The following is a 142,021-nucleotide window of genomic DNA, read 5'->3' as shown; positions in this document are numbered from 1 at the left end:
AATTTCGGTGACATTCCCTTGATTTTTGCAGGTGGATAATTCTTTCAGAAGTGAGAAAGGACCTATAAGCATTAAAATCAGCTTCCACCTCATCTGGACCAATTCCATAGGCATTGTTGAAGTCTAGCAGAATTTGTCGTAGATCTTCTGTCTTAGTGGGAAGTCCCTCGGAAGCCAAAAAGAGTTTTAACGCTTGTGTTGGTAAATCCATCGTAAAACACTGAAGCTGGTTGGTCATGTAGATAAGAAAGATGAAGTTTAATGGCTTTTAAGATATCCGGTTCCCTTAATCTGGCTAGAAGATATCGACTATTAGAGTTATTGGTTAATCGAACTCTTGGTGGGGTCAAAGGATCCAGATTTATCGATGGTTCTAAAGTATCCTTCTTAACGAAATTTATTGGCGAATGGAACGGATTCTTAGATTTACAAACTTCGATGGCTTGCTTGTCTGTACGTATGTTTGTGTTTTCTACTTCATCTTTGTTCTTGCGAGAATTGGTAATTGGATTTTCCAAGGTGACAGGGCTTCTGAGATTCTTCGGATTCTTATGTGACTGAGACGAAAGCGTTGGTTCAGAATAGGAAGATTCTATAGACCATTTAATGTTAACACCATGTGGCCAAATTTCCTTATTAAATAATAAGTTAATAGATGTTTTAGATTTTATACCTATTTTGAACGAAGAGCCAGTTGTTGTGTCGGTATCTTTAAGGAGTGCGTAACATCTAATATATTCCTTAATGCCTAGCCTCTCTTTAATATAGTGCACCACTTGTATAGGGGTGTACGTTGAGGACAAGTTACTAATAACTACAAAGTGACATTTATCTTCTGTACTTTTTAGCTTTTGCTCTGGACTTGGTTCTAAATGTCGGGACTCTTCAGTTTGGGTACTTGCGGTGGTATAAGATATATTTTTCTTCAATATCTCTTTTTTAGTTGGTATAGTAGATATATTTTTAGTAAGACTGCTCATTTGATTTGAAATTTCACCGATATTTGAAGAGAGTCTTTCTAATCCCAACTTAATCTCAGTTGAATTTGTGTCTTGGATTTCAACCTTGATAGTCTCGTCTGAAGAGCCGAAAAAAACTGACGATATATTAAAAATGTCGTGCTCCAATAAGAGAATTGATGATCAGTTTGTTGTAACGAATTGCAGTACTTACTATATAAAATTACACATATTTTGTAACATCCAATTTCTGAAAATATTTGGATCAGCGTAATTTTTAAATAATTTGTATTAATAAATATCTTGAAAATTCTTTGGCGAAGGTAACTTAAATTTTGAGTCGTCAAAGAGGTAAAAAATTTGCAAATCTTCAAAATTTGAAAAACGAGTATCTATTTGCATAATACATAGTAGGTATCCAAAATTTCAAAATATACTCGTTTTTCGAGATATGTATTATGCCTGTGTATTTTTTGGGGTGGTTCGGAAATATCAAAGCGAACCCAAAACGTCACTGCGTATATATTGGAAACTACTATCATTACGAAAATCTTTGAGATTTTGCACCAGTTTTCTTATTCTATCTTTGGAATAAATAATGTCAGTTGACTGATTTTGAACAACAATGAATATCAAATCGGTTTGGGCAAACACTTTCTTAAAAATATTTAAAAGAATATTAAAAGAGTAATCATTTAATAAAGTTCTCAAACCGATTGCTTCACGGATCAAGATATCATATCATCACAACTTTAAAAATCGTCGCCTTCAATAATAAATTAAAAAAACTTCCAAAAGCTGTTCACGAAAATCTGCTACAGTGGAAACTAACCGAGGTTTAAAATTTCATCGCGTCTAACAAACTGTTTGCACTTTTTTCGAAACAAATTGTTCTAAAACAGTAGTCCGTTTGGACGAGCTAAACTGGCAAGAAAAGACGATATTCTTTAATTTTTTTACACGTATCTATCCTGCAAAACTAAATTCATTCTATTCCCATAACAGTGAGTAAATAAAGCTTATGGTGAAATAGCTTTAACTTTTGCCTGGAGACCGTTCAATTCACCAGACATCACGGCAGCGCCGTCATAAGTTTGCCCTACCAATTTATTTTTGATATCAAAAAATTTTAATCTGTTCTTTAAAACACCAAAAACATATTCTGCCTTATTGCTTTTACTCACGTCTGTAAAACCTAAAAACCTCTCATAAATATTTAAATATTACCACGTAACGCGTATCGGACAACAGTTGATAATTATTGTAAATGACATGATAATTTGAAGTTTTATCTACTTCTAGCGAAAAGCAAATGGTTTTCTGAATCTCAGATCCAATAAAGTTATTCAAAATGTAACTAATTGATTATATTAGTTCATTCTGTGCTGTTTTAGACATGCCGCTAAATATCTTAGAATCAAAAAGTAAATTAGAAAATCCAAATCGTATTTCTTAAACAAATTTATTAGTTACTTATCTATAATTATGTGATATAACGATTATACGATATATATCTATAAATAAATGATAATTCCTGACAACTTAAAAAAATTACAATATCAATCAAACGACGTAAAACGGCGTGATTATTTTTTACAATTTCTGCCGATGCTTCCAAATGAAACCGGCAGATTGAAATGTGCCGTACCTGCTGCTTAATGCCTACTTTGCCTACGGAGAAATGTATGTTTGGTTGCTCATCGACTTGTATTTCTCGTTGAGTTTTACGTGTAAATCGTCGTCAAGCTACGGATGAACTGGGGTCGGCTAGCCGAACAGTCAGATGAATGGCTCGGATCATTCATTTTTTGAAAAGTCTCTTACGCGCAGTAATCACTTATTAACGCTCGGATTGGTCGAATTCTTTTAAAAACTATGAATAAAATTTAGTCTGTATTATCTGACAGTTTTTTTTATTTCACAGATACAAAAAATGACATAAACTCTGATTAAATTGAATATTAAAAAAATCTATAATATCTATAAATGTGTGGGTCAGCACTGCCGACCCTGACCGGCCGCCACTGGAAGACTCTGAAAACAAGATTGGAATTTTTTATACCAATCTAGATGCATTAATGGCTAAATGGAATGATTTTATACCTACCATCCAACTTCTACATCCTTCAATTATTGTCATAGCTGAAACTTGGTTCTCACCCAACATTCCTGATTCTTTAGTTAGTTTGCATTTATTTGACTTCACAAATTTTAAAGAATTTTCACATACTACTCATACATCTTTCAAAAATTAGTAACATCGATTCAATAGTTATTAAACTTATTCAAAATCAATTTTCTGCCTACAACTCTTGCCTGCTACTACCGTCCTGGAAAAACATTACTAAATGATGATTATTTGATACTAATCGATCAATTGCGTAATCTCTTGTTATTTTAATCTACCTGATATAACTTGGCCAATTGGGAGGGCACCTATAAATTCTTCAAACAGTGCCGAATATTTTATTGACCTTATTATAAACTTGAGTTTAGTTCAGTTGGTGAACCAACCTACCCGGTTTCCAATAAATCAAACTCCTTCAACTTTGGATTTAGTACTCTCTAATGATGAGAATCTACTTACTTTCTCTGAGATACTTATTTCTCCCGTCGGTAAATCCGATCATGCCGTTTTAACTTTCACTCTCAACTTACTCTACCCTCTGATGATTCAAAAAATTAGTAAATGCTCTAATGTAAATACGGTATGCGGCAAAATAAACTACTGAAATTATTCGTATGCCTCAAAGTATGTATCAGGCGCCGAAACATATCGAGTGGTTTTCGTACGTCGTTATAACGTATGTGAATGTCGTGATAATGTTAGCTGCTTCAGAACGGTTCTGTTTTGCAGAAATTTTTTTTATGGTGGAGTACTATTTTCGATCATACGGAAAAGTTCACGAAAACGGTCCAAGCTTTCTTTCTTTCTTTCTCCCCTTCCTTGTACCCTATCAGGGTGTCGGATTTGGGATCGCCATTTTAATTTACATTCACCCATCTCTTCCACTCTTTTCTGTTTTCCGCCATTATTTTTAATTCCTCGAGTGATTTTCCTTTAACTTTTCCCGCCTCTACTATTTGCTGTATCCATTTTTCTTGGTCTGTCTCTTTTTCTTTTTGCAATGTTCCTTGCTTCGTGGATTCTTCTCGTAATTCTGTTGGGTTGCATCCTCATCAAATGCCCATACCAATTCATTTGTCTCTTTTTTAATTTATTCATTATTGGTTCTTGGTTGGCCATTCTCCTAATAGTCTCGTTGCTTAATCTATCCCATTTTGTCTTTCCCACTATCCTTCTTAAATGTCTCATCTCCATTGCATTTATTCTGCTCTTATGTTTTTCCAGAATTGTCCAGTTTTCACTTGCGTAGAGCACAGTCGGTATCACTATTGTATTATATAGGTATGTTTATTTTTGTCTCTCTTGCAAGTTCTCTTTTCCCCAGTATTGGGGCTAAGGCATAGTATAACTTGTTTGATTTCTTTGCTCTATTTGTTATTTCCCAGTCTATTTTTCCGTCATTAGTAATGATATTTCCCAGGTATTCGTAAGTTGTAACTATTTCCAGTTCTGAGTTTTTGCATTTTATCTTTATTTCATTATCTTCTTTGCCGCTGATTACCATTATCTTACTTTTTTCCTCGTTTATTTCCATTTTTAGCTCTTCTATTTCCTCTACCCATATATCCATTAGTTTCTGCATTTTGTTCTCGGAATCTGCTATTAGTACTATGTCGTCCGCATACATTAAGGACTCTATTGTTACCGGTTGTAATCTATGGTAACCTATTATTGTCTGTAGTTGGTTGGTTCTTGCTCTAGTTTTTCTTATTAATTCATTCATTACGATTATGAATAGCAAAGGGCTGAGACTATCTCCTTGTTTAATATCTCTGTTCCAATTAAATTCTTCTGATCGTTCCCCTGCTATTTGTACTCTTCCTTTTACCTCTTTGTAAGTACTTTCTATAATTTTTATCAATCTGTTTGGTACATTTATTTTCCTCAGGCATTTCCCTATAATTTGTCTTTCTATCGTGTCAAATGCTGCTCTTAGGTCTATGAATGTTAATACCAGTTTTCCCCCCGTGTCTAAGCATCTTTCGATTAGGTTCCTGATGGTAAATATGTTGTTATTTGTTTGTCTTCCTGGTCTAAATGCCGCTTGTTCATCTCCCAATTTCATTTCTACTTCTTGCCTTAGTCTTTTCTCTATTATTTTCGTACACACTTTAAAGCATACCGATGACAGACATATAGCTCTGTAGTTTTCGCAGTTTATATGTTCTCCTTTTTTGTATATTGGTACAATTATGTTATTCTGCCAGTCTCTAGGGATTGCTTGTTTTTCCCACGCCTCTTTATATATTGTCCATAGCCAGTTTATTCCCTCTTCTCCCATGTATTTTACCATTTCCGGTTCAATTTTATCATCTCCTCCTGCCTTGTCTATTTTTATGTTTGATATTCCTTCTATTAGGTACTTCTTCTTTACTTATTTGGTCTATCTCTGTGTTTTCTTGGCCTTCATTTATTACATTGTCAACCTGTGTTACTTCGGTATCAAATTTTTCCTCATAATATTCTTTGCATACCCTAGCTATTTGTTCCGGGTTTATTTGAATTTGCATTGATCTATCTCTTACTGCATTTATCTCCTTTTTTCGTTTTCCCCCCTTCATGTGTCGTATTGTCGCCCAAAAGTTTCTATTGTTTGTTATATATCCTTCTTGTAGTTTTTTTCCAAATTCTTTCCATGATTTTGCTTTTGCTTGTGTGACTGTCTTTTTTACCAATCGTCTCTGCTTGTAATATTCTTCTTTATCTTCTTCTAATCCCGTTTCGATGTATTTTTTCCATGCCATTTTCTTCTTTTTTATTTCTGTTTTCACTTATTTATTCCACCATCTTGTCCTTTTCAATTGATTATTACATTTTTTGATTACACATACTTCAGCTGCTGTTTTCTTTAATACTTCTCTGTAAGTTTCCCATCTTTCGTCCATTGTCCATGTTTCTTTTTGGTACTCTATCTGTCTCAATCTTTTGTTGGTTTCCTTCTTGTAAAGTTCTCGCACACGTTCTATCTTTAATTTGTTTACTTTTACTTTCTTGTACTCTTTTCTTTACACCTCCTCTATTTTTTCATCCTTCAGTTTTGCAGTGACAAGCCTGTGTTGTGTGGACAGCTCCGGCTCTTTTTCCGTTAAGATATTTTGTATTTTTTGTTCCAAATTTCTCGTATATACTATATAGTAGATTAAGCTCTTTGCATTTCTCTCTTCAGCCACAAATGTATATTTGTCTTCAATGGTTTGTTCACTGAATGTGTTTCCTATTATCAGGTCATTCGTTTGGCAGAATTCTAGCATTTTAATTCCATTTCTCTTTAATGTTTCTTCCCCATATTGTCCAATACATCCTAATCCCCTATTAACGTCCTTACCGACTCTAGAATTCCAATCTCCTAAAATTATTATTTTTTCTCCTGTCTCTCTTAACTTATCTAATGTATATTGGAGTTCGTTGTAGAATTCTATCATAGCCTCTTCTTCACTACCTTCTGTTGGTCCGTATATTTGTATTATCCCTATCTTATCTTTTAGTTCTATTTGGGCTGTAATTATTCTAGATGATACTGCTTCGTAATTTGTTATCCGTGATTCTATTATTTTATTCACTATTATACCAACTCCTTCTTTTGCTCTTTGTCCCTGCAGTACCTACTCCGGAATAGTATAGGCTATATTTCTCGTTGATATTTATATGTCCTCTGCCTATCTTTTTTGTTTCGCTTATTCCCAATATTTGTACATCCATTTTTTCCATAGCTTCTATTTCCTTGCCTGTCAGAGATGTGACATTCCATGTCGCCATTCCTATATGATTTGTCTCGTTATGATGTATTTCCTCATTACCGTTTTCTTCTTCTCCATTACTACTATTATCGTTGATTTCATGCTCCCTGGTTTTTGTATTATCATTATATCTGCTATTTGTTTCGTTACTGTGTTTAATTACAATACTTATATTTAATTTTTCCTTACCTTCATTACTATTTATATACCCATTCCCCATATTTCCTTCACCCATCATATTGCCCATATTGTTGTTATACTTAATACCTATATTCCCATTACCAGTAATATTATTAATACAGTATTTATCATTTATACTCCTAATCCTATTCTTATTACTACTTAAAACTAAACATTTATTAACATTGTCCAACTTATTTAGAAATTCCTTTTTCCCTGTTCGTTGCATGTCCCCTCCTTGGTTCCTTGTATGCAGCTCTGGTAGTTTTTTGAACTCGCTCTTTCCACTACTTTTTCTTCTTTATAACTCCATCTCCATTCCTTACCATCTACTGTGATTTTATTGTATCCTATTTTGACCATTTTTCCATTGTCCCTCATCTCTCTTGCTTTATCTCTTAAAGCTTTGATTTTCTCTCTCTCTCCTTTTGTGAGATCCTCTGTTATCCATATTTTCTCGTGTGAAGCATTCTTAAGTTTGTATTTGTTTCTTAGGACTTCGTAGGTTTTCGTACGTCGTTATAACGTATGTGAATGTCGTGATAATGTTAGCTGCTTCAGAACGGTTCTGTTTTGCAGAATTTTTTTTTATGGTGGAGTACTATTTTCGATCATACGGAAAAGTTCACGAAAACGGTCCAAGCTTAAAATCAACAATCTAGAACATGGCGGATCTAGAAATTTGCCTTGGGCGGGCAAATTTGCCTTAGGGAGGAACTTATGAGGAACCAATGAAAAACCAACCAAAAGACATAAAAAGGATAAAGTCAGATTACATAAAAGACATAAATAATAATTTATAGGCATTAAGTTCCCTGTTTAATTTTCCTATCTAGCGTGTTTATTGGGTCGAATTTGTCTTTGTCGGTTTTGGTTGAACATGTGAGTTAATATATTTTTATGTTTGAACAATTTTTTTTCTCTAATTTTGGACCTTGTTGGGGAGGAAATTTCCTCATTCTCCCTCGAAGTAGATCCGCCACTGGCCAGATGGCATCTTTAACATCTGTTTTATTGGGAACGTACGTCGTCGTGAATAATGTTTGCAAGACTATATCATGTATACTAGATATATAAATAATCATAAACATTTCAATATTCATTTCAGTACCTACTATTTATTTCGCCGCATACTGTATAATCAATTACGACAAAGTGTCCGAATGCTTATCTAAAACAAATTGGCAAGAACTCTTGTCCACTCAAAAGGATGTTAACAGAATATGGGAGGTTTTTCACGAAACCGTATGTGCCATTATCGCTAAAGGCGGGTTGACATTACTAGTGAATAACGAACGTGGCTCACGCTTACGTATTTTGCCCGTGCTATTGTTAGATATTGTATTATCTATTTTCAAACTCGAGCAGTACATTTGTATTTGCAATGCATAGATACAAATGTACTGCTCGAGTTTGAAAATAGATAATAAAATATCTAACAATAGCACGAGCAAAATACGTAAGCGTGAGCCACTTTCGTTATTCACTAGTAATGTCAACCCGCCTTAAAAGATTGTACGGAAAAACAAATTAAAGCCCTGGATAACTTCCGAATTGCTCTCTCTAATTCAGCATAAACATTCTCTATGGAACAAAATTTAAACGATCATAAAACCAATTAGTTACAATCATCACAGATCTTTTTCTAATTCTGTTGGCATCCGAATAACAAAAGCACGAAAAGAATATGAGGAGACCTTAATCGAAAGTAACTAATAATTACAAAAAGTTATATAAAAATAGCGATATAAGATCATCGTTAATATCTAAAATTCCAGTTCCGCTTTTAAAAAATCCTTAAACTGGTCAGATATGCAGAAACTCTTAGCTGAAACATTTGCAAATATCTTTACACGGGAATTCCAGGAACGCTTGCCAGAAATCCTTTGTCAAACAACTGAAGCCTCCTTTAGCAATACAAGAAAGTGTTATTTCTATGTTCAAAAAGTTGGACGGGTTTAAATGCATGGTTTTTGAAAAAAAATGAGATCAAATTATAAAGCTTATTTTTAAATTTTCTTAAAAATCTTCCTTTTTCTCGATGTAACTCAAAAATGATAAGAGATACAAAGAAATATGCTATACAAAATTGTAGGGTTTTTTTTTAAATAAACTTTTTTTTTGTTATTCATTAGTGTATTTCTCATCATTTTCACGTTACATAGAGAAAAAGGAAGATTATTAAGAAAATTTAAAAATGCGCTCTATAATTTGATCTAATTTTTTTCAAAAACCATTCATTTTAAACCCGTCCAACTTTTTGAACATAAAAATAATACTAATAAACAATATTGTCGAAGGAAAACGATGCATTTAAATTCTGGTAGATGAGGAGTTAAATGTACCTACTTCTCATTTTTTCTTAAAATACTTACATTAGTCATCAATGTTATTTTGCAGCATATCTCGCTTAGTTTTAATGTAATCGACATTTAATATTACTCATTTTAAAGGTCTCTTCAAGCTCTACAAAAAGTATTGGTAGCACTATACACCTAAAATCGACCGTTTCTCTGTTATTTCAAGTTCAATACACCGATTTGAGCATGCACCAAAAAACAAATCTTTTCACCTACCATATCTCCTTTTGTATTATAACTAGAAGATTTATGGAGGAACGAATCTCTTTATTTTTTATTAGCTAGAAAAATGTTTTATATAGTTTTTTGGTATATGTGTAGTTTTTAAGGTGCGACAAACCGTTCGAAAAGGTGTTATGTTTCAATGAAAATTGCCACTTTTCAACCACGAATAACTCAAAGTGGAATGAAGATATCAGTGATAAAGCAGTGGCTTGTGACAGCTGTCATATTATTCTTCATCCGACCGAAGGATGTACTGGCTTAAGTGCTTCTGAACTTCGAGCTGTTGTAATCCAGAAGAGAACTTTGTTCTACTTTTGTTCTGATTGCCGACTGTCATTCAAAAGTGTGCCCAAAATTCTAAGAGAAGTTGAAAACCTGAAGTGCGAAGTTACCTTACTCAAAGCTGAAATCCAGATGCTAAAAGAGTAACTATTATATAACCGACGACATCATAAACGAGCTAACACGAACGCCAAAAAAGGTCAAATAATTTACTTATCTTCAATCTACCAGAACCATCAACGTTAACTGAGTAACACTTTTATCTGGAGCGAGTGAAGATGCGATAAGTGTCAACAGTAAACATATCTTTCGTTTCGGAAGAAGAATAAAAACGGACATAGACCAATTAAAGTCGTTCTTTCCTCGGCTCGCGAAGTGCATCAAATCTTAAGAAACAAAGTTAAATTAGGCCAGGCAAATAAAATACTTTTTCCTATCTGATCAAACTCCCTATCAGAAAAAGCAACTTGATTCAGTGAAAAACGAACTTACAGTGCGTCAACAGGCTGGTGAGCAGAATTTAACTATTAAATACTTCAACAGTACACCGAAAATCTGTAAAAAAAACTAAAACCGGGCAGCCCTTTACTTTATTACCAAAATGTTCGAGGACTAAGAACTAAACTGTCGGACCTCAGCTTGAATGTCAGCAATTGTTCCTATGATATCATTATCTTAACTGAAACCTGGCTCACACCTGAAATTACGGATGCTGAACTTGGGCTTCTCAACTACAATATCTACAGAACCGACCGCTCTAAGAACTCCAGTGTCTTCAGTAGAGGTGGGGGAGTATTAATTGCCATTAAGAACTCAATTCCTTCTTATAAAATTCAGTCTGATCCTTCGATTGAACAGTTGTTTGTTCTCTTTAATAACAAATCTATAATCGGTACTGTATATTTTCCACCTAAATCTATAGCTACTTTATACCAATTGTACTTTGAACCGAGCAATACGATAGAGCAAACCTTTTTCTATTGGGTGATTTTAATCTTCCGTCAGCAGTTTGGGATGTCGATGATTATTGTTCCGTTGCTTCTCCTCAGCCTACAGCTACACAATCCGAAGCTGATTCTATTGAAACTTGTATATCCAATATCTGTGCTTTTTTCAATCTCTTCCAGACCAACGAAATAACCAACGATAGAGGAGTTACGCTTGATCTCCATTGGTTATTGATGTATTGAAGGCTATCGACACTTTAATTCCAGTGGACACACATCATCCTCCGCTTGAATGCAGTTTGCCACTCAAAATCACAAATGATCATTCATCTGGTGAAGAGTATTATTATGACTTTGTTCATGCTGACTATGCAGCAATTCGTTCTTCCCTCGAAGCAATTAATTGGGATGGTGCATTTCAAGGAAAAGAGCTCTCTGACATGGTTTCTGTATTTTACATTTTTTATTCCATCATTGATCGATTTGTTCCGCTAAAAAAAATAAATCTGTGATAAGAAATATCCATGCTGGCACTCCTCTGAGCTGAAGAAGTTGCTTCACGAAAAGAAATCAGCGCACAAGATATATAAGACCACAAGGTGTCCAGAAAGTTATGCAGCATTTAGTATCTTAAGAACTAGATGTAAATTTTTATCAAGAGAGTGTTATGCCGATTACATTCAACGCACCGAACATTCTATTCTGGTCCTGATGGAATTCCCCCTACTTTCCTTAAAACATTCAGCTTCATTCTATCGCGCCCACTTTTTTTATATATTTAATAAGTCTCTATTAACAGAAGACTTTCCGGACTACTGGAAAAACTCTTATGTCACTCCAATATATAAATCAGGTCGAAAATCGGATATAGGTAACTATCGTCCCATTTCTATTCTTAGTGCTATTCCTAAAGTTTTTGAGAGCATTATTTGCGTTTATTTAAGTTATGACTGCTCGCCAATTATAGGGGCCCAACAATTTGAATTTACATCCAAAAAATCAGCAGAATTGGTTCTCATAACATATGTCGATTTTTTGACAGATGCTCTTGAGAGGGGTTCACAAGTTGACTCTGTGTATACTGACTTTTCCAAAGCTTTCGACAAAGTTAATCATGAGCTCCTGATTCATAAACTTTCATTTATACGGAGTTGATGGCCTTATATTGAAGTGGCTCAAGAGCTACATATCTTACGCAAAGATCGCAAATTATCAGGGTTAATCATTACTATTCTCATACCAACTCTGTTACCTCAGGTGTACCACAAGGATCACACTTGGGACCTCTGTTGTTTAATATATTTATCAATGATCTAATACCCTGTTTCCAAGTAAGTGAAACTTTGTTATTCGCTGATGATTTAAAATGTTTTAAAATAATCACATGTGAGGCTGATTCACTTAGTCTACAAGGTGATATTGATCGCCTATCTAACTGGTGTATGCAAAATGGTATGTGTTTGAATGCATCCAAATGCCATATTCTTCGTTTTCATCGAACTCATCATCCAATCATCTTCGAATATAGTATAAATAATCTGACCTTACATTCTGCCTCTGAAACTAAGGATCTAGGTGTGATCCTTGACTCCGCCCTTAGCTATAAATCACACATTTCCAGTACAATACAGAAGTCTATAAAGATGCTTGGTTTTATAAAGAGAACCACCAGAGACTTTACTAACATCTCAGCTATTAAATCCCTTTATTTCTCCCTGGTTAGATGTCATTTTGATTAGTGTTCCACAATTTGGTCCCCCTATTACTTTACTCATAAACAGAAATTTGAGGCTGTCCAACACAATTTTCTGAGATATACTGCCACTAAGATGGAAGTATACTACGACTATTCTGCATTAGAGCGCATACTGAACTTACCTCCTCTTGAGCAGAAAACAAAGAAACAAAATATCTCCATTTGTCCCCAGTCGTTCGACTAGGCAGGTAGGCAGGTGCAAACCTTTTATGTTTCTTTTCATAGATTCAATTATTCTTACAACACATTTATTCCTAGAGCTCTTCGATTAGCTACCTCATTAAATAGCCTCGAAATTTTTAATATATCAGTTTCCCGCTTTAAAAATCATATTTCTTCCCTAACTTTTTAATACTTTCGGCCAGAGCTTTTGTATTGTGATTAGTGTTACATGACCTGTATGTATGAGATAACTCAAAACCGTTATACCTTGGAACATTTCTGAATTGATTTATGTGTATATTGTGTTTGTAATTGTACTGACCTATATGTTATCTTATTCTTTTTTGTAACTGTACTACTCATAGAATTATTTTTTCTCAAACCATTTTGTTATGTTATATTATGATAATTTAGAACACTGTAACATTTATATCTGAATAGGGCTTGCCCGTGAATAAATAAATAAATAAATAAATAAAAAGAATCGAGTTTTCAAAAAAAATTATAAAAACAGTTTTTGCTTAGATTTAGGTTCTCTAGCCACTTAAGTGGATATTTTAACTAAAAAATTTTCCACCTCCGAGAAGGGGTGGGAACCGCCCCCAAGATAAAAGCGCCAAAGTAATATAGGGTAGACTTTGAATTAGGAGATAATTAAGTAGGGCTAATCCCAAAATTTCATTAAAATCCATGCAGGATAGAATTCGGAGGTAATATCCTGACCTTGCTCTCATTGACTGGCGTAAATTAAATTATTTATAAACAATTCTCGTCACTTCAGACGCAAAATTTGAAATTCGAATTCAGCGGGTCAAAATATACAGGACTACTCTAAAACTCCGTGGATTTTGATTAGCTACAAAACAGCTTTGGTCCCTAGACTAAATAAACTGAGTAAATATTTCAATAGAATAGTAATAAATAAAAAAAATCAAACTTTTTCAATATACTATTTTAATAATTAATATAAAGGTATTTTGTTTAACAATAGTTCACATCAAAATTACAAATTAATATGATTTAACATTATATGTACTTGTAGATACTACCTATACAAAATTGACCAATATTAACTACATAATAAGAGTACATCACGCTTAAGATTTATTTTTATTTGGTAATAAATTATGTCTCCTCATATTATTTAAAACGCTATCCAGAGAAGTTGTTTTCTTTTTGGCACTTCCTTTAAGCGTCTCCTCTCCCTTATTCCGTATTTTTAATTTAGGTGATGACACTTCGTCCATAAAATCAAAATCAGTTGGTTCTTCTTCTCTACAAGAGATTAAACAATAATTATGAGATTTCACTCCAAAGTTAAAATACTAAATAATTAAAATAGATTTTAAAATAATTATTTTTACTTATTTTATTAAGTGGCAGTTTATCATACAGGGTGAGTCATGAGGAACTGTACATACTCCTACCTCGTATAGAGGCTCCTATGGGGAATAACAAATGACAATTAAAAAGTGTCTGCTCCCATTGTTTAATAATATACAGGGCGAGTTTCGCATTTTGACAGAAATTTGTATTCGTCATAATTTTTTAACTGTCAGATCGATGTGTCTCTTATTTTGGTCAATCGTTACACTATTACCACCTAATCAACTGATTTATTCAAACTAGAAAAAAATCAGGTCCGGCTTTAAAAAAATTAGTTCGTTTGGGTCTTAGAAAAAATTTCACCCTGTATACACTTTTTGAAAACTCTAATATGAATTTTAGAAATTGGACGAATAGGCAATTAAAATGGCATATTTACTTTTTCCCCACACGATTACTTAATTTTTTATAAAAAAATCAAATTTGACTATGAATTAAAAGTTTGGTAAAGTGAACCATAGATTTAAAAAAATTAACTTTTATTACAAAAATTAATTTTTTTAAACAAATATTTAATTTATGTTACCACCCAATCAACTGATTTATTCAAACAAGAAAAAATCAGGTCCGCCTTTAAAAAATTAGTTCGTTTGGATCTTAAAAAAATTTCACCCTGTATACGCTTTTTGAAAACTCTAATATGAATTTTACAAATTAGACAAATAGGCAATTAAAATGGCATATTTATTTTTTTCGCCATACGATTACTTAATTTTTTATAAAAAAAATCAAATTTGACTATGACTAATTAAAAGTTTGGTAAAGTGAACCATAGATTTAAAAAAATTAACTTTTATTACAAAAATTAATTTTTTTAAACAAATGTTTAATTTGTGTTACCACCCAATCAACTGATTTATTCAAACTAGAAAAAAATCAGTCCCGGATTTAAAAAATTATTTCCTTTTGGTTTTAGAAAAAATTTCACCCTGTATACGCTTTTTGAAAACTCTAAGATGAATTTGACAAATTAGAGAAATAGGTAATTAAAATGGCATATTTATTTTTTCCCCACACGATTACTTAATTTTTTATTAAAAAATCAAATTTTTCAAAATCGGATTTTAACCTAAAAATGAAAAAAAAATGAAATCACGGTTTAACTCGCTACAACTCTGTTCCATTTTAATATTTTTTTTTCTGAAATTTTTACAGCACATATCTCTTTTAGTCTTCACCATGGTGAAGACTATGAAAATTGTTGTAGACTTTCAGTCTTCTTCTCGTAAAAGTTATGAATTTTTAAAAATAAAAGGTGCAGATTCGTGAAATTGTAAAGATAAATCGCAAAAATTAAGTGAAAAAATTTAAAATTTATCTATTTAATCACGTCTATGTTAAACTATAGAGTCCAAAGAGAAGTGTTCTGGGGAGTTTTAGATCTAGACGTGTTATAGAACAAAAATTGCGAAACTTTTAATTTGAAGAAAAACGTTGTTTAATTTTTTTTTATTTTTATGGTAAAATTGCAATTTTGACAAAATTGATTTTTTAATAAAAAATTAAGTAATCGTGTGGGGAAAAAATAAATATGCCATTTTAATTGCCTCTTTGTCTAATTTGTAAAATTCATATTAGAGTTTTCAAAAAGCGTATACAAGGTGAAATTTTTTCTAAGACCCAAACGAACTAATTGTTTAAAGCCGTACCTGATTTTTTTCTAGTTTGAATAAATCAGTTGATTGGGTGGTAACATAAATTTAATATTTGTTTAAAAAAATTAATTTTTGTAATAAAAGTTATTTTTTTTAAATCTATAGTTCGCTTTACCAAACTTTCAATTCATAGTCAAATTTGATTTTTTTATAAAAAATTAAGTAATCGTGTGGGGAAAAAATAAATATGCCATTTTAATTGCCTATTTGTCTAATTTCTCAAATTCATATTAGAGTTTTTAAAAAGCGTATACAGGGTGAAATTTTTTCTAAGACCCAAACAAACTAATTTTTTTAAAGCCGGACCAGATTTTTTTCTAGTTTGACTAAATCAGTTGATTAGGTGGTAATAGTGTAACGATTGACCAAAATAAGAGACAAATCGATCTGACCGTTCAAAAATTATGACGAATACAAATTTCTGTCAAAATGCGAAACTCGCCCTGTATATTATTAAACAATGGGAGCAGACACTTTTTAATAGTCATTTGTTATTCCCCATAGGGGCCTCTATACGAGGTAGGAGTATGTACAGTTCCTCATGACTCACCCTGTATGACAAAAAATTCTACTAAAAATATTCGTGTCACTAGAACAACCTAGATTTTAGGAATCAGTGACGTCCAATGGTCCGTGAGGAAATATAAAAATTAAAAATAAAACATTTTATCATTCAGGAAATCAAGGCAATTCACATGGATATGGTGACGGGATAATAATAAACTCCAAAAGAATTATACTTATACGATTAAACCAAAACAAACATAAAATAAACATTATATAAGAATCCACAAGGAAAAAGTTTTCCTGTAGTTGGCTGTATACCGTATAATACAAAAAACGAATAAAATCCTTTTTAAAAGGTATATTTTTAAATATATATTTTTAAATATATACCTTTTATAAAGGATTTTATTCGTTTTTTTAAACATTATATTATGATCCAACTACACACACCGGCAAAATTAACCGAACACCTTTAAAATGGGACATGTTTGATGTCTCGAATTTCCTAAACCTGTTGTCAGATTTGAGTGATTCTTTTAGTATGGTACAGCTTTATTATTTAAGAATATCGCTGAAATAATATTGTTGCTAGACAGGTAAATATCATTTTATACCGGGTGTACCAATCATACTGTTTTTTTCTTAAAGTTTGGAACACCCTGTGGAATATTCTAGCATATGTAAAATATTAAAATTAAAACTCGATTGTAGACTTAGGCTTTCTTAACATTTTCCTTTTTGATTCATTTACTTATATGGGATAATAAAAAAGTTATGTGCGATAAGAACTATCCATGTTTTTCATCAATAAATCCTCATAGTAGGGGAGGAAAGTATGCTAAATTTGCAGTCACTCGAGCGTTATGGAGACCTATTGGATTGTGAAGAGCATGTACTAAAACCAGAAACATGTTAAGTTAAGTTTTCCATAAAGTGGGGGACTTTTCATTTTTTAATTTAATTTTACATTTGAAATAATCGTCTTTTTTCCGATTATAGCGCTATCTATCCATAATTCGAAAAAATGTGTCGAATTAAAGTTGCTTATTTTTACGTAAAGAATCCAAATCTGCAATAAAAAATGGGGGTTCCTATTTAAGATTTTAAATTAAATCCCCCACCCCACCTCCGTGGGGGCTCGTGTTTAGAGCCATTCGATAGATTTTTCAAAAATATTGAATACGTGTATTTTGGAGTTTTTCCATTTGATGTTTATTTCGCGAAATATCGCAGGGTTCGTATTTAAAATTTTTTTAATTTACCCCTCACCCCCTTCCGTGGGGGTTCGTTTTTGGTATCATTCGATAGACTTTTGACAATAAATATTGAACACGTATTTTTCAGTTTTTCGATCTGACTTTCATTTCGCGGAATATTCGCTTTTTTGTGAGACTTTGTGACTCACCCATTTTTTTAGGCCCCGTTCAAATCGTCTGATTTTTTAAATATATATTTAAAATATTTTTTTATATATATAATTATATATAGTTAACTTACCTTACCTTAATCTGACGATTTCGAATTTTTTTAAGGATAGATTTTTTTTCGGATCCCCCTTAACAAACTGCCCTGTATTAAGAACCAATATTATGGTAGAGGTACATTTACAGGGTACAAGGTTTCTCACTATTTGCTTATGTTGGATAATAAAAAAGTTATGTGCGTTAACAACTAGCCATGTTTTCCATCAATAACTCCTCATTTTCTGCTTAGTTTAATAGACAATCCTAAACTAGGCTATGAGAAAGTTTCACAAAAAAAGCGAATATTTCGCGAAATAAACGTCAGATCGAAAAACTAAAAAATACGTATTTAATATTTTTCAAAAATCTACCGAATAATACTAAACACGACACCCCACGGAGAGGGGTGGGGGTAAATAAAAAATTTTAAATACGAATCCTGTGATATTTCGCGAAATGAACATCAGATCGTAAAACTGCAAAATACACGTATTCAATATTTTTCAAAAATCTATCGAATGGCACCAAACACGACCCCCCACAAAGGTGGGGTGGGGGTTACTTTAAAATCTTAAATAGGAGCCCCCAATTTTTATTGCAGATTTGGATAACTGACGTAAAAATAAGCAACTTATTTCAAAACATTTTTTCGAATTATGGATAGATAGCGTTATAATCGGAAAAAACTATTGTTGGAAATGGAAAATTAAATTGAAAAATGGAGAGTCCCACACTTTATGGAAAACTTAACCTAACTTTTTTTGGTTTTAGCACCCACTCTTCACAATCTAATAGGTCCCCATAAAGCTCGAGTAACTGCAAATTTAGCATACTTTCCTCCCCTACTATGTGGATTTATTGATGAAAAACATGGCTAGTTGTTGAAGCACATAACTTTTTTATTTTACAACATAGGCAAATGAATCAACAAAGAAAATGTTAAGAAAGCCTGAGGCTATAATTGAGTTTTAATTTTAATATTTTATATATGCTAGAATATTCCACAGGGTGTTCCGAACTTTAAGAAAAAAACACACTATGATTGTTACACCTGGTATAAAATGACATTTACCTGTCTAGCAACAATATTATTACACCCATATTCTTAAATAATAAGGCTATAACATACTAAAAGAATCACTCAAATCGGACAACAGGTTTAGGAAATTCGAGACATCAAACATGTCCCATTTTTAAGGTGTTCGGCTAATTTTGCCGGTGTGTGTACTATGAAGACTAGGCATCGGACAGGGAAGTAAAATGTCGCATTGAGCATGTTCGACATGCTTTCGTAAAATTCAGGAAGGTACTCATATATACCTTATCTACTTATATATACCTTATCTATGAAGGTACTGACCTGTTCAGTTCAGAGTTCGATCTTCAACTAAGACTAAGGTTTACTAAGTGCTACGTATGGTCGGTGCTGCTATATGGCGTAGAAGGCTGGACACTCAAAACGAGGGATATAAACAGATTAGAAGCCTTCGAAATGTGGCTTTATCGCCGTATCCTAAAGATACCATCGACGCCGAAAGTCACAAATGTAGATGTCCTTAAGAGAATCAACCAAGAACGCCAACTTTTCGAAACCATCAAGAAAAGGAAAACGGCATATCTAAGTCACATATGTGATATAATGTCAAATGAAAAATACCAGTTCCTTCAACTTACAGTCGAGAGTAAAATTAAAGGCAAGAGAGGAATAAGACGCAAGAAAATGTCCTGGCTCCGAAACATAAGGCGATGGACAGGGATTAACGATATACAAACTCTGATACACATTGCAAGAAACAAAGAGTTAATGGAAAATGTGATCGCTAACATCCATTAGAGGATTTGCATCCGAAGAAGAAGATCCAACTACGGACAAGCCAGAGGGTGATATTGAAACTGTCTATTAAGATGTAGACAATGTTTGAAAATCCATTAAAACTCAGGAGGATACAATTATAATGTGAGATTTTGACGTAAAGGTTGGGGAAGAAAAAGTAGAAGAATGTACAAGGGGATACGGTAGATGAAAGCATTGATAGGCTTATCGAATTATGCCAAACAATAATTTTGTTTTGAACGAATACATCGATTAAACTTCCAAAGAGAAGACCATACATGTGAAAGCGATCAGCATATCAAGAAGAGAAAATTGTAAGAAACTAAATTGAATGAACTATCTTTCAATAAATTGTCCCAGGAACGCAACTCATAAATATTGGTAATATCATTTTAAAGTCTTCTACTTTAAAATGTATAATATATATCTGAATTGCCGATATGAATGAGTCAGATTAAATTAAATTATTAAAAGAATTTATTTACTAAACAAAAAAAATTTGTGTAATTTATTAATATTTTGTATTTCGATAACAACCTCCAAAGTGGAAGTAGAAACGTCACTATATTTCATTTTTAAATTAAATTGTGGCTTATTTCCCAATAAAATATTAAATTGACTACATATTAGACAAAGAGACAGCAACTTAATTATATCAGCAAAAAACATATGCAAGTGCCGACATGGGATCAGATCACAACCAATAGTGGTCAAAATTAGGATCAAAATGAAAATAATAAAACGAAGAAAGGATGATGCACTAATGAACCCACTAATTAGTTCCCTAACAGAAGAATCAGTCGATGTAATAATGCGTTTTCTTGCAATTAACCAAATAAGCTTATAAATTGCAATGCGTTTTCTCGCAATTAACAAAATAAGCTTAAAAATTGCAATGCTCAACTGTTTATATGTATTCCTGTTATACTGGGTTGGGATAAAGTATGGAACCAAGCAAATATCTTTGAAACGAAAAAAACAATATTTATGCATGAAAGTACAGTGACGCAAAAGGCATCTAATGCCATATTTTTTGTTACTACTCCACTTCCGGTTTCACCGGAAATACCCTTAACTTATTTAATTTAAATGGGACACCCTGTATATTTTGCGGATTTTAAAAGAACTTGTCATTTTTAATTCATACATACCAAATTTGGTAGAAAAAATTTGTTACAAAGTGTCTGTAGATAATTTTTTTTATTAATATAACGTAGTAGGAAATAAACGAGTACGATTTATACAGTAGACTAAAATTGTTGTTTACATACACTGCATGACTTATTTGAAGTTAGTATAGTAGGTAAAACTGTTACTGAACTAATTGACAGAAATAAATTGTATTAAAAATGGTTCATTTAAGTGAAAAAGATCGTATTGAAATATTAATGATAATCGGTTAGGGTGAATTTTCATTTTTTGGAAGTGAACTTTCCTAATCGATGGATTGGACGTAGAGGATTCATAGAGTGACTCGCTCGTTCTTCGGACCTCAACCCGTTAGATTTTTTTTCTTTGGAGTTATCTAAAATCACGTTTTTACGTTAGGCGACCGACATGCTTGCAGGATTTGAGACAAAGAATAATTGATGAATGTGAACTAATACGTGGAGAAATCTTGCAAAAAGTGACTCACGAATTTATTTATAGGCTTGCACGTTGTCAGGATGTGAACAGCAAATATTTTCAACATTTGAAATTACTTTTTTTATTTTTAATATCATTGGTCAAACGTAAATAAATTAACCTATTTTTTAACTGTAAAGAGGTTTACTATATATACATATCGGTTTTAAAACGTTCTCCTACGTCTTCCGATGCCTAGTCGCCATTCACTTCGGTCCATCCAAAGGTCTTCATCCAATTCTCTTTCTCTCATTTCTCGATTTATGCCTTCTCTCCAACTAAGGCGGGGTCTTCCTCTTTTTCGTCTACCATGAGGGGTCCACGTTAGGATTTGTTTCGGGAGTCGTTCTTCGGACATCCTTTGTACGTGTCCATACCATCTAAGCTGTTTGGTACTAATGTCATCTACTATTGTGTGTTTCACATTCATTATTTCCCTAATTCTGTTGTTGGTTACCCTTTCTAATCTTGATTTTCCTGCTGAGCGCCTCCAGAAATCCATTTCTGTTGCTTCAAGTTTTCTCTTGTATCTTTCTTTTATTTGCCATACTTCACTGCTGTAAGTGATTATACTCTTAACAATTGTATTGTATATTCTATGTTTGTTGTTGTTTGAAAGAGGTTTACTAATTGTTTTAATAATTTTTTTCTTCCAAACTTGGTATGTATGAATTAAAATTAACAAGTTCTTTTAAAATCCGCAAAAATATACAGGGTGTCCCATTTAAATTAAATAAGTTAATTGCATTTCCGGTGAAACCGGAAGTGGAGTAGTAACAAAAAATATGACAACAGATGCCTTTTGCGTCACTGTACTTGCATGTAAAGTTTCATAAATATTGTTCTTTTTGTTTCAAAGATATTTGCTTGGTTCCATACTATATCCCAACTCTGTATGTTGCTATTTGTCATTTAATTTATGTTTTAATCCTACTTAACCTGACCTAATTAAACTCATATTCGATAGATCACACCTCATCAAAAGCTTTTTACAAGAACATAGTCAGCGATTTTGATATGGCTGAGAGCCAGACTACATCAAGATCGCCTATAAATCGTGCTGGTAATCGCCTTGCAGCTTGACCAAAAACAAAAAGAAGAAGAAGAACCCACTCATAAGACAATGCCTGACAGATGAAATCAATAACCAATTAATGAATGTTAAAGAACAAATTCTGCAAAATACTGGCACAGTTACAAAATGGTTATTAATAAAGGCAGAAATTGATCAAAGCCCAAGAGAAATTCTAACACCAACCAGATACAAAAAGAAAGAATGGATACCAGAGAAAATTTTAGACTTAATGGAAGACAGATATCAACATAAAAACAAAGATAATCGGATGTAGAAAAACGTGGGCAAGCAAATAAAATACAAAATTAACCAGTTAAAAGAACAATGTGCAGAAATAGAAAAATGCCAGAAAAGACATGATAGTTTTAACACGCACAAAAAAATAAAGAATTAGCTCACAGTAATAGAAAAAGAAAACAGGTATCACTGATGTCGAATGCATAGCTAGGCTGAAATGGAATTTGTTGAAAAGGCAATATCCTAAATTGTGTCTACTATATACTAATACATATTTCTCAGTATGCTTTGAATAATAATTGATAGTGATATAAAATAAATAACTGTAATATTGTCATCACATTGTCTAGTTCATAAATTCATTAAATACTTTTAAAGTCAAGTTCCTGAACATTTATTATACTTCTGCTGCGCACAATAGTATTATAAGATACTAATAATACTAATAGGTTATGGGCCGCTCCAGTTAAAAGAATATTTTGCAGCAAGAAAAAATTTAAAGATTTGTTTTTTTACGATGGCTGAAAATGATCATTCGGGACTTGGAAGTGTTGAAAAACTCAGAGGCAAAGAAAATTACAGTACCTGGAAATTCCAAATGACTGCTCTCCTGAAATATGACGGTTTATGGTATTGTATTCAGCCAGATATTCAGCCAGCTGGTAATAATGTTGTTAATTTAGATAACCCAACAAAAATGCGTCACGAGGAGAAAGCACTTTCAAAAATAATACTTTCTCTGGATAAGAGTACGTATCCTCATGTAATGCAATGCAAAACAGCTTTATAGACATGGTTTGCACTTGAAAAAGCATTTGAGGATAAAGGTGTTCATCGTCGACTTCGTTTACTACGAAATTTATGTTCAATTAAACTATCCAATTTTAGTACAATGGAAGATTACGTAAACGAAGCGATGGACTTATCTCAGCAACTATCTTCTATTGGAAAACCGATCGATGATGAATTTTTGGGTACAATCATGCTGCAGGGTCTCTCAGAAGTATATGACCCAATGGTAATGGCTCTGGAAAATTCAAATGTTGACATTACAGCTGATTTTGTGAAGACTAAACTTTTGCAGGACAAAAAATGGCAAAAAGGTAAATGTGAAGAAGACAATGCACTCTCGGCGCAGAGATTTAAAAAAGTACCACATTGCTGGGGTTGCGGTTCCAAAGGACATTACAAAAATCAATGTACCAAGAAGAAAATGGACAAATCGCCCGAATGAAGTAGATCTCAAAGCAAAAGTAACAAAAAAGGTGGTACAACATGTTTCGCTGCATTCGGTATCAACATGAAAGAAGATGTATGGTACGTCGATAGCGGTGCATCTTCACACATGACCGGAAAATACGAAACTTTAACATAAATGACCAACAAAAATTGTGGTCAAGAGATTGTGGTGGCAAACGACTCCAGGCTTACAGTAACAGGAACTGATAATGCTACAGTTACACTAAGAGAAAGTCGAGAAGAAAAATTGATACAAAACGTTAGATATGTACCAAACCTATCTGTAAACCTCTTATCAGTGAACACCTTAGTCAGCAATGATTGGTCTGTAGTATTTGACATCAGCGGATGCAGACTTTTTCACAATCAAAAGATAGCAGTGAAGAAGACACCTGATGCCACAGCAACAAATCTCGTTGAATTGTACAAACTTAATACAATGGCTAAGGAAAAAGTTAACATTGCTAAACCTAAAAATTCACAGATGTTATGGCATAAAAGATTGGGTCATTTAAACCATTTTAGAATGGATCTATTAAAAAATGGTATGGCAACTGGTATATACTATGAAAAACAAGAAACACCTGAGCTTTGCGAAAGCTGTATTAAGGCAAAGCATGCCAGAAAACCATTTCCTAAAAATCCAAACAAAGAAGTTGCTAAAAATAAACTCGATTTGGTTCATTCAGATCTGGCTGGACCTATGGAGGTACCATCATATGCTGGTTCAAAATATTTGTTTACCCTTATCGATGACCATACAAGAAAAGCATTTTGTTACTTTTTAAAGTCAAAGGACGAAGTTCCTGAGAACTTTCAAGAATTTTGTGCAGAAGTCGAAACTGAAACTGAAAGAAAAATTAAAGTTTTAAGAAGCGACAATGGTGGCGAGTACTGCAATGCTCATATGAACAAGTTTTTAAAAAGCAAGGCATCAAACATGAACTTGCTGTGCCATATTGTCCTGAACAGAATGGTGTTGCCGAAAGGTTCAACCGCACTATTTTCGAAAAAGTACGTTCGATGCTGTTCGAGGTAAATGCTGAAAACCAAATGTGGGCGGAAGCTGCTAACACAGCAGTATATTTATTAAACAGATCACCAACCAAGAAACTGAAAGGTAAAACTCCAGAAGAAAAATGGTCTGGAAACAAAGTTGAACTTACAATTCTACGTATCTTTGGATGTCATGCATATGTTCATGTTCCAAAAATAAAGCAGAAGAAGCTCGACCAGAAAAGTAAAGAAAAAATCTTTGTTGGGTATTCAGAAACATCTGCCGGATACAGACTGCTAGATCCTGTTACACACAAAATTGAAATTGCACGAGATGTTGTATTTTTGGAAGAAAAAATGAATGACAAACCGTTCGAAGAAAGAAGATAATACTAATAGAATTGGGCAGGCCACGTAGTGAGACTAAAAGACTCAAGGTAGATCAGAAAACTAATTGACTGGCGCCCAAGAGAAGAAGAGCCCCACAGAACCGTGGAGAGTGGTGAAAAATGAGAAGGACTATGTTCAACAGTGGACGGAAGAGGTTGCATGATGATGATGAAGAGAAAAAAACAGGGAAAAAGATATAAATGGGAAACTAGTGTTGAATACTAACAAAAAATTAAAAAGATGTACAGAATATATCAATGGTTCAAAGACAATAGAACAGAATAGATGTAGACGGAGGTCGACGATGGTGTGGTTTTAAAGTTATTACAATACGAAGTTAAAATGGCATTAAAACAGCAAAAAATGTCAAAGCAGTAGGTTCAAACCAAATTCCAGTAGAAAGATTACATAAATAATGAAACCTTGAGACATTATTCGCTGTGTGCAAGTACTTGGAGGGGATACGAGAAACGATCGTGCGCGTATAGCGGACAGATCTTACAACTTTCTTAACATATATTTCTTAAATACTTCATATTGTTAATTGAAATTGTCAAATTGACATATATTTTATACCCACCGTCATTGAAGAAAATGGGATTTCACAAATGATGTGTTATAAATTGTAAAAATTATATGTTGCTCCACAATATTGATATGATATGCAATTATTAAAGTGAATTTAATCAAAAGTATTTTGCTTGTAGTACAATGTTTACCTTTTAATAACATAACCTCAATCTAACTTTTTCTTCTTATTCTTTTTTGGGCTATGGTCTTGACAATTATCCAGTAACCAGGACTAATATAATTGGCCAATATAATTAAAAGTGCTAAAAATGTAGCCGAGCTATGAAATCAGGTGTCGCTCTTCAGAACTTGCACGGTCCCAACAGTAGCTTTGTTTAAGGTCGTTCAGAATGGTAAATTAATTTGTTTCTGATCCTAGAGATGGCTCTACTGCTGCATTCTGATGTGGTAAAATTTTCAACTTAATTGTAGATTTCTACATGATGACTGCATAAATTACAGTCTTCTATCGTTACAAACGATCTATGTATTAGTTTTATGAAATCTTTATCGTATTTTATGCTCTCAATATACATACCTTTTAGTCCAGAAAGCCACTGCGCATCCGCTAGGAAAAATATTCTAATTCGGATTTTTTGCACAATCTTACTCAAAAAGGACCCCTTTTAACAATTTTGCATGTTGCCAGGACCAAAAGTTGGTCAAAAATTTTTTAAACGTTTTTTTTTGTTTTTTTTTACTAAAATTATTTTTTTTGCATGGAAAAATTTTTTTTTAAGTTTTTTGGATCATTCCAAACAGAAAAGATCTTTAGTGATTTTTCTCTAAAGTTGATAGTTTTTGACATCATCATCATCATCATCAACTAGCCTATATTTGTCCACTGCTGAACGTAGGCCTCCCGTAAAAATTTCCACCTATTTCTATCTTGAGCTTCTTGCATCCAATTTGTGGTGATGCGCTTGATATCATCCGTCCATCTAGTCGGTGGTCGTCCTCTGCTTCGATATGCCTCCTGCCTTGGTCGCCATTCCAGAATCTTTTTGGTCCATCTGTCATCCGTCAGTCTGGCAACATGTCCTGCCCAAGCCCATTTAGCCATGGCTATTCTTTCAACTGCCTCCGTGACTCCTGTTCTTCTTCTTATTTCTAGGTTTGGTACTTTATCTCTGATGGTAATACCTAACATTGATCTTTCCATAGCGCGTTGTGTAACTCTTATTTTATTTATTGTTCTTTTTGTCAGAGTTAGTGTTTCTGCACCATATGTAAGAACCGGCAAAACACACTGGTCAAAGACCTTTCTTTTTAAACAAACTGGAATATTAGACTTGAAAATGTTATTTAATCTACCGAAGGCAGTCCATGTAAGACCTATCCTTCTTTGTATTTCAGTTGTCTGGTTATCTCGGCCTAAGCGAATCTCATGTCCTAGATATTTGTAAGCTATTACTTGGTCGATGCTATGACTCCCAATCTGAATTTTATCGCTGACTACAAGGTTGGTCATAAATTTTGTCTTTGAGGTGTTAATTTTAAGACCAATTGTTTTTGACACTTTATAGAGCGTGTGCAGCATTTTTGTAGCTTTATCAACTCTATCAGATATTAAAACGATGTCATCGGCAAATCTTAGGTGGTTCAGATCCTCCCCGTTTATATTGATTCCCATATTATCCTCTCCTTCCATTTGCTTGAACATATATTCAAGAACAGCTGTAAACAATTTCGGGGAGATAGTATCACCCTGTCTAATTCCACGTTCTATTCTAAATTTCTTGGTATCTTCATGAAGTCGAACACAAGCTGTACCAGTTTCGTAGATACTTTTAATCAAGGCGATATATCGGTAGTCAATGCGGCAGTCCGCCAATGCTCGAAGCATTTTATGATGATCTATAGTATCGAACGCCTTTTCATAATCCACGAATATAAGAAAGATAGGCTTGTTATACTCTGTGCACTTTTCTATTAGCGTTTTTATAACTTGTAGATGATCGTTTGTTCCGTATCTGGAGCGGAACCCAGCCTGTTCACAAGGTTGGTAACTATCCAGTTTGTTCACAAGCCGTTTTGTTATTATCTTCATGAATAGTTTGTATGTATGGGAGAGCAAACTAATAGGTCTGTAGTTCTTCAGATCTGAAATGTCACCTTTTTTATGCATTATGGTTATTATTGCATTATGCCACTGAGAGGGGGTTACGCCTCTTGTCAAACAAACATTGAACATCTTTTTCAACACATTTATTAACGTTTCTCCTCCTTCTTTGATGTGTTCAATGACTATCCCATCTTCTCCAGGTGATTTATTGTTTTTCATCTCCGAGAGAGCTGATTTTATTTCCTCTGTTGTGATGTCTGGGATGTCTTCTGAGCCTACATTTTGAACTTTTGGTATTTGACTTTGATCAGGATCTGGAAGTTCTTCTCGCTTATACAATTCTGAGTAAAAATCTTGAGCAATTTTTAAAATATCTTCCTTATTTGTTGTTATTTCTCCTTTTTTATTTACAAGTTTACAAATATTTTTCGATCCTTCAGTCATTTGTCGGCGCAGTACCTTTAAACTCTTATTTTTATCAATGGCGTGAGTTATGTGTTCAGTGTTGTAATTTCTGACATCTTTTCGAATGCATTTTGTGATATCTTTGTTTAACTGTCTAAGTGCTGCAAAATTTTCTGTGTATTTGTTTTTCAATTCTCTTCTTTTGTTTATAAGGTCTTTAGTAGCTTGAGTAAGTTTATCTATCTTGTTTTTTCTTTTTTCCTTATATTTGCTATGAGCGTTTCGAATCGCACTGTTTATTCGCATGTTTGTCACCTCTATATCTAATGCATTTTCATTTAGATGTTCTACTTCTTTCAGTTCTGAAGTTATGAGATTCTGATAAGCTACACTATCTTCTATCGATTCCCATTTATTAGAAGGCCTCTCTGTTATCATTGCTGTCCTCTCTTGTCTAAGGTTGATCAATATTTTTGCTCTAACCAACCGATGGTCACTCCCAACAGTGATTTTATTGATTACTGTAACATCTTGGATAATATTTTTTCTGTTTGTGATGATGAAATCAATTTCGTTTTTTGTTATGCCATCTGGACTAGCCCACGTCCACTTACGTTGTTGGTTCTTTTTGAAAAATGTGTTCATCACGTATAGCCGATGATGCAACAAAAAATTTAGTAGCATACCTCCTCTATCATTTCGCTCACCATATCCAAATGAGCCCATAGCCACTTCTGCGTTATCTTCTTTATATCCAAGTTTAGCGTTAAAATCGCCCATTAAGATTAGGTGGTGGGTTTTATCTTTTTCCATAGCTCTATTTATATCTTCATAAAAGTTTTCTATTTCTTCATCGCTATGACTCGTCGTGGGTGCATATACTTGGATAATTTTAATAGAGCATCTCTTGTTCAATTTTAGTATGAGGTACACAACCCTTGAGCTTACACTATCTATTTTTATAATTTTATCTAGGTGTTTCTTGTGGACGAGAAAACCTACGCCGCCAACTGCCTTATCGTCTTCTCCAATGGAATGTAACAGATGCCCTGATTTTAAAATCCCCGGCGGCCCGCATCCCCGTGTGGGATGCGGGCCGCTTAGTAGAATACACCCACAGGATCTCCTACTAGTCGTAAGAGGCGATTACAGGAGCAGCTGACCGCTGTCCCTCCCTAACATTCCATCTCAACCTTACCCATTATCTCTATCCTCAAACCTATCTCATCCACACCCCGAGTGACGGATGAGTCCTATTGACCGTGTTTGGAGTGGAAGGGGTCCACTTTGCGTGGGGGGTGTGTATGGCATATTGTCGCACACCCTACACACAAACTGCGAAACCTGCGCCTCTCCCCATTCAAACACTCCTAATTTCCCGCTACCAACCCGCACTGGCCAGCGTGGTAGTGAAATGGCTAATTTTCCCCCGTAAATGACATGACACAAACTAGAAAAAGGCCCTTAGTCCCCGGCGGCCCAACGGTCCCTGGTGACGGTAGCCACCAGATCGGGCCAAGGGCAGAGGGTGCAAAGAATCACCGGGATAGACACGGCTACCATGGACAACGAACATTGCATATTGCCACTTATAACGTAAGAACGCTTGCAACTGAAGATAAGCTCATTGAATTACAGGAAGAACTTAACTGCATAAAATGGGATGTACTGGGACTTTCCGAAATACGAAGAAAAGGAGAAAACCAATTAGTTTTAAAATCAGTTTTTGACATATAAGCGATTAAAAATTGAAAAATTGCGAAATCAGCCATTTTTAACCCTCAAAAACTATGTGAAAAACTGAAAATTTGAATGTTGCCAAGGTAGGTAGTTATTCTTTAAACATCGATTGATGAAATGCCGAAGAGTTTTTTGCAATACAATATTCAAAACTCCTTTGTTTTTTAATTGCTAATCAAGCGTGCGCAACACTATTTTCCACCGACAGTATGGTGCAAATGAAAGGAATAAATTCGTTATTTCGTAAACCGGCGACTTTAAAGAAAAATCCCGAAACAGGTCGATTTTTATTTTTAAGTTATGATATTGTGACATATATGGTATACTAGTGACGTCATCCATCTGGTCGTGATGACGTAATCGATGATTTTTTTAAATGAGAATAGGGGTCGTGTGCTAGCTCATTTGAAAGGTTCTTCAATTCTCTATTCAGTAATATAAACATTTACATAATTATTTATACAGGAAGTCCAATAATTTAATTTTTTTGTCAATTTGCCAAATGATTTAATTTAATAAAACATTTTTGGACACCCTGTATAAATAATTATGTACATGTTTATATTACTGAATAGAGAATTGAAGAACCTTTCAAATGAGCCAGCACACGACCCGTATTCTCATTTAAAAAAATCATCGATTGCGTCATCACGCCCAGATGGATGACGTCACTAGTATACTATATATGCCACAATATCATAACTTAAAAATAAAAACCGACCTGTTTTGGGATTTTCCCTTAAAGTCACCGGTTTACGAAATAACGAATTTATTCCTTTCATTTGCACTATACTGTATACACATGCAACGGTGGAAAATAGTGTCGCGCACGCTTGATTGGCAATTAAAAAACAGAGGGGTTTTTGATATTGTATTGCAAAAAACTCTTCGGGATTTCATCAATCGATGTTTAAAGAATATCTACCTACCTTGGCAACTTTCAAATTTTCAGTTTTTCACATAGTTTTTGAGGGTTAAAAATGGCCGATTTCGCAATTTTTCAATTTTTAATCGCTTATATGTCAAAAACTATCAACTTTAGAGAAAAGTCACTAAAGATCTTTTCTGTTTGGAATGATCCAAAAAACCTAAAAAAATTTTGTTCCATGCAAAAAAAATAATTTTAGGAAAAAAACAAAAAAAAAACGTTTAAAAAATTTTTGACCAACTTTTGGTCCTGGCAACATGCAAATTTGTTAAAAGGGGTCCTTTTTGAGTAAGATTGTGCAAAAAATCCGAATTAGAATATTTTTCCTAGCGGATGCGCAGTGGCTTTCTGGACTATTTAGGAGTCCAGATAACAAAATCGCATATGCTCTTTTGGCAAATATAGAGCTGCCCCTGAATTTGATAATAGTAGTTATGGTTTTTCTTTAGGGACACTGATTTACCAGCAGCACTTAACACGCTGCAAAATGTCTATGTATTTGGCTGCCTCTAGAGGCGTATATTCTCGGGCTGAATACGGACACTTAACTTTCACAATCTTATTGCCACTTACTAACCCGACAGCGGAAGCTCCTAAAAACCCATAATCTTATTCCAAACACACCAACAACCCACACTGACTTACTATATTTTTTTTTGAAACATATACTTCAATAGCCACACTCTCATTAAGGTTTCCATACTTCAACTGTTTCATTATCGGTAAAGGTTTATAAAGAAGAGATTGAACTAGCTTTCCAAAGTTAATTTTTCTCTTGCTTACCTCAGCCAAAGTAGAAGCTGTAAAACGAGACTTTCTTTCCTCAAACCAGTTTGGATTATCACTTTGGCCCCTAGTGGATTGCTCTATATATTTACCAATTTCTGGTGTTATGTCTAAAGTTTGTTGCTCAATTAATTCAAGTATTTCATTCTCTGGCAGGTCGGGTTTTTGACAGTGTAATCCATAATCTATAACACCTTGTTGAGTGTTATCATTATGGAGTAACACTCGTCCGGGTCTACATACGTTTCGTGTTTCTTTTATTTTTATTCTTTTATTTACCAAACCTTTTAAAATATTTAAAGGAGCCTTACCCATTTTTTTATAAACTTCTAGTAACCAACCAGGACCACACTGATAAGCCAAATAAGCAGCTTGACATCTAATGTTAAAGCTATTTCTACGACTGTAAAATGTCTGTTTGGCGTTATTAAACTTTGCGACTTTAGCAAACAAAATAGTGGAGGTACAAATAGGATGTTGGGAGCAGATTGTCTGATAAACACAGGAAGGAGTTATTTGTTGAGTTTAAGAGGCAACAGTAGCAATCAACAGGTAGCAACAAACGCGGTCCAAGATTGCGGCTGTAATTTTAAATATTTTGTCGAAATATTTGGCACATATTCGTAATATAATAAAGAATGGCGGTACAGAGCCCAATTTGAGAAATATGTTAGTATGTGGAAATTACTCTATAACTAAATAAAATATTGCAAAAAGGAGCCTGTACCGCCATTAAGAAGAACAAAAAAATAAACTTTTTTATCCCATGCCTAGATTTTGTGTCATATTGGACCTAGTAAAATGTTTTATCTCTAACAAGAAATCGAACATATTATAACTAAATAACTGATTAGTCAACATAGAGAAAGTGTCACTGTCATTTTGACAAACCTGCGTCAGATTTATGTTCTGTTATCCGCATAGGGATTACGAACACTATACAGCGCTACGGTAAAACATGGCGGATACGATTCGTATCGACTGTTCGTAATCCCTATGCAAAACATATAACAAAACAGAAATCTGACGCAGGTTTGTCAAAATAACAGTGACACTTTCTCTATGTTGACTAATCAGTTATTTTTTCATCTTTTCTGTACTACATGAGGTTTACTAAGCACTGAACAATAATCTTCACACTGCCACCGTTTTTTGTGACTACGCCAAAGCTTTTGATTGTGTAAATCATAACATTTTGATAAGAAAACTAAATTTCTACGGAATTCGAGGTATTTCTTTAGATTGGTTCCAATCTTACTTGGATGATAGGAAACAACTGGTTAGAGCAAATGATACAGACTCTAGTCTCAAAAACATTGTATGTGGGGTACCTCAAGGTTAAGTATTGGGTCTTCTACTTTTCCTTATCTTTATTAATGACATCGCTATAGGTCTGGATCCCGCGTATGAAAAAAAAGTTGATTAATAGCAAGCTGAAAATTTGTTAATAGCTTAAGGGTGTCTAGTCAAATAAACTTTGATATATGGGAACACTGGAACAGGGGCAGTTTTAATTGTGGAACAGGTTAAAAATTTGGAACGGTCAGACCAAGAAAACGGCACATTTATTTTGTCCGACAAAATAGAATTAAACTCTCCGAACAGAGAATAAACTCTCATGCCAAAATCGGACTGCTATTTATCACCTGTCATAATTCCTGTCATTTGACATATTCTACATGTTCCACTCATTAAAACGCCCCTTTGGTGATAAATAGCAGTCTGATTTTTGCATGAGAGTTTAATCTCTGTTCGGAGAGTTTAAGCCTGTTCTGTCGGACAAAATACATGTGCCGTTTTCGTGGTCTGACCGTTCCAAATTTTTAACCTGTTCCACAATTAAAACTTCCCCTGTTCCAGTGTTCCCATCTATCAAAGTTTGTCCGACTAGACACCCTTAAGCTATTAACAAATTTTCAGCTTGCTAATAATCATTTTTTTTTTCATACGCGGGATCCGGACCTACTAGTTTAAAAATCGATGGAAAAGTCTTTCTTTTTGCTGATGATACCAGTATCACTTGGAGCAACTCAAATATTGCAACTCTTCATGCTACTATAACTACTGATCTACTTACAATAAAAACCTGGTCTGACTCTAATTTACTCGCGTTTAACGTAGATAAAACAGTAGCATTGTCTTATAAAGGAGTCCTTCAACCCTTACGTCTTAATAACAGCCAGATCAGTACCGTTGATTCTGTAAAATTTCTTGGTATTTTTTTAGACAGCAACCTTAAATGGTCCCACCATATCGATTTGTTAAGGAAGAAACTATCCTCAGCTTGCTATGCTATAAGATCTGTTTCGAATGAACTCAATTTAGCATCTTCCAAAATAACATATTTTTCTTTGTTCGAGTCACATCTTCGTTATGGTCTTCCTTTTTGGGGTTCTGGTACAGCTGCCCAATTCGATGTTATTTTCAAATTACAAAAAAGAGCAATTAGATATCTGTTTGGCCTCAGAAGAACAACACATTGCAGAAGTTACTTCAAAGATCACAGAATTTTAACCCTTCCATCTTTGTATATTTTAGAAACTGTTTGCTTAATTCGTAAACATCTACATGTCTTTCCACCAAGACCTAATCATGACTACTTCACGAGAAATTCTACGTTTGACGTCTATATGCCGACCCCGTGCTCTGAGTTAGTAAAGAAATCTATATTATATTCCGCAAAAAAACTTTACAACCATCTCCCTCTACAACTTAAATCTGCAGCATCTTTCCCCAAATTCCGTAAACTGACAAAAGCCTACCTATCTGAAAGACCATATTATTCAGTAGAAGATTTTCCTAATCAATAACTAAGAAATTACAGTACCCTTTGCACAAGTAGTATTTTTATTATCATTTTTTTGTCTATATTTGGGTGTCATATGCAGCAGCTTAACTTTTAAACTTATTAATTACATGGTAGACTATGCATTTGCAATTTACTTAAATTTTGCAATTGATTAATTCTGTTTAACTTCATTATTATTGTTATTATTATAAATATATTGACGATTTATGTAATTTTAGTAAATTGGATTGTTATTGTTTTGTTTTCTTGACTTTTTATAAGCTTTGTCGATAAAATTGTACAATTTTTCATGACAATAAAGCATATTTCTATTATATTCTATTCTATTTAGTTATATGTATGTTCGATTTCTTGTTAGAGATAAAAAATTTTACTAGGTCCAATATGACACAAAATATAGGCATGGGATAAAAAAGTTTATTTGAAGAAAGTTTATTTTTTGTCCTTTTTAATAACGTTACAGGCTCCGTTTTGCAATATTTTATTTATTTATAGAGTAATTTCCACATACTAACATATTTCTCAAATTGGGCTCTGTACCGCAATTCTTTATTATATTACGAATATGTGTGCCAAATATCTCGACAACATATTCAAAATTACAGCCGCAATCTTGGACCGCGTTTGTTACTATACTACATTCGCTCTCGCGAGATTTTTTTTGAGACATTCGGAATAGGAAACGTACAACACAAAAATTCCTACCTCACACTATTAACTACTAAAATCAACTCAAATCAACTTAATCTTTCATTAAAAAAAGAAGAATTATTAGAAATAGTGGGAGTGTCTACTAATCTCATAAAATTTTGTGAAGTTTATTTCTACAAAATATTTTTATTTTGTACAATAAATAATTTTCTCATTTGCTATCAATACATTATAATGGTTTAAATAAATAAATATTGATTGGCGTAAGGTTTATGTTATTTTTATGTCTGTTTACTATTAATAATATTGGATATGAGCAGGTGCGTTGGTTTTGTAGTAATTTCCAGTCACTTCTGACAACTGAATTTTTCAAAAAAGAAATTACTAACGTCAGTGTCAAAAAAAATCTCGCGAGAGCGAATGTAGTATACCTGTTGATCGCTACTGTTTCCTCTTAAGGCAATTTCAGAGAGATTATGTATTCTAAGAATAAGAGGTAAACAAAAGATTTCGCCATCAGAAGAAAATAGAAAATAGTGCAGAGATAAAAGAAGAATTTTACGGTGATTTGGATAAAGCATATATGGGAAGATTAATAAATACGATCTGAAAGTGGTACTAAGGGACGCAAATGCAAAAATTGGAAGAAAAGAAATCTGTACACCTACAATAGGTAAATACAGTTTGCAACAGAGAGCAAAAAATGGCCACTTGCTAATAGACTTCGCAAAAAAAATAATCTGATTGTTAAAAGCACCCACTTTCAACGCAAAGATATACATAAACACACATGGAATTCTACAAATGGAAAAATAATTAACCAGATCTACCCTATACTGATAGAGAAGGATGAAAAAAGAATGTGTGTGTACAAACAACACCAAAAATTAAAAAAAAAAAGGATAACAATCGTCCGTGTCAGGATTTGAACCCGGGACCTTCGCCTTATGTAGTCGAATGCTCTACCAATAATCCATCAGGGTTTTGCTTTTACGGCTTCTGGGACGTAATTACAAACGACGCACGGGGACAAATAGATCAAAAGTGAAGTATTAAATATAAAAATGTTTAAAATACTTATTATCTTACTCCCAAGGAAGACAAATTCAAAAACACAAAAATTATAATAAATATATTTACTAAAAACACTAATACAGGGTGTTTCATTAATAATTGTCCATATAGTAACTGGAGAAACCTTAGCACAAAATACGAAGATTTAACCTAAAACACTTAAAATAAAATGTGGTTCCTTACTGAGTTACAGGGTGTTTTATCTAAAAATTTAAAAACTATTTTTGCTTAGCATTTTAAAACTATTCGACGTATCCTTTTCATACTTGGCAGAAAGTATAGGTACTGTACAAACTACTAAATTACGTTAAACAAACGTTTCTGGCTATTACCAGAGGCGTACGACGGGGGAAAGTAAATGGTTGACCCTTTCCAAATTCTACGCCACTGGCGGAATTGCTATTTTAGTTCAATTTTTGTATTCTCCAATACTTTCTATGAAAATAATATACTCTTCATTCGTAACGATAGTCATTAGTTTTCGAGATCTTTGAAGTTAAAAATGAAACGACACGGTTATTTTGATCAATGTATTGTGTCGCTTCATTTTTAATTTCAAATATCTCGAAAACTAATCATTTTATCGTTACGAATGAAGAGTATATTATTTACATAAAAAGTATTGGAAAATCAAAAAATTACACTAAAATAGCAATTTCGTCAGTTGCGCCGAATTTGGGAAGGGTCAACCAGCCACTATCCCCTGTCGTACGCCTCTGGTAGTAGCTAGAAACGATTATTTATCTTAATTTAGTAGGGTGTACAGTCCCTACACTTTCAGCCAAGTATGATAAGGATACGCCAACTAGTTTTAAAGTACTGGGTACAAATCATTTTTAAATTTTAATCATATGAATCATATAAATTAATCAAAATAACTGTGCCGTTTCATATTTAACTTCAAATATCTCAAAAAGTAATAACTTTATCGTTACCAATGAAGAGTATATTATTTACGTAGAAAGTATTGGAGAATCTAAAAATGGCACTAAAATAGTAATTCCTCCAGTGGCGTAGAATTTGAGAAGGGTCAACCATTCACTATCCCCTGTCGGACGCCTCTGGTAGTAGCTAGAAACGTTTGTTTATCATAATTTAGTAGGGTGTATAGTAGTCGCACTTTCTGCCAAGTATGAAAAGGATATGTAGAACAGTTTTAAAATGCTGAACAAAAATAGTTTTTAAATTTTTAGATAAAACACCATGTAACTCAGTAAGGAACCACATTTTATTTAAGTGTTTTAAGTTAAATCTTCGTATTTTGTGCTAAGGTTTCCCCAGTTACTATATGGACAATTATTAATGAAACACCCTGTATATTATTTTCAAACCTTAATTGAGCTGATACATACATAAATTGGATGATTTAGCAACTAACAACATACTTTCGGTGTGCGCATGTGCCAGTGGATAATTCACCCTCGTGCCTAAAGAAGTATAACTTCAAAAAGTATATAAAACATTATAGTCTAGGCGCCAGAGGGGTCACCGTGTCCTTTTCAATTCTGATGGACAAACTCAACGGTTTCTTATGGATTTTTGGCTGCTGATTACGAATTTCGAGGGGGGATTTCGATCCGAGTGGTCAAAAAATTGTTATAAACAATTTTATTGTTTATAAATTGTTTATAAGGCTCTGCTCATAAACTAAAAGAGATAAAAAAAAATGTTTGAAATAAAATTTGTTCCCTAATAAAAAACAAAGAAAAAACCGTTTACTAAACGTAAATCTAACAATTAGAACTCAAGATATTGTAAAATTAGTGCACAATGCAAATTGCAAAATAAGTATTTTTCGAAGCTTTATCGATCGTAACTCGGCTTTTACGCAAGCAAATAAGTCTTAGAAGGTGTCGTTTTAAAGCTTAATTAACAGGCTTTTAAATAAAATTGTGTTAAATTACTTGATCTTCATTTGTTTTAAAGTTATACCCGTTTGAAGTTACAATTTTCTTAAAAATATTGTACATTCATTTGTTTATAAGGGTTTCAAGCAAATTTGAGCTATAAACATTTATACTTTAATGAACAATAATGATAGAAAAACTCAAAAGGAACAATTTGAGGTTATGAAAATGTTCGTAAGTTTATTTTTGGCCAAGATGTCGATATTTTAATGGCGCGCGCTATGAGGCGCAAGATCGGCTCACCGCGTAAAGGTTCACGCGCTAACTTCTCGATGCAAATTATAATTTCTATGTATACATACGTTATCTTCATTTTTCATTTTTGAAGATCCTAATAAAATTTTATCATATAATTCTTATAATTAAATCATCATACTGTACCTCGTATCACCTTTCATTCTATTTACATTGTCTTCTATTTTTTGCACTAAATGAGAAAAAACCATTAAAAACTAATATTTCAGAAGTATAACTGAAAAGTAAGTTGATATTATTTATTAATACTATTTTTACAAACTTTTTTTCATGCATCTGCAAATCTGCATTGAGATATACAGGGAATATCAGCTTTTTTACTCTGCATAAGTTCTTAGCGAAATTTTAACAGTTACATGGTGGTACAAGTCTGTTCTTGTAGGCAGTAAAACTAAAACTTTTTGAGGCTTCAGAGTCTAATTATCTAATATGATATCCATATAAAGTGGATCTAGTTCTTTTGCAGCATCATCAAGGCCCGTCAATTGTGTGTATGCCGCCACATCATAAATGCTCGTTTTATATGCAATGATGATGCTGCAAAAGAACTCGATCCATTTTTATATGGATATCACATATTGGCTCATTTTCATGCGTAGAAGCCGAGTTACGATCGATAAAGCGTCGAAGAATACATACTTACTTGACTGTGAGCCAATCTTGCGCCTCATAGCGCGCCATTAAAATATCGACATCTTAGCCAAAAATAAACTTACGAATATTTTCGTAAGCTCAAATTGTTCCTTTTGAGTTGTTTTATCATTATTGTTAATTAAAGTATAAATGTTTATAGCTTAAGTTTGCTTGAAACTTTTATAAACAAATTAATGTACAATTTTTTTAAGAAAATTATAATTTCAAACGGGTATAACTTTAAAACAAACGAAGATCAAATAATTTAACAAACTTTGTTTGGAAGCCTCTTAATTAAGCTTTAAAAGGACACCTTATAAGGTTCATTTGGATGCGTAGAAGCCGAGTTACGATGGGTTAAGCTTCGAAAAATACTTATTTTGCAATTTGCAATTTGCATTGTGCACTAATTTTACAATATCTTGTGTTCTAATTGTCGGATTTAAGTTTAGTAAACGGTTATTTCCTCGTTTTTTATTAGGGAACAAATTTTATTTGAAACATTTTTTTTATCTCTTTTAGTTTATGAGCCAGAGCCTTATAAACAATTTATAAACAATTAAATTGTTTATAACAATTTTTGACCACTCGGATCGAAATCCCCCCTTGAAATTCGTAATCAGCAGCCCAAAATCCATAAGAAACCGTTGAGTTTGTCCATCAGAATTGAAAATAACACGGTGACCTCTATTTGGCGCCTAGACTATTATATTACGAACCAGCATTTAACGAGGAAATGAACAAAACCGGAGAAGAAGAAGAGAATAGAGAACAACTGTAGAGAAGAATTAATAGAAGTATCAATCAAAAACAGTAGTGAAGAAATTGTAGAAAAGAATTAGAGAGGCTAAGTAAATTATAACTAAGAATGCTGAAATTAGCATCAGAAGATGCTGCAAGTCGGTACACTGAATAGTGAATAATGAAAAAGAACTAAAAAAATATTAAGAGAAAGGAAACGAAGATACAATGAAAAATTATCGAAAGAAATTGAGGAAAAAACGGAGGAAAAAAATAAAGATATACGAAATCTATATCAAGGAAAAATAACGAAAAGAAAGAATATTGTGTTAAACCTCTATTTATGAGAGACCAAAATGAAAAAAATAAATGAAAAATACATTTTAAACAGATGGAAGGAATATTTGGAACATTGCCTGAATCGTGAAGAAAATCTGCAAGTAAACTAAGATAACGAGGAAGAATGTCGAAGTACACAGACAAATCCAAATCATATTGACGAGATGCCTCCCCTTAGGGAAGAAGTTAAAAGCTAAAAATATTATAGGGTCTGAAAAATAACAAAAGGAAACGACCAAATATTATCTGCAACAAATGCAGAAATTAATCGAAAAAATATGGAATGAAGAACAATTACCAAATGAATGTTTGGAAGCAATAATATGTCCCATTTACAAGAAAAAAGGAGATAAGAGCGAATGCAAAAATTACAGAAGAAAGAGAGAACATTTATTATTAAAGATAGTGTAGATTTAATTTACATACACAAGCAATTCAATTAATTGATTTTGTATTTAACTTATTTCGTCATAAAACATAATACCAGCAGAAATTGTTCCTTTTGAGTTGTTTTATCATTATTGTTAATTAAAGTATAAATGTTTATAGCTTAAGTTTGCTTGAAACTTTTATAAACAAATTAATGTACAATTTTTTTAAGAAAATTATAATTTCAAACGGGTATAACTTTAAAACAAACGAAGATCAAATAATTTAACAAACTTTGTTTGGAAGCCTCTTAATTAAGCTTTAAAAGGACACCTTATAAGGTTCATTTGGATGCGTAGAAGCCGAGTTACGATGGGTTAAGCTTCGAAAAATACTTATTTTGCAATTTGCAATTTGCATTGTGCACTAATTTTACAATATCTTGTGTTCTAATTGTCGGATTTAAGTTTAGTAAACGGTTATTTCCTCGTTTTTTATTAGGGAACAAATTTTATTTGAAACATTTTTTTTATCTCTTTTAGTTTATGAGCCAGAGCCTTATAAACAATTTATAAACAATTAAATTGTTTATAACAATTTTTGACCACTCGGATCGAAATCCCCCCTTGAAATTCGTAATCAGCAGCCCAAAATCCATAAGAAACCGTTGAGTTTGTCCATCAGAATTGAAAATAACACGGTGACCTCTATTTGGCGCCTAGACTATTATATTACGAACCAGCATTTAACGAGGAAATGAACAAAACCGGAGAAGAAGAAGAGAATAGAGAACAACTGTAGAGAAGAATTAATAGAAGTATCAATCAAAAACAGTAGTGAAGAAATTGTAGAAAAGAATTAGAGAGGCTAAGTAAATTATAACTAAGAATGCTGAAATTAGCATCAGAAGATGCTGCAAGTCGGTACACTGAATAGTGAATAATGAAAAAGAACTAAAAAAATATTAAGAGAAAGGAAACGAAGATACAATGAAAAATTATCGAAAGAAATTGAGGAAAAAACGGAGGAAAAAAATAAAGATATACGAAATCTATATCAAGGAAAAATAACGAAAAGAAAGAATATTGTGTTAAACCTCTATTTATGAGAGACCAAAATGAAAAAAATAAATGAAAAATACATTTTAAACAGATGGAAGGAATATTTGGAACATTGCCTGAATCGTGAAGAAAATCTGCAAGTAAACTAAGATAACGAGGAAGAATGTCGAAGTACACAGACAAATCCAAATCATATTGACGAGATGCCTCCCCTTAGGGAAGAAGTTAAAAGCTAAAAATATTATAGGGTCTGAAAAATAACAAAAGGAAACGACCAAATATTATCTGCAACAAATGCAGAAATTAATCGAAAAAATATGGAATGAAGAACAATTACCAAATGAATGTTTGGAAGCAATAATATGTCCCATTTACAAGAAAAAAAGAGATAAGAGCGAATGCAAAAATTACAGAAGAAAGAGAGAACATTTATTATTAAAGATAGTGTAGATTTAATTTACATACACAAGCAATTCAATTAATTGATTTTGTATTTAACTTATTTCGTCATAAAACATAATACCAGCAGAAGTGTTTCTAATTTATTTAAACAATTGTGTTTAAACAACTTGTATAAATCAACTTCATCTACCCAGACACCTTTTTTCGGTTTTTTGCATCATTCTGAACAAAAAAGGTTTGTTGTAATTTTTCTCCAAAGTTGATCGTTTCCAACTTATAAACAAATAAAAACCAAAAAAAAAAAGAAAAATGGCGATTTTAAAGCCTCCAAAATACATAATTATTTTTGAATTCACCAAGTTATGAGAGTATACTGTACAAATACCTGGGACCCTGGATTTCGGAAAATAATGATAGAACAACAGTAATAAGGGGAAGCTAGGACAAATAATCCCGGACAAATAATCCCCAGACAAAGAATCCCCGGACAAAAAATCCCCGGACAAATAATTCCCGGACAAAAAATACCCACAAAAAATCACAGACAAATAATCCCCACAAATTTTTTTTGGACAAAATATCCCCACAAAAAATCCCGGACAAAACATCCCCAAGAAATATTTGCTGCCGAATAGTTTAGATACAATTAAAGTAAAAAAAGACCTCAAAACCATAAAATCTAGTCTTGCACACTCAACAGAATATTCCAACCCATTTACGCATGAAGAAATATCGCAAGCCCTAAATGAAATGAAAACAGGAAAAGCGCCGGGTTTCGACGCCATTCACGCTGAGTTCCTCAAACATAGCGGCAGATTCACTAGGCAATGGCTCGCAAAATTCTTTTCTGACATCCTTCAAACGGGAAACGTCCCCCACCAACTCAAAAATGCAAAAATCGTCGCCATTTTAAAACCAGGGAAAAGTAATAATTCACCGAAAAACTACCGCCCCATCGCACTCTTAAGTATGGTGTACAAATTGTTCGAAAGACTGTTGTATAATAGAATAAGCAAAACCATATTCCAACATTTACCAGTGGAACAGGCAGGATTTCGGCCAAACCGCAGCTGCACAGACCAGGTACTCGCCCTGACCAATTATGTGGAATCAAACTTTCAAAAGCAATTAAAAACAACCGCTGTCTTCATCGATCTATCTGCTGCTTACGACACTGTGTGGCGACAAGGGGCAATATATAAATTAATGCTAATAATCCCATGCAGAAAGACCACTGAGGTTATTAACGCCATGCTATCCAACAGATGTTTTAAAGTTATATTGGGAGACAAGACTAGTACCCAAAGAAAACTGAATAATGGACTTCCACAAGGATCCGTGCTGGCTCCCATGCTTTTCAGCCTCTACATAGCAGACATGCCAGAAACCACATCAAAAAAGTTTGGATACGCAGACGACTGGACGCTTGCCGCAAGTCATAAAGAATTCGAGGTCACTGAACGCATTCTAACAAACGATTTAAATGCCCTAGGGAATTATTTCCGCAAATGGAGATTGCAACCCAATCCAACTAAGACAGAAGTGTCCTGCTTCCATTTGAACAACAAGATGGCCAACTATCAACCTCAAATCCATTTTGAGGACAGACTCCTTAACTATAATAAACACCCAAAATACTTAGGTGTTACACTTGACAGAACGCTAAACTTTAAAGAGCATCTTACTAAGACTGCTGCAAAACTTCGAACTCGTAACAACATCCTGCAAAAGCTCTGCGGCACTACATGGGGCTCCTCAGCACCCACACTTAGATCGACAGCATTAGGACTGGTATACCCCGTAGCGGAATACTGTGCACCAGTATGGATAAACAGTCCACATACTCACCGTGTTGATGTCCAACTCAACCAAGCCATGCGAACTATATCGGGCACAATCAAGGCCACGCCCACTTACTGGTTACCAGCTTTGAGTCATATAGTTCCACCACCCATCCGCCGGGAACATGCCCTTGTTAGAGAATTTACAAAAATCAATACTGATCCTGAGCTCCGCTTCCATGTCGGAACTTCCGCCAGACATAAATAGGCTCCGTTCAAGACACCCGCCTCTAAAAACAGCAAAAAGGCTAGTAGATCAAAACTTTAATGTAACTGAACGGTGGAGAGAACAATGGGAGAATAACGCTGCACCAGCTAACTGGAACATGCCATGTATTACAAGCAAACCTGAGGGCTTCAACCAACCGAGACGAATTTGGACCACACTCAATAGAATAAGGACGAACTGTGGCAGATGTTCCGACTCACTTTTCAGATGGGGAAAAATACAATCACCAAATTGCGACTGCGGCGCCGAAAGGCAAACAGTAAAACACATGGTAGAGGAATGCCCGATTAGATCCTATAACGGCAACCCTTCGGATTTCCTGGTTGCTACAAAAGAGTCAATCGAATATATTTATAATCTAGATGTTTGTTTGTAGAATATTTTTGTATTTACTGTTGTTTGTAATTTATATATATATATATATATATATATATATATATATATATGTATATATATGAACCTGTGATGTAGCCATACGCTAAATAAATGCCGAATAGTTCTCTAAAAGTTTTCCCGAAATTTTACCAAATTTCGAATTCCAATTCCATGCTGAAACCTTCAAAATTTACATGACAAAAGAGTGAGTTTTTTCAAAAATCGTGAAAGATATGGGCTTAACGCGCGATTACAACTACATACATACATTTTACTTGAGACCGTTCACATGCCAACGCGCCTTTTTATGACCTAAAATGCGCATTAGCATGTGAACGGTCTTAAGTAAAATGTATGTAGTTGTAATCGGGCGTTATCAAAACATGTGCTATCAAGCGCCTGTCAAGAGACCGGTGCCTTAGATCATTCCCCATATCTTCCACAACTTTTGAAAAAACTCACACTCTTTTGTCATGTAAATTTTGAACTTTTCAACATGGAATTGAAATTCGAAATTTCGTAAAATTTTAGAAAAATTTTAGAGAACTATTTGGTAGCAAATGTTTCTTGGGGATCTTTTGTCCGGGATTTTTTGTGGGGATATTGTGTACACAAAAGTTTTGGGGGGATTATTTGTCCGGGATTTTTTATGGGGATTTTATGTCCGAGGATAATTTGTGGGGATTTTTTGTCCGGGATTCAGGTAAAGGCACCAATGGTTGACACTATAAGAAAGATGCAACATCCATTCTCAAGAATTAAAATAATTTACTGTAACTGAAAATTAATAACTTTTTATATTAGTACAGTGGGTCATACAAAACAATATTTTGGGACAAAGACTCTCATAATCGATAAAAATTAAATTAAAATTTGTGTTTTTTTAAATATTGTCTAAGTAACCAAAAGATGACACATTAAAAAATCGAAATCACCAGTTACCATTAGTTGACACTTATCTATTAATATCTCTACTAATAGTTAACATATGAGTAGGTATACCTCAATATAACATAAACATTAAATAAAACAAATTAAAAATGTTTAATATCTTTTAATACAATTATTACCCGTCAACATCTAAAGATTTTGCAAATTTATACTTAATTCTATCACCCATAATAATCATCTCTAGTATGTCAAGATCCATTATGATTTGTGAAATACTGATGGTACTAATATCCTGATCATTTTCTTTAAATAAGGTTTTGGACTGGTCACAAGCTTTCATCGCCATAACTTCAATATTGTCTTCTTTTGTAACCATCTGGACTATACAAACATATTTGTGAAATTTTTTCTTCCCAGGAAACTTAACATTTACGTAATCACCCTGCTTAACAGTACTTGCATTTTGGTAGTCCTCTCGCTCTACGCACTCATTTTCCACATCATCATTAAATTCATTAGATATATCATCCATACTATTTCCAGACTCTACCCATTCCTCTTCTTCACTGCTTGAGCTATAATCAGTCTTAGATTTTTTATTCAAATACTTTTGGTTTCTCTTTGTTAATTTTTCAATAGTTTTCGTGCTTCTTCAGTTTCTTTTTTCTTCTTTTTCCTTTCCTCAGCTCGTCTCTTTTTCGCTTCTTCTAATTCAGTCTTTTTTTCTCTTTATTCTCATGGTATTTTTGCCATGCGAGAGAAGTTGTGACAGAGGGGACTTTTTCTTTCTTCCGTTTTTTTGAATTCTCTTTAGGCGATGGCCAAAATAGAGCCCTTTTAAAGGGAAAAGGTATTAACATGATTAACATGTTAGATGGTTCCTTTGGAGGGCTTTCTAGTGGTGATTGTCTTGATGTCTGTGGCAATGTCATTGAACTTACACTCAGACTTTCCTGAAGGTTTTGTGAGCTGTTTTTTTCGGGTGTTCTGTGTTCAGTTTGAGGGGTTGAAGATAAGTAATGTGTTGATGTAGACGGGAGATTTTGCAAAGCATTTTTATTCGGAGTAGTGAAAACCTCTAATGTAATATTAGGATCGTCGTTGTGGTATGATAATGGATTGTCAATTGTGATTTCGGAAATGCTGGCTTGTTCTAGCATCGGATTATTTAAGTTAGTTAAGTCTACAGGTTGTGGCAGGTTTTCTTTGTTCTGTTTCAACAATTCGTTGATGTTTTTATAAAATTGAAATAAACCAAGATCTTCAGTGGCGCCTGTCCATTCATCTCAACCTGTAAACTGTAAAATTTTGTCAGCTTCAATATATTTGTTTAAGAATTTTAGTCCTGATTCAAGTTCTTTGATTTTTGCCATTGTCTGCAATTCCTTAAGTTCTTCAGTTGGTTCCCTTGATACACAACATACTTCATCAGGATTCCATGGTAAGAGGCCACACTTATGAAAACCATTTCTGAATATTTCAGGCGCTAAAGTTTCTTCCACTACTTTTTTCAACAATGGGCAAAAATCAACTTTGCGCACAAGGGGATTATCAATGTTATCCAAACGCCAAGTGTGAACTGCAGCTTTCCAGGTACCCTTCAAACTTCTGAACACAGCAACATCCATGGGCTGCAGTAAATGTGTGGCATTAGGAAAAAGAGCCACTAATATAATGCCATTATTTGAGCAAAATTTACTAAGATGGAAAGAAAGATGTGACTTATAGTATAGTATAGTTGATCCAAAAGATGGCATAACCCAGACATCCAAAGTGAAAGTTATCCTTCAACACAAATTTTTCTATATGGTCCACCTAATGTCCAGAAAATAGTCACACCATTTTGAGCGTCGGGTTTGGGGGGGGGGGGAGAGGGGGGAGAAATCGGTAAATTCGTAGTTTTTTAAGTTTTTCGCCAATATTTCTAAAACTATGCGGTTTAACATGAACAACCCTCTATACAAAATTGTTCTACATTAAATTTGAAATAAAAAAGGCCCTATGCATAATCTTTCTAAAATGAATGGTTCCAAAGTTACGGAGGTAGTATAGTATAACTGGTCCAAAAAAAAAGGCCTAACCCAAACATCCAAAGTAAAAGTTTTCCTCCAAAAACCAAAATGTTCTATATGGTCCACATATCGTTCAGTAAAAAGTTACACCATTTTGAGCTTCCGGTTTGGGAGGGAGATGGGAGAGAAGCCGGTAATATAGTAGTTTTTTTAAGTTTTTCGTCAATATTTCTAAAATTATGCTTTAGCGTAAACAATGTTATATACAAAAATGTTCTACATGAAATTTAAAACAAAAAATGTTTTATACATAATTGTTATAAAATTAACGGTTCCAGAGTTACGGAGGGTGAAATGTCGAGGTTTTTGATACTTTTTATATTTATTGGGCAATATTTATGATATAACTATAGCAAAAACCCAGACATCCAAAGTGAAAGTTATCCTCCAACACCAAATTGTTCTATATGGTCCACATAATGTTCAGAAAAAAGTCACACCATTTTGAGCGTCGGGTTTGGGGGGGAGAGGGGGGAGAAATCGGTAAATATAAAAAGTAACGAAAACCTCCACATTTCACCCTCCGTAACTCTGGAACCGTTGATTTTATAACAATTATGTATAGAACCTTTTTTGTTTTAAATTTAATGTAGAATATTTTTCTATAGATCATTCCTTACGCTAAAGCATAGTTTTAGAAATATTGACGAAAAACCTAAAAAAACTACTAATTTACCCACTTCTCCCCCATCTCCCCCCCAAACCGGACGCTCAAAATGGTGTAACTTTTTACTGAACAATATGTGGACCATATAGAACAATTTGGTGTTGAAGGAAAACTTTTACTTTTAATGTCTGGGTTAGGCCTTTTTTTGGACCAATTATAGAATACTACCTCCGTAACTTTGGAACCGTTCATTTTAGAAGGGTTATGCATAGGGCCTTTTTTATTTCAAATTTAATGTAGAACAATTTTGTGTAGAAGGTTGTTCATGCTAAACCGCTTAGTTTTAGAAATATTGACGAAAAACATAAAAAACTACGAATTTGCAGATTTCTCCCCCCCAAACCCGACGCTCAAAATGGTGTGACTTTTTTCTGAACATTATATGGAGCATATAGAACAATTTGGTGTTAGAGGATAACTTTCACTTTGGATGTCTGGGTTTGGGTCTAACTATACCATACTATTATGCCCATCTATGAAAAGTATGACTGGTCTTCGAATATTATTATCATCTAACCATTTATTAAATATATTACATATATATTCATAAAAGGTTTCCATCGTCATCCATTCATTTTCGGAGCGCCCAATACCCAAATATTCCGAAACTGACATGCTTAGCTCTCTCGGTATCCTCTCGTATCTGAAAATAACCATAGGAGGTAAAACATTGCCTGTAGCATTTCCACCTAAAAGTAGAGTAAAGCATTATTTTTCATCTGTATTGACTTGCTGGTACACTGTTTTGTCTCCTTTGGCTGCTAACACCTTATTGCCCTTTGGATTGAGGTAAATTGCAGTCTCATCCATGTTAAAAACTCTATCAGGTTCGTTTAATATGGCCTGGTAATTGTTATCCTGTAAGTATGTGTTGACTTCTTCAAACCATCTTTTCAACTGAGGTGTTGTGACTGAAGCTCTGGATGAAGTCAAATTTTGAGGTTGTCTTGTAACTAAATCTGGATGACGTTTTAAAAAACTGTTATACCATTTTTTTTCGGGTCTACCCCCTTTGAAAGGAACTTCAATATTGAGATCGTCTACCATTTTCTTCACACTATCTAGCAAATTCTCCTTCCCTATTGGGAAACCTTGCTTAGCCATCGCCTTTGCCCACTTTACAAGCATAGCTTCATTTTCTTCTGTAAGGTAACATGTTCTTCCCATTTTTCGTTTTATTGGTGTTTTGCCCTTTACTTTATTCAGAAGAGTTACTCTTGGCACACCAAACTTTTTTGCCGCAGTTGAAGTTGGCACACCTCGCCTGCATTCCTGTATAGCTGCTTCCATGTCTGCTTCAGTGTAGCGGAACATCTGCCCTTTGATAGGCCGCATCTTGACCAAACAATCTAAGGACAAAAACATAATCAACAACAGCACCAATAGTTGACATCAAGTGCTCCCTAATAGTTGACACCCTGTCTACTATTGGATGGAGTGCTTTAAAACTGGTGAAATTTTTACAGCACTTTTCTGTAGGTTAATAGTGTTGATAACTGTACACACATGAACTTAAAAATGAATTTTGTTGTTACACCAATAGTAGACATGCATGTCATCCTTTAGGTATACTGACTATTTTGGAACCAATAGTAGACACTCTAATTTTTTACAAAAATCTAATTAGCAAAAGAAAAAAATTGATTCTAATATTCATAGTATATTTACACTATATTTACACATTAGTGTTTGCAACAAAATAAAACTGAAACAAAAATGTCCTAATAAAGTGGTTAAAACATACCTGTGAATTTGGTGGCGTCCTTAACCAAAGTAACAAGAAATGGGGGCAAACGTATTTACTCTGTCACATGCAAACAACAACTGTCTCTAGTTTGACATTTTATGCAGGAAGATACTTGTATCGTTGCGTCATTAATACACAGATGGCGCTAGTAGTCTCTGTCACAGATATTATTGGCTTAAGAATAAAAACATTCTTTTTATAAAAGTTTTTTTTCGGAAGTGTCATCCTTTGGTTCACTGTCCAGCTTTGGTGCTTTTACCTGATTTGTCCGGGGATTATTTGTCCGGACCCCAATAAGGGCCAGGATAGAAATAGTATGAAATGTATTTGTAAAAATGAAACCAATTCTCTACAATAAAGACCTTAGATTAGAACTGAGAGAAGAAGCACTAAGATATTACATGTTTTTGATACTAAAGTATGGACTTCTGGATACTAAAGCAAGAACACATAAATAAGCTAGTCATTTAAAATGTGTTACAGAAGGAGAAGAACAACCTGGTTTAAAGAGCATATTTTAATTTGGACGCAAAACGATAGAATGTAGATCTGAGATGGTGACCACTGACATATATAAAAGAGGTAAATCAGATAAGGATAACAAGTAAAATAAATTTTTGGTCATAGTTTGTATGGTTTGTTTAGCAGTAAATGGTTGACTTCAATTAGTGCGGTCGTAAATATTATTAAATTTATCTTACCTGGCCCATTGTTAAGACCCACCCGGAGCGATAAGCAACCGAGGTAGACAGAGTTGGTCTTTTGACAATTAACACTGACTAGACGGTACTCCTATAATAAAGCAAAGAATCCAGAAAATTTACAATAATTACGACAACAAAAACAAAAAACCGATGTAATATGTATAACAAGGGAGGAAAGTGCTATTTTTCCTCCCGAGAATGAAGTTTACTGCCTGACGCGTAGCGGAGGGCAGTAATCATGTATACATGATTACTCGCGTAGCGGCGGGCAGTAATCATGTATACATGATTACTCCCATGTTATACATATGGTTTTTCCACCTTCCTCAAATAACAAGTCATTTTTTCATTTTTACTTAATTTATTTATGTAACTAACCAACAACATTTATTAGAACTAAAACTAACAAGTAGGTACAATATAACTGTCAACTGTCAAATATAAGTCAAATTATTAATGTAAACATTGTTAAATCAAAATAACAATTTACTATTTTTTATCATTCTGCAAAATACAGGGTGCTTTATAACTAAACGTTAAAATGTAGGTATAAATACTTACGTAATAGAAAATAGATATTGTACAGGGCGTCAATAAGTTATATGAAATACCATGACGTCACTTCTACTTTTCCTCCCTAGGGAGGGAAAATATTTTCCTCCCTAGGGAGGAAAAGTACAACTTTCCTCCCTACAATCAGGTCCGGAAAAGTATACTTTCAGTAGAGGTAGGTGGAAAAATATTTTTCCACCTACCTCTACCGAAAGTATACTTTTCCGGACCTGATTGTAGGGAGCAAAGTTGTACTTTCCTCCCTAAAATATTTTTCCTCCCTAGGGAGGAAAAGTAAAAGTGACGTCATGGTATTTCATTCATGAAATAAACTTATTGACGCCCTGTACAATATCTATTTTCTATTACGTAAGTATCTATAGATTTTAACGTTTATTTAAAAACACTCTGTATTTTGCAGAATGGAAAAAACAGTAAATTGTTATTCTGATTTAACAATGTTTACATTAATAATTTGACTTATATTTGACAGTTGACAGTTATAATGTACCTACTTGTTGGTTTTAGTTCTAATAAATTTTGTTGGTTAGTTACATAAATATATTAAGTAAAAGTAAAAAATGACTTGTTATTTGAGGAAGGTGGAAAAACCATATGTATAACATGGGAGTAAAGTGCCTTTTCCTCCCTTGAATGATCACTTCCCTCCGCTACGCGTCGGGCAGTAAACTTCATTCTCGGGAGGAAAAGTAGCACTTTCCTCCCTTGTTATACAAATAGCTATTGCTTTGCCTTATACATATACCCGAAATTAATGTTTTCAAATGAGTTTTAAAATAAATTAAATCTATTTTAATTGCTAAGATTATAGAAAAACAAACATTCAAACATATTTAAATTTTACCTGAAACTGGGCCTTTTATACTATTGAAGTACCAGTACAAGTATTGACCATTGAAGTCAACCATTTACTGCTAAACGTACCATACTCAAATATTTAACATAAATGTGCTACTAACTCTTTATTTTCGTCTTCCTGATCCGGTTCTTCCGTAAATTCCGGAGAAGGGGAACGATATCCAGGACATTTCCAGATTAATTCTTGTATCTCTCCATTGTCCAATAAAGTGTATAACCGATCTATTTCTTCAGGTTTGGGTTCCCAAGGACCTTTGCAGTCCTTAAGTTCATCATCTGAACATTCAATATCCCAATCATCTTCCATTTCATAACAAATTGAATTTATTTTTATTTATTAAAAATAATGTTGTTTATTATTTGTTAGGTTAATTTATTTTTCTTCTTCTTTCTTCTTTGGTCTATTGGCCTCCACCTCCAAGGTTGATTTGTTTTTTGTTTGAAAGTCATTTAAAATGAAGTGACGTCATAAAATATTAAACTTTGTGACTTGTTTTTAGATTTTATGTAAATGAAGTCAAAATTTTATTTCATTTATCTTATAATTCAATAATTTTGGAAAATTTTTCGTTATAATTGCATTTATGATAGCGACTTTATTGTTAAATATTTTTTTTAGCACACATCATTGACTAAAAATTGTCTACCAGAGAATTTTCTTTTCTCTGTTGACATAAATATGTCAATGTCATATTCTTTATGACGTGTGACGTCACTTTATTTGAGGTTTATTTGAGGTTAGAACATGTGTTAATGGCGCTTTTGAGATGGCTTCCCAATTCAGTGAAGACGGAAAATATTTTGCCCATTTATCCACGGATGGTAAATTAAAAATATGGGACACATTGTCCAATACCTTCGAACAGGAATTTACTCCCGACTTTCATTTGACTTCACCATGTACATGTTTACATTTCATTCAAAACGATTCTGTAAAATACAAGGTAACAACCATGTGCTTTTAATTGAATACAGTTGTTTTTATAACAATTTTTGTAGGGTGGTTCGCCAAAAAAGAAAAAACGAAGAGATTCCGAGTCAGTTGTTAGTCCAAAAATAGTCTTAGGAACAACTTCTGGTGTTTTGCTGTTATATTCAATCACAAATGCTGGCTTAGAAAATTCATTCAATAGTGACACAAATCAAGCAATTAACTGCTTATCCACCGTTGACCATAACATCATATATTCAGGTTTAGAACAGAATGTTGTTATCTGGAATTTAGAAAAACAAAAAGTTATCAAGTAAGTTATAGTGCAGATAGGTATAATATTGTTCATTCATTCAATAACCATTAAATACAATCCCTAAGAATTATAGCTAATGACATGACATTCAAAATCCTATTTTTGGATGAGCTGGATTACTCTTGTCATTTACAGCTTGCTGTGTTTCTTTGGTACTGTTGTAATGCTTTTCCATTTATTTCTATGTAGTCCATTATTTCACGGGTTTTGCTCTAAATTTTAAAGAACCGCTTGGATTGACATGAAATTTGGCATACATATAGCTTACATGTCAAAGAAAAAAAGTGATATTGTGCCGATGTGTGCTTTTGCCCTGGGGGTGACTTTCACCCCCACTTGGGGGTGAAAAAATATATGTCCAAAATAAGTCTGGAAATGGGTAAACTGACTAATTTTAAGTAACTTTTGTTCTATAGAGCTTTTTCGCCAAGTCAACACATGAATATGTTCATTTTTCAACAAAATAACCACATTTTTAGACGGTTTTTCGCAAATAACTCAAAAAGTAAGTATTTTGTCGAAAAAAACGTTAGCAAAAATATAGCCTATAAAAAAGTAAAAAGAATGGTGTAAGAGTTAGGTCTCTGGATCTCGTAGAACCAGAGTTATAGCCAATGAAAATAGATTCATATTCACCAAATTTCAAATAGAATATTTCGACTTGAAATATCCAAAAAATTAAGCACTTTTTTAGGGAAAACCCATTATAACTTTTTTAAAGTGTTTAAAAAAGCTTTATTTCTGTTTTTACAAAAAGTTTCTAGCATTAAATTTAAGCAAGTTACTCTCAAAATAAAGTTGGTCCCTTTTGTTTTTGCAAAAAAAAATTGGGAGGACCACCCCCTAATTAGCAACTTAAATGTAATTAATCGTTACCGCTCCACAAATTATTTTACTTATGATGTGTTTATATGATATCGGAGAGGACCACAAAAAATCAAGTGGTGGATGCTAAAAGATGAGAAGGAAGGTCTATTCAGGGAAAGAATAGTAGAAAAAATATGTTGGAACATGAAAGGAAGCCCTAACACAATTTGGAGAAAAATGGCCAATATTATTAGAGAGACGGCTATTGAAATACTTGGGAAAACGTCAGGAAAGAAGTTTGAAGATAAAGAGACTTGGTGGTGGTCAAATGAAGTACAAGGAAAAATAAAAGAGAAGAGAAAATTATATAAAAAGTGGCAAGAAACCAGATCGGACATAGATCTTCAAAACTATATGGTCGCCAAAAAGGAAGCGAAAGTAGCAGTAGCAAAAGCTAAAGCAGAAGCGTATTCAAACCTATACGATCAACTTGATACCAGGGAAGGCGAAACGAAGATATATAAAATAGCCAAACAGAGAGCAAAGAAAGCAAAAGATTTTAATCAGATTAGATGTATCCGAGATGAAAATAATAAAATACTAGTTCACGAAAGGGATGCCAAAAAGAGATGGAGAAAGTACTTTGACAGCTTATTAAATGAAGAATTTGACAGACAGCCTGTAGAGTCAACGGATACAGTAGCAGCAATGGTCACCAAAATAACCAATGAGGAAGTGGCTCAAGCGCTTCAAAAAATAAAGAAAGGAAAAGCGGTAGGACCAGATGATATTCCTGGGGAAGTATGGAGAGCATTGGGAGAGACAGGAACAAGGTGGCTAGCAGGTCTATTTAATAGAATTATGGAAGTTGGACAAATGCCAGACGAATGGAGAAGCAGTATACTGGTACCTGTTTACAAAAACAAGGGAGATATACAACAATGTACAAACTACAGGGCTATAAAACTGCTTAGCCACACCATGAAAATATGGGAAAGAGTAATTGATAGACGGATACGTGAAGAGACCGAAATATCCGAGAATCAATTTGGCTTTATGCAGGGTAGATCAACAACAGATGCAATTTTCACTATAAGGCAGTTGATGGAAAAATACAGGAGTAAAGAAACAAACGCTCATATGGTATTCATTGATCTTGAGAAAGCATATGATAGAGTTCCTCGAGAGATTCTGTGGTGGGCACTCAATAAGAAAGGAGTCCCTGGTGAATATGTAAAGATTGTGAGGGATATGTATGAGGGAGTAACGACTAGTGTTAGGACAGGTGTGGGAGAGACTGATAAATTTCATGTGAAAGTAGGATTGCATCAAGGTTCTGTGCTTAGTCCGTATTTATTCTCATTAGTTTTGGACCAGATAACAGCGAAAATACAGGGTAACATTCCATGGTGCTTAATGTATGCTGATGATGTCGTGTTAGTAGGAAATAGTGAAAGAGACTTAGAACAAAAACTGGAACAGTGGAGACAAGCTCTGGAGGAAAAAGGTTTAAAACTTAGTAGGACAAAAACAGAGTATTTGGAATGTTCATTTAAAGATGGAGCTACTACAAATAAAATGGTATCTTTGGATGGTGAAATGATTGTAAAAAGCAATAGTTTTAAGTACCTAGGATCGGTATTACAGAGTAATGGAGAAATAGATGGAGATGCATGCAGTAGAATTAGGGCTGGATGGATGAAGTGGAAAGAAGCGAGTGGTGTGTTGTGTGACAGAAAAATTCCAATGAAGCTGAAGGGAAAATTCTATAAAACAGCCATAAGACCAGCTATGATGTACGGAACTGAATGTTGGGCAGTGAAAAAGAAAGAGGAACAGCGAATGCATGTGGCGGAAATGAGAATGCTTAGATGGATGAGTGGAGTGACAAAGAAGGATAAAATTAGAAATGAGTATATTAGGGGAAGTCTAGGTGTGGCACCAATTGATGCCAAAATGAGAGAGCATAGGTTAAGATGGTTTGGTCATGTTCAACGTCGAGACGTTAACCACCCAATACGAAGAATAGCTGAAGTGCTGAAGTGAATAGCTGAAGTGAAGGGATAGGATGAGATGGCGCACGAGTAGTACGTTGTAGTTTTGCAACCGCTCTTCAAATTTTTCCCGATATAGTTAATTGCATACAGTTTTTAATTACAAAAGTTAGTATAAAGTGTAGTATAAACTATTGTTTTGTGTTTACAATACATTTACAGTGAGATTCGCTATTATTTGTTTGCAAAATTTGGTGAATATTACAAAATCTAAAGTGGTTCAGTCGCCATTATGGTAATATCAACGACAGACATGCGCAAAATCAAAGGTGCCATAATAAGTATTTTTAATGATAAATACTTGCAAGAAATCGCTGAAAAAGTAGCAGGAATTGTAGCGAGCAAGCTGGAGGAAAGGCTTAATCAGCAGTCGGCGGCAATTGATGCCCTTCAATCCCAAGTAAACACATTGGTTGAAGAAAACAAACGACTCCTGAAAATGTCTGACGACCATGAACAAACATCGAGAAATCAAAACATCAGAATCTTCGGTCTAAATAGTGAAAATGAAGAAAACCTTGAAGCAAAAGTTTTAAGCCTGTTTAAAAATAAATTGAAAATAAACGTGGAAAAAAGTGAACTATTAAAATGCCATCGTATACCTAATAAAAACCAAAATGATAACAATTTGCCAAGCGGAATTTTAGTCAGGTTTACGACGTGCCAAGTGAGAGAGTCGATTTTGAGAAACCGAAAAAATCTCAAAAATTCGGGAGTGCAAATCAAAGAAGATTTAACAAAATTACGTCTTAGTTTGTTTAGGAAGGCCATACAGCTTTTCTCAAAAAATAGTGCGTGGGTGCTTAACGGCAATGTTTTCGTGAAAAATAAAATTAACAAAGTTTTTCGCATTCACAGTGAGCCCGAATTGGAAAAAATTTATCATGGAAACTAACCACTATGCTATGAATTAATAAAACACCGAATTATGGTATGGATTAAAGTTATTTACATCTCTTCTTTGCTGAAGGTAACCTTGTATGCTGTGTTTTATGTTGATTGTTTGTGTAGATAAGTGATATTTGTCTATAATAATACAATATTTAATAATAAAATTATTACATTATAAGACTAGGTACCTTTCTAACATTTAAAAACTGGCTCTTTTCTATACTGTTTATTATTCATGTCTTCATTTTTTGTTATTTTTTTCTTCCGAATCGATATCAAAAAATATCAAAACTTTTCGTTAACTAATATTAATAGCCTAGTAGCAAACTTACATTATAATAATATAATAATGGGTAGGCTTATCGTTCCATCTTATTCAAAAAGTCGAAAAATTTATGTATATGTATACGCATACTTACTTTGTAAAATTGTAAACAATAACAAAACAAACAGAAACTCTTTAAAAAATGTTATTATCTATTAGTAGATTTTCTTTTTTGTATATATTTTTTTTTTCTTTCTTTTTTTCCGGGACATTAGTAACTACTTAGATAAAGTTAAATAGGCGGGTTGTGAGATAAAATTGAAAAATATGAAATATTTAGTTAGGGCACTTTTTTTAGTTATTAAAACTTTTTTAAATAATCTTTTGGGCAAAACTGAGCTGTGTAATCTGGGAAGAGGTAATTTGACCTACATTGGTGCGGGGAGAGGAGCTATTATGGGATATGGCTAATTATTTGGGCACTCGACAGTTGGAAAATAATAACGACGATTTTTTAATAAGCAATTTGAGTAATTTTTCAGTAGGCCATTTAAATGTACGATCTTTAAATACTGGTTTTGACGAGTTTACAAACTATATGATGGAATTGGACATTGACATGTTGGGGTTGACTGAAACTTGGCTAAACTCCGACATGCCAAGTTTCACCTACAGACTTCCGGGATATAGGTTTGTAAGAAAGGACAGATTAGCAAGAGGGGGTGGCGTTGCACTTTATATTAAAAATAATATAAAATTTTCTTTGATTAATTTAAACTTTCCCTTTTTCGAACACATTGCCATAGAATTCACTGTAAAAAATATAAACTATATACTTATTAATATTTACAGGCCACCTTCTGTAAGCGAATCTGTTTTTCTAGACCAGTTTGAGGATTTACTGGGTTATGTAACCGTTGCACATAAGAACATTATTATTGTCGGCGATTTAAATATCAACTTTTTAAATAATACAACATATCCAAACAGACTAAAAAACTTGTTACAAACTTTACAATTTGATCAACATATTAAAGAGCCCACGAGGTTTAATTTTACAAATAACACATCTAGTTTAATCGATATAATTATTACTAGTCAAAACATACAATGCATAAAATCAGGATCATTGGCAATATCTCAATGTGTGACGGATCATAACCTGGTCTATACAATACTGAATCTACCTAAAATAACCTGCCACAAAAAAACTGTAACGTACAGAGACTACAGTAACATCATTTATGATTTATTAATGGAAGAAGGAAGAATGCTCGATTGGCAGCAGCTTTTCGTGACTGATAGTATTGAAGAAAAAGTGGAGATTTTCACTTCTCACATAAATAAAATTTTAAATAAGCATGCTCCAGTGAAAACCAGGAAAATTTCCGAAAAACCTTATTTGCCATGGATAACTACCAACATAAAGCAGTTGATTAAGCTTAGAGATAAAGCACATAAAAAATATATGAGAACAAAAACGGAAGGGTCTCTACAGTACTACAGACAATTGAGGAATTTTACCAAACATGCTATAATACGGGAAAAAATCACATTTTTTAATACATTTGGACAGAGTAAAGGGAAGGAATTTTGGAAAACAGCAAAAAAACTCAATCTTACTTATAACGAAAATCAATTCTATATACCAGATAATCTTAACAATGCGACAAATATACACAACTTTTTTTCAGAAATCGATAACAAAAACAACACAGTTTCTACAGATTTGATAGAATTTTATAAAAGCAACAGGCTTACAGACAACACTGACGAGTTTAATTTTACACTATTGGACAGGGAAAATTTAAATAAAATCGTCTCCAAAATATCGTCTAATGCAGCTGGTGATGATGGGTTAACAATAAAAGATATAAAATTATGCTACCCTTTTTGTGCAGATGCATTATTGAATATAATTAATTCGTGTATTTTAAATTCATTCTATCCATCTGGCTGGAAAAAAGCTATAATTAAACCATTACCTAAAATACCTGAACCAAAGGAGCTGAAAGATCTGAGACCAATAAGTATACTTCCTGTCTTATCTAAAATTTTTGAAAAGCACTTATATAATCAAATTGAGTCATTTGTTGAAATTAACAAAATAATACCTGATTGCCAGTCGGGTTTCCGGAAAAATTTTAGTACCACTACAACACTTGTCAGCATTTTGAATGACATCAGAGAAAATGAAGAAAAACAAAATAGTACTTGCATGACCCTTTTGGATTTTAGTAAAGCATTTGATACTATTGGTCACGAGATGCTGTTGGCCAAACTTCATTACTTTGGCTTTTCCAACAGTGCAGTCAATCTCATGCAAAACCTGCTGACGAATAGATTTAGTTGTGTTCTTGTTAAAAAAGACTCAAGTGTTGATAAGTCAGAATTTAAATTAGTTAAAAATGGCGTCCCACAAGGTTCGGTAATTTCACCTCTGTTATTTTCCATTTATGTTGCTGACATGAAAAACTGCATTAAATTCTGCAAATTTAAGCAGTTTGCTGATGACTCCCAGTTAAAAATACCTATAAATAGACACACTATAATAGACACTCAAAATAAATTAAATGCGGACCTTAAATGTATATCTTCATATGCAGAAAATCACAATTTACAATTAAATGCATCCAAATCGCAAATAATAATTATAAATAAAAATAAAAATGCCAGAGAGCTTATCGAAAATACATTACAAATTAACATTAATAACAATCCAATCCCCATTGTAAAACATGCAAAAAATTTGGGTATTATCTTTGATAATGAACTTTCTTTCCAAAAACATGTAAAGAAAAAGTTAACTGCAGGATATCTCAGATTAAAAAATTTATATAAAATAAAAAAATACTTAACATCTAAACAAAAATATTATCTTTGCAATACTCTTGTCTTGTCCCTGTTTGATTATGGTGACGTTGTTTATGGCGACTCTATATCTTGGTTACTTAAAAAGTCAATCCAAAAAATCCAAAATAGTTGTGTAAGATTTTCATATAGAATTCCGTATAATCGCCATATAACACCTTACCTTAATCAACATAACATCCTCAAAATGGTTTATCGAAGGAGGCAACATATGTATAATTTTATATACAAAATTGTTAAGACTGGGAAACCTCCATATTTAAATGAAAAATTTTCAGATTTGTCTAGAATACATACTACACGGAACACTGGAACATTTCTTCTTCCGCGTCACAGAACTGCGGCTTTCCAAAAATCATTTTCTTATCTAGCTGTCAAAATGTGGAACGGGCTGTCAAAAAGAACAAAAAACTTGTCTCTGGTTAAATTTAGAAAGTATATAAGAAACATGTTATTACAAGAACAACTTAACTAAATTAAATTATTAACAACTATTTTTCTACCATCTATCCAGCTGTCGAGAATCTGCACACTGTCCGGCTTCTCGTCCTTGGCACTTTTTCGTTGGGTCTAGAAGTTATATTATAAATATTATCGTATTTGATTTGTTAATGCCTTCTCCTTCAACACAGTTCAGTTTTGGTTTAGTTATTAATTTTTTCTTTTGTCTTATATTAAATATTACTTCTCATTGGGGTCTTTTCGCAAAGGTCTACCTTTGTGGTGGACTTTTTGTAATCGGTTTTATAATCGTGAGAAGATCCTTTTTTGTCTAAAAAGTTTTGTATATTCTCTGTTGTATATTGTAATATTCTGTTTTTTTGGCAAAATAAACTTTTTGTATTGTATTGTATTGTAAAGTGCAGATTCCTGGAAGGAGTAGGAGAGGAAGACCAAAGAAGACCTGGGGGGAGACGATAAGGCAGGACATGTTGGTAAAGGGGATTAACATTGATATGGCCCAAGATAGAATTGTGTGGAGAAATGCAATTAGGGAAGCCGACCCCGCATAGGGATAAGGCAAAGAGAATGATGATGATGTGTTTATATGATGTGTAAGTTTCATCGATTCAAAGTGCTTATTTGTGAAAAAATTTGGTTTCAAAGTAAAATTTTTAAAAATTTAAATTTTGAAAAATATGCTTTTTTTCAAAATAACTTAAAAATTGTTAGAGATACCAAAAATCTTGAAAAACAAAAAAAGTCAGATTTGCTTTTCTGAATATCATGTATTTTTTTGTTTTTCTGTTAGACAAAAATTGATTAAGATTTGGTGTTTCTAAATTTGCATACATTCGTGATCAGTGACTCGTTCAACCCCTTTAAACTACAACCCTTTAAATAATAAGGACTTTGAACCAATGAAACTTACAGGTCATATAAACAATATATATACGAGTCAAGAAACTTGTGAAGTCGTAACAATTAAGTTCATTTAAGATACTAATTAGGGAGTGATTTTCTCGATTTTTTACCAAAACCAAAAGGGACTAACTTTATTTTGAGCTTAAGTTGTTTAATTTTGATGCTAGAAATTTTTTTTATAAAACAAAAATGAAGCTTTTTTTAAACGCTGTAAATAAGTTTTAATGAGTTTTCCCCGAAATGTGCTTCATTTTTGGTTATTTCACCTTAAAATATTCCATTTGGAATTTGACGAATATGAACCTATTTTTCATTAGCTATAACTCTGCTTCTACTAGGTGTAGAGACGTGATATATACACCATTTTTTTAAATTGTTTACAGGCTATATTTTTGCTTAAAAATGTTTTTTCGACAAAATACTTACTATTTGAGTTATTTGCGAAAAACCGTCTAAAAGCGTGGTTATTTTGTTGAAAAAATCAACATATTCACTGCCAAATAACTCAAAAAGTATTGAGTTAGTGAAAAAACTCTATAGAACAAAAGTTACTTAAAATTAGCCAATTTATCCATTTCCTGACTTTTTTTGGACGAATATTTTTAACCCCCAAGAGGGGGTGAAAACCCCCCCAGGGCAAAAGCACATATCGGCACAATATCACTTTTTTTCTTTGACTTATTAGCTATGTGTATGCCAAATTTCATGTCAATCCAAGCGGTTCTTTAAAATTTAGAGGTTTTGCAATATTTTACCATTAAAGAACGGACTAATGCTGGCACTGAACTTTCCAGTCTCCAACATCCATTGTTCTTATATCTTCTTCTACATCATCCAACCATCTTATAGCTAGGCCTTCCTCTACATCTGGGCCATAGTGGTGTACAGTTAGTTATCCTTCTCAACATAATATCTGAGTGTCAGTGTCTCTGTATATACCCTATCCATTCTAAGCAAAGAGATTTTATGTATCGACTATATTTCCTCCCTTTTTCAATTTTGGCATTTTATTTTATTCTTCTTTCTCCCTCACTTGTGGCCCAGTATCATTCTCATTATTTTTCTTTCAAATTTCATGAGATCTTCATTTTTCTAGTTAATAGTTGTTGTTTCCATCTCATATGTAACATACTCTGAGCAGTAAAATTAATGCACCACCTTAAAAATGGGACATTTTTGATGTCTTGTTTCCTAAAGCTGTTGTCCAATTTGTATGATTTTTTTAGTATGTTGTAGCCTTATTCGTTAAGAATATCAATGTAGTAATAGTGTTGCTGGACAGGTAAATGCCATTGTATACCAGGTGTAACAATCATACCATATTTTTTCCTCAAAGTTTGGAACACCCTGTGGAATATTTTAGCTTATACAAAATATTGAAATTAAAACCTAATTGTAGCCTTAGGCCTTCTTAACATTTTCTTTTTTGATTCATTAGCTTATGTTGGATGATACAAAAGTTAGGTACGTTAACAACTAGTCACGTTTTTCATCAATAAATCCACATTTTCTGCTTAGTTTAATAAACAAGCCTAAAGTAGGCTATGAGAAATTAACAATTTATTATTTAAAGTTTCAATTAAGTCCGTAATTTTTTTTTGTTTGATGGAAATGGAACGTATCACAAGGAATTTGACCAGCGACTAAGTGGGTTTAAGCAAAAGAGATATCGTACCCTCAGTGCAAAACTGTTGTAAGTCAAAATAAGTAAGTTTCGAGATAACAGTGATTTTGTTTATTTTCATGCTATTATCGGTGTGCTAATATCGGTGTGATAGTTGTGATATTTGGTTGGTTGAGCCGTTGAAAGTTACTAAAGTTTTACATGGGATAGATATGCATGTTTACAAGTAAATGCCATGATTACTTCATTTTCATAAAATTTTTGACTTACCAACAGTTTTGCACTGAGGGTGCGATATGTACTTTTATAATGCAAAAAACCTGGTAGCTAAGTCCTTTGCTGTATAAGGTCACTGCTTGAACTCACTCATCACGTAATTTTTAGTAAGGTAAAATTCCTTGTAGCACTTTACATTTCCACCAAACAAGACAAAAAATGACGGACTTAATTGAAACTTTAAAAAATAAAACTGTCTCATTTGATATACAGTAATACCTTAGACTTACGCGAACCCAGAGTTACACGATTTTCAAATCTTGTCGATTTGTTATTTGATATGTGATTTTAAAATCTTGTTGATTCATTATTTAAGCGCCACACAATCGTTTAGTTATTGATGAGATAGAATTACCACCCACACACTATTGCTCATCCAATGTATATTATACATGTTTGGACTTTTCACACGGAATCAGCGATTTTATTTCGTATTAGGTATTTCTTATCTACAGTTTTGTCTAATGGAGTGGGTGTTTGTTACTTTTATAAAGGGATTTTTTGTTTTATACGTAAGAAGACTTGAAAGAGTAATAAAGTCATCCAAACATACATATATACGAAATTATACCCCGACTTATGCGAATTCGACTTACGCGATTATCGCTCGGTCCCACAGTCCCACCTATCGCGTAGGTTTGGGGTATTACTGTATTGCGAATGATTTACTTTAGTTTAGTCCAGTCTGTATTTTTATTTTATTTTATTTATTGATGGGCTAAACCCTTTTTCAGTTTTTGTACAATATGTATAAAATACAGTAAGATACTGAAGATGTACTTCAGTATGGCTTAACCCCTTCGTGCCGGACCGTCATTTGGCAAGTCGGCTCCTATATACGGATTCAAGCGCTTACCAAGCGGCTTCGCGCGGTCGGTTAAAATACAGTATCACATTACAACTAATTAAAGTTAATGTAATAATAACACTAATTTTAGAAATAAAACTATTTTCATTAAATTTATTATTCTACATAGTATGTGAGTTAAATTAAATTTATCCATAAAATACCATTTTAAACAAAAATTATTACAAAAGATAAACAAGGTAATTCGGATGAAATTCCCCAGATTATTTTATGCTTGATATCGTCCCAGTCTCCTAATCTGGGAAATTCCATCCGAATTATCTTGTAAGGGATAGTAAGGAAAGTTGTAAATAACAGCAGAGTAACTTCACCTCCCACACAATCCCATCAGTCAAACATCCAAACAACCTTATCACCAATCAAATTAACTAAATCTAATCTCCTGGACATCACCCAATTTTGGGCGCGTTTTCCCCACTTTTAGATTTGAATAAGGTAATTCGGATGGAACAAAAATACCTGAAATATGATGCTGATGGTGGCACCGCCACATATGGCGAACGAAAACTCATGATGCACCTGTATGCATCACCGTACTGAGCAAACAGTCAAGCATGATGCACACGGGTGCATCACCGTACCGAAGGGGTTAATATTTTGGGGTTGCTCATCTCATTTTGAACAGGCATTTATAGCTCAAAAGAAAGTTTTAAGAAGTATGTATGGTGTTCCATTTTCGGATAGTTGCAAGCTACTATTTAAGAAGTCAATATTTTAACACTGCCTAGCCTTTTAATTTTCCAATTAATATTGTACATTGCGGAAAACAAGATCAAGTTTGACAGAAATGAGGACATTCACTCACATGATACTAGAGGTAAATCAAATTTTTGACAACCTTTCTTTAGATTAGGTGTATCCCAACATGCACCTGAATATATCGCCTGGTGAGAACAATAGTGACGAAACTTCAATAAAACATTTAGAGATAATCGTATTTGAAGTTTTGATGAAACTGCTAAACAGTATAACTGACTTAAGGTAATCATTTTGCAGAATTATTCTAAAAATATGCTTTCTAGATATGTAAACCAATTAGTAGAAGTAATTTTCTTTGAAGAAAAGATGGATATTGTATTTATTTTTGATTTTTTTTCTGTGTTACGCCATTATTGCATTATCGAGGATGTTTGATTTGATGTTTCGCCACTATACTTTACTACTACTATACTAAGTTTAGTTTCTGTTTTAAATAATTAAAAAAATTACTTTTAAAAATAAATTAAATGCATCAAATAAAATATTTTATTGTACACACCAGTTATTTGCAAAGTGAAACTAAAGTACAATAGAAAAATAACAAAATAAGATCTTAAGTAATAATTATGAAAATGATAAACATGATAAAAGATAAAAAGTAAGCAAAAGAACTATAAATAGTAAAATTAAATTCATCATTTCACTCATGTATGTTTCATATTTCAAACTACTAAAGAAATGATTGTGGGTAGAAGGAATTGATTTATTTTGTAAGACTTCTTTTTAGAAATGAATATTGGTTCTCGATAGTGTGGAATTAAACAATACTGATCCAAAGTGGATAGACGCTTTCTTGATTTGCTATTTCTAAGTACCTAAGAACGATTGAAACTGAGTTTCTGTGTAAGAAGTTTTATAAAAAAAACACAAAAGCAAAAACGACCACACAGACAAAAGTGCTCATTCGCAACTATTGCACATTGTATTACTATCTTTAATAAAATATCTAATATTTCAAATACACGTAGGCACGGCGTAATTACAGATTCGCCAGTGTTGATATAAAGTTTGGTGTGCTTTCGTCGTTAATGCATCAAAATATTTGACAAATTCACAATACCATAAAGACTTGTAGGCGCCCTCTAGTAATAAGGAAATTAAATAATTGTTAGCTGATATTGCACATAAAAGAGGGCATATTTAGATGTCGATTGATGGACTTAACTCAAAAACGTTGATTTTCGTGTTTCGCCACTATTGTTCTCACTAGGCGATATTGAAGTAAAATGTTATAATAAAATAGTCAATATATTAACTCTCAGTAATTCTTCACATAAAGGTTTTCGCCAAACTGTGTATTCATTTTTAATGGACAGCACATTCTACAGTATTGATGGATTTTTAAATTTTTAACATTTTTGCAACAATAGTTCTAAAAATTTTATTTGTAACTTTTATTTATTTCTTATTTATTTTATTGTAATCACTGTTTTATTTTAATCATGTGTATTTTTACTATAATATATTGTGCTCTATTGTACTAAAATTTTGACTAGTCCGATAAGATTTTTTTTGTAAGAATTGTGTAAACTTTGTGGATGAATAAATTCTATCTAACTAATTTTCACAACAAACCAAACCCTTTTAACTGTCAACAATTTGGCATATATCAAATTGTTAATTTCTCATAGCGTACTTTAGGCTTGTTTATTAGACTAAGTAGAAAATGAGGCTTCATTGAAAAAAAAAACGTGACTAATTGTTAACGTACCTAATTTTTTATTATCCAACATAAGAGAATGAATCAAAAAACAGATTGTTAAGAAAGCCTAAGGCTACAATTGAGTTTTAATTTCAATATTTTTTATATGCTAGAATATTCCACAGTGTGTTCAGAACTTTTGATGAAAAACACAGTATTATTGTTACCCCTAGTATACAATGACATTTACCTGTCCAGCAACAATATTACTACATCGATATTCTTAAAGAATAAGGATATAACATACTAAAAAAATTACTAAAATCGAACAACAGGTTTAGGAAATTCGAGACATCAAAAATGTCTCATTTTTAAGGTGGTGCCTTGATTTTGCTGTTTAGTGTATGTTCATCTTTGTTCTCTTAGTGTTTTGCTTCTCAGCAGATTTCTATTCATTTCATGTTTTTTTTGCCTTTTAGAATTCTTTCTTGTATTCTCTTTTTTCAGGTTTTCCCTATTGTCTTTCTCAATTAGCTAAAGGTGAATACAGTTTCAAATTTATGGTTCTGTGTTATTAGATATTTCTGATATTGTTGTATCATCCTTCCCCATCGTCATATATTTTGTTTTGTGCTGGTTTATCTCTAGTGCTATTGTCTTTACTCCCTCATCTAATTTTTCGATTACTTTTAAAAATGTCATCTTTGTCTTTGCTATGATGACTAGATATAATTGTATAATTTTGATATTTTAGCAAATGGAAGGTTGGAAATGAAAAAGTAACAGCAATATTGGCAATACCAGAAAGCAGTCAATTATTAACAGCTTCAAGAAACATTAAATTGTGGGACCTAGAAGTAAAAGAAGTACTTAGGACATTTACTGGTCATAAGTCAGAAGTGATGTTTCTCTATTATGTGAATCCTTATTCAAGAGACGGGTCATATTTTATGTCAGGCTCTAAGGTAATGAATTTTTATTTAAATCAGTGTTTCTCAAAGTATGGATCGCCACCCCCCTGGAGGTCATTTTAAAGAGCCAAGGGGGTTATGAAATGATTATAACAATGCCTCAATTTTCATATTGTTTTCGCTTATTTGAAAACAAACTTGACTACCTCATAAAACTTTCTTTCTCCCCTTCCTTTTACCCTATCATGTTGTTAGATTTGTGCTAGCTATTTTAATTTCCATTAACCCATCTTTTTTTTTATTTCCTGCCTATTATTTTCAATTTCTTGAGTGATTGTTGTTTAACTTTTCCTGCCTCTACTACTTGCTGTATCCATTTTTTCTGGGTCTGCCTCTTTTTTTTATGATATTTGTCACTTCTTAAGCCGGGCTCAAACGACTCGTGTACTTGGCGAATAATCGTTACTTGCGTTACTTACTATGTCTTTTGGGAGAGTTACTAGAACAAATCTTTGAAAATTAATAGTAGTATTAACATTATTATTATTAGTGTTTGACAAATAGTACAATAATTGTACTAGTAACCCACTCACACAGCATTGCCAGTATACGCAAGTGCCGATTATTCGCCAAGTACACGAGTCGTTTGAGTCCGGCTTTAGACTTCTTGTAATTATGTTGCATGTGTTGTAATGTGTTATATATTTTTATCGTTGTCTCTTATGTAAGTTCTCTTTTCTCAGTATTGATGCTAACACATAATATAACTTGTTTGATTTCTTTGCTCTATTTTTATTTGTTATTTCCCAGTCTATTTTTCTGTCCTTGGTAGTTATACTTCCCAGGTATTTGTAAGTTGTAACTATTTCCAATTCTGAATTTTTACATTTTATCGTGATTTTATTATCTTTCTTATCTTCTTTGCTGTTGTTTATCATTATCTTACTTTTTTCCATGTTTATTCACTTTTTTAGTTCTTCCAGTTGTTCTACCCATGTGTTCATTAGTTTCTGCATTGTATTTTCAGAATCTGCTATTAGTGCTGTGGTGTCCACATACATTAAGGACTCTATTATTACCCTAGTATTTTTTACTAATTTGTTCATTACTATTTTGATTAGCAAAGGGTTGGGACTATCTCTTTGTGGTAAGAGGCTACATCAGTGCATCATCATCATTAATTCGAAAGTTTTGCGAACCTTTGGCAACACTGTGTCAGCAGTATGTGACACTATCAAAGACGAAGGCACAATATTGTGATAATATACTTTGTGATGACAGTTACTATTTCTCTGTGTTGCTAAATCAGTCAGTCAGTTCGATTTCTTGTTATAGATAATCAATTTTAGTAGTTCCAATGTGATACAGAATATAAATTAAACACTTAAAATTTAAAAACAAACAATATCATTTAAGCTATATTTATTGACCATTATGAATTTAACGAGAAAAATGAACACTGTCTACAGACAGTCATAACGGTTAGATGGTTAAAAATAAAAGTGTTGTAGCATAGTATCAAAAAAAATCACAATACTTACTTTACTTACTTAGTCCTAAGCCTTTCTACCTTTAGGTGTAAGGCTGGTGGAGTTGAGTTTGGCATTGTAGTCTCCATGCTTTCCGATCTTGCGCTAGGTTTCTTGCACTTTCCAATGTCAATCCCTTCTTCTCGACTTCTTTCCTGATTTCATCTACCCACATAACTCTTGGTCTCCCTCTTTTGTTTTTCCCCTGCACTCTCGTTTCGAACACTCGTTTTGTTAGCCTCTCGTTCGACATTCTACACACGTGCCCGAACCATCTAAGTTGTCCTTCTACTATTTTTTCATTGATTGGTTCTAGTTTTAGGTTTTGTCTAATTGTTTCGTTTCGTATTTTGTCTGTCCTTTTTCTGTTTGCTATTTTCCTCAGGAACCTCATTTCCATAGCATTGACTCTGGATTTTTGTCTCCCCGTCAATGTCCATGTCTCGCTGCTATACATGATTGTTGGTCTAACTACTGATTTAACGACTGCCGTTTTTACTTTTTCCGGTATCCCTTTTTTCCCAAAAAATGTTGTTTTCATAGTGTTAAATAAGCTTCCTGTTCGTCCCATTCTCTCGTTTATTTCCATGTCTTGTTTACCATTTGATTCGATTATTACTCCTAGGTATTTAAAATATTCCACTTGCTCTAGTTGTTTCCCGTCTAATTCTATTGCGTGTGTCTTCCTCGTATTTGAAATTATCATTGTTTTTGTTTTCTCTGTATTAATTTTCATATTTATGTTTGATAGTTCTTCTTCTAGGATTTCAAGATTGTTCTGTAAGTCTTCTCTGTTTTCTGCTATCAATACCATGTCGTCTGCAAATAGTAGCTCCGATAGTTGAGTCTGTTTCATTTGCCAGTATCCTAATGTTAGTTTTCTCATTCTTCTCTTGGCTTTCTTTATCGCTTCATCCAGTACCACTGAGAATAGCAGTGGACTCAGCACGCATCCCTGTTTGACGCCTTGACTTGTAGAAAATTCTCTGGATTCCTCGTTATTGGTTCTTACTGTATTTGTATTATTTTTGTACATATCCTTTATTACTTCTATTATGTGTCTGTCGACTCCCCTTTCTGTTAGTGTCTTCCAAACGTCCTTTCTTCGGATTCTGTCAAACGCCTTTTCCAGGTCAATGGAGCACATATGTATCTCTCTATTTTTCTTGATTACCTTCTCACTTACTTGTCTTAATGTGAATATTAGGTCTTGCGTGCTTCTGTCCTTCCTGAATCCACACTGTGTGTCTTCCATAGTTGTTTCTATTTGTGTTTTTATTCTTGTCTCTAGTATTCTTGCTAATACCTTCCCAGGGATACTTGATATGGTGATACCTCGGTAATTATTACAGTTTCTCTTGTCTCCCTTTTTGTGTATTGGTAATATAATGTCTTTCTTCCAGTCCTTTGGTAATTCTGCTCTATTTATGATATCATTCATTAGTTCTTTCATGCTATCCATTCCCTCTGTCCCCATGAATTTTATCATTTCCGGGGTGATATGATCCTTGCCTGGTGCTTTGCCCAGTTTTACTCTTTCTATTGCTTTCTCTAATTCCTCTCTTGTTATGGATTCCACTTGTTGTTCTTCATTCCTTTCTTGTATCTCCCCTATGTTGTCCTTGTCTACATGAGTTAGCTCTTTGAAATGTTCTCTCCATCTTTCCATTATTTGTTTTTCTTCTGTTAGTACGTTTCCATTCTTGTCTTTTATATTCGGCATCGTGTGCTCTTTCTTTTGTCTGAGTTGTTTTAATGCGCCGTAGAAGAGTTTTTGGTTTTCCCTATAATTTTTTGTCATTTTTTGTCCAAATATCTCCCATGACCTTTCCTTTCCTGCTTTCACCGCTATTTTAACCTCTTTCCTTTTTTCTTTATATGCTTCGTAATCTTCCGGGTGTTTTGTGCTTAGGTATCTTTTCCATTTGTCTTTTTTGTTCTTTATTTTCTCTCGTATTTCTTCCGTCCACCATTCTGTTCTCCTCATGTTAGTGTTTGCTATTTTTGCTTTCCCGCAAGTTTCCTCAGCTGCTTTGATTATGCTGGTTTTTAGATATTCCCATTTTTTTTCTATATTTGTATTTTTTGCCCTACCTTTCAAAGTATTATCTAATTTTTCTTGGAATTTCTTCTTATATATTTCCTCTTTTAATTTGTAACTTTTTATTTTTTCATTTACTACCTTTCTTCTCTTTTCTTCTTTTTCCTCTGTTGTTCTCATTCTCATTATTACTAGATGGTGGTCACTGCCAATCTCCGAGCCTCTTTTCACTTTCGTATCCTGTACTCTTTTCCATTTGTTGCTGCTTACCAAAAAGTAATCTATGATTGATTTTTCGTTTCTGCTGTCTTGTACTCTCGTGTATTTGTGTACTTCTTTATGTTTAAATTTTGTATTTGTTATAACTAGTTTATTCTCCATACATATTTCTATTATTCTTTCACCATTTCTGTTTAGCATTTCTTCTCCTTCTTTTCCCATGCACTCCTCTATTCCGCTGTTGTTGTTTCCGACTCTACCGTTTAGATCTCCCATTACAATTATGTTTTCTTCCCCATTATCAATTTGCATTTGGAGCTCCTCGAAAAATTTATCTTTCTCTTCCTTTCTTGCATCTTCATTTACTCCGTAGGCTGTTATTATTGTCCATATTTCTTCGTCCATCAGTTTAATTTTCACCGATAATATTCTCTGGTTAACATATGTTTCTTCTATAACGTGTTGTAGTCTATTCGGTGCAATTATTATCCCGACTCCTTCTTTTGCTCTCTCTTTTGTATCCGCTCCTACCCAAAGTAACCAATATCCTTTGTGTATTTTCTTAAGACCTTTTCCTTTCATCTTCGTTTCTGTTATTCCTAGTATTTCTATTTTTTGTCTTATCATATCTTCTACCAGTTCTTCCTCTTTTCCATTGATGCTTCTCACATTCCATGTTCCCATTTTTATCTCTCCTTTTTTCTGCAATCTAGCTTTCCCCTTTTTCCTATTTTCATCCTTGTTTACCTTTGCATCATCTTTTTCCCTATCGCTTTTCCCATTCATTGCCTTGGTTGTCATTGTTGTGGGTCCGGTCTCATTATTTTCTTTTAGTTTTTTGAAGTCCCTTCCCCGATATTTCTGTGAGTTAGTATAAGTTTCTCTTTATTATGGTCCCATTTCCACTCCTTTCCATTAATCTCCAGTTTCATATATCCTATCTTCGTAGTATTACCTTTGTCTTTTTCTTCTTTTGCCATTTTCCTAATTTTTGCTTGTATTTCCCTTTCCTTTCTTGTTAAATCTGATTCTATATACACCTTTTGTCCCTGTAGATTTTTCAGTTTTCCTTTGTTTTTTAGTACACTCATCTTATCCGTTAGGTTTTCCATTTCTGCTACAAAGATTTGGTCGCCGATCTTCACCGCTCCTCTCAGTCTGACCTCTAATTTCAGATTTCTTCCTATGTAGTGTTCTACTGACTCCTTTACAGGCTTTCCGTCGGTAGCATCTAGTGTTAGGCCTTTTAATACTATATTATTTCTCCGTCTATCTTTTTCCAATTGTTCTATTCTATTGTTTGCCATTTTTAAACCTTCTTCCAATTTTTCGTTTTTTTCTTTCAGCTCCTTAATATATTCCATCGTTTCTTTTTGGTCTTTCCGTATGGTTCTTATTTCTGCCATCATTTCATCATTTTTCCACATAACTTCCCGCATCATTTTTATCATCTCTTCATTTGTGTCGTTGCTTTTATTCGGTGTTCGTCTCGTCAGGTTACTCTTTTCAAAATATAATTTATCTTCTTTATATTTTTTCTTCTTAGATTCTTCGTCGCCACTATCAGATAGTTCTTCATTCTTTCTATAGGTTTCCTTTCGGATTGTTCCTGTTCCGCCACTGGCCATTTTAAATTAAATGTTAACCTCAGCACTAATATAAATATTATTATTATACACTTAGAAGTTTATTTTTATTTCGCACAAGAACGCTTTTTAAGTTTAACGATTATCGATAACGATATGTCTTTTAAAAAACCGGTGTTTTTATTGTGATAGGTTTCGAATTCGAAATTACCTTATCGCCAATACACCTGCCACACGACCTCTCGCCTCGCTGCCAAACAATATCATTTAAGCTATATTTATTGACCATTATGAATTTAACGAGAAAAATGAACACTGTCTACAGACAGTCATAACGGTTAGATGGTTAAAAATAAAAGTGTTGTACCATAGTATCAAAAAAAATCACAATAATGTGCTTGAAATGTTGATTTCAAACCATACTTCTTCCTACTTCTTCATACAAGACCACTTCTTTTACAGTCTCTGAAACATTTTCTCCTTCATACATTCCAGTTAATCAACGCCATCAATAACTTTTGTCGATTGACACGTTTTATAGATTCTATAATACATTGATCCATAGGCTGATATAGGGATGTCACATTTGGGGGCAAAAGAGACTTTATTTCGCCATCTTTTAGTTCTTTTGGGTCGGAATGAGAGGGTGCGTTGTCCAACAGCAGGACTGCCTTTCTCGGTAGATTTTGGTAGATGCGGATGGCAGAACCGTCTGGATATGGGGAGGTCCGGATATGACAGGTCCGGATATGACAGGTCCGGATATGACAGGTCCGGATGTGTCAGGTTGTACTGTACTTTAAATTGGTTGTAGTAAAAGTCCCTAAACGAATAGTAGCAATGTTTTTCAAACATATTCCTGAATGAACATAGTTTTTTAAACAAGTTTTAAAAATAGACCAAGAAAAACTCTTCATGTAGAATAACAATGCTGAAATTATTGATAACATACAGAGGCCAACAAAATTTTATATTATATTTAATGTCAAATGTACTAAAAAATAGTATACTTAGAGCCATTTAGTCCATGTGGTGAGACCGCTCGCGTCTGAAAAAAATTCTGATTCGGTTTCTTTGTGGATTCCTATTCAAAAATGTCCCCTTTAAACAAATCTGAAAGGTGTCGGGCGGAATTTTTGGGCAGAAATTGTTTAAACAATTTTTTTGAACAAATACAAAAAATCACGTTTTTTTGCTCTGGAGTATATATTTTAGGTTTCTTGGGTCATTCTAGACAAGAAAGGTATCTTGTAATTTTTCTTAAAAATTGATATTTTTCGAGTTATAGGCGATTTAAAATCCGAAAAATGCGAAAATACGCATTTTTGAGGCTCAAAAACTCATATTTAAATTAGTATTTTTGAATTTGTCAGGTACTTACATCGAAGATTAAACAATCCGCTTCAAGATTCTGAAGAGTGATCGCGTCTAACCTTAATTGATACCGTTGTTTTCTAATTGTTAAATATGCGTGTTTATCCGATTTTTTTGCCGATGCTGCGCGCTCTGTTTCAAAAATCTCCTATTTTCTTCCGAAAAATATTTTTGCTAGATTCTTTGGGATATTCCAAATAAAATAAGTTTCTTGACATTTTTCACAAAAGTTAATAGTTTTACAGTTATAAGCGATTTAAAATCCGAAAAATGCCAAAAAAAACGCATTTTTGGATTTTAAATCGCTTATAACTTCAAAACTGTTAACTTTTGAGAAAAATGTCAAGAAACTTATTTTATTTAGAATATCCCAAAGAATCTAGAAAAAATATTTTTCGGAGGAAAATTGGACATTTTACGGTTTAAATTAAGGTTAGACGCAATCACTCTTTAGAAACTTGAAGCTGAATGTTTAAACTTCAAATTAAGTAACTGGCAACCTCAAAAATACTAATTTAAATATGAGTTTTTAGGCCTCGAAAATGCGTATTTTCGCATTTTTCAGATTTTAAATCGCCTATAACTCAAAAACTATCAATTTTTGAGAAAATTTGCAAGATACCTTTCTTGTTTAGAATGACCCACAAAACTTAAAATAGTTATTTTCCTAACAAGTGCAGAAAGTCATACTTTTCCGCACGCGACTGCAGTTTGCCGAACGACGCGAAGCGGGAGTTCGGCAAGCAGTCGAGTGCGGAAAAGAGACTTTCTGCAAGCGTTAGGAACAATATTTTTTCTACGAGTCTTTAAAAAATGACCAAATCTTAATCAATTAACTTAATTAATATGAAAATACATACACAAATTAATTCTTTGACAAGGTTGTCAAAACCAAACTTTTAGCATAATTGGTTAGCATGACGACGATCTTTGTTTCCATGACGACGATTCAAAACCACTGTTATTGTCTACTGTACTGATTTGACTTTCGAATATTATGTCAAAATTATTTTATTTCATCGAATTCTCGCGTTAATTCCATTAAAACATGAACACAATAAGATATATTTGAAATAAATTAGTAAATAATATCTAAATATTAGTTTGTTGCATGTATTACAATTACTTTAAGGCCATATTAACATATCTAAATTAACACGCGTGCGAAAAGTAAAATGCGTGCGGAAAAGTAACACGCGTGCGGAAAAGTAAAACTTTCTAAACCAAAACGCGTGCGCGAAAGTAGACATTTTTTGCACGCTCATAGAAAAATATATTTTCCAGAGCAGAAAAACGTGATCTTTTGTATTTGTTTAAAAAAATTGTTTAAACAATTTCTGCCCAAAAATTCCGCCCGGCACCCTTCAGATTTATTTAAAGGGGACATTTTTGAATGGGAATCCACAAAGAAACCGAATCAGAAATTTTTTCAGACGGGAGCGGTCTCACCACATGGACTAATTGAAAAAAACCTAATTAGAATAAGATAAAAAAGGGTTCAAGGCAGGTTTTGTTTATATTCGATTCAGAGTTGGACCACCATCTCCATATAGTAACTATTTCAGCATCCTTATGCATCATCAGTGAAGATTATGCAGTCACAACTCTGAAGGGAATACAAACATTCTGCCTCTTTTAAAGCAAACCATCGCGATGCGATGAACCCGCCTTTTGAGACGCAAAACAGCGACATCTCTCGTATTACGAGGAAAACGAAAAGCCCTAGATACAAAGTTTACTACTTTTTAAACAATTAGAATAATTGAAATAAAAATATAATAAACAATATTTTAAATCCAAGACTTTTCGTTAATAAACTGCTTTCTGGCTGCATCCCATATCTCCGGATTTTACAATATATAATCACATAGAGACGACGAAATAGGAGAAAGCAAATAGAGGACACTTAGGCCACGCATTTACCTTCTCTTCGTCTAGGAAAAGGACCGAAAGACAGTTTCTAAATACTCACAAATTGAGTAAAAATGAAAAAGATAAAAAAGGGTTCAAGGCAGGTTTTGTTTATATTCGATTCAGAGTTGGACCACCATCTCCATATAGTAACTATTTCAGCATCCTTATGCATCATCAGTGAAGATTATGCAGTCACAACTCTGAAGGGAATACAAACATTGTGCCTCTTTTAAAGCAAACCATCGCGATGCGATGAACCCGCCTTTTGAGACGCAAAACAGCGACATCTCTCGTATTACGAGGAAAACGAAAAGCCCTAGATACAAAGTTTACTACTTTTTAAACAATTAGAATAATTGAAATAAAAATATAATAAACAATTAGACTAATTAAACTAATTAAACTAATTAGAATAGTCTGTGGAATAAAAATAATGTATCAAAATCAGAATAATTGACACTAGATAACTGATAGACTGAATATTAACCATTCTGCATGATTACTACTTCAAAATCACACTTGTTATTTGAAAGTGCTTTCATATTATATTATACATTATATATTTAATTTTTAGGGAGACAGAACCCTTAGTTGTTGGAGTTTGAACACCAATGTCTCAGAGAAAAATGCAGTTGCTAATTTCCTTATGGAGGATATTGTTCTTAATGTTTCTATAAATGTTGAGGATGATGGAACTACACAAATGGCTGCTACTGTTAGAAGTGGAGTGGTGCACTTTTATAGGCATACATTAAATGGGTGAGTAATTGGGCACTGATTAATTTAAATACTGTAATAGATGATGTTATTTAAAAAGGTTTGTTTATTTAAAAGATCCCTTTCGGGCTAAATCACAGAGGATTTCCGAAATAAATGTTCCATCTTCAGTGCTGTTATTAGGTATACATGTTTAAATGCTCAGTTGCTGCCTAAGATCTGTTTAGAGAATTGTTGGTTATTAATACTCACTTCTGTCTTTTTTCATATACTAGACTTACTTACGGTGTAAGGTCGGCTCCAGGCATTTTTCAATCCATTATAGAGACCATTTTGTCAGGTTTGAGTGAAACTAAATGCTATTTGGATGATATAATTGTTTTTGGTGCATCCTTGCAGGAATGTTATCAAAATGTGCAAAAGGTTTTAGAAAGACTTTTAAATTTTAGTGTTAGTCAATGAAAAAAAATGTAAATTTTTTCAAACAAAAATAGAGTTCTTGGGGCATGTTATTGATTTTAATGGTATCCACCCCCTACTTAAGAGAAGGTTGATGCAATAAAATCTGCACCTTCACCAAATTCATTAACAGAGTTGAAGTCTTATCTAGGGTTACTAAATTACTATGGAAAATTTATCCCCATGTTGTCGAGTAAACTAAAACCTTTGTATAGTTTGTGTCAGTCTGGTATTGACTTCACTAAAAACTGGACACAAGAATGTGAAGAAACATTTTCTTTGTTCTCTTATTATTAAGTAATAGATATTATATTATTGTATTGCCTGTGAAAAGATAGTGTGTACCTACTCAGGATATTTTTGTTACATAATGAACCAAATTGACCACTGCACAAGCATTCTGCTTCAAGTGGTATTTTTGTGTTTATTTATAGGGAATTATAATGATTTTAATGTATTACCATTGTATGTATTGTATCTTTTCTCTGAATAAACATTATTTTTATTTTATTATTTCAATTAAGTAAAGAACTTTTAACCTCTGAAAGTGTCTTAACCCATTATAATCCTAGTCTGCCAATTTATGTAACTTGTGATGCTAGTGGATATGGCGTAGGATGTGTTTTAAGTCATAAAATAAATAATATTAAAAAACCAGTAATGTTTGGGTCAAGTACTTTGTCTGTAAACGAAAAAAATTATAGCAATTTAGAGCGTGAGGCCCTTGCCATTATTTTTGCAATAAAAAAATTTCATAAATATCTGTATGGAAGAAAATTTGTCTTAATTACGGATCATCAACCTTTACAGTTCATATTTGGACAAAAAAAAGGTATCCCAACATCTGCTATATCTAGAATCACACGATGGGCAGTTACATTATCTGGGTATCAATATTACATTCAATATAGAAAAGTTTCGTCTATCAGTAATGCTGATGGTTTGTCACAGTTACCTTGTAATAATAAAACAGAGATTTCTGATTTTTTGTATTCGTTTAGTTTGGTAGTTTGGTTAATCAAATACCTCTTAATGCAGAAGATATAGCCAAGGAAATAAATACAGATCTAATTTTGCTTAAGGTAATAGCTATTTGTATAACAAGGGAGGAAAGTGCTACTTTTCCTCCCGAGAATGAAGTTTACTGCCCGACGCGTAGCGGAGGGCAGTAATCATTCAAGGGAGGAAAAGGCACTTTACTCCCATGTTATACATATGGTTTTTCCACCTTCCTCAAATAACAAGTCATTTTTTCATTTTTACTTAATTTATTTATGTAACTAACCAACAAAATTTATTAAAACTGAAACTAACAAGTAGGTACAATATATAACTGTCAACTGTCAAAGTAAGTCAAATTATTAATGTAAACATTGTTAAATCAAAATAACAATTTATACTGTTTTTTACCATTCTGCAAAATACAGGGTGTTTTATAAATAAACGTTAAAATGTATAGATACTTACGTAATAGAAAATAGATATTGTACAGGGCGTCAATATGTTATATTTCATGAATGAAATACCATGACGTCACTTTTACTTTTCCTCCCTAGGGAGGAAAAATACAACTTTGCTCCCTACAATCAGGTCCGGAAAAGTATACTTTCGGTGGAGGTAGGTGGAAATAGCTATTTGTATAACAAGGGAGGAAAGTGCTACTTTTCCTCCCGAGAATGAAGTTTACTGCCCGACGCGTAGCGGAGGGCAGTAATCATTCAAGGGAGGAAAAGCACTTTACTCCCTTGTTGTACATTATGGTTTTTCCACCTTCCTCAAATAACAAGTCATTTTTTCATTTTTACTTAATTTATTTATGTAACTAACCAACAAAATTCATTAGAACTAAAACTAACAAGTAGGTACAATATAACTGTCAACTGTCAAATATAAGTCAAATTATTAATGTAAACATTGTTAAATCAGAATAACAATTTACTGTTTTTTTACCATTCTGCAAAATGCAGAGTGTTTTTAAATAAACGTTAAAATGTATAGATACTTACGTAATAGAAAATAGGTATTGTACAGGGCGACAATAAGTTATATTTCATGAATGAAATACCATGATGTCAATTTTACTTTTCCTCCCTAGGGAGGAAAAGTACAACTTTGCTCCCTACAATCAGGTCCAGAAAAGTATACTTTCGGTAGAGATAGGTGGAAAAAGATTTTACTATATCTGGGTGGCCTAATTATATCTTATACTAGTTTAGAGCCCTATTTAAAAAAAAAGAAATGAGTTGTCTGTGGAGAACAATTGCATTTTACTAGGGAATAAAACAGTTGTACCAAAAGTCTTGCAAAATAAAGTTTTAAAGTTATTTCAGCATGAAGGAATAGTACGTAGTAAAATGCTAATGCGATCCTACTGTTGGTGGCCTAATATGAATGAGAGTAGAAAGATTTGTAGCATTTTGTGACATATGTCAACAGAATCAAAATTTTACTAATAATAATAGCATGTTGTCATCATGGCCATCAGCACCACATAATTTTTTTAGAGTTCATTTTGATCAAGGTATGTACTAAAAGTTAGGACTTTTTTAATAACACCCTTTTGCCACAGCTTAGTACGCTGATTTTTTACAAAAACATTTTGGTTTATCTTATATAAAGATCGATTAGTTATGTTATTAGATTTAATACATTTATTTTGACTTGATGGGTTTAACAAATCAAAGCATGTTCTAGGTCTTTTTTTTTAAACAGCTTCGGCAGGTGAAACTCCTGTTACAGTCGAAGGGATATTTCTGTAACTAAAAAGATAATTTTGTAACTTATTCAAAACTAATTTTTCTGACATATCTTTTCCCTTTTCTGAAAACAAATGTTTTTTCTAAAGCTTTTTTAATTGTTTGAACGCCCCTTTCAGCCAACCCATTACTTTGTGGGTGTTATCCTGGTGACTTAACAGGTTTAATCCCATTTGCCTGCAAAATGACAGAAATTCTGTAGAATTATATGGAGGACCTCTATCAGAAACTAGTTCTGTTGGAAGACCAAAATTAGCAAAAATAGTTTCTCATAAATTGTTTCTGAAGCATTTGTGCCATTTTTCATCATTTTGATTTCTAGTCATTTAGACTTTTGATCCAAAAGCAACAAAAAATTAAAGCCAAATTTCTTAAAGAAATCAATATGAACTCTAAAAAACTTAAGTGGTGCTGATGGCCATGATGACAACACGATATTATTATCAGTAAAATTTTGATTCTGTTGACATATGTCACAAGATGGCTCCGAAACCTTCGTCAATGGACTGGCTTATCAGCAGATCAATTGTTACATGCCGCACAAGATCGAGAACGATATCGGCAAATTGTTATGGAAGCTACCCACGCCTAAAAATTTGGGGCACGGTACTTAAAGAAGAAGAAGATGCCACAAGATGCTACAAATCTTTCTATACTCTCATTCATATTAGGCCACCAACAGTAGGATCGCATTAGCATTTTACTACATACTATTCCATCATGCTGTTCATGAAATAACTTTATTTTGCAAGACTTTTGGTACAACTGTTTTATTCCCTAGTAAAATGCAATTGTTCTCCACAGACAAACTCATTTCTTTTTTTTTTAAATAGGGCTCTAAACTAGAATCTAAGACATAATTAGGCCACCCAGAAATAGTAAAATCTTTTACTTTAAGCAAAATTAGATCTTTATTTGTTTCCTTGGCTATATCTTCTGCATTAAGAGGTATTTGATTAACCAAATTAAACGAATGCAAAAAATCAGAAATCTCTGTTTTATTATTACAAGGTAACCGTGACAAGCCATCAGCATTACTGATAGACGAAACTTTTCTATATTGAATGTCATATTGATACCCAGATAATGTAACTGTCCATCGTGTGATTCTAGATGCAGCAGATGTCGGGATACCTTTTTTTCCATACAGATATTTATGAAATTTTTTTATTGCAAAAATAATTGTAAGGGCCTCACGCTCTAAATTGCTATAATTTTTTTCGTTTACAGACAAAGTACTTGACCCAAACATTACTGGTTTTTCAATATTATTTATTTTATGACTTAAAACACATCCTACACCATATCCACTAGCATCACACGTTACGTAAATTGGCAGACTAGAATTATATTGGGTTAAGACACTTTCAGAGGTTAAAAGTTCCTTACTTAATTGAAATGTTTCTTCACATTCTTGTGTCCAATTTATAGTGAAATCAATACCAGACTGACACAAACTATACAAAGGTTTTAGTTTACTCGACAACATGGGGATAAATTTTCCATAGTAATTTCGTTACCCTAGATAAGGCTTTAACTCTGTTAATGAATTTGGTGAAGGTGCAGATTTTATTGCATAAATCTTCTCTTGAGTAGGGGGTGGATACCATTAACATCAATAACATGCCCCAAGAACTCTATTTTGGTTTGAAAAAATTTACTTTTTTTTTCATTGACTTTCAACATTAAAATCTAAAAGTCTTTCTAAAACCTTTTGCACATTTTTTCATTGACTTTCAATATTAAAATCTAAAAGTCTTTCTAAAACCTTTTGCACATTTTGATAACATTCCTGCAAGGATGCACCAAAAACAATTATATCATCCAGATCGCATTTAGTTTCACTCAAACCTGACAAAATGGTCTCTATAATGGATTGAAAAATGCCTGGAGCTGACCTTACACCGTAAGTGAGTCTAGTATATGAAAAAAGACCTAAGTGAGTATTAATAACCAACAATTTTTGTGCTGACTCACTTACTTTTAATTGGTGTTATGCCCCCTTCAAATCAATGACCGAGAAATATTTTTGACTGCTGAGACATGCAAAAATATCCTCAGGTAATGGCAAAACACAATGATCTGCATCTAATGCTTGATTAGTTTTTTTAAAGTCTACACAAATCCTAATTTCATTTGAATTCTTTTTAGGCACCACGACTATAGGACTAGCCCAGTTACTATATGTTACTTTTTTAAAAATTCCAGACTTTATCATATTTGATAATTCTAACTCAACTTTTTCTCTTAATGCATATGGCATATCATAAGCCCTGTGAAATACTGGCTGAGCTCCCTCTTTCAGTTAAGATCTACTTTAAATTTTTTTATGCATGAATCAGGCTCGGCCTCAAAAACATTTCTAAACCCCTTCTTCAAATCTGACACTAAATTTAAGACATGCATTTCATTATTTGTTGACATCTTTTTTATTTTGACTTTCTGACTCGGAATGACATAAATTTATGGACTCTGGACTACTTTTGAGATTTGATACATTAATATTAATTTTTTGTCTCCAACTGGGGTTAAGTATGTTTAATCCGTTTCTTTCTAACAAAGGTGCACATTTATGACTACTTTTTAATACTACTAATGGTAAATTGGCAATTTCATTGTTTGATTTTACAAGAACATCTGTTTCACTTACTATTGACACGCCTTGACCAGTTAGAACTCTTAAATCATATCTTACAGAATATAATTTTAACTCAGGAAACTACTTATTAAAATCATCAATATGAATAACTGACCTGCAAGCACCACAATCTATTTCAAAACAAACCTTCTTTCAATTTCCAGCCATACCTTCTCTGGAGGGACCTTTCCTGACTCTAAGGTAGACAAAAAACCTAAGACCAATGAATTGTTGTCCTCTTTTTCTTCTTCTGAATTTTCTTCCATTGCATTGACATTACCACATCTGCAGACACGACTTGTGTGCCCAAACTTCTTACACTTAAAACATTCCCAACTTTTTGCTGGACACTTTTCTGGCTCATGTTTCCTACCACATCTGAAACATGACTTCAACTCTCTTCTCTGACTTCTTGACTCTTTATTTTGACTTGGACCAGGACTGCTGTATTGTGTATTCTTAATGAGATTTTTATTTTTAAATGACAACTTGTCCAAATTTTCTGTCGCACAAGACAAATTACTCTCAGCATCCATTGTTCTCACCTGACCTTCTGCAAGTCCCATTGCTAAAGCTGTTTCAGAAGCTTTGGCAAGTGTTAGCTTGTCCTCTGATAACAACTTTTTTTAATGGCATACGACCTCACACCACAAACTAACCTATCTCCAAGACATTCATATAAGAATTGACCAAAGTTGCGGTGCTGTGATAACTTTTTCAATCTTGTCACAAAAGACTTTATATCTTCGTTTTGCTCTTGAATTACATTATAAAATTTATAACGTTCAGCTATCACAAGCCGGACTGAAATGATCTTCTAATGTTTGTTTTAGTACTGCAAAAGACTTTTTGCTGGGTAAATCTGGAGCTAGTAAATCCTTCAGGACATTGTAAGCCTCTCCCCCTATTAACGTTATGAGTAAAGGCACTTTCTTATCATCTTCAACCTTATTACAGACAAACAACTGTTCTAGTCTCTCTATATACGATGAAATATCCGAGTCTCTAGGATTGAACTGCTCTATTGAACCGATTAACGACATTTTTTGACCTTGCTTTACAATGCACAAATACTTTACACATGGCCAGACTTCAGATGACTAATTTACGGACTTTGCCTGCTTGGATTCGATCGGGACTCGTCGCCAAAACAATGTTATGTATTTAATAAAACTATGGGCCGACTTTGACTACTTTATTCAAACACATTAATTTGTATCTTTACACGAGACAAGCTGGACTTCTTCAACATGACATTATTGCCGACATTACAGTGTTCTGTCTGCATGTCACATTTCTTTGACAGCTCCCAAAGTATGGTATTGGGGTGTGTTCCGAAATGCCATAACTTAAATAAGTAAATATACAACAATATACCATAATATAACATAATGTTGGAGGTTCCTTTTTATGCATAATATGTACAAAACAATTCATATGTTCTCACTGAGGTCAACTTCAACTCAGTTCAACTCAAATATGAAACATTATAATTATTTACAACTTAGAAATTAACATTGTTGCATATTGTTTATATTTTTGTAAGATTTATCTGTTCGGTTAAAACCTTTAATATGCTTGTTGTTAAAATATTGTATAAACAAATCATTAAATGTGTTTGTGTTTATTTTAGCAAATCTGGTAAGCCAATAAAGCCCAAAACAACAATTCAAGTAGTTTCAGATACTGGTCAATCTGAAGAAGAAGTAGTTAATCCTATTAGAATTGTTGGTGCCTTTCATAGAGATAGTGAAACATTATGTATAGGACATGGTACAGATGTGCTACTTACTTTCGAGAATATTGTAAGTGATTTTTACTTGGTTTACAGATACTATGACTTTTCTTAAATATTATAAACATATCCTCTAGATAAAGATGAATAACCATTTTCATTTCGTTGCAAAACAAAACCAAAGCCGTATTATACTTTAGTTCATTCAGATAGGCCGCAACCAGGTTTCGAAGCTTATCAGTCTCTCATCAGGGAGTGCATTTGCAGTGTTCTCTGACTAAACCAAAATAATCCCAGGCCTGATCTCGGATTGCAACAAACGAAATGGCAGGGGTGCCCTAGCGACATCTGTTACAAAAAGTCTAAGTTTTAATCTAATAGCACATAAAATAACATTTAAAATATTATTTTATATTCCACCAGATTAAAACCTGTTGATTTTAATCTGGTAATCAGACGAGAAACTAATAAGTTTCGAAACCGGTAGGGGGACTTGTGACCTCTCTGAATGAACTAAAGTATAATGCGGCTTTGGTTATTCATGCGAAATTAAAATGGTTATTATTTTTTATTTGAATTAATTGTACTCCTACTGAGTAAGGGAGAGTCCATCTTTCATTGGAACTTTCTGCGCTGAGCAAAGGGGACGTGAATTGCAAATTTTAGAATTCCCTCATCTTATTTAGTCTCAGCATCCGTTTTGGCTTGCATTTTTAGAAGCCTCGGAGGTGTAACTAGAAAGATGGTCCCAATAGATTTTAATCTGGTGGATTATAAAATAATATTTTAAATTTTTTAATCTATCTTTTCCATTTTAAATTTTATTTTATGTGCTATTAGATTAAAACGTCCTTTTTTCTTTATATCCTCTAGAATATATTGATTCCAAGCCCTTCTGTCTCGCTTATTTCTGATTATGTTCTCACATTCCATTATCTTCTTCTTCTTATATTAGGCCTCATGGCATGTTCTTAACCAATTTTGAGCTTGTATTCGTAGCTGTGATATTGGCTGCCAGCTATCTCGCCACCTTTTAAAGGGCCTCGAATATCTCTTGCCTGTTGGCTTCGAATCCCTGGCTATACAGGCTATTCTCTCGCTGTTCATTCTCTCATCACATGCTGATTCCACTCTTGTCGTCTCTGTCTTCCCCACCGTACTATTCAATTCAGTTTATTGATGTCAATATACAGAGTATTTACATAAGTCAAAGTCTGTTAAAATGCATCATTGAAATACATTGGCAAGCTAACACTTAATAAGTAAAATCTATAAAATTTTATCACCTAGTCTAAATACTTAACACAAAGTTAGAATATTAGCATAAAACACAAGAGCACACAGAACATTTAAGAGAGCTGTAGGACTATCACAACAGGGTAGCCCCGAGATATTCCTCCTGAGAATAGTAAGCACCCACCAAAAGAAGTTCTTTGATTTTTATTTTGTATGTATCTAAGGGCAGTTCTCGAATTATTAGGGGTAATTTATTAAAGAAATGTATAGCCAGACATGATGGGCCATCTCTGCACCTCTCCAGCCTACGAAACTTTGGGGCAAGGTTCCCTCTAAAGCGTGTGTTAATATTATGAATGTGTTCATGAGTCTGGAATTTATGCATATTGCATTTTACATATATAAGATTATCATATATATACTGGCAAGGTAATGTTAATATTTTCCAATCTATAAAAACTTGTCTGCAATCGGCTCTATATGGCAAGCCGGCGACAATGCGAATGGCCCTTCTCTGCAGTCTGAATACATCCTTCGCTCCTGCACTATGGCCCCATGCGAGAATAGCATAGGAGATATCTGAGTGACACAAAGAAAAATATGCCTGCTTTAGTATGGAAGCGGAAACACAGGATGAAAGTCCACGAAGCAAAAATGTATTTGATGATAGCTTTGCCACTAAAGAGGTGGTATGAGCATCCCATATCAGACCAGGGTCCAGCAGAACACCAAGAAATTTAGCACAGGATGCATTGTCCAGTTCATCAGGAATATTTCTAGTTGAAAAAAGTAAGGACTGTGTTTTGGTTGTATTGAGAAACAGCCTATTAGAATGGAACCATTGTTCTGCCTCCGACACTGAACCCCACGAACTCCCCACTGCTGTTACCAAATCCTTACTGCAGGATGAGATTGTTGTGTCATCTGCAAAGAGAGTGAAATGCGCAGTTTGACATGAAAGTGGTAAATCATTGATGTATATCAAGAATAATAAGGGACCCAACACAGAGCCCTGAGGAACTCCTATGCGCAAGCATCCTCTCTCCGATTCAACACCTGCAAATCTCACCCTCTGGCAGCGGTCCGTCAAATAATTTTTTATCAATGATATACTGGAGATTGAGAAGTTATATTTACTCAATTTAGCAGTAAGAATTTCGTGGGACACACAATCGAAGGCTTTACTTAGGTCGCAAAAGTTGGAAGACACATAGTTACCTTGTTCAAAAGCATCTTGGATGTATGTTACAAGATTCAAAATACCCTGAACAGTCTTCAAACCCTTTCTGAAGCCAAATTGAGATTCAACGAAGAGCCCGTTAGACTCAAAGAAACTTGCTATTTTTCCAGCAAGACATTTTTCAAATATCTTCGAGAATATAGGTAACAGAGAGATAGGTCTGTAATTAGACATTTGATCTGTCTCTCCCTTTTTAAAAACCGGAATGACCACCGCAGTTTTTAAAACTTCAGGAAAAACCCCCTCAGCTATACATAAGTTTATGAGCTTGGTCAGAGGACATATTATTAGATTTTTTATCCCTTTGATTAAGCTGACAGTTAAATTAAATGGGTCCTTACTTTTTTTATTTTTGAGAGAGTTCACAATATCTCTTACCTCATTAAAAGAGACTGGTTGGAATTCAAACATCTGTTCAGCATAAGGTGGTGCATAGTTGAGTGGGTCATTGTGGGGTGCAGGAGTACGGCTATGCAGCTCGGAGGCAATGTTTAAAAAATAATGATTAAATTGATCAGGTGTTATATTAGAATTGGTTTCAGTTTTTGTGATGCCTCTATACTCATTAATGATATATCTTGTATGTTACAGAGGTCTCTTATTCTGTCGTTCGGTATTCTGTCTCTCAGTGTTTTGCCAGTTATTGACCTCAACGTTTTCATTTCTGATGTTCTCAGTATCCTCTTGGTTTCTGCTGTCACATCTTGTTTCTATCCCATACGTCATGATCGGTCGTACACATGATTTGTATATGCATACTTTCCCTTCCAGCCTCATATCTTTGTTTCTCCAGATGACATGCCTCAGACATCCTGACACGTAATTGGCTTTATTTGCTTGCTTTCGGACTTTCCCCTTTAACATCTCCATAACTACATATTTCGACTCCCGGATATTCGAATCTCGAGACTTGTTCAATTAGTTTGTTGTTAATTACTAATTTGCATCTTATGGGTTCTCTTGACACTACCAGGTATTTTATCTTAGCTGTTGATATTTCCTTGTAGTTCTTCGCCACTGTATTGAAAGTTTGTGCCATTCGCTGTTGGTTATCCTCGTTTTCGGAGATTAAGATTGCGTCGTCAGCATAACAGAGGATTTTTATTTGTTTTTTTTGCCATCTTATATCCTTTTACAGTACCTTTAATTTTTTCTATGATTTTGTCCATTACTAAATTAAAAAGCAATGGGCTCAAGCTATGCCCTTGTCTGATTCCCGAGTTAATTATTTCTACTTCCGATGTTATAGTCCTGTTATATATGTCGCCAGGGGGGGTACAACGGCCTTCTTAATTCAGATGGACTTACCCAAGTTTTTTTTATGTATTTTGACCCGTAGAACACGAATTTTTTGGGTAACAGTTGATCCTGATGTCGATAAGATTGTTATAAACGAAGAAGTTGAGGAATTACATAACAGCGATTTCTCGCAAAACAAAATATTTTTTTGTATTTTTTTGGGTCATTCTAACCAAAAAATGTTCCTACAAGTTTTTTCGTAGGATGCATAGTTTTCGAGATAAACGCGGTTGAACTTTCAAAAAATCGAAAAATTGCAATTTTTGAACCCGAATAACGTTTGAATAAAAAATAAAATAGCAATTCTGCTTACCGCCTTTAAAAGTTTAAGTCAAATTATATCTGTTTTGAATATTTGCATTGCTAAAAATTTATTTTTTGATTGTTAAAAAAAGCTATAAACACATAGTGTTTCCCGTGCCTAATACATGCGTTTTAATGCATGCTACTTAGAAATAGCCCCGCTTGCACTTTTACCTCCTCTACGTACTCGTTCTATTTTAAATGAGAAATCATTGAAACATCACTCAAGCACTAGGTGTTTATAGCTTTGTTTTAACAATAAAATAATACATTTTTAGCAATACAAATAATTTTTTTTTTTTTTTTGTTTTTTATGGCATTGACTTGGGTGTCATTTAGCCAGTCACAACTTTTTTTTTTGTTTTCTGTTCATACATAAGGAAGGCAATGAGGTCCTTAGAGTTCCATAGCAAACTCTTCTAAAAACCGATATAATTTGACTTGAACTTTCAAATGCGGTAAGCAGAATTGCTATTTTATTTTTTAATCAAAAGTTTTTCGGGTTCAAAAATTCCAATTTTTCGTTTTTTTGAAAGTTCAACCGCGTTTATCTCGAAAACTATGCATCATACGAACAAATTTGTAGGAACATTTTTTGGTTAGAATGGCCCAAAAAATACAAAAAAATGTTTTGTTTTGCGAGAAATCGCTGTTATGTGATTCCTCAACTTCTTGGTTTATAACAACCTTATCGACATCCGGATCAACTCAAAAAATTCGTGTTCTACAGGTCAAAATACATAAAAAAAACTTGGGTAAGTCCATCTGAATACAGGAGGCCGTTGTACCCCCCCTGGCGACAGGACTATTAGTTCATTCTCTACTTTTATTCTGGTTTTGTTCTTCGTATTAATGTCTTTAATTATCCTTATCATCTTGTTGGGCTGATTTTTCTCCTTTAACAATCTTAGCACATCTTCCAATCTTACACAATCTACACTGCGGTGGAATAAGTGTTGCCCCCCCCCCCTATTAACTTGTTTATTTTAAGAATATAAGCAAAACGCTCGGCCTGGTCGATTTTTAAACTAACCATAGTATATTATAGCATCAACGTTTCGAACTTGCATCCCTCTTCAGGTGACAGGCATAACTTTGATTTTTTTAAATGGGAAAGTACATCATGTGACACCTCATTTAAAAGCTCTTAAAATACTGATTTCAAAAATGTATAATACTTTAATCCTGTTTGAGAGCGTAGGCTCAAAATTTCGTTCGAATTCTTTCTAAATGCAATCATTTTTTTTTCGAATCCTGAAAAAACTAATAAATATTTTTAAAAAATTTAAACGCAGAATGAAATACTACAGTATTCTCGATGGTCCAAAGTCCCTGAGAACTCCTATAATGTTTATTTTAATAAGTCACAGTGGTGAAAAAAAGAGAAAATTTAGTGTGATTTTTAATTTCAAATATATCAGTCAAAAGAAACTTTTTGTTTATTCTAAGGGACTGTCAGCCCTCGGTAATAATCTAATCTTTGATTCTGCGTTTAAATTTTTCAAAAATACTTATTAGTTTTCTCAGAATTCGAAAAAAATAAATGCGTTTAAAAAGAGTTCGACCGAAATTTTGCGCCTACGCTCTCAAAAATGGATTAAAGTATTATACATTTTTGAAATCAGCATTTTAAGAACTTTTAAATGAGGTGTCACATGATGTACTTTCCCATTTAAAAAAATCAAAGTTATGCCTGTCACCTGAAGAGGGATCGCGTAAAGTTCGAAACGTTGATGCTATAATATACTGTGGTTAGTTTAAAAATCGACCTGTGCAAGCGTTTTGCTTATATTCTTAAAATAAACAAGTTAATAGGGGGGGGGGGCAATACTTATTCCACCGCACTGTATAAGTACCTTAGTCAGATCTATAAACCACATAAATGCAGGTTTATTATATCCCAGTGCTTTCTCAGCAATTTGTCCGGCTATGAATATGGCGTCTATTGTGGACCTATTTTTCCGAAAACCTTGTTGTTCCTCACTAATTGTGTATTATTCATTTATTTTATTGGCAAGTATTTTTGTTAAAAGTTTAAGAGTTGTGGTCAGCAAGGTGATGGTACAGCAGTTGCTAGAGTCTTTGCTGTTTCCTCTCTTGTGTATAGGTATTGTTATACTTGTCCTCCACTGGTCTGGTACACGCTGGCTACATATTATTTATTGAAAGAGGATCTCTATGTTTTCGATTAAGGTTTCTCCTCCGTATTTTAGGAGTTCATTTGGTATCCCATCGGGTCCTGGTGCTTTTCTGTTTTTTAATTTACGTATGTTATTCCTAATTTCTTCTTTTGTGATTTCTAGTTCTGTGTCTATGTTGGATTCATCTTCATTTCCTGTGTCTTCCTCTTCTTCAGGTATTATAGTATCTTCCTTATATAGTTCTTCTATATAGGCGGTCCATTGTTCTGCTTCTATTTTATTTAAACTTCTATATTCGTTAATGGGTTTTTCCTACTTTTTAGTTCCATTCCACTATCCTATATAAAACTTAATTTCATCTCCTACTTTATCTTTTGCTAATCATGAAAGTGGATATATATTTTTTAATGTTTTCCAACTCTACTTTGTTCGATCCCTCTAATTAGTATATTTTAGGTTCCTATTTATTCCGTTCTTATTTTTTTCGTTGTGTTTTGTAATTCATCTTTGGTATTTTTTGTTATCTGTCATCATAGGTTTCTCCTCCATTTTTTTCCTTCCATGTTTCGCTTTGCTTTGTTTACAATATACGTTGTATTATTTATGTTTAGCTTTTTATAATTATTAATCCGTTCGCTGCCTATCTAAGAGTATGAAACTTGACTAGGAGCCATTTTGTTGAACGGCACCTGACTGAAGTAATAATCTGGGCAGATTATCGGAGAATAGGCCATTTTTGGGAAAAGTTATTTACCAGCAATTTTATTGCTGGAATGGAATCTTATTATTGAATGTATTAATAATATAGGTATGCAAAGTCCGCAGATAGTGTGCTACTTTTTTTATAAACAAAATGGCGCCCCCAAATCGTGTTTTTTTCAATTTTTGCTCTATAACTTCAAAGATTTTAACTTTACACCAAAAATACCCAAATAAAAATTCACCGTTATTAAATTCTGCATAGAGACGTGTTTTTCCCGATTTACTTCGACGAAATTTCTCCGGAAAATGCGAGTTTTTCCAACAAAATCTTTAATTTTCAACTAAAATTTTAGATAAGTAAATGTTTATCAATAATTAAATAACTTGGTAATATAAAAGCTCTTTTCGTATAGATTATAATTCCATAAGCCGATGGAAATTGAATGAACAGTTCAGCAACAATTGAATTGTTAATTAAAAATGTACGGTCGCTATAATAACCACAATAATTATGATACATAACTATGATGTTTGTATAAAAAGACACTGTATCTGTCTAATGTACTTTACAGAATTGAAATTGGACTATTTAAGCGGCCTCAGGAATATTTTAAAATTATAAACAAGTTTTTGGCTTATAAACAAATATAATATCTCGGAAAAATATTAAATTAAATTAAATCATGATAACGATATTGGAAAAAAGCGGCAGGACGCTGCTTTTAAAAGAAAAAATGTTTAATTGTGATGAGTGGTTCCTGAGATACAACCGGTCAAAGTTGACCGGCATTTACGGCAAAGATATAAACAATAGGATCATAATGTTAAAAGATACACTTGTAGTAAGTTTATCTAAAAAAAGTCTACAACTGGAAAAAATGTGTAGTTTTCTTTTCTTATAAATAAATTAATCTATTATAACAAAACAAAAGCAAGTTTGACATTAATTAATGCGTTAGTTAGATGGCTCTAATCGAGTTACTGGGAACAAAAAAAGAATGAAGAAAATTGCTCCATGGGAAGCCGAGAAAATGCATTTTTTTAACGTATACCGAATTTGAACTTTGAGATTACATTTTCTCCAACCTAATTTTTGATTGGAATTTTGCTATTTTTGTCAATTTTCACTCGTAATATCGATAGTTTTTATTATAATAATATATGTTATCATTTTAAAGATATGAAAATTGGTGTGAACAAAGAGGATAAAAATAAAAAGGTGATGGTTCGAAAACTATGATCCTATTGTTTATATCTTTGCCGTAAATGCCGGTCAACTTTGACCGGTTGTATCTCAGGAACCACCCATCACAATCAAACATTTTTTCTTTTAAAAGAAGCGTCCTGCCGCTTTTTTTCCAATACCGTTTTCATGATTTAATTTAATTTAATATTTTTCGAGATATTCTATTTGTTTTTATACAAAAATCATAGTTATTCTTATGTACCATAATTAATGTGGTTATTATAGTGACCGTAAATTTTTAATTAACAATTCAATTGTTGCTAAACTGTTCATTCAATTTCCATCGGCTTCTGGAATGATAATCTATACGAAAAGAGCTTTTATATTTAATTATTGATAAACATTTACTTATCTAAAATTTTAGTTGAAAATTAAAGATTTTGTTGGAAAAACTCGCATTTTCCGGAGAAATTTCGTCGAAGTAAATCGGGAAAAACACGTCTCTATGCAGAATTTAATAACGGTGAATTTTTATTTGGGTGTTTTTGGTGTAAAGTTAAAATCTTTAGAGTTATAGAGCAAAATTGAAAAAACACGATTTTCGGGCGCCATTTTGTTTATAAAAAAAGTAGCAAACTATCTGCGGACTTTGCATACCTATATTATTAAAATATAGAATCATAAGATTCGATTCCAGCAATAAAATTGCGGGTAAATAAATTTTTCCTTGTATTTTGCTAATTAGCCCAGAGTATAACCAAATCACTCCCTGGCGCGTGATTGGCAGCGAATGGGTTAAGCCATGCATTGTCTCTTGCTTTCTTTAAATGTTGCCGAATTATCCTTCTCTGTACATTTTACTGTTCGAAAATCACTGAAAGGTTACTTTCTCTTTGAGCTCTTGTGTCTCTCTCTACTGTCTTCCCTCCTTAATTTCTTCTTGACTGCCTTTACAACTCAGGGTGAGTCTTGTGTCGAGCGGCATCGGCGCGCTTTTATCCTCCATAAGAAATACGTAACCCTATCCATGCAACGTTCCGTTCTTAACGTGAAATGCTCTATAGAGTGTTCATCTTAAAAAAAATGTTATTGTAGGTTCGCTAATTATACAGGGCGTTTGGTAAAGAATGGGCCATAGCTTAACTTCAGGTTCCTGAGGTTAAAATAGGTCGATTAAAGCTAATTTACCTTAGTACCAAAGTTGATAATAACCGAGATACAGGGTGTCAAAGTTAAACTTTTTTTTTATTTATTATTGAATGACAGGCATGAGATAACAACATGAAATTTGGTAAGTGGGGTTTTTTTGGGACGAGAAAACTAAATTCCCTACCAAAAATTATGAGTTGCCCAGAGGGCGCCACATACGCCTTTCAGCACTCATTTAATACATTCAATTTTTTTCCCTCACTCTGTATAATTTTAAGATCAAAAATTTTATTCTCCTATTAGTTTTACTTAAAAAAGGTATACTTCTTTCATCTTCCTAAACTCAACCGTTTTCGAGATAAACGCATTTTAAATCAACGATGCAAAATTCAATTTTTCGCCTTTCATTCTAACGCTAAAAATTAAATTGTAACAATTATCACTGTGCAAGCTGTCATGGTTATGTCATTGCAGCTGTGATTTCCAACAGTTAAAGGTATATTTTTAATACCACCTTCGCATTATAAGTTGTGGTTTAAAAATTGCTGTAATTTAAATTGTAAAATACCACATACATACAACTTGTTTTCAAATAGTGAAATTTCATGGTTATGTCATTGCAGCTGTCATTTTCAATAATTAAATTTTTTTTGATATTGTTGTGGCTCTGTGTTGCATGAATTTTAAGTTGTAAAATGCCACGTCATAACTTGTTTTCAAATAGTGAAATGACGGATGTGGTGGCGGTTTATTCCCAACAAAATTTTAATGAACGTGCTGCTTCTAGATATTATGCTGACACATAATATCCCAATCGACGGCAACCCGATAGAAAATTATTTTCCAGACTATTTCAAAGGTTGCAGAGAATCGGGTTGTTTTCGACCCCAGAAGAATCAAAGGGGTCGACCAAAGGTACGGACGGTTCGACAAGAAGAAGAAATTTTGGACAATGTGGAAGAAAATCCAGAAATTGGAAATTGGATTAGCTAGCAATGTTGGGCTGAGTTCATTTACCACGTTAAGTATTTTGCACGAACAACAACGCCATCCATTTCATTACACCCCAGTTCAGAATCTCTTACCACGTGATTTTTTGCCCAGAATAAATTTTTGGGAAAGTATTTTAAATAACCAAAGACAGGATCCAGATTTTATATCAAAAATTATTTTTAGGGATGAGGCAACATTCGCCAGAAGGGGTGTAATAAACCGAAAAAATTGCCATATTTGGGCCGATGAAAATCCAAATGCAACATTGGCACTTTCAACACGAATTTAAAATCAATGTTTGGTTTGGGATAGTTGGTGATGATTTCGTTGGCCCTTTTGAACTTTCAGAGAGAGTTAACGCACAACTCTATTTAAATTTTCTTCAAAACCATTTGCATGGACTTGTAGAAGATGTTCCTTTAATTAAACACAAGATTAAATATGTGGTTTTTACATGACGGTGCTCCACCTCATTATCCCCGTGAAGTACAAAATTATTTAAATACTATTTTTCCTCATCCATGGATTGGCCGAGGCAGTGAACATCCCTGGCCTCCCCGGTGCTGCGATCTAAATCCCATAGATTTTTTATTTTGGGGATATATGAAACATCTTGTCTATTCAGGACCAGAGATTAATACACGAGATGAGCTTTGGCAAAAGAAAGTGGATGCTGCTAACAAGATTAAAAGATTGAATCCGAATCTTTTTTCCGTAAGAAAATTTTTTATAAAGATATGTCAAAAATGCACGGAGGTAAATGAAGGACGTTTTGAACATTTAATTTAGCAGGTTTCGAAACTGTATTTTAATTATTTAACGTTATCTATTTTATTATTCTAATCATTATTTTTCATTCCGTTGTGGGATGTGTACTCACCGGAGAGATCGCAGATGTTCGGATACAATTAGCGTCTCTTTACAAAGACAATGACATCTACTTTGCTAAGTAACTAGACATTTACTCAACACACACACTACACTAGGTACCTGATTGGAAAAATCCACTGTACCATGCCAATGACCATTAATTGTCGAGGCATTAAGCAAAATAAAAAAAATGTTCATTCGTTATTAGTTTAATATTCAGATTAAAATATCATTTTAGAATATGTTAAGCTTCGTATTTCTTTTACAACTATTCCTGATATGGAAAAAGTGTATCGTAATGACTAGAGAGCGGAATATATGCAAAGTGCATATAGATGCATATATTGCATATTTTCAGACAACAAACACAACATTGCATATTTAAGCTAAACACGATTTATTTTGCATATTTTAAAAATAAATTATATAAAAGTTTAAAATTTTCCTCTCTTAGTTGGAATTTTATAACTTCGATATGAACGAGCTCGTTATTTATCTATCTATCGCTCATTATTATCTATCTGGACTTTCCCATTACTACCTGAATTTAACAATTATGGGTGTTCCCAGAAAAATATTATTTTATTAGCGTAGCAAGTCGTAGGTACCTACCTGCTTTTAAGGGTCTAATAATTATTTTGTCAGTTTCCGTCCAACATTTGTTTAAAGTAAACGTTGTATCGTATTTAGTGTTTTTGAAGTGATTGGTATATATTAAATTTAAATATGTCTACCATTCAAAAAAGTGCTTGGATAAAGTGTTTTCCCGAGTTAAAGCTAAGTGGAGACAAAGTATTTTGCAAGGCCTGTTCCAAAATCGTAAGTTACATTCATTTTCACATTTCATTTTTTAAATGAGGAACTGACAAACAAAAGCATCATGTCCCACAAAAGAAATTTTTCTGGAAAGAGTGTTTTTATTCGACAAATTCGCTTTTACTTCTATAAAGACGGACATAGAGAGAAGCATCAAAATACAAAAATCCATCAAATTGTAGACAATTCCGCTTTTGTTCTTCAGCTTTCTGAAGATCTTACGACTTGGCAAATTAGTTTACTGCCTAAATTAAAATATTGTCCTATAACATCAGTAGATGTAGAACGAACTTTTTCTGTGTCCAAACACGTTTTTAGTGATAAAAGGCAAAAGTTGCTAGTTGAAAATTTTGAAAAATATTTGATTATAAATTCATACTATAATTTAGATTCTTAATTTAATTATAATATCAGTTTTTGTGTGTCATTTCATTTGTTTTTATGTGAAAAATAAATATGTATTAAACATAAATGTAGGTTGAATTTTTTAAACATAAATGTTTATATTTAATATATTGTTTTATTTTTGAGTATTTTTAATATGCATTTGCATATTTAGACAAATTTAGAAAAAATACCTGCATATTTGTAGTAAAAGTAATGCATATAATATATGCGCATATTTTGGTAATGTTGTGTTGCATATATTCCGCTCTCTAGTAATGACATAATCATGACAACTTGCACAATTATTGTGGTTCCTAGTAGGGTTTGTTCCATAGAACAAACCTAGTAGGTTTGTTCGTAGAACGATCAGCAACGGTTGCCAACCGTCAGACGCAAGCGCGTTCGTAGTCTACGAACTCGAACTGTTAACTGCGCAGCGCTAACTGTTAACTGCGCATGCGTCTGATGGTTGGCAACGGTTGCTGATCGATTGGATCGTACTACGAACAAACCTATTGTAGTTACACCCGAGAAATAAACTTGGAACCACAATAATTGTGCAAGTTGTCATGATTATGTCATTACTAGAGAGCGGAATATATGCAACACAACATTACCAAAATATGCGCATATATATGCATTACTTTTACTACAAATATGCAGGTATTTTTTCTAAATTTGTCTATTATTTTGCATCCCTGATTTAAAATGCGTTTATCTCGAAAACGGTTAAGTTTAGGAAGATGAAAGAAGTATATATACAATTATACCTTTTTTAAGTAAAACTAATGGGGGAATAAAAATTTTAATGTCAAAATTATACAGAGTGAGGGATAAAAAAAATTGAACGTAATAAATGAGTGCTGAAAGGCGTATGTGGCGCCCTCTGGGCAACACATAATTTTTGGTAGGGAATTTAGTTTTCTCGTCTCAAAAAACCCCCAAATTTCGTGTTGTTATCTTATGCCTGTCAGGAAATATTCAAGAAGAAATAAAAAAAAAGTTTAACTTTGACACCCTGTATCTCGGTTATTATCAACTGTGGTACTAAGGTAAATTAGCTTAAATCGGCCTATTTTAACCTCAGGAGTCTGAGATTAAGCTATGGCCCATTCTTTACCAAACCCCCTGTATATCCTCGTTTTTAGTAAACTTACTGTATGCTTGGTATGATTTTCTTATTTGGCTTCTTGATAAAAAATACCTTATTCGTTTCTTTAGAATTTCTTCTATGCTTTTAGTTATTTTTTATTTCATTCTACCTTTTTTCTACATGTGTTTTCAATAATATTCTTAGTTCTCTATGCTTTTGCGTTTGTGTATGTTCTGTCTGTTTAAAATTTTGTTTCCTTTTTTTTTACTCAAATTAGTAGTATAGATTTTCCTATTGCCCTAAAACGATTTATTTTGTAACGTTATATTGTAACGCCTTTTCAATTATTTTTAGGTACCAAATACGTCGAGGAAACTCCATTGCCTCATACGGCAGGATCCTCAGAAGCTCAAGTCACAGAAAAACCTACAAAGCACCAAAACGATAACACCAGTTGTAAATGATTCTGTCCAATACCTAACACCAGAAACCTCTGTAATATCCTCAACGAAAAGGAAAAATGATGGCACTTTAGAAGTACCCATGGAAAAACGGTTAGAAAACCTTAGTTTGGGTAAAGCTGAGGGAGGAAAAGTGCCCAAAGCTGATAATGTTGCGCAACTGCTGATACAGGGGCTACATAGTAAAGATAAGAAGATATTGAGGACTGTTTTGTATCAAAAAAATGAAGAGGTGGTAAGGAATACTGTCAAGAGGCTACCTGTAACGGCGTTTGTGCCGTTATTGCAGGAGCTCGCCAGTTACATCCAAGGAAAAACTTTATCGTAAGTTTGATTACATAAGTACCTACCTTTTTTGTAAATGTATTAATATATTCACAAAGCATCTTTATGTAGGATTCGATAAAGACAATCGTAATAAAAGTCCGTGTGATGTTTAACAGTTTTAATTAATAAAATAGATAACTAAATTATAGATACTATTAAATTGACGAAATGTAAAAGTGTTTGTGTAATTGCGACTAAAATTTTACGAGTTCCCACAAAAGAAAATATCTTTGAAATAATTGCGTTTATCTACTTAATATATGACCGGCTTGTCGATATATAAGTACATCTTAAAGCGTCTCTTTAAACGTCTTTTTGATTATCCCAAAACACGTATGTCGTGGTTCTGATGTTAAAATTGACTGACTATACAACCCCTACGCTAAAACAAATTCTCTTAAATACATCTAATCTCCCTTTTCCGTTTTAACCTTTTAAAATTGGATCAAAGTATGTACCGACTTTTTCCAATAAACGAAAACTATAAAATTAGTCAAAGTGGCTACTGTTTATCTTAAAGTCCGATTCCAAACGATTGAAAATAAACACAATCTTCTCACTAAACTACCCGTCGATTAGATACGCCCCCACATCTGTCCCTAAGAGCGTCGACGGCCGCTCGTTTCGTGTTTGTACTAATAATTAAAGAAAAAATATATACAGGAGTCTTCAAAATTAAGATAAACTATTTTCAATTCTACATTTATATACAAATATTTTCAGTAAATACAAGCAGAAGCAATAATGCAAATAACACACACGGGGCAAAGGACAAACAGATTGGGGCAAAGGACAAACAGATTAAAATAATTGATCGGGGGCTACATTCTCGACGTTTGGAAATCCATCAATATAATTTGCCTTGATGTATCGTATGGTTTGTTCAACAGTAAATGGTTAAATATAAGTACTGCGGTCGTAAACATTATTAAATTTATCTGACCTGGCCCATTGTTAAGACCCACCCGGAGCGATAAGCAACCGAGGTAGACAGAGTTGGTCTTTTGACAATTACAATAATTACGACTACAAAAACCAAAAAAAATTTGATGTAAAATATTTTGCTTTGCCTTATATACCCGAATAGAAATTCATGTTTTCAAATGAGTTTTAAAATAAATTAAATCTATTTTAATTGCTAAGATTATAGAAAAACAAACATTCAAACATCAATAATAATTTGTGGTCCGTTTTTTTAATAGTAACATTTGTAGATTTGATGAAAGTATCACTCCACACATAGTTCCGTTTCGCTATCGCTATCCTCATCTAAATTAATTATGATCGGTCCAATTATATTATGATGTACACGAACATTTGAATTTTCTTTACCTATTACGTGTCGGACTGAATTTCTCCAACTATTTGGAAGAATATCATTGACACATTTTCTTATTAACTCTACAACAGTACTACTTAACGTTGGAGAAATATTTTGTGACCTCACGTTAGACTTCAATTCGTGCCACATATGTTCTATGGGATTAAACATACAATAATAGGGTGGAAGCCGCAACACTGTATGTCCCATTTCCTCTGCCAATGTATCACAAACATATACTTTTTTTTTATAGAAAATGCCTTTAAAACTTCTAAAAGCTCTTGTTTGGTATAACATTCTTCAAAATACATATCATTAGTCTCCATGTAATTTTGAATTTCCAATTTAGTGTTATTCGAGTTTGGAGCCTTACTTAGTTGGCGACTGTGATAGCTTGCATTGTCCATTACTATCACGCTATTCTAAGGAATGTTTGGCATAAGATTATTTTTGAACCATTCTTCAAAAAGTTCTGCCGTTGTATCTTCATGGTAGTCGACGCAGGAGTCTTTAATGTTCTTTGCAGAAAGCCACAGGGCATTTGGAACCCAACCATTTTCTGATCCAGCGTGTAAAATCGTTATTCTTTACCCTTTATTTGACGGAGCTTTTGTCTTACATTTACCGGACGGATCGGCAAATCCTTTAGGTCGCGTTGAATGTGTGTCAAACCATGTCTCGTCGAGGTAAATTATCGGACGATTTTCAGAACGGAATTTTCTTATCGAAGTTATATACTCATAACGCCATTTTTGTAATCTATGAGATTCCATAATTACTTGTCTTTTGTCAATTATACGATATCGAAAGCCCATACTTTTCAAAATTGTCCATAAGCTGGTGAGGCTACAGCTTATTTGGGTTTCGTCAACATTGAGCCGTTGCTTCAGAGCTCTTAATGTAGGTATGCGTTGCTCTTCGTACATGGTATAGACTTTTCGACGTATCAAGTCCTTATCGGCTTCGTCCATAAATTTGGTGGAACTGAAATCTTTACGTTTTTTCTTGTTTCTATGGGGTTTGATGTAATTCTTTTTACTATGGTCAGAGGTATTTTCGTCAAATCGCATATTTCACTCGTAGCGGAAGTTGTGTCAAGTCCTCTTTTAAGTAAGGTACTGTATATAGTTTTTACAATTTGCTTTGCATCTACAGATAAATGTTTCTTCTTTACCGGAACACTAGAAGAAGCCCCATTATTACTATCCCACGGACGCCACATAATGATAGAAAACGTAATGAATAAAATGAGTAATACTACTTAACACTTCCCGTGATACATAAAGACTAAAAAATTTTATCAAGAAATCGTATTTTAATACTGGTTGTAAATACCTGAAAACTACTTAAAAGGTGATTAAATAGCAACCCCGTCGCGCACTACAATCGAATTCGAAAAACCCTTTTAGCGGTACAGTTTCGTCAATATAAGCCTAATCTGTATTAATGAAATTATAATGAGTTTGGATTGTACGCAATTAAATCAACATTAGGAAATGAAGATTGACAAATTTTACCAGAAAACATATTTAAATTTTACCTGAAACCGGGCCTTTTATACTATTATCGGCTAATCCAGGATGTTTATAGTGGTAACTAATTGATCTTAACCATTTACTGTTTAACATACCATACCATGTTTTTATCTCTATAGAGTGCTTGGAGTTCCTGGTTATGTCTTCTTCTCCACTCTTCTGTTATCTCATATTTACAAGACCCAAAGATTGTCCGAAATATCTTCTGCTCTAAGACTAATAGGTTTATTGTTTCACGCTGGTTCAGTGTCACAAGTCTCACTCCCATACGTTATTATGGGCGAATTCAGTTTTATATACCTTTGTTTTAGCTGTTTTTAAAAGCAATTTTGATTTAAGTAGTGTCACTTGGGAGTAATAATCTCTATTTCCTGATATGATTCTAGCTGCTATATCTTTTTCAAAACTGTTTTCGGCTGTTATCACCGCTCCCAAGTATGTATTTAAATTTTTAACAACATCGAGATTGTATTTATATATTGAAATGTTTTGTCTAAATCTTTGTCTTGAATTTTTGGTAACTACCATGTACGCTTGGTCTTATCTTCGTTGACCTTGAGGCCAATTTACCCGGTCCCTCATTCAAAAAGGGTGAAACTTTCTTTCGCATCTCTGCTAGATTGTACAATTGTGTGTGGTATTAGGTTTGTTCCAACATGAACTTTTGGACGGTCCAGAAATCTTCACGAAACTATTTGTACCGTTTGTTGTGCGCATGTTCGTAATTGTATCGCCCAGTTATCGTCCGATGACGGTAATTTGGAAACCGATGTTGGAACGGTTACCTGACTGATAACTGATTTATCTATCAATATGTATATTGTTGTTGGTATATTCAATGATAAAAGCTAAAGACGTATGCCGTATATATGTCGTAGGCAATCGGTGGAACACGTCATTCCGTGAAAAGCCTAGTCATTACACGTATTGCCGGCAAGCGCTGTATTACAATAATTATTACTTTGTTTGACTGAAATTATGCGCCATTTCAGGGACTGCCGTCTACGGTTTAGGCAAACGGTGAAACCGCCCGAATGATTGAACGTTACAGCGTCTGACGGTTGTATGTTTAGTAAATTCAGTCGTCGAATTAAGATTTTACCACATATCTCGTTGCAAGTGTTTATTATTATATAAATATCCACAAGGATGTATTCTATGAAAGCTGTATGAATTTTATAAGGTAGTGTATAGAAATGAACGGCCGCAAATTTTTTATAGTTAAGGTTAGGTTTAAGTGGTTCATACCTCATTCGTTTTATCATAATTCCACGACTTTTTGGCGTCTTTGTCCACTTGATAATATTAGATTACTTTTTCATAAAATACACCCTTGTGGATATCAATATTTTTATAATATTTATATAATAATAAACACTTGCAACGAGGTATGTGATAAAATCTTAATTCGACGACTGAATTGACTAAACATACAGCCGTCAGACGCTGTAACGTTCATTCATTCGGGCGGTTTCACCGTTTGCCTAAACCGTAGACGGCAGTCCCTGAAATGGCGCATAATTTCAGTCAAACAAAATAATAATGATTGTAATACAGCGTTTGCCGGCATTACGTGTAATGACTAGGCTTTTCACGGAATGACGTGTTTCGCCGATTGCCTACGACATATATATTAATATTATGTGACACATGATAAAAGCTCGAATCAAATGACAATCAATGAAAAACCCTATTTCCCCATTACTGAAATGATCATCACGAAACCGTCACCAAAAGATCACAATTCTTGTTGGAACATTGGGAAGGACGATCCGATGACGATCATATTTTTGTTGGAACGGATTTTGTTTACTGCGCAGGAGCGTTACCGTTTCGTGACGGTTCTCGGTCATGTTGGAACAAACCTATGATTAGTGCTGGTTGTGATTTCCTAACTGCATGTTTTAAAGCGTAGTTTAATAACAAAGGGAAAAGTGGATGTCTTACACCCGTTTCTACAGTCATCTGATGTACAGGGTGTCCCAATAAGAATGGCTCTCGGCCATATCTCAGGAACCGTTTATACTACAGCTCTGGGAAAAAAAATTTATAACAAAAGTTGCCCCGAGAAAAGCCTGGAAATTATTTTCATAATTGTAAGTCCACCGCTAGAGGGCGTAATTGAATATCAAAAATTAAAAAATCGAAATTTTACAAAATTTGCCTAATGAAAGAGCACTGGACATCCAATCATCGTATTCTTCATACAATTCTGTGCATATTTTATTTCACTAGTTTAAGTCTACCTGTGCAAATAAGAGGTGGGGGTGAGTGGGAACCTTGTTATGAAAAAATCGCTGTAAATCTGGTTCTGCTTAATCGATTTTTACAAACTTGGTCTTGTTGAAAACAGCTCTTTTTCGTCAATGTAATAGTTATAATTTGGAAACAGCCTATTACGTAATATGCCGGCTAGAAGGCGCTATTTATTTTTTTTAGAAATCTAGTTTTCTTTACATGTATGTATTTTTTTTCTGTATTACAAAATTAGCAACAGAATACCGAAAACCGCATGTCGATACCTTTTTTCTATCTCGAGATATCTTAAGAAATGTGTAAATTTTAAACATAACTGTTGCTGTCATGTAAGTGGAAATATATAGAAGCACGTAGTGTGCTATGAAAAAAAAACAAAGGAACATTGTCCAGATGTCACCGTATATAAGGAATCAAAACAACAATAAGACAAATAACACTATAAAATATAACAAAAAAATAGTGTATGTACTTTGTACGCGAGTAAGAAGTTATACTTCTATTATTATGATTTTAACGAAATAAATATATTTTAAACAGTTTAATTTTATTTTTACTTAAATATTACACTAATTTTAATACTTAAAATAATACCAAAAAAATAGCGTTAATATGTAAATTTTTATGAATTGTTGCCTCCGCGCATTTGCTTTTCTCTCGATGACTCGTAGTATAAAGTAAGAAATGTAAAAACGTCAGATTCTCTACACAAATTTTTAATTTTTATTTCATTATATTTGAATATCAATTATCCTATTCCCAACTAAGATAAATACATACCTGTTATTGTCACCGGTAAACTAAGTTAAGGAAGTCAAAGTGGAAACAAGTAGGGTGCTATGGAAAAAATAGATCTATTAGAAGTATTAACTTCAACAAGTCATCATGTGTCAAATTATGTGTCAAATCAGTAAAACATAAAAATGTGTGCATTGATGGTTTGTTGCGGTTTGTTTCTATTAAATTTTATATAAAATTTATACAGAGTGAAATTCAAGATGATTCTTACAAACTAAGAAGCATTTGACATGATAGCCACATTCTTTGAATGCATAAGAAATGCAACTGTTGCGGCTAGAATATATGCAATGAAATATCCCCAAAGACGCCACCCCAGTAGTAGAGTTTTTCATATTTTGTTTTGATTTATTATATACGGTGACATCTGGAAAATGTTTCTTTGTTTTTTTCCATAGCACACTGCTTGCTTTTATATATTTCCACTTATATAACAGCAACAGTTATGTTTAAAATTTACACGTTTCTTAAGATATCTCGAGATAGAAAAAAGGTATAGACATGCGGTTTTCGGTATTCTGTTGCTAATTTGGTCTAATTTTGTAATACAGGAAAAAATACATACTTGTATTTATTATTTTCCAAAGAAAACTAGATCTCTAAAAAGAAAATAAATAGCGCCTCCTAGCCGGCATATTATGTAATAGGCTGTTTCTAAATTATAACTATTACATTGACGAAAAAGAGCTGTTTTCAACAAGACCAAGTTTGCAAAAATCGATTAAGCAGAACCGGACTTACAGCGATTTTTTCATAACAAGGTTCCCACTCACCCCCACCTCTTATTTGCACAGGTAGACTTAAACTTGTGAAATAAAATATGCGCAGAATTTTATAAAGAATACGATAATCGATTAGGCAAATTTTGTAAAATTTCGATTTTTTAATTTTTGATATTCAATTACGCCCTCTAGCGGTGGACTTACAATTATGAAAATGATTTCCAGGCTTTTCTCGAGGTAACTTTTCTTATAAATTTTTTTTTCCCAAAGCTGTACTATAAACGGTTCCTGAGATATGGCCGAGCGCCATTCTTATTGGGACACCCGGTACTAAAGCCCATTCTGATACATGCACATGAATTCTGCACTCAATCTGGGCCGATCTTACCAGCTTTCTGGGTATTTCTATTTCCACTATTGTGTCCACAGTGTATCATACTGGTCATACGCTTGTTTAAAATCTACAAAAATTTTATGTACATTTCTGTTGTATTCCCAGCTCTTTTCTAAAATTTGGCGCAAGATAAATATCTGGTCAATCTGGGCCCTGATTCTAATTCAAATTTCGACAAAACAAGTCGCAATCAATATGGCGACGTTGAAATGCGACTGTGCGAGCCTTGTGGATTTTAGTTGAACTAACGAAATGATGTCATTACATAGCGACTTATCGAAATTAATTGCGACTCCAAAAAAGTGTCGAAATATTATAATGTCGAGTCGAAATTATTGTGACACATGAATGAATGGCCCAAGGCCGAAAGCGAGGTTAGGTTTAGTTTAGGAGATGTGTTTTGTTTGTTTCTTGCAAGGAAAACTAAAGCAAAAGGTATTAATATGGCTGAGTTTTATGGAAATTTGCTGGTTTTGGAGAAATTAGATAGAATAGTATTAAATTAGAAATATAATAATTGAGAATGTTCACAACGTGAATTTTCAACTCAATGATAGATGTAAGGTAATAATCTGGGAAAATTAGTATAAAACAAGGAAAATTATGTACCAGCTATTTTATTGCGGATATACTGGAATCAAATGTTAAGATTTCATATATTAGTAATATAGCTATGCAAAGTCCGCAGAAAGTGTGCTATTTGGTTTATAAACAAAGTAGCGCTCCGAAATCTTTTTTTACAATTATTGCTCTGTATCTCAGAAGATTTTAACGTTAAACCAAAAACACTCACATAAAAATTCACTGTAATTTAATTCTGCACATAGATATTTTTTTTTTCGATTTCCTTCGGCGGAAAATTTCCTCGGAAAATTCAGGTTTCCAAACAAAATATTTAATCTTCAACTAAAATTTTAGGGAAGTAGTTATTTATCAATAATTCACATAAATATTTTTTGTTATAAGTGTCTTGAAGATAAATATGAAAATTTGTATGTACAAAGAGGACCGGAATAAAAAGGTAATGGTTTAAAGATTGAAATCCTGTCGTTTATAACTCTGTCGCAAATGCCGGTCAAATTTGGCCGGTTATACCTGGAACCACTCAATTCGATTTTTCTACGACTTCGACTTTTCAACAGCGTTAATTTAATCTGATATTTTCTGAGGGGTTCCATTTTTTGTTTATAAGCCAAAAAATTGTTTCTTTATAACATTCCTGAGACCGCTCAAATAGTCCAATTTCAATTCTGTAAAGTACTTTGAATGGGTATAGTGCTTTTTTATACGAAAATCATAGTTATTCTGGTGTATCATAATCTTTCTGGTTGTTATAAATTTTTTAATTAACATTTTAATTATTGCTAAACTATTGGTTAGATTGTCGCCGGCCTCCTGATATATAATCTGCGATATAGACCAGTAAGGATCTGTTTTGAGGTGGATGTGAGAGGTGGCATTCAAATTTTTGCGGATAAAGTTAGGTGATAACTTCGTTAATAATAATTGATTTATGCTCCTTCTCAAATATGCCCGGAACATTAATAAAAAAAAATAAAATATTTAAAAATTTCAAAAAATTTCGTTTTTTTTTCTACCTTTTTCGCTTATAACTTAAAAACTATTCATTTTAGAACAAAGTCCTATAGGAATAAAACAAAGATAATTAAATTTTCTATCAGATGCGATTGGTTAAAAATGTCTTAATTTATCACCCTTGCTTCAAAATAGCAATAAGTATAAAATAAGGGGGCAAAACAAGCCTGTCCTTATTCAATGATTTTCCATCACTTAGGTTACACTTGGAACCTTCCTAATTCGCTTAGAAAATTTTTGTAATGTGCTAAAACCGTACACCAAATTTCATTAAAATTGACTTACTAGATTTTACATAATATTTTGCAATGTTAACTTTTTTTAAAAAATTAAATTTTTTTTAAAATCTTGCACAACAAAAACTAGAACATACAAAGATTTGTCAATTTTTTTACATATAATGAAGTACTCCACCTATCTAATGCACTTTACAGAATTGAAATCGGATTATTTAAGCAGCCTCAGCAATGTTTTAAAGTTATAAACAATTTTTTGGCTTATAAACAAATTAGTGCTGTGGCCAGGAGGGGGTGCTACGGGCTCCTTTATTTAGATGGACTTACCCAAGTTTTTTTATGTATTTTGACCCGTAGAACACGAATTTTTTTGGGTAACAGTTGATCCGGATGTCGATAAGATTGTTATAAACATAGAACTTGAGGAATTACATAAAATCGATTTTTCGCAAAATAAAACTTTTTTTTGTAGTTCTTGGGTAATTCTAAGCAAAAAATGTTCTTACAAGTTTTTTCGTAGGATGCATAGAACTACATTTCCACATAGATGTGGAACTTTCAAAAAATCGAGAAATTGCAATTTTTGAACGCGAATAACGTTTGATTAAAAAATAAAATAGCAATTCTGCTGACAGCATTTGAAAGTTAAAGTCAAATTATACCGGTTTTAATTATTTGCATTGCTAAAAATTATTTTTTTATTAAACAAAGCTATTTGTTTATAAGCCAAAAAATTGTTTATAAATTTAAAACATCGCTGGGGCCTCTTAAATAATCCGATTTTAATTCTGTAAAGTGTATTAGATAGGTAGAGCACCTCTTTATATGTAAAAAAATTAGCCAACTTCTAAATGGTCTACTTTTTGTTCAGAAAGATTTTAAAAAATTTGAACTTTTTTAAAAACATTTAGATTGCAAATTTATTATGCAAAATTTATTAGGTCGATTTTAATGAAATTTGGTACACGATTTAAGTATGTTACAAAGAATTTCCTAAGCGAATTACTAAGGTTCTAAGTGCCACCAAAGTGGTTAAAAAATATTGAATAACAACAGACTTATTTTGCCCCCTTATTTTGTATTTATTGCTATATTGCAGAAAAGGTAATACCTTAAGACATTTTTTACCAGTCGTATATCATACAAAATTCAATTATCTTTATTTTATTTCTCTACGACTTTGTTCCAAAACGAATCGTTTTAAAGTTATAAGCAAAGAAAGCAGAAAAAATTGATGTTTTTCGAAATTTTTAAATATTTTAATTTTTTTATTAATGTTCCGGGCATATTTGAGAAGGAGCATAATAAGTCAATTATTATTACTGAAGGTGTCACCTAACTTTATCTGCAAAAATCCGAATGCCACCTCTCACATCCAAAAATAGACGTTTTTTCGCAGATCCTTACTGGTCTAATAAAAAATCTTTCATGTCACCAATTTATTTAATTTTTGATAAATAATTACTTTCCTAAAATTTTAATTGAGAATTTCAGGTTTTTTAGGAAAACTCGGATTTTCCGAGTAAAATTTTTGTTGAAGGAAATCGGAAAAAAAGTAACTTTGTTGTTCTGAAGCTATTTTCTTGTGGCGTTTTTGCAATTAACTAGTTTTAATTGGAAATAAGCCAGAATTTTACTAAAAAATGATTTTATTAACGTTTAGACGCCCAAATGGGGTGTCGTTGTCAAAATACAAAAAATATTAATGAATTAAACAAAAATGTTGCTGCTTAGTAAAAAAAAAGAATGTGTGTGTACTTTGTACGCACGTAAGAAGATATTCTTCTATTATATAATAGGTAATTTAAACGAAGTAAATATACTTAAAAAGGTTATTTGTACTTATTTTATTTAAAAATCAAACTAACTTTCTTATCTACCACTCTCAAAAAAGAAGAATATCTTCAAAAATTATATAATAATATACTTACAATCATAAAATCTATAAAAAAAAAATAAGAAAAATAATAACTTGCTTGGGGCTTGAACCCACTTCACGTCTACCGCGCCGTACGAAAGTTGACGCCATTTCAAACTGCACCAAACTCTCGTATACGTCATGTGGGAATATACACAAACTAAACGTTTACACCATAAATTTATATGAATTTAATAAAATTATTAGTTTGATTTTTGTCGAAATAAAATACAACAAAATATAAAGTAAGAAAACGATATATGAGATGAAGATTTGTAGAAAGTTTGTTCGTAATCAGATTATGTAAATTAAAGCATTGCCTACTAATAGGTAACTACATTATTTTGTTTACATTTTCCAAATAGATATGTATTGAAACTATTAGGTATAGGTCTGGATCCCGCGTATGAAAAAAAAGTTGATTAATAGCAAGCTGAAAATTTGTTAATAGCTTAAGGGTGTCTAGTCGGACAAACTTTGATATATGGGAACACTGGAACAGGGGAAGTTTTAATTGTGGAACAGGTTAAAAATTTGGAACGGTCAGACCACGAAAACGGCACATTTATTTTGTCCGACAGAACAGACTTAAACTCTACGAACAGAGATTAAAATCTCATGCAAAAATCAGACTGCTATTTATCACCAAATGGGCGTTTTAATGAGTGGAACATGTAGAATATGTCAAATGACAGGAATTATGACAGGTGATAAATAGCAGTCTGATTTTTACATGAGAGTTTAATCTCTGTTCGGAGAGTTTAAGTCTATTCTGTCGGACAAAATAAATGTGCCGTTTTCGTGGTCTGACCGTTCCAAATTTTTAACCTGTTCCACAATTAAAACTACCCCTGTTCCAGTGTTCCCATATATCAAAGTTTATCCGACTAGACACCCTTAAGCTATTAACAAATTTTCAGCTTGCTATTAATCAACTTTTTTTTTCATACGCGGGATCCAGACCTATATTTCCAACTGAAACATTTAGAATTACGTACCTGCGGCTTTTCAAAACTATTTAAAAAGTCACTATAATTATAAATTTGATTTTCTTTCTGTCCACACATCAATAAAAACTAATATTATACAATATTTTTGTTTACCGATAACCTCCATATTGAACAATTATTGACAGATCATTTCAAAATTTCAACACCCAATCAGAGCCCGTATAACAACTAATACCATACTGTCGGTGTGCGCATGCGCGCGGATCAATCAAATTTTACCCTCAATCGATTCGCCGCTAAAGAAGAATATCTTCAAAAAATTTTTTTAATAATTTACTTAATCTGACTCATTTTTATCGGCAATTCAGACATTATATTATACATTTTAAAGTAGAAGACTTTAAAATGACTTTGTGCAGAACAAAATTGCGGTAAATTTTTATTTGAGTGTTTTTGGTTTAAAGTGAAAAATCTGGAGTTACAGAGCACTAATTGAAAAAAAAAGAAGATTTGGGAGTGCTAATTTGTTTATAAATAAAATAAAATACTTTCTGCGGACTTGTCATACCCCATATTACTAATATATGCAATGTTAAGAGGCGATGTTAGCAATAAAATAGCTGGTAAATAACTTTTCCCAAAATGACATTTTTTCGATAATTTGCCCAGACTATCAACAAACGTTGCGGTGGTTGCGTAGCCAATCAATCCAATAAACCGGAGCGCCAACCCATATTCTGAGCAGTGTCAAAATGATAACGTTAATATGCCCAGGTGGAACTAATATCGAAATGAATAAGAATCGCTATAAATTGCGGCTGTCATGGCGGAGTAGAAATTAAATTGCGACATCGAAATGAATTAGAATCAGGCCCCTGATGTACTGCAGTCAATTCTGATACATGCACATGAATTCTGCACACACATCTGGGCTAATCCTACCAGCTTTCTGGGTATTTCTATTTCCACCATTGTGTCCACAGTGTATCATACTGGTCATACGCTTGTTTAAAATCCACAAAAATTGGATGTACATTTTTGTTGTACATATTCCCAACTCTTTTTTAAAATTTGGCGCAAGATAAATATCTGGTCATTTTTGTTGATCTTCCAGGTTAGAATCCACACTGGTAATCACCTATTATTTCTTCTGCTTATGGAATTAATCTTTGAGGTAGAATAATGGACGTAACTTTGTAGGTTATATGAATTAATGATATTTCTCTATAGTTCCTACATACATATTTATCTTCCTTTTTGTGAATGGGTACTATGCTGCTTTCCCGCCATTTTATCGGCATTTCTTCTCTTTGCCATATTTCATTTATAAGGTGATGAATTTGTATATGAAGTGTTCTTATCCTTTCTTAATCAGTCTCACGTGAATGCCGTCCGGACCCGGAGCTTTTTTATTTCTTAGGCCCGGCGCAAATTGAACCTAAGCAAGACACAACCTGCGCCGGCGGGACGGGTGACCTGTGCAGTTATTTTTCTAGCGCACCGCATATTGAACACAAATCAGTGCGGACGTGTAACGGTTACTTTTGATACCGGTTCTCAGTGGTACTGAGTACAATTACTGATTATAAAATACTGATGTATCTGACCCTTGTACTGAATTGAGTAGGCAACTTTAAATCCGTATGTCCGTACTTGTAACGTTTTAAATACGTTACATCTCCCTAGTACTCGTAGCAAATTCCATAAACAATAGATCTATGTCTTTTATGAAATGATCCCTTGTTTATGCATATTTCACACCTTTAACAATATCACCCCGTTGAGCTGAATATTAATGAGCCTCTTAGATACTTAGGTAGGTACAGAGCCGTGCCGTACATCTTTACAATATGATGCAAGTCTACGAAATGCCGCCCCTTAAATATTATTGAAACTTAACTTTTATTTTATTAAATGAAACTACACAAAATGAACGAAAACTTTTGTTTTAAAAACCAAACATACTCTAAATTAAATTTAAATGAAATATGTATTAACATTACATTAAGTAACATTTACAAAAATTATAATTTTACCCTTCTGACTTTAATTTTGGTAAACTCGTCAATCAGATTGGTTGAATCTAGTGGGGATAGATAGGTGTAGCAGCTAGTGAGAACTCTATTGAAATATGTATGTGCTAAATTTTTTAGTTCTGTTTGTCTTACGGAGCTTCGTAAATTGTTTTTAATAATTTTAATTTTGAAAAACTTCTTTCCCCACTAGCTACAGAGACAGGGAGTGAATAAAATTCTTAGTAATAAAACTAAATTTGGCTATAAAGAAATTAGATCATTTTGGTACAAATAGTTCAAAACCTCTAAAAGTTTCATAGAGTATGGTATCATTTGGGATATATCATGAAATAATTCTTCTAGAAGATCGGATTCTTTTTCTATTGAAAGTACATATTGATTGAAGATTCATACCTACAATATTTTTCTAGTGTTTTATCATCTGTTTCTCTTAAGTTAAAAATATTATATAATAAAAATGTTTAAAATTCTTATTATGAGTTTCTAATATCGAAAATCGATCAATCAAAGAATTAAGGGCATAGACGCAAAATCTGCTTGCATAACATTCATTTTTTTTTTCGAAACCTGAAAAAATTAATAAATATTTTTGAAAAATTTAAACGCAGATTGAAAGATTACATTATTATCGATAGAATATACAATAGTTTTCTTTTGAATAAGATATTTAAAATTAAAAATTACACTCAATTTTTTCTTTTTTTTACTCCTGTAACTTATTCAAATAAACATTATATAGGCTTTCAGGGATTTTCGGCCCTCGGTAATAATGCAACCTTGCATTCTGCGTTAAAGTTTTTCAAAAATACTAATTAGTTTTCTCAGGATTCGAAAAAAATGAATGCATTTAAAAAGCATTGCAAGGAAATTTTGCTCCTACCCACTTAACGGCAATGTCTAAAATATAGATGAACTTTATTTTAAATTTAAGCAAATAAACGCTTTTTTTCTCCTGGCAATTTCATTTTCAGCTGGAAATTCGTAACTTATATCAAGATTTTCTGAAATTTCATTAAATTTTCATTTGGTTTTTAGCCATATTGTATGTAACTTTTCATTTTTCCTATACTTTCTGATAGCATTTTTACACAATCTGACAATTTTTTTTTTTGATTTTACTGATTATGCCGCCCCTCTTGTGATGCCGCCTGATGCGACTGCCTCGCCGCATTATAGCACGGCACGGCCCTGGGTAGGTACGGGTATATGTTTCACATACGAATTTTTAATTTTATATCTTCAATGTATTTAAAATATTAGTAATATCTCCAATTATGATTTTAACTGTGTAATAAATTACTACCACAACAACAACGCATTATTTGCATGAGTGCATTGTTCTATACTTAGTCAAAACTGCTTACCTGTTATATTTATATCTCGTCTACATATTTTGTTTTTAAGCATAAACAAAAATGTAGATACCTAATACAGTAGAACCCCGCAAATCCGAACCCCGCAAATCCGAACTTTCGGCAAATCCGAACCAACGGAAAGTGAAAAAAAAATTTAAAAATTCAAAATAAAAATTTAAAAACATGTTTATTATGTGAGAAAATAATTACGTAAGATGCTAGCTACAGTATTAAACACTGGAACACTAATGGGTGAATAAAAGCGTCGAGTTAGACTAAACACAATCAATAAAGGAATGTTTATAATACACATTTTCCATGGTATACTATGAACGAAAACATTGAAAAAGATAAGAAACATGAGAAACATAGTGTAATCAATATCCAGATTACAAATTAAATGAATCATTTACATGGCCGAATTCCCATGTCCCGTGACGAAACAAAACTACTGGCGTTAGCGATTTAATATTTCAGTGATCTAAATATTTTTCAGCTTTAGAATATTGGAGGCATAAACGTGCGGATAGAGTTTCATAAAGGGATCGGTGGCAGTCCAAATCTTTTAAAAATCATCTTCGTTAGCTTCTTAGGCTAACTTTCGGATAATCCGAACTTTTCGGAATCCGAACAGGCTGTCCCCCCAATTAGTTCGGATTTGCGGGGTTCTACTGTATTATGATGACAAATTTTATTTGATGGTAATGCGATATTCACAAATATCCTTAACGGTTTTTAAATAATGAATCAATCATTTTTCAGTGATAATGTTGTGTAGATTTAAGAAATGAATAATACAAAATTGTTATACCTATGTACATGTTTTTATACCTAGTATATTATTATAAAGGGGATTACGCCATCATTTGTGACATTGTATTTCTAGGCCTGGATCCCGCGTACCAAAAAAAAGTTGATTAATAGCAAGCTGAAAATTTGTTACCTAATAGCTTAACGGTGTCTCGTCAGACAAACTTTGATGTATGGGAACACTGGAACAGAGGAAGTTTTAATTGTGGAACAGGTTAAAAATTTGGAACGTCATACTACGAAAACGTCCCATGTATTTTGTCAGACAGAACTTCCAATTGATTTGTTACCCTTTCATTAAACTCTCATGCAAAAATCAGACTGGTATTTATCACCAACTGTGCATTTTAATAAGTCCGACACGTAGAACATGTCAAATGACAGGAATTATGACAGATAATAAATAGCAGTCTAATTTTTGCATGAGAGTTTAATGAAAGGGTAAGAAATCAATTGGAAGTTCTGTCAGATAAAATATGTACATGGGAAGTTTTTGTAGTCTGACGTTCCAAATCTTTAACCTGTTCCACAATTAAAACTTCCCCTGTTCCAGTGTTCCCATACATTAAAGTTTGTCCGACCAGACACCGTTGTGCTATTAACAAATTTTCAGCTTGCTATTAATCAACTTTTTTTTGTTAGGCGGGATCCAGGCCTATTCGTTTTAAGTAACCTTTTTTTCTAATAATGTGTTCGTGTAAAGGCATATCTGGTATCGCCGTTTATTTTGTCTACGAGTACCTAATAAAGTTAGCAGAATTTTAATGACAAAGCGGTGTAGGGTTTTGATTATATGTATGTAACGTTCTTACGATGTCAGTTGGACAATTATAAAAACAAAATTTGACACCAAGTGTCGGCTTCTTCAGTAAAACATAGGCGGCGCAATAGAAATTAATAAATTTTTATTTTTAAATTATTATTAAGGTCTAATATTTCTTAAACAGTAAATATTCACATTTCTTTATGAAATTGCCATCAAATATGATTAAAAATACATAATACAAATGCAATTTAATGTGCAAAACTAAAGAAATGAGACTACAATTTGAATACAAAAATAAAATACTTACATGAAAACGACCAGTTCGCCTTCCATATTGTAATACACTTAGAATTCTAATGTTCAACAATATGCTCATGCATAGGTAGTGGTTACATATTGTAGTTTCTATGACTCATAAGCAGTGGTACTTATTTTTATATTGACCGTTAGCTCCGATGATGACAATTTTGTCGAAAGCGCTTAACAAAGGAAATAAAATACTACTTTTACACACTTTAATACATAATATATATCATACGAGTGATGTCATCCCTATTATTTAAATATTTAACATGAAACGGGCTGTTCTTTTCTAATTTCTTGGGGTTGAGAGCGGACTGTATTTCTAATCGGTTGGAACAGCCACGGTGAGCAGACCTAGAATCACTATTCGGTGTAGGTATCTGCTCGTTTGGGGTAGAATTAAAAGGATGGCTAAATATTATGCCGTTTTAATCAAGCGAAGAAAATTATGACAATCATAAATCATAAAACACATTTCTAAGAGCTGGTGTTTGGATCTTCGATTCTATTCAAAAAATTTTTCCCAGCCCGAAGTAGTGGATGTGTGAATTGTTCGTAAGGGGATTTTTCCGCATTCTCTATTTTATTTGTTTGTTTTCGTACGAGTGGTCGTCCAAACCAGTACCTGTGGATCTTTTGATCACTGAGTGTGTTTCAAAGATCTACATCTTTTGTTTTTTTCATGTCATCCCTATTCGTGTGATGACGTAATCGATGATTTTTAAAATGAGAGTAGGGATCGTATGATAGCTCATTTTAAAGGTTACTGAATTTTGTATTCAGTAATGTAAATACTAATACAATTGTTTATATAGGGTGTCCAATTTTTTTTTCAATTAAATTAATTGACTCTATATGACAAGAAAATTGACTAAAAGAAAAATGTATGTAATTTATTTAATTCAAAATACAATTGTACTGTTGTCACAATAGACAAAAATGTTTATATAATAAATAAACATTGTTTTTTGCTAAAATTCAATGTTTAAACCAGCTCTCGCCAACCACCTATCTCTTGGAAGTCTGAACATTTAATTTAAGCGAAAAGCAATGCTTATTTGTCAAATAATTTTTTTTTCTATTTTCTGACAGCATTAGAATGTATTTTGAATTAAATAAATTAAATACATCCTTCTTTTTTTGTCAATTTATTTAATTTAAAAAATATTTTTTGGATGCACTTTACAAATAAATATGTTAATATTTATATTACTAAATACAGAATTAAATAACCTCTCAAATGAGACATCACGCGACCCTAGTCTCATTAAAAAAAATCATCGACTACGTCATCACACCCATATGGATGACGCTCCTCGTATGATATATATATGCCAAAATATCAAAGTTTAAAAATAAAAATCGACCTGTTTCGGGATGTTTCTTTATAGTCGCAGGTTTACGAAATAACGAATTTATTCCAAACATTTGCACCATACTGTATTTATATTAAATAACAATTATTGTTTTAATGAAATAAGAATTTACATACCTAAATCGTCCATTGGATTGTCACTAGTATTCTCGTTGGTATCACATTCAAACGGTCGCCAAAAAGCCATATTTAATAAGTATTTACAACAACTTATTCCTACTGTGTAACTTAAAACACAATCCTGCCTTTTGCAAAAAAAAATTAAAAATATACGTGCGCTTACTGTCGCATTACGACGATACTGGTTATATCGCTGAGAAACCCGAGATCGCATTTTTTGCCAGATAACGATAAAGTCTTAGCGTAAGCACTTCCGAAGAATTTGACTAATTACACTTCAGCAATGCCCAATAAATTAAGTTAGACAGCAATATGTCACAGCTGCGTCCATCTGGATAATACCTGTAGTGATCAATTACAAAAATGTTTATATTTATTTCTATGCTCGTCGTAGAATCAATGACTGGACCCCAAAAATTCGTCTGTTCCAGTTGACATCGTATTAACTTTTATTAAAATTTAAAATTAATAATTAAAAGTACACAATACAAATGACATTTAATGTACTTATTAATTTGAAAACTAAAAAATAAAATACAATTTTAATATAAAAACAAAATAATTATAAGTATATCACGACGGACGACGACACTGTTTATTTGTGTTTATATTGCATGCCGGCTTTGAAAAATGAGAAGGCATTTTTGAGAGATAACGATATGCTTTAAGCCTAAGTATATCCGAAAAATTTGACCAATTACATTTCAGTATTGTCCAATAAGATGCGTTAGAAAGTAATAAGCCACACCAGTGTCCATGTGGACAATGTACGGGGAATGATCAATTACAAAAATGTTTATCTTACACATTACACATTATAAATCTCTATGCTCGCGTAGAATTATTGACCGGACCCCAAAAATTCGTCTGGTCCCATTCAGATCGTATGAACAGTACTAATATTTTAATTTATCACGGTAAATTGTACTTACCATTCGTATTCAGTTCGTTTCATATCTTCTCCCATATCTCGTCTTTTAATTTCGTCCTCATATTATAATCGTCGTGGCTGGTATCATATACGATGGGATAATTTCGAACGAGTTCTATCAGCTTTTCAACGTCCATCTCGCAAACAAAAACACAACTGAGAATTGAGTCACGCGTCCCACGACACAAGAAAACTGTACGCCGATGGCAAACCTTCCCAAGCGAGACCTGCGAAAGCATGAACTGATAGTAGGATGCGCAGAACGGTCTACGCAGTCCGCCGGTGCAGGTTGTGTCTCGCTTAAGTTCAATTTGCGCCGTGCCTTAGTGCCACTAATGCTGTCTTTACTTCCTCAATCGCTGGTAACGTATTTCGGATTCTGTTGAGAAGTACTGTTTTTGTCCGTTTGTTGTTGACTCATCAGTATTTAACAGTTGTTTGAAATACTCTCCCCATTGTCGGATTATGTCTCTGTCCTCCCTAAGAAGATGTCCTCTATCATCTTTTATGAATCTCAGACTATTTATCTTATTACACTTAAGTGTTTGTATTTCCTTATAAAACTGCCTAGACTGACCAGTTCTGTGGTTGCTCTAAAGTTGCTTTATTATATCCAGTTTTCTAGGTATTGTTTTTTCTTCCTTTTCAACATCCCTTCGTTTTCCTGTTTCTATTCTAATTTTATGGTAAGCTTCTCTATTCTCATCTGTTGGTCTTGCAGTAGCTCCATCCAGCATTAAACTTTGTTCACATTTCTGGTCGGCCCACTTTTTCTCGTTTTTTCTCCTTTTCCTTATGCATTAGAAGAAGAGATATCAGATGGCAAAAAATATAAGGGGAACCTTAGAAACGACAGCAACATAGGGGGAATGCACAGGGAAAAAGAGAAAAAACGAGAAAAAAGTGGTTTCATATAGGTTTACAGCAAATTCCGATAATCTCGACAATCTTTAGTGGTATTCTGTAAACTATGGGTACCAATCACTGATTTGACGTCATGTCTGGGTGCGGCCATGTATGTCGAGTGCTGCCATGTACTGCTGTTCTAGAAATTTATAGAATGTATCTTTGTTCTCTGCATCTGCTTCTTCAGATGGAGCATGCACTTATAAAAGAGTTAGATTTTGCCACTTTCCTTTGGTGTATTGGCTTGAATTCTATTATGGCCAGCAGTTTTCTATTTGTTATGAAATCACACTCATATGCATCCCTTTCTTCTTTTTCCGACCAGAAAACCAGAGAGTTTTCCATCTGCAGGCTGCCCAAGCCTGTCCACCTCATTTCCTGAATAACTGTTACATCCATCTTATATTATTTCTGTAGCAGTTTTATGACGTATGTCGCGATTCCTAATCTGTATCAGCTTATTACGTTTCTGGTACCTAATAGAATATTATTGTATGCTCTATGTTTCCATCCGAGGCAATATTATACGATTTGTAGCGCGTTTTTCATGTATAGATTACTAGCTCATAGCACAACCCCAACCTGGAATGCCAGCATTTTCTGTCAGGGTTTGTTCCCTTGGTCAGTTTTTGCTCCGCGAAGAGTATTTTGTTTCCTCCCTGTGACTATACCGGTGGCGATTTTACAAAATATACCTGCTCTCAGCACAAGCTCCGCCTTCTATGCGTCTAAGTCATCCAGAACTGTAGGTATCCCTACCCGCTAATAACACATTTTACTAAATATGTATACCAGATTTAAACACACTTCGGTTGATTAGGAGATTTTTCCAAACAGTATTCGATTTAAGTGCTGATAGACAGAGAGGAAATCTCGGAGAGAATAATAATGCAGTTTTATGGTTTGATAAATTTTTTATTCTTTAACCTGCATTAAGAGGAAACAGTAGCGATCAACAGGTAGCGAAAACGCGTTCCAAGATTGCGGCTGTAATTTTGAATATTTTTTCGAGATATTTGGCACACATATTCGTAATATAATAAAGAATGGCGGTACAGAGCCCAATTTGAAAAATATATTAATATGTGGAAATTACTCTGTAATTAAATATAATATTTAAAAAACGAGCCTGTACTGCCATTAAGAAGAACAAAAAAATACACTTTCTTCAAATAAACTTTTTTATCCGATGCCTAGATTTTGTGTCATTTTGGAACTACTAATGAAATAAAAAATTTTGGTAGTTCCAAAATGACACAAAATCTAGGCATCGTATAAAAAAGTTTATTTGAAGAAAGTTTATTTTTTTGTTCTTAATGGCGGTACAGGCTCGTTTTTTAATATTGTATTTAATTACAGAGTAATTTCCACATATTAATATATTTTTCAAATTGGGCTCTGTACCGCCATTCTTTATTATATTACGAATACGTGTGCCAAATATCTCCAAAAAATATTTAAAATTACATCCCCAATCTTGGAACGCGTTTTTGCTACCTGTTGATCGCTACTGTTTCACCTTAAAACGTGCACTAAAACTTACAATTAAAAAATAATTTAAGTAGGTAGGCGCAAAATTTGCTTGCAATGCTCTTTAAATGCATTCATTTTTTTTTTCGAATCCTGAGAAAATTAATTAGTATTTTTGAAAATTTTTAACGCAGAATAAAAGATTACATTATTACCGAGGACCGAAAGTCCCTAAAACTTATATAATGTTTATTTTATTAAGTTACAGGGGTAAAAAAAATTGAGTGTAATTTTTAATAATTTCAAATATCTTATTTAAAATAAAACTTTTGTTTATTCCAAGGAACTTTCTGAGATTACTGCATGTATGTATGTTAAAGGTTCAAATCGCACGATATGTGCTGAAATCGGGTATATTTAGTAATTTAGTAAGATGTGTTCATAACGGAGGGATTCTTACAGTTCTGGATGACGTATACGTAGGAGGCGGAGCTTGTGCTGAGAGCGGGTATATTTTGTAAAATCGCATACCGGTGAGAGGGCCGCGCTCTATAGAGGAGCTGACAAAACTGCTCACAAAATATACAACTAATGACTAATAAATTAATCTTAACTTTAATATTACAAATGTTGATTGATTTTAGGAGTCAAATGGGTTCAATGTGGATGAAATACATACTTCAAATGCATGCCGGAATCCTAATGTCGAACCCTCAACTTCCTGATCTATTAAGTGCTACATTGGGAAGTATACAAAGCCGACTGGGTCTCCTCACTCCTCTGAACAGGTTAAAAGGGAGATTAGATTTGCTAATACCTCAAGTTAGTAGCAGTTTTCAACAGCATAGTACTGAAAATGAACAAGCTTTACTTGTATATAATGATAGGGGTAAGTACTTATTTTTACAAATAAACACAATAGGGGACGTGCACATTTTTGTTTTATTCCATAATAATTTGAGGTTTGTTTAAAAATAAGATTCCAAAATTTCACGACTCAAAAACCCCATAACAACTTCGGTCCGGTTTCACCAACAACAAATAAATCAATGAATAATTATTCGTCGAATAAAATTTGTTAGAGGTTTATATTTTTATTTTGTTTCAATATAATTTTGATAATTTCAATGTAAACTATGAATTTACTTTTTTATAGATATTTACAGCGATAATAACTTGCCAATTTATTCGAAGGGTACATATTTATTTGATAAATAAATGAAATAAGTTTTAAGACTAAGTTTTCACTCTAATGGCAAATGTTTACTCTGATTGGAGTACGAAGGGAACCATTCTCGTTGGAACTTTACCGCGCTGAGCAGATGGGACGTGAATTATAAATTGTAAAATTCCCTCATCTTCTTTAGTCTTAGCATCCGTTATGGCTTGCAAATTGTAGAAGCCTCAGAGGTGTAACCAGAGAAGGTTCCCATTGTTTTCAGTCTGGTGGGATGTAGAATAACATTATGTTGTTTTATATGCCATTAGAGTGAAAACTTAGTCTTTTGCTAGCAGTTGCCGCTAGGGCATCTATGCCATTTCGTTCGTTGCAATCCGTGACTGCACGCTGGGGTTTGTTTTGGTTGGATCAGAGAGAGCAGCATATGTGCTTCCTGATGAGAGACTAATAAGTTTCGAAACCGGTAGGGGTGCTTGCTGCACTCTCTGATTGGACTAGAACAGGGGTCACCAATTAGCGGACCGCGGTCCGCATCCGGACCGTGGGCTAGTTTTGTGCGGACCGTCAATAAATTCAGAATATACCTAGTGTTTAGCAATTTCGGCCATGAAATTGTGTACATACTATGTTTGGCTCAACTTATGTGTGCGAAGCCGCTTTATCAAGAATCTCAACTCCCTAATGAGAGTCAGTTGCACTAAATTCACTCCAAAGACAGGTTGTACATAAAAAAAGAATGTGTGTGTATTTTGTATGCACGTAAGAAGTTATACTTCTAAATATGATTTCAATGAAATAAATATATTTTCGGACAGTTTATTTATATTTTATTTAAAGATTAAATTAATTTTTACTTACTACTTTCCAATAATTTTTATTAAAACAATACCAAAAATTAAAAAAAGATTAGAAAACACCAGGATTTGAACCGGGGACCTCTTGATCTCCAGCTCAACGCTCTACCACTGAGCTATACCCTTTTGTTCATACGGGCTACAAGATTTCTCAGACATAGTGACAAACATACGAAGTGAATTATAAAATACTTTAAATATTACTTATTATCTTATTCCAAATACACAAAAATTATAATAATAGTTATTTATGATATAAATGTTAAAGCACAATTTTAAGGCACGTATGTGAAAGATTCGCTTCGCTCATTCTGCAATTCACATGAGTGCCTTAAAAATGTACTTTTTAACACCTATATCATACAATATTTTTTCTACAAACGTCTTATATATCAACAATTATAATTTATTCATTCTCAATCACAGGACAATACCTACAAAAACTTTTACTTAAACTTGACTGACATTCCATTTTTATATTTTTCTTGACATTACATCAAAACTGTCTATACTGTCAATACGTAAATCATAACAACTATAGAATAACATCTACTTTTATTTTTGTATATTCTAACAAATTTTAATAGTTTTTTTCTACAAACGTGTTAAAAATGCAATAGTACAGTTTAAATGAAATTTAAAAAAACCTTATAAACCACCTTTTTCAAATTGCGCAAGTTGTATTATTAATATTAATGTTAATAAATGAAATATAAATATTTTGAATAAAATTTTTAAAGCACTGGCGCTTTAAATTAGCATTTTTAACGCTCCTATGGAGTGCTATAAATTGCATTTTTAACACGTTTATAGAAAAATATATTTAAAAACACTATTATATCCTTTCCACACCTTTTTCTGGACTGATACATACATAAATTAAAACATTTAGTAACGAACTCCATACTGTCTGTGTGCACATGCGCGCAGATTAATAAAATTTCACCCTCAATCGCGCCTAAAGAAGTATAACTTCAGAAATGTCATTTTTCTCTCTGATAATTTAATTTTGTAAAGAGTTCCCTTATTGTTATACTTACTAATCATTAATTTTTAAATTAAGTAAACTGTAATATAAAATTGTCATGTGCATTTTTTATATTCATTTCTTCTCTACTACAGTCGAACCCGCTTATTAGAATACCTGTTATAGGAATATTCCGGTTTAAGGAATAGAAATTTGAGGTCCCGAAACCTCTCTACTAGCCATTAATGATCGGTTATTAGAATATCCCGGTTATAAGAATATTTTTGCTTGGCACGAAGGCTATGAAAATAAGCGGGTTCGACTGTATATGTTAAGTAGGAGTACTTTTCAGATTAATTATTTATATGGGAAATAAGCCACAATTAAAATGAAAAAAATAATTTTATTAACGTTTATTTATTTTTTTTTCCTGGTTTTCCCTTGTGATTTACTATGAAGTCTCTAACTCGAGAATTTTACTGTCGTTGCATTTGGTTGTCTTTTTAAAGACATATCACATGCTATAATTTTTTATGACGGATATTCTTGAGTTGGGGTTAATTTCATGTAATCGAATGAACTATCTTTCAGTAAGTCGTCCCAGGAACGCAACTCATAAATATTGGCAATATCATTTTAAAGTCTTCTACTTTAAAATGTATAATATATGTCTGAATTGCCAATATAAATGAGTGAGATTAAATAAATTATTAGAAGAATTTTTTTGCTTAGCAACAACACTTTTGTTTATTAGTAATATTTTGTATTTTGACAACGGCACCCGATTTGGGCGTTGAAACGTTAATAAAATAATTTTTTTCATTTTAATTGTGGCTTATTTCCCATATAAATAATTAATCATAAAAAAATGCCACAAGGAAATAGCTTCAGTACTTTTCAGATGTGCATTTAATTAAAATAATTTTCAGATTTAATAAGTTTGCAATAAACACTTTGCATTGAAACTAATGTAGAAAAGATAACATGTTAATTAGCATTTTGTACTATGATTATTTATTTTAAATTCCTCAGTTTCCTTTCTACAAAATTGAAGATGTCTAAAAACTTCATTAGCATTCAAAATATAAATTCCTAACTTTTAAAATATTCCCAGTAACAATTTACAATACTGCTGTTTTCAAAATATACTGATAATAACATCAAAACAATGAATTTATATTTTTTTATTGTACCAGGAAAACTTACAGGAAAGTATACAGTAACCAAAAACAATCAGATATTATTAGTTTTCCTTTCCATATTAGTCCCTGTGTGAGGCCACTTTCGTATGAAAAATGTTTCTGACTCGATTTCTTTGCGGATTCCTGTTCAAAAATGCAAAATTACTTTTTTGTTTCGCAAAATGTCTTTAATTTTCTTGGGTAATTGTAAACAAAAAAGTTCTCTTGTCATATTTCTGAAAAGTTGATAGTTTTCTAGTTATAAGCGATTTAAAATCTGAAAAATGCAAAAATATGCATTTGCGATGCTTAAAAACTCGTTAAGTGTTAATAAAGTGACAGATATTTTTTGTTTGAGATGACCCAAAAATGCTAAAAAACATATTTTCTGGGGCAAAAAAAGTGATGTTTTGAATTTGTTAAAAAAAATGTTAAACAATTTCTGCCCAAAATTTCGCTCGGCACCCTTCTGATTTGATTATAGGGGATATTTTATAACAAGAATCCGCAAAGAAACGGAATCAGAACAGCCAGACACAGGCAGCACAAATCCGGACCCCGGAAGTGTCAGGTTTTCGAAACGGACCCCCATGGAAACTAATTGGTGACCCCTGGACTTGAATATGGTTCGGCTGTATTTTCGTTTTGCAACGAAATTGAAAATAGTTATTTTTTTTTTTATTTTTTGTATTCATCGCCGTCCGAACCACTGGGGTTATAAACGACAACAATCGAAAATACATTATTAAAAATAAACAGTTATTACAATATTAAGTACATAGGTCTGGATCCCGCGTATGAAAAAAAAGTTAATTAATAGCAAGCTGAAAATTTGTTAATAGCTTAAGGGTGTCTAGTCCGACAAACTTTGATATATGGGAACACTGGAACAGGGGAACTTTTAATTGTGGAACAGGTTAAGAATTTGGAACGGTCAGACCACGAAAACGGCACATGTATTTTGTCCGACAGAACAGACTTAAACTCTCCGAACAGAGATTAAACTCTCATGCAAAAATCAGACTGCTATTTATCACCAAATGGGCGTTTTAATGAGTGGAACATGTAGAATATGTCAAATGACAGGAATTATGACAGGTGATAAATAGCAGTCTGATTTTTGCATGAGAGTTTAATCTCTGTTCGGAGAGTTTAAGTCTATTCTGTCGGACAAAATAAATGTGCCGTTTTCGTGGTCTGACCGTTCCAAATTTTTAACCTGTTCCACAATTAAAACTGCCCCTGTTCCAGTGTTCCCATATATCAAAGTTTATCCGACTAGACACCCTTAAGCTATTAACAAATTTTCAGCTTGCTATTAATCAACTTTTTTTTCATACGCGGGATCCAGACCTAACATACATATGAACTAACAAAAAGGAAACCTGGAAAATTTGCGGTACAGTTAAATGTCCTTTATTCCTATATCCGTTAAAAACTTGATGATGTTGATATTTTTATCGTCTCCAAGAAGCTCAGATATGTCTCTGGGAAGGTTAAGTTTACTTCTCGTTTGCTGGTATTTTTGACAGTAGGATAATATATGTTTAATTATTACATTTGTTTGACACTGCTGGCAGAATGGAGGATTGTCTCTAGTTATTTTGTAGAGATGTGTATGACGGGTGTGACCAAGTCGGAGCCGAGTGAAGATAACTTGTTTTTTCCTAGGTAAAGAAAAGGCCTGTTCTTGTACAGCGTTGCCTTTAATTTGTTTTAATTTTTCGGAGCACTGCGACCACTTGTTTTGCCACGCACAACTAACTACGTTTTTAAGACACAATTTCACATCACCTAGCACAATTTTATTTAGATGAACTTGATCACTTCTGCTGGTTCGTGAGCTAGGCGGTCCACAACCTCGTTACCGTGTACTCCAATATGGGATGGAACCCAGATTGATACCAAGTGTTTGTTTTCCTTTGCAGCATGTTGAAGTTCTTGATAAATGTCTTTATGAATAAGGTTGCAGGAATCTATGTTTTGAATGTCACCAAGGGCGTTCATTGAGTCCGTTATGATTGTGTCACATTGATTTCGATGTAATTTCTCTGATTCGATTTGTTAATGAATTTTAAAGCTTCAAGGATTGAATACAGCTCTGCATTCGAAATAGTCCAGTTGTTATGCAGCTTAAATTTAGCATTATGGGTATTGGAAAAAACTGCTATAATTATTTTGCTAGTTATTCATTGCTAAAAATTGCTAGTTATTCATTTTTGATTTACATTTACTCTGATTGGAGTATGAAGGGAACCATTCTCGTTGGAACTTTACCGCGCTGAGCAGATGGGACGTGAATTGTAAATTGTAGAATTCCCTCATCTTCCTTAGTCTCAGCATCCGTATGGCTTGCAAATTGTAGAAGCTTCGGAGGTGTAACCAGAGAAGGTTCCCATTGTTTTCATTCTGGTGGGATGTAGGATAGCATTATGTTGTTTTATATGCCATTAGAGTGAAAACTTAGTCTTTTGCTAGCAGTTACCGCTAGGGCATCTATGCCATTTCGTTCGTTGCAATTCGTGACTGCACGCCGGGGTTTGTTTTGGTTGGATCAGAGAGAGCAGCATATGTGCCTCCTGATGAGAGACTAATAAGTTTCGAAACCGGTAGGGGTGCTTGCTGCACTCTCTGATTGGACTAGAACAGGGGTCACCAATTAGCGGACCGCGGCCCGCATCCGGACCGTGGGCTAGTTTTGTGCGGACTGTCAATAAATTCAGAATATACCTAGTGTTTAGCAATTTCGGCCATGAAATTGTGTACATACTATGTTTGGCTCAACTTATGTGTGCGAAGCCGTTTTATCAAGAATGAACTTTATTAAAAATCGGTAGAGATCTCACTTCACTTAACAGATGAATATCTCAACTCCCTAATGAGACTCAGTTGCACTAAACTCACTCCAAAGACAGGTTGTACATAAAAAAAAAGAATGTGTGTGTATTTTGTACGCACGTAATAAGTTATACTTCTAAATATGATTTCAATGAAATAAATAGACTTTCGGACAGTTTATTTGTATTTTATTTAAAGATTAAATTAATTTTTAATTACTACTTTCCAAAAATTTTTATTAAAACAATACCAAAAATTAAAAAAAGATTAGAAAACACCAGGATGTGAACCGGGGACCTCTCGATCTTTAGCCCAACGCTCTACCACTGAGCTATACCCTTTTGTTCATACGGGCTACAAGATTTCTCAGACATAGTGACAAACATACGAAGTGAATTATAAAATACTTTAAATATTACTTATTATCTTATTCCAAATACACAAAAATTATAATAATAGTTATTTATGATATAAATGTTAAAAGCACAATTTTAAGGCACGTATGTGAAAGATTCGCTTCGCTCATTCTGCAATTCACATGAGTGCCTTAAAAATGTACTTTTTAACACCTATATCATACAATATTTTTTCTACAAACGTCTTATATATCAACAATTATAATTTATTCATTCTCAATTACAGGACAATACCTACAAAAACTTTTACTTAAACTTGACTGACATTCCATTTTTATATTTTTCTTGACATTACATCAAAACTGTCTATACTGTCAATACGTAAATCATAACAACTATAGAATAACATCTACTTTTATTTTTGTATATTCTAACAAATTTTAATAGTTTTTTTCTACAAACGTGTTAAAAATGCAATAGTATAGTTTAAATTAAATTTTAAAAAAACCTTTTAAACCACCTTTTTCAAATTGCGCAAGTTGTATTATTAATATTAATGTTAATAAATGAAATATAAATATTTACCGGTCTGAGCAGATGGGGCGTGAATTATAAGTTGTAAAATTCCCTCATCTTCCTTAGTCTCAGCATCCGTTATGGCTTGCAAATTGTAGAAGCCTCGTAGGTGTAACCAGAGAAGGTTCCCATTGTTTTCATTCTGGTGGGATGTAGAATAGCATTATGTTGTTTTATATGCCATTAAAGTAAAAACTTAGTCTTTTTGCTAGCAGTTGCCGCTAGGGCATCTATGCCATTTCGTTCGTTGCAATCCGGGATTGCACGCTGGGGTTTGTTTTGGTTGGATCGGGGAGAGCAGCATTTGTGCCTCCTGAGGAGAGACTAATAAGTTTCGAAACCGGTAGAGGTGCTTGCTGCACTCTCTGATTGGACTAGAATAGGGTTCGGCTGTATATTCGTTTTGCAACGAAATTGAAAATGGTTATTCATTTTTTATTCCAACGAGAATGGTTCCCTTCATACTCCAATCAGAGTAAACATATAAATCAAAAATGGATAACCATCTTCAATTTCGTTGCAACACGAAACTACAGCCGCATTATAATCTAGTTCAATCAGAGTGTATAGCAAGCACCCCTACCGGTTTCGAAACTTATTAACCTCATCAGGAGGCACATATGCTGTTCTCTCTGACCCAACCAACCAGGACGAACCTCGGCGTGCAGTTACGGATTGCACCGAACAAAATGGCAGGGATGCCCTAGCGGCAACTTCTAGCAAAAGACTAAGTTTTCAATCTAATAGCACATAAAATAATACTAAAAATATTACTCTACATCCCACTAGATTGAAAACAATGGGACCATAGTCTGGTTACACCTCCGAGGCTTCTAAAATTTGCAAGCCATAACGGATGCTGAGACTAAAGAAGATGAGGGAATTTTACAATTTATAATTCACGTCCCATCTGCTCAGCGCGGTAAAGTTCCAACGAGAATGGTTCCCTTCATACTCCAATCAGAGTAAACATTTAAATCAAAACTGAATAACCATTTTCAATTTCGTTGCAACACGAAACTACAGCCGCATTATATCCTAGTCCAATCAGAGAGTGTAACAAGCACCTCTACCGGTTTCGAAACTTATTAGCTTCTTATCAGGAGGCACATACGCTGCTCTCTCTGACCCATTCAACGAGGTTGGTAACCAAAGAAGGTTCCCATTGTATTTAATCTGGTGGGATTTAGAGTAATATTTTTAGTATTATTTTATGTGCTACTAGATTGAAAACTTAGTCTTTTGCTAGTAGTTGCCGCTAGGGTATCCCTGCCATTTCGTTAGTTGCAATCCGTAACTGCACGCCGAGGTTTGTCCTGGTTGGTTGGGTCAGAGAGAGCAGAATATGTGCCTCCTGATGAGAGGCTAATAACTTTCGAAACCAGTAGAGATGCTTGCTGCACTCTCTGATTGAACTAGAATATGATGCGGCTGTAGTTTCGTGTTGCAACGAAATTGAAGATGGTTAGGTATTCATTTTTAAAATAAGTCATTAGTAAAATGGAGAAATGTCAGATTATTGGTTGAATAACTTTATTCATATAATAAACTACTATTTGTCGTTGGTGAAACCGACCATTAGAAGTACAAATTTAAAATCTTCTGTGTATTTAAATCATTTTAAACTATGGGAAAAGCGCGCGAACCCTTGTGACATCATATCATAATATTTTGTAATGACATTTGTCCTGTCTCATATAAAATTATATAGCATTTTGTTTACTTTGGAGTTTATTACAGTTTTTGAAGAAATAGTATTGAATCGTAAGTTTGTTTACTATGGAAAATAAAAGTAAATACTTTAAGTGTTGTTTAGTACCATTGTGTTAAAGTACAACCATTAAAACCCCCAATAAAATATTTATTAGATTACCAGTCGATAAGAAACGGCGTTTAATAAAGTGGTTACAACCATGTTTATTTATTTATTTATTTATTTACTGAAATATACATCCACCAGGTATAAACTCATAAAGATGTACATAAGAAAACTACATTGACTGAACACTTGATGACAAAATATAAAATAAAATAAAGAATACCTAACCAAAAATGTTTCTGTTGTTAATACACATACACAATAATAAAAGAACAAAGACCTGAATGAAGAAAAATAACATGACATCAATTCGGTAAGCTATTGCGTATTTCGCGTTTAAAGATGTTAAAACTAAGAAAAAAAATGTCCACAGATCTTAAATTATTTACACTTCTGCACATACTTTTTATCGGACAATAGAAATTATGTTGCGAATTAGGCACCAAAATATGAAAAGTTACACCTGAACGTGACACAGCTCGTGGTACATTAAAGTCTATTAGACTAACCGAAACATCGCTATTAATTAGGCAATTGACAATTTTGAAGATGAATATTAGGTCGTTTATTTCACGCTGCTTACGCAGTGAATGGAATCCAAACTCAGAAAGGAGTAAATTATAGCTGTAGCCTCTAATCGGATATCTGTTATATTTTTTGAGGTAACAATATCTTAAGAATCTTTTTTGAACAGATTCAAGATTAGAGATAAGTTCTGCATGATTAGGATTCCATACCACGCTGCAGTAATTAAGTTTATACTAACTAGTCCAAAATATAAACTACGCAAAGCTTCAACAGACGTTACATCTCTGCAGCTTCTAATAATATATCCTAAAGATTTGGTTGCTTTAGAGACCACGGTATTAATATGAGTTGAGAATGTTAATTTGCTGTCAAATATAACACCAAGATCTTTAAACTCAGGTAGAAGAGAGTAAAATGTTGTTGACCTTATAATCGAAATGTATGTTATTGATCTTTCGGGTATAGGACATTACTTTACATTTCTTTATATTTAAAGGATAGTTGATTATTGAAACATCACTCATTAAAGGCAGAGATATCCTGTTGAAGTTTAACGCAGTCGGAAATATGGTTAATTTTGTGAAATATTTTCATATCGTCCGCATACAACAGTGTTTCAGAGTCTACGATTGAGCAGATATCATTAACAAAAAGGAGAAATAATAAGGGACCCAGATTTGATCGCTGAGGTACTCCAGACATGGCAACAAAACGAAAAGATCGAAATGCTTGATATTCTACGAACAAACTCCTATCAGTTAAATATGATTTCAGTAATTTGAAAGTTATTGAAAATTCCAAACTGATCTAATTTTGTTAGCAATTTATTGTATGAGACTCGGTCAAATGCTTTACGGAAATCAGTGTATATGACGTCCACCTGTTGTCTTGAATCTAAAGCTGATGAAACATATTCTGTAAATATACAAAGATTTGTTACCGTACTCCGAGTTTTCACAAAACCATGTTGACTGCTGGTAATCAAACAACGCACATGGGCATACAAGTAATCTGTCAAGATAATTTCGAACAATTTAGAGAAGGCTGATATAAGAGCGATAGGTCGATAGTTAGATATATCAGAGTTTGAACCTGATTTAAAAATAGGAGAAACTCTTATATTTTTCCACGCAGTTGGAAATGTTGTCTTAAGAATGAGGTTAAAAATTACAACAAGTGGTTCTATGAATGACTCGACGTGACGTTTAAGTATCGAAACAGGAAAATTATTAGGACCGCAGGAAAATTTATTTTTTATGAATGTTGAAAGGACATTTAAGTCATTTTAGTTAAAAAAAATTGAAGAGATTCAATTGAAAATGGTTATTCATTTTTGATATGATCATTTTAGTTAATTCTCAAGGTTTACTAGAATGTGAAAATAATTTTAATGTAAGTATTTATTTGTTGTCTGCTTTAGTTTTTTTTTTAAGTAAATCAAGTTTATTTGGAACCAAATGAAAATATAACTTTTGGTTTAGTTTGGTAGATGTATATTACAGATTTAATGATATTTACCTATACAATATTTTTCTGGAACTGTTTTTACTATAAAATTAAAATAAACTAATCATAATAATAAAGATTTATGTTCATAATGGGTAAGTTATCATACTGTCCTTTAGAAAATTTTCGGTCGTTTAAAAAACAATATGAAGTATTAGACCGATCAAATAAAATTACAATACATGTAAATCAAAATGTAATTCCGTACAGGTTGGAATAATTTTTTTATCAAAGTTTAGGTCCAAGTAAAAGATATTTTCAAGAAAGTTTATGATTCATATGAGAGGATAATTGTTTAAATAATTCAAAATAGGTAATTTTTGCACTAAATTTACTTTTTTTAGCTGATGCGCTAATTCGTATTTTTATTAAGGATTTTTCAATTTATTTCTGCAAAGATGTTGAAACAGTCTTTTATATGGGACTTACTAAATTAATTTTGAGCCTTAATTTATTTAAATAATTGTAAATCAAAATTGAAAAACATATTTCTAAAAAAATATTATTTGCAATATAAATAAGCACTAATAGTTATTTATGATATAAGTGTTAAAAGTACACGTTAAAAATTGCATTTTTAACACGGTTGTAGAAAAAATATTTTATTTTGCAGAAAAAGTTGCGCTATGATATTACTATAAATTGACAAAAAAATTGGTTGATAAATATTGAGTAGTTTATGAGATATTTAATTTGTTTATAAAAAATTGCCATTTTTTCAATTGCAAAAATGCGGTTGTTGCCGATAGAGTATACAAGTTTTTAAAGTCTCATTTGTTTTGCTGTTATGTATATTTTCGATAAATGTATTGACAAATCAAAATTTCAACGAAACACCCCTCCAAAATGGCGTTTGAAAATTGGTGTAATTTGTTTAAAATTTATTTTTCTAATAACATCGCAGGGATTAAACATTTTGAAATTATTTTACGATATTCGTATTCTTGGTAATTTTTGACATATTCACAAAAACATAAAAATGTTCTAGAAGCATTTTTGGCCGACATAGATTTTCCCAGTTTAAAAATTCATAATTTGTATATTTATCAATATTGACATTTAAAAGTACGTAAGTATTACATCTACACACAACGCAAAAGTCTAGGGATATTTTTATAAATAGACGTATTTTGTTTATCTGTAATCAAAGTAATACAAAATTTGTAGTTTAAATTGTTGTTTAATATGTCAAAAACCATAAATTGCAAAAAAAAACAGAAAATTGGAGCAAAAAAATATATTGCAAATCACCCATGATTCACATACCACCATAAAATGTCAAAAATACGAAATATAAGCTTAAAATAAAGTATGGCCACCACGTTGGTTTATCACAGCTCTAAATCTACTGTTCATGCTCCGAATCACATTGTTAATGTCTGCTTGAGGTAGTTGTGTCCATTGTTCTAGCAGAAGCTCTTTTAATTGAAACTCATTGTAGATAGTCCCCATATGTGGAGTAATTCTTCGTTGGAGCATGTCCCATACATGCTCAATGGGATTCAAGTCCGGTGATTGTGCTGGTCACGGCAATACATCAATACCCTCGTTATCCAACCAGTTTGTTACAATATGCGCAACATGTGGTCGAGCGTTATCCTGCATAAAGTAAAAATTTTCTCCAACAGCAGCAGCAAACGGGCGCACAAGAGGTTCAAGAATAGTGTCCAAATATTGCTGACTTCTGAGAAAGCCACGTGGGAAAATGAGGTCAGTTCTTCCGTCAATCATGGTTTCGCCCCATACCATTAATGTACCACCTCTGTATGCATACACTTCTTGAAGATGTCGTAATCGTTCTCCATTTCCGGGTCGTCTCCAAACTCTTGTCCGACGAGAATCTGGATGAAATCCATATCTAGACTCGTCACTAAACAAAACTGTGGCTCAGTCATTGTCAGTCCAATTCTGAAACTCTTGACGCCAGGTTAATCTTGCAGCGCGATTGCCTCTAGATAGAGGTGGACATCTCAGTGGTCGCCGACTACGAAGATTGGCTTCATTGGCATTAACCATTGTTGTGATTGTTGTCTGCCTTCTGGCATTTAAAATTAAATATCGGTCTTGAGCGACGGTTGTAGAGCGACCACGTCTTGGATGTTGCTCGGCTGGACTCCCAGTGCCTCTAAACCGACGCTACAAACGACTTACGACGCTTTGGGAGACACCCAGCTGGTCAGCAACTTGAGTTTGTCGCATACCAGCTTGAAGGAGGCCCACGGCTCTATTCATCTCGTCCAACGTTAAATGTTGTCGTTGCATGGTAAAAAGACAATATCTTTAACTCATCTATTAAGCAAGAATGGTATAAAGTGACTAAAATTAATAATAAACAAAACATAAAAATGTCGATTTTTTTGTCATTTATAAAAAACATTCTAAAACACGTATTGCTATCAATTTTACAATTTTTTTGATAAGAAGTTAGTGTCTGTATCAACAATTATAGTACAAGCAAATTTATATGGTCATGAAATCTCTGTCATTTATATTGACAAAATATTAAAATATCCTTAGACTTTTGCGTTGTGTGTATTATCCTTACTACTTAACAATGTCATTTATACACATAATAAAAATTGTAGAATATTTTGAAAAATGATGATTTTCGTAGCACCTTAAATGAAAACGTTTTGTCTGAAAATTGGCGGAGGAGTAGTTTCCAATATCTCCGTTAATAATGGGCCAATTTCAATGTTTTCAAAATTTTTTTCTGTTTTCTATGAGCAGTGGAATGTATTTTCAGTTAAATAAATTACACAAATTCTTCTTTTTGTGTCAATTAATTTAATTCAAAATAATTTTTCTTGGACACCCTGTATAAATAATTATGTCAATGTTAATATTACTGAATAGAGAATTGAATAACCTTTCAAATGAGCTAGCACACGATCCCTATTCCCTATTTTAAAAATAAGCGGTTGGGGATGTGGAAGGGAGGGGGTTGACAAATGACAGATGTATGTACCGTAAACATGTGTCCCCCTTAGATCAAAAATCGACCTGTTTCGTCATTTCCTTAAAATCTAATAAATACTGCCAAATATCAAGGTGGATTGTATATATTTTAATATTCTACTCTACACAGAAAAAAGTCTTTAACAAATTTTTAATGCTAATTCAGTATTTTTTTTTTATTTTTTTTTTATAAAAAATCTTTTGTCTCAATTTTTATTTATCACATCTAGAGAAAAAAAAATTGAAAACTAGTTATTTATGATATAATTGTTAAAAGTACACGTTTAAGACACGCATGTGAAAGTTTGCAGAATGAGCGATAGCGAGTTCTGCAATTCACATGAGTGCCTTAAAAATGTACTTTTTAACACGCATATCATACAATATTTTTTTTTTCAAACGTGATTACAGGACAATATCTACAAAAACTTTTACTTGAACTTGACTGACATTCCATTTTTATATTTTTTTGACATTACATCAAAATTGCCTATACTGTCAATACGAACTGCAGTGCCTTAAAAATATTTTAAAGCACTAGTGCCTTAAAGTAGCATTTTTAACGCTCGTATGGGGTGCTAAAAATTGCATTTAAACGCGGTTGTAGAAAAAAATTGTTTATAACAAATTGACGAATATTTTTATTGTTAAAAGTGTCATTTACTGTGTCAGTTACTATTTTTATAAGCTACCATAAATTAAAAACAAAACATTAAAATTGGTCCATTATTAACGAAGGTATTGCAAAGTACTACTGTACCACTCTTCATGTAAAAAGTTTTCAGTTAAGGTCGCTACGAAAAACATTATTTTTTAAAATATTCTAAAATTTTAACTCTATGTATTGGGACCGTGCAAGTTCGGCAAAGCGACACCTATTTCTACGCTCTGCAACTTTATTCGCACTTTTAATTATATTGGCCAATTATATTAGTCCTGGTTACTGGATAATTGTCAAGGCCATAGTCCAAAAAAATAATAAGAAGAAAAAATGAGATTCAGGTTATGTTATTAAAACGTAAACAATTGTATGTAGTAAATAAAATTAGTTAATACAATGCAGTACTGCAAGCAAAATACAATTAATTAAATTCACCTTTATATAATAATTGCATATCATATCAATATTGTGGAGCAAAATATAATCTTTCTTCTTAAATGATAGTAGATATGAAATGTACGTCAATTTGACAATTTCAATTGACAATATGAATTATTTAAGAAAGTTGCAATATTTCTCCGCTATTCGCGCACGATCGTTTCTCAATTCCCTTCCAAGTACTTGCCACCGCGAATAAATGACATTGTTAAGTAGTAGGGTTGATAGATGTACTCACGCACTTAAATGTTAATATTGATAAATAAACAAATTATTAATTTTTAAACTTGGAAAAGCTATCTAGAAAAGCTGGGCAAAAAATGGATCTAGAAAATTTTTATCTTTTGTAAATGTGTCAAAAACTACCAGAAACACGAATATCGAAAAATAATTTCAAAATTTTTAATCTTGATGTTATTAAAAAATCAAGTTCTAAACAAATAGCGCCAATTTTCAAACGCCATTTTGAAAGGGTGTTTAATTAAAATTTTAATTAGTCAATACATTTATCGAAAATATACATAAAAGCAAAAAAAAATGAGACCTTAACTTGTATACTCTATCGGCAACAACCGCGTTTTTGCAATTGAAAAAATGGTAATTTTTTATAAACAAATTAAATATTTCATAAACTACTCAATATTTATTAACCAATTTTTTTGACAATTTATAGTGATATCTTAGCGCAACTTTTTGTGCAAAACAAAATATTTTATAGTGCTTATTTATATTGCAAATAAAGTTTTTTTGGAAATTTGTTTTTTAATTTTGATTTACAATTATTTAAATAAATTAAGGGTCAAGTTTAATTTAGTAAGTCTCATGTAAAAGACTGTCTTCATCTTTGCAGGAAAAATTGTAAAATTCTTAATAAAAACAAGAATTACCGCAGCAGTTAAAAAAGTAAACTTTGTGCAAAATTACTAATTTTTAATTATTTAAACAATGATCCCCTCATATGAATCATATACTTTCTTGAAAATATCTTTTGTTTTGACCTAAACTTTAATAAAAAATTTATTCCAACCTGTACGGAATTACATTTTGATTTTATTTTATTTTATTGGGCTATACAGGGTGTTTCATTAATAATTGTCCATATGGTAACTGGAGAAAGCTTATTACAAAATACGAAGATTTAACCTAAAACACTTAAATAAAATGTGGCAATATACTCTTCATTGGTAACGATAAAGTCATTAGTTTTCGAGATATTTGGAGTTAAATATGAAACGGTACAGTTATTTTGATTAATTTATATGATTCATATGATTAAAATTTAAAAATTATTTGTACCCAGTACTTTAAAACTATTTGGCGTATCCTTATCATACTTGGCAGAAAGTGCATGTACTGTACACCCTACTAAATTAAGATAAATAAACGTTTCTAGCTACTACCAGAGGCGTACGACAGGGGATAGTGGCTGGTTGACCCTTCCCAAATTCTACGCCACTGACGAAATTGCTATTTTAGTGTAATTTTTTGATTTTGCAATATTTTTTATGTAAATAATATACTCTTCATTCGTAACAATAAAATGATCAGTTTTCGAGATATTTGAAATTAAAAATGAAGCGACACAATACATTAATTAAAATAACCGTGTCGTTTCATTTTTAACTTCAAATATCTCGAAAACTAATGACTTTGTCGTTACGAATGAAGAGTATATTATTTTCATGGAAAGTATTGGAGAATCCAAAAATTGAACTAAAATAGCAATTTCGCCAGTGGCGTAGAATTTGGAAAGGGTCAACCATTCACTTTCCCCCGTCGTACGCCTCTGGTAATAGCCATAAACGTTTGTTTAACACAACTTAGTACCTTCTGCAGTACCTATACTTCCTGCCAAGTATGAAAAGGATACATTAAATAGTTTGAAAATGCTAAGCAAAAATAGTTTTTAAATTTTTAGATAAAACACCCTGTAACTCAGTAAGGAACCACATTTTATTTAAGTGTTTTAGGTTAAATCTTCGTATTTTGTGCTAAGGTTTCTCCAGTTACTATATGGACAATTATTAATGAAACACCCTGTATATACTTCACAGCAACTAACTAAAGATTTATAAAACTGAGATACACCATAAAATGATTACAACAAGTAAGCAAATATCAAACGTAATGAATTAATGGCGCAGACCTCAAACATCATAATATCGACCAATGAGGGTGCGTTTTGGGCTGGCGGCTATAAATTAAATTTGCTCTCATTTTGTCATTAGTTCTGTTCTAAATATGTGTTCATTGTGATTGTTTATAACCACACCTTCTATTGGAATGAAGTTAATTGTTTGTGTTTTGTAGATACCAGTGATTCGGAGGACGAAGAACTTCAAGTTGACGCCCAGTCAGAAAGTGGGAGTGAATGGGAGGAAGAGAGTAACCCTGAACTTATTACAGAAAACAACATAGGTTCGGATGTAGAAGAAAACGGTGACGGAAAGGAGGAAGAAGATGATGGTGGTGAGGAGGAAGAGGATAGTGGCGAGGAGGAAAATGATGATGAACCGATGTCGTCGTAACTTTATTTTTTCGTCTTTGTTATGTATATTACGAAAAATGATGCATTATCATTAATTTTAATGTTTGACAATATTTTGTTAAATAGTTAAGAAGAGAAATATATTTACAAAACATTTTTGTATACATCGACTTATTTTTACCTTGCGTATAAAAAATTGAGTTTTTAAGAATTTCTTTTTAGTCATTTTTTAAAAAAATACTATTTATAAATAAAATCTGTTCCTGTTTATTACTTTGAAAGCTATGCAAAACGAAACTTTTTCATATTAAATTTGATTTTTAATATTTGAATTTTATTTCATTGCATCGAAAACATTTAAACCCTTTTAGTCGGAGAGATAGAAGCGGATATTCTGCGTGATAAGTAATATGAAAAAACTATACGGGGATATGTTGAATTAGTTGTGTACTTTCCCCAACGGCCGGAAACCATAGTGGGGGACGAGGGTAGTTAATAAGGCGCCAAAGTCGCGGTTTTTATTTTTTTTGTGACGCTCATGATCGAGATAGTGCACCAAAATTTGGGAATAAGTAGGTCATGACGTAACTAAGTAAAATCTCTAGGGGAGGAACGCTGCGTGGCCGACAAAAGGGTGGGGGTAGGGGTGAATATAAAAAATATAAGGGATTTTTTGCGACGTTGATGATTGAGATAGTGCACCAAAATTTGGGAATAAGTAGGTCATGACGTAACTAAGTAAAATCTCTAGGGGCGCAACGCTGCGTGGCCGACAAAGGGTTGGGGCAGGGGTGAATATAAAAATTATAAGCGATTTTTTGTGATGTTCGTGATCTAGATAGTGAACCAAAAGTTGGGAGTAAGTAGATCATGACGTAACTAAGCAAAATCTCCAAGGGCGAAAACCAGAGTTGGGGATAAGGGTAGTTTTAAGGGGTGAAAGTCGCAGTTTGTATTATTTTTTTGTGACGCAGCACAACATTTGTCCCCCACGCAGCGTTCCACCCCTGGAGATTTTACTTAGTAATGTCATGATCTACTTATTCCCAAATTTTGGTGCACTATCTCGATCACGACCGGCAAAAAAACCCCTTATATTTTTATACTCACCCCTGCCTACCACCCCTTCGTACTGCAAGCAGCGTTCCGCCCCTGGAGATTTTACTTAGTTACGTCATGACCCATTTACTCCAAAATTTTGGTGCACCATCTACATCATGAGCGTCACAAAAAAAATAATAAAAACCGCGACTTTTACCCCTTATAACTACCCTCGTCCCCCACTCTGTTGTCCGCCTCTGGGGATTTTACTTAGTTGTGTAATGGTCTACTTATTTCCAAATTTTGGTGCACTATCTCAATCACAAACGTCGAAAAAAACCTCATATTTTTTTATATTCACCTCTGCCCCACCCCTTTGTTGGCCACGCAGGGTTGCACCCCTGGAGATTTTACTTAGTTACGTCATGACCTACTTACTCCAAAATTTTCGTGCACCATCTCCATCATGAGCGTCACAAAAAAAAATAATAAAAACCGCGACTATGACCCCTTATAACTACCCTCGTCCACCACTCTCCTTTCCGGCCGTTGGGGAAAGCCATGTACACAACTAATTCAACATATCCCCGTATAGTTTTTCCATATTACTTATCACGCACAAAATCCGCTACCAGCTCTTAGGTCGTCCGCACATGGGTCGATCAAAGACACGTCTCTAAGTTCGCGCGCCTTGCTCGTCTTGTACGAACCCTGCGGCACAACCGATTGCTCTCCGCACACTTGTCGATTCAGTTTGCTCACATCTTCCAACCAGGAAGAACGCATTTTTTATACAGTACGTAAATTGTTCAGCTGGACATAGGAAACATACATCGTATATCTGTACCTTGGAAGAATAAGGGCCAATCTCCAAAAATTGCGGTTTTGAGCTTATGGTACCAATATTCATGTCTTTTTTCATACTTTCAGTAGTAAAGGGGCCAATCTCCTAAAATTGATCATTTAAAAAATAAACATCTGTTTTAACGGCCAATGTGCCAAGTAGCTGAATCTTATAAAGGCCAATGTGTCACTTTGGCCCTTTCAATACGCAGGATAAGCTAAGCCAATGTGGAGATTGGCCCTTCTACTTGTTTCACGCACGCGGTCGCATAACCTTACTTTTATGGAAGTCGGTTGCTTCTGCTGTGTGTTCTATTTTGTGTTTCTAGTTTATAATAATTGCGTTAAATATGTATTCAGACAGGACTCAGATTATACTTGAAATGACGAAGAAAAAAAAATCAAGAAAGTAAAATAACAAGAAAACGCGTTAGAAATGAAAAATCATGGGCACAAAATATCAGAAAAAGAAAAAAGGAAGTGGACAATAATATAAAACTAAAACTAGATAAAAGTGAAGGTAAAGGTTCTACAGCAGCCATGCGCTTACAGAGTATATGTCAAAAATTTTATAAGCTTGCCAGACATGGACAGGACCAATTTATTGCAGAAATAGTAGAGGAAAGCTTGAAACGAAGAGAAAGGGTTGATTTAGAAAAGCAAGATAGCAGTAGACGAGTATATTCTAGAAGATATTTCTTGAAAATAGAAAGTAATAAAACAGAAGTATGCCACAAAATGTATTTAGCTACATTTGACTTAACTTTGAAAAAAGTCAGAATAATCGTAGAGAGTAAAAGGGGAAATGGTGGTATATATTCTTCTGATGGCCGTGGTAAGCACACATCTCATGCAAAGATTGGTGATAGAAGCAAAGATGTGATACTACAACACATTGAAAGTATCCCGGCATATACCAGTCATTATTCACGGGAAAGAACTGCCAAAAAGCATCTTAGTCCAGATCTTTCGATAGCTTTAATGTACAGACTGTATTGTGATTATTGCAGAGAGAATGGCATTGCTCCACAACTTTAATGCCAGTACAGACATATATTTAACAAAGAATATAACCTGTCCTTTCATCATCCTGCTAACGACACAGGTTCTAAGTGTGACAGGATTAACTTAGCTCTCAAATCCTTAGCAAGTCTAAAGGAGGTTAATGAGCAACAATAGGAAGATTGAGCCATGCTGGAAAAACAAAAAGATGACCATTTGCTTCTCGCAGAAAAAGCTTACTTAATGAAAGCAGCAGATAAAGAAAGTTCCAAAAAGGATGGAGCAACAGTTACAGCTTCTTTTAATTTGGAAAAGTGCCTCCCCACTGGTCATTTTACAAGAGACAGCTATGGGTCTTCAATTTGACTTTTTATTCCACAGATATCAACGGAAGCACCGG

The 142,021-nt window shown here is 33.2% G+C and overlaps 1 protein-coding gene across 1 annotated transcript; it reads left to right on the top strand.

The window, feature by feature from the left end:
- The first annotated feature begins 52,544 nt into the window (after positions 1–52,544).
- Positions 52,545–138,899, top strand: LOC114338139 (WD repeat-containing protein 43). The gene is made up of 8 exons (XM_050662449.1): positions 52,545–52,780; positions 52,836–53,080; positions 67,260–67,470; positions 76,654–76,838; positions 84,283–84,454; positions 98,154–98,584; positions 121,030–121,274; positions 138,558–138,899. Exons 1-8 carry the CDS (start codon positions 52,604–52,606, stop codon positions 138,773–138,775), a joined length of 1,884 nt encoding a protein of 627 aa, XP_050518406.1. The 5' UTR covers positions 52,545–52,603; the 3' UTR covers positions 138,776–138,899.
- The last annotated feature ends 3,122 nt before the right edge of the window (positions 138,900–142,021 follow it).

This window comes from Diabrotica virgifera, chromosome 9, assembly GCF_917563875.1.
Source record: "Diabrotica virgifera virgifera chromosome 9, PGI_DIABVI_V3a".
NCBI classification, from domain to species: domain Eukaryota; kingdom Metazoa; phylum Arthropoda; class Insecta; order Coleoptera; family Chrysomelidae; genus Diabrotica; species Diabrotica virgifera.
The sequence above is the reverse complement of the archived record's forward strand: the minus strand, read 5'-3'. Positions and strand labels throughout refer to the sequence as shown.

What these genes read in the sequence shown, in the direction of transcription:
- LOC114338139 (XM_050662449.1), top strand. Translation starts at nt 52,604, where the DNA reads ATGGCTTCCCAATTCAGTGAAGACGGAAAATATTTTGCCCATTTATCC. An exon ending in ACGATTCTGTAAAATACAAG is followed by an intron (nt 52,781 to 52,835) that starts GTAACAACCATG and finishes CAATTTTTGTAG; the next exon opens with GGTGGTTCGCCAAAAAAGAA. An exon ending in ACTTGTATATAATGATAGGG is followed by an intron (nt 121,275 to 138,557) that starts GTAAGTACTTAT and finishes TGTGTTTTGTAG; the next exon opens with ATACCAGTGATTCGGAGGAC.